The sequence below is a fragment of the Armigeres subalbatus genome, chromosome 3 (assembly GCF_024139115.2).
Source record: "Armigeres subalbatus isolate Guangzhou_Male chromosome 3, GZ_Asu_2, whole genome shotgun sequence".
In the NCBI taxonomy this organism is placed as follows: Eukaryota; Metazoa; Arthropoda; class Insecta; order Diptera; family Culicidae; genus Armigeres; species Armigeres subalbatus.
The window spans coordinates 152,282,392-152,426,570 of NC_085141.1; the positions used below are offsets into that span (position 1 = coordinate 152,282,392).

Genomic DNA, 144,179 nt, shown 5'->3' on the forward strand with positions numbered 1-144,179 from the left:
TGCGCATAGAACGCTTCTTTCTCGTCGTCGGATCTCCCTTCGTGTGGGCAGTGCACGTTGATGATGCTATAGTAGGAAGAAACGTCCTTTTATCCTCAGCTTGCACATCCTTACGTTGATTGGCTGCCACCCACCACAGCATCTTTCCCAGCACTATGAAGCCGGTTCCCAGCGAGGTTCCCAGCTCGTTGGTGGTGCCACAGCTTTGGTAGAAGGTAGCCGCTTGATGCCCGCTTTTCCACACTTTCTGTCCTGTCCAGCAGATTTCCTGCAGCGCTACGACATCGAAGTTGCGGGGATGTAATTCATCGTAGATTATCCTATCGCAACCTGCGAAGCCTAGCGACTTGCAGTTCCATGTTCCAAGCTTCCAATCGTGATCCTTTATTCGTCGCCTAGGTCGTTGCCGATTGTATCGAGTCGTATTATCTTCTATGTCGTTCGTAATAATTGTTTTTAAAGGCGGCTTATTGGGCCTGCGCAAACCTCCTGTCTCGTCGGAGGGCCGTCGTGTCAGGGCTGTTTAGCGTCCCACCTAACACCAGGACTTGGGCTTGTGCGCTTTGAGCGGCACACGGTCGCTTTGGCGGAGCCTACTTGCGGATACATGCAGCTTTTTATAGAGGTTTAACAGGGCCCACTGTCGAACCCCACCACATCCTAGTCAGGCGCCACAACTCGCAGATGGCCTGGGGAGGGATCGTCAAGCCCTTGGACATAGTCCCTGCCGCCCCCAATAATATCAGGTAGTTGGCACAGTTATTACTGTTTATGCACAGTACAAAGCAAGGAATTGCCTAGAATAAGTTTTACAATTGGCTTTCTTTAGTAGTGCGTAATGCATCATCCCCACCTAAAGCGTTGTTTACGTTTTGGAAAAAAGTTTCTTGGAGAATATCGCAAGAGCGAGAGCAACACAACTGCCATGGTTTCAACTAGCAGTAAATCTCAAAATTATGCGGTAGCCAATAATTAACATATGCAATTTGTTTGAAGGTACAACATGAGGGCTAGAACATGTAGCCTTTTTGCAAGCGCAGTTTTTAATACAGTTTTCATTTTTTTAAACTTCTACATTGGCAAATATGGTAAATATTTGGGAAATAAACGATTCATATAATAGTATTTTCGTTAGCATGTCCTTGGTAAGCGTGCTATTGGGGGAATCTGAAACGCACTCTCACAGTCAGTGTGGTAGTATTTTACATGCAACCAATTAGAATTCACGCTCAATAAGATGATTTGATTTTCTCTATTTGTTTGCATGCTGCCTTTATTTAACGCAAGCAAAATGACTGGTACTATAAACAGCAACCCATCTTTATCTCTCGTATGTTCGAAATCAACACTCACTCGTCCCAAGTGGGCTGAAAAATTATCCACATGATAGGGACAAGGATGCCGACCTTTTGTCCATTTCTCTCGAGACTTTCGCTGGTTTAAATGAGATATTGCGGACATTCATCGTCGTCTTTTGCTATTTGGCGTCAAAACCAAATGTAAGCAAGCTGGCTGGTGGAATAATTTTGGTTGGAAATGCAATATATGAAGATTTATAACGATAAATGTGCTCAACCGTAGCATAATGGGCCAAGGTTTGAGCCGTTACCCCTATTCAAACTGTTACTAAAGTAAGGAACATAACTATTTAACTATGTTGTAACCACAGACAAACAGACGTAACACTAGAGAAATTACTATCGACCATCACTTCAACGATCAATTTGAATTTGATTGATTGCGAGTTTCACAACTAGAGGCGCTAGCGTCGTAATTCTTCGAGTTTGACATTTCACTCCAGCGCCTTCTGGTGACAATGTCTTACGAAACATTGTTTCGTGTAACATGCTCGCAAGATGGTGGTAGAGATGTTGGGCTATGGATTTTTCAGAAAAATGTTCAAGCTGTTATGTCTGTTTGTCTGTGTTGTAACTATGGTATTGTAAAAATAGTGTACGAAAATGAAAAACAAAAATTATCATCAATATAAAAATGACACATGTACGTATAGAGGGAGGGGGGTCAATGATTTGTGATAGTTTGTGACAGGAGGAGGGGAGGGGGTTGAAAATGCCGATAAACGATGGACGTAATTTTTTAACGATCCCTGTCTCTATGTTCGGTAGATCTCCGTTACTCAGGCCATCCGGAAGACGCTCCCAGCAGAACCAATCCTCAAGCACGACGACACGCCACATCGTCCCTTACGCCAAATGCCCGGATGAGCAGCCGAAATTCCTTGATTAAATTCCTTGATTCCGAATCCTAAGCCTCGTCCATCCTCAAATATTGTAAACTAACCTCGTGTCACCACGAGTACGCTGGCTCCTATCCCTCTCTTACTAACGAAAACAAATGACATTGATTGTATATATCACAAAGAAATATGGCTCCGTAAAGTGTTATACACGCCTGAGCCTACCAAATAAACGAAATTGAAAAAAAAATTTACATTTAATATTGCCGATTTCACCAATTTGAAGAGTTATGTGTAGATTGTGATTTGCCCGCTTCTTTTTCTCACACTCACTCTCATTTCGGGTTGATAGATTTTTGTTACTGAAATTTACCCAATTATAACCCTTTATTCGTTAGTCACATGTAAGCGTGTACACTAAATCGATTCCCGCCATGATTTGACGTCTATTATTTTGTTTTCAGATTGGGCACTCACACTCAAATATTATACACGGAAAATCAAACTTTTTTGAGTGTATTGAGTGTGAGAAAAAGATGACTGTGAGAAAAAAAATCTCGCAGAACTCTCGCAATATTTATTTTTATAGTTTTTTTTTTCATTTTTTGAGAGAATTTCACTCATTATCAGCGGGTATTGAAATTTCCCTGATTATGTCAGGAATTCCCTGATAATTCCAGGTATTTTCCAGGTGGGGGGAAATTTCCTGATAATTCCAGGTAGTAGACACCCTGTTAATATGAAACATTTTTTCCGTTTTGTTTTGTTCTTTTCTTCGTTTTCTACAGATTCAGCCCAACAGTGCATTGATACAGCCTTTATTTCCAGGATATGTGACATACCGAGGATATTCCGCGGGCAGCAGGGACTATGTCCAAGGGCTTGACGATCCCTCCCCAGGCCATCTGCGATTTGTGGCGCCTGACTAGGATGTGGTGGGGTTCGACAGTGGACCCTGTTAAATTCCACCAAAGCGACCGTGTGGCACTCAAAGCGCACAAGCCCAAGTCCTGGTGTTAGGTGGGACGCTAAGCAACTCTGACACGACGGCCCTCCGACGAGACAGGAGGTTTGCGCAGGCCCAATAAGCCACCAAAACCAATAATTACGAACAATATAAGAGATAATGCGACTCGATATAATCGGCAAAGACCTAGGCGACGAATAAAGGATCACGATTGGAAGCTTGGAACATGGAACTGAAAGTCGCTAGGTTTCGCAGGTTGCAACAGGATGATCTACGATGAATTACATCCCCGCAACTTCGACGTCGTGGCGCTGCAGGAGATTTGCTGGACAAGACAGAAAGTGTGGAAAAGCGGGCATCGAGCGGCTACCTTCTACCAAAGCTGTGGCACCACCAACGAGCTGGGAACCTCGCTGGGAACCGGCTTCATAGTGCTGGGTAAAATGCGCCAATGCGTGATTGGGTGGCAGCCAATCAACGCAAGGATGTGCAAGCTGAGGATTAAAGGCCGTTTCTTCAACTATAGCATCATCAACGTGCACTGCCCACACGAAGGGAGACCCGACGACGAGAAAGAAGCGTTCTACGCACAGCTGGAGCAGACATACGATGGATGCCCACTGCGGGACGTCAAAATCGTCATCGGTGACATGAACGCACAGGTAGGAAGGGAGGAAATGTATAGACCGGTCATCGGACCGGATAGTCTGCACACCGTATCGAATGACAACGGCCAACGATGCATAAACTTCGCAGCCTCCCGCGGAATGGTAGTCCGAAGCACCTTCTTTCCCCGCAAAAATATCCACAAGGCCACATGGAGATCACCTAACCAAGAAACGGAAAACCAAATCGACCACGTTCTAATCGAAGGTAAAGCCTGGTATGACGGCGAATGTGAGCAGTTAGTAGAAAAGAAGAATGCAGCATGGGCGAGATTGCGGCAACATCGTACGAGGGCGAATGAGGCACGATATAAACAGGCGCGGAACAGACAAAACTCGATTTTCCGGAGGAAAAAGCGCCAGCAGGAAGATCGAGACCGTGAAAAAACGGAGCAACTGTACCGCGCTAATAACACACGAAAGTTCTATGAGAAGTTAAACCGTTCACGTAAGGGCCACGTGCCACAGCCTGATATGTGTACATAAACGGGAACCTTCTTACGAACGAGCGTGAGGTGATCCAAAGGTGGCGGCAGCACTACGAAGAACACCTGAATGGCGATGTGGCAGACGAAGATGGCGGTATGGTGATGGACCTGGGAGAACGCGCGCAGGACATAATCTTCCCGGCTCCGGATCTCCAGGAAATCCAGGAGGAGATTGGCCGGTTGAAGAACAACAAAGCCCCTGGGGTTGATCAACTACCAGGAGAGCTATTTAAACACGGTGGTGAAGCACTGGCTATTGCGCTGCACTGGGTCATTACCAAGATTTGGGAGGAGGAAGTTTTGCCGCAGGAGTGGATGGAAGGTGTCGTGTGTCCCATCTACAAAAAGGGCGATAAGCTGGATTGTAGCAACTACCGCGCAATCACATTGCTGAACGCCGCCTACAAGGTACTCTCCCAAATTTTATGCCGTCGACTAGCACCAACTGCAAGGGAGTTCGTGGGGCAGTACCAGGCGGGTTTTATGGGCGAACGCTCCACCACGGACCAGGTGTTCGCCATTCGCCAAGTACTGCAGAAATGCCGCGAATACAACGTGCCCACACATCATCTATTCATCGACTTCAAAGCCGCATATGATACAATCGATCGGGACCAGCTATGGCAGCTAATGCACGAACACGGTTTTCCGGATAAACTGATACGGTTGATCAAGGCGACGATGGATCGGGTGATGTGCGTAGTTCGAGTTTCAGCATTCTCGAGTCCCTTCGAAACCCGCAGAGGGTTACGGCGAGGTGATGGTCTTTCGTGTCTGCTATTCAACATCGCTTTGGAGGGGTAATACGAAGAGCAGGGATTAACACGAGTGGTACAATTTTCAATAAGTCCGTCCAGCTATTTGGTTTCGCCGACGACATAGATATTATGGCACGTAACTTTGAGAAGATGGAGGAAGCCTACATCAGACTGAAGAGGGAAGCCAAGCGGATCGGACTAGTCATCAACACGTCGAAGACGAAGTACATGATAGGAAGAGGTTCAAGAGAAGACAATGTGAGCCACCCACCGCGAGTTTGCATCGGTGGTGACGAAATCGAGGTGGTAGAAGAATTTGTGTACTTGGGCTCACTGGTGACTGCCGAAAATGACACCAGCAGAGAAATTCGGAGACGCATAGTGGCTGGAAATCGTACGTACTTTGGTGGTACGAGGTAGTGGTCGGATTCAATATTCGCACTGCGGTAAGTGCGGACGTTCGTGATGTCGGAGAAGAATTTACCGTCGATTAGAACGTGGTCGATTTGGTTTTCCGTTTCTTGGTTAGGTGATTTCCATGTGGCCTTGTGGATATTTTTGCGGGGAAAGAAGGTGCTTCGGACTACCATTCCGCGGGAGGCTGCGAAGTTTATGCATCGTTGGCCGTTGTCATTCGATACGGTGTGCAGACTATCCGGTCCGATGACCGGTCTATACATTTCCTCCCTTCCTACCTGTGCGTTCATGTCACCGATGACGATTTTAACGTCCCGCAGTGGGCATCCATCGTATGTCTGCTCCAACTGTGCGTAGAACGCTTCTTTCTCGTCGTCGGGTCTCCCTTCTTGTGGGCAGTGCACGTTGATGATGCTATAGTTGAAGAAACGGCCTTTAATCCTCAGCTTGCACATCCTTGCGTTGATTGGCTGCCACCCAATCACGCGTTGGCGCATCTTACCCAGCACTATGAAGCCGGTTCCCAGCTCGTTGGTGGTGCCACAGCTTTGGTAGAAGGTAGCCGCTCGATGCCCGCTTTTCCACACTTTCTGTCCTGTCCAGCAAATCTCCTGCAGTGCCACGACGTCGAAGTTGCGGGGATGTAATTCATCGTAGATCATCCTGTCGCAACCTGCGAAACCTAGCGACTTGCAATTCCATGTTCCAAGCTTCCAATCGTGATCCTGTATTCGTCGCCTAGGTCTTTTCCGATTATATCGAGTCGCATTATCTCTTATATTGTTCGTAATGATTGGTTTTCTAGGCGGCTTATTGGGCCTGCGCAAACCTCCTGTCTCGTCGGAGGGCCGTCGTGTCAGGGCTGTTTAGCGTCCCACCTAACACCAGGACTTGGGCTTGTGCGCTTTGAGTGCCACACGGTCGCTTTGGTGGGGCCTACTTGCGGATACATGCAGCTTTTTATAGAGGTTTAACAGGGCCCACTGTCAAACCCCACCACATCCTAGGCAAGCCCCACAACTCGCAGATGGCCTGGGGAGGGATCGTCAAGCCCTTGGACATAGTCCCTGCTGCCCCCATGGTGGCTGGAAATCGTACATATTTTGGACTCCGCAAGACGCTCCGATCGAATAGAGTTCGCCGCCGTACCAAACTGACAATCTACAAAACGCTCATTAGACCAGTAGTCCTCTACGGACACGAGACCAGGACGATGCGATGCTCGTGGAGGACCAACGCGCACTTGGAGTTTTCGAAAGGAAAGTGCTGCGTACCATCTATGGTGGGGTGCAGATGGCGGACGGTACGTGGAGGAGGCGAATGAACCACGAGTTGCATCAGCTGTTGGGAGAACCATCCATCTTTCACACCGCGAAAATCGGACGACGAATGTCGGACAGTAACCCGGTGAGAATGGTTCTCGACAACGATCCGACGGGCACAAGAAGGCGAGGTACGCAGCGGGCAAAGTGGATCGATCAGGTGGAAGATGACTTGCGGACCCTCCGTAGACTGCGTGGTTGGCGACGTGTAGCCATGGACCGAGCCGAATGGAGAAGACTCTTATATACCGCACAGGCCACTTCGGCCTTAAGTCTGAATAAATGAACGAGGACATTCCAACCCAGATTGAATTTACAGCCCCATTTTCAAAAATCAGCACCAAGAAACATATTCAGAGTTTCAACATGAAATCTTCTACACTTCAAGTAATCATACATCTAATTGGCGGTCGGATCTCGGATACAACCTTCTACTTTTTTCAAAGCAGTTAGTACAACAAGGCCTACATTACTTATGATATTTTCACTATATTACTAAAAATGTTTAAATTTTATATTGTTCGTTTAGAAGTTTATTTCATATACACACAGTAATAATTAAATTGAAATTATACCTTTCAATTCCCTGAAGCGCTGAGATCATTTTCATAGCACTTCTTCCTGTGCGTGTACAAATGTGGTGCGCAGTTGAAAATCTTCCCGCACTTGTCACACTTATGCGTCTTGTCCGAGTGCCGATAGAGCCGATGTTTATAATAGGCTCGCTGATTGAGGAACCGTTCTGGACAATCATCACATCGAATCATGGTAGTCTTATGGTCTGGGTGGGTATCGTCAAGGTGAGCAATCAGTTTGCTTTGGAGGAAGAAAGACTGGTCACACACTGGACACGGCATATGCCGAGAAGCTCTCGTTTTTTTCACATTATCTGAGGAGTTTTGATTCTTCGGGTGCGGTTTTATACCCATGTGAACCAGAGAGACGTGTTTCTCGAGAGATGTTGTGTGAACGAATGTGGCATCACAAAGTTCACAGGGATGTGGTTTTCTTGCCTTTCTTGGTCTTATAGTGCCATCAGGAATTTTGCGCCTTGAGGGTGCTTTTATACCCATATGTACCCTGGAAACGTGTAGTTTGAGATTCGTAGACTGATTGTAGGCGGCATCACAGAGTTTGCAAGTATATGGCTTTTCCTTAGTATGGATAAGCATATGACGCTGCAAGTTAGCACTGTTGCTGTACTTTTGGCCACAGATCGTGCAAACGCATTTCTCATCAAGGTGAATATTACGTACATGTTCGTTGTAATGTCGGGGTTTGAACCACTTGGCGCAGAGGTGGCACAATATCTGCTCGGTGTCCGTCTGGTGTGCATTTAGCTGGTGAACGTGAAGCGTTTGAGCCCTGTCGAAAGTTTGTGGGCAAAGATGGCAATTGTAGACAGACTTAGTATGATCGGCAAAGAAAGGATGTTCTGGTAGACTGTCGCTGTCACTATCACTAATGCTATTGTCTTCTTGGTTAGATGAATCTTGTTTTATATCGATTAGAGGCTCAAGAATAGTTCTGTATTCTGCATCATCTACGTTATCTGATTTTAGTTTCGTCATCAATTTCTTTTTTCGGGCATTTTTTTGTTGCATACGTAATTGATTAACCTTATTCTTTCTCGCTGGCCTCAAAATATTACGAAGTACACGATCACGTTTAACATCTTCATATTGCATAGAGCTAAAACAATAAAAAAAACGATTAATCCACCCAACGGTTTTAGTGCCTTTCTCGTTCAAAAAATTAAAAAAAAAACCAGATTAATCTACCTAGCGGTGATGGTGCCTTTATCGTGCGTTGAAAAAATAGTGTTTCCTAAAAAAAGTATTTTGGCCATAAACTTCTGAGTTATAGTCCGATCCGGCCAATTTTCTATAGAAAACAATGGGACATAATTCTGCGCCGAATGCAACTTGTTGTGAGCAAATCGGTTGAGGGTAAGTGCCTACAAATGAGCTAGACTTTTTAATGTGCTTTTTGCCTTTCTCGTACAACAAAGTTGTACCGAAAAGGCTATCATTTCACTCCGAAAACGACCTTTTTATCTAGGACTCGTAGACCCTAGTGTTATATATCAATCGACTCAGCTCGACGAACTGAGCAAATGTCTGTCTGTCCGTGTGTGTGTCCGTGTGTGTGTGTGTGCGTATGTGTGTGCACACTAAAACATTAGCCAACTTTTCTAGTACTAAACCTTAATCGATTTTACCGCAGCAAGTTGCATTCGATGGAGAATGTTTTCTTTTTGTTCACTATTGAATTTCAAAACGGTTGAACTTCGCAAAAAATAGTAAATATTCAAATAGTTATCACGTATGATTATTTCGGTATGAAATGCTCTCGGATGACAAGGTTATGTTCTCCCAAGACACAATTCGAAACTGACAGCATTCAGTTTTATAACAAGTTCAGTCTCAGCATCATGATGTCATATGAAAAGGCCTTTTCCATCGTACACCGGAAGAAAAAGTAGCTACACAGAAAAACATAAACCCATAATGAGGTAAAAAATACCCATTTTAAGGTTTTATGCGCGGCAAAATTGGAATACTATTGTACTTCCAGTTGAAAACCGAAGTGAGCTCTCGCGACAATCGAGTTTTCTCCCGTTTCCTTTTGTCGCAACTACGTCGCGACTAGTGCGCATCATGGCGCACGGTGGTGGCATAGATGCGCACTAGTCGCAATGCAGTTGCGACATCAGGAAATAAGGAAAAACTCAATCGTCGCGAGAGCTCACTTCGGTTTTCAACTGGAAGCACAATAATTTTGGGAGTACTTTTAAATTATAGATAGTGGAATATATTAGAGCAAGATTACCGGTGGTGAGTTTAAGCCGTTTGGCAGCGCTGTATCATACTTGACACTTTACCGGTCGCTACTAAACGCGCTGCTATAACAGCAGCGCGACTGACATGTGACCAAATTTGGTAGCGCGATAAGAGCGCTGCTATTTGATGAACTGTCAATTGTCAAACGTCACCGGTACGGAATACAGCAACCAAATTGAGAGCCGAAAATAGTGACCAATACGGAAACGAGTGACGAAACTAAAATGAGAGCGCTGCGCGGGTGATTAAAATGCTCGCGACCGATAATGATGCTCTTATAGATAGTGGAATATATAGATGAGCGAAGATAAATCTTCTGTCTCCAAACGAACTGTCAAACGTGTCTCCAAACGAACATGACGTCACGATTTCAATGAAAAGGTTAAGGGCTGTGACGTCATATGCACGTGTGCACGGGCAAAAAAATCGACTCAGCCATGCTTTCGCTCATCTATAGATTCTACTATCTATATTTTAAATCAATTTAAAGAATATTGGAGTCTGTTCAAATATTACGCTTTGTTACGCAAAATATAGCGGTGGGGGTCCTTCGAAATATTGTTACGCGGAAGAAGTTATTTGCAAAGAGAAAAAAAATGTATTCCAAAAATATTCATTATCTTTAAAAAGGCATGAATTATACAATAGATAATAATTTATTGCATCGTCGAGGGAACCTTCAAATTCTACAAAAATTAGGATCTTTTTCATAAAATAGCATTTGTTATGCGTTACTCATAGGGGTGGGGGTGGTTCTGAAAATTGTAACGGATTGTTACGAGGGGGTGGGGGGTTCTCAAAAACAACATTTTCCACGTTACGTAATATATGAGCAGGTCCTTGCGCTTACCTAAAAAACGCGATCCTTTATATTTATTATTACCGAGGGGTATTTTTCACGTTTTCGAAATTGTATACAGTATCCTCCCGCTGATCCTTAACTAACTTGATAAAAGATATTTTAGTTACTACACTCAGAAATAGAAAAAACCTATAATAGTATAAAAATTAATCTTTTTTTATATTTGCAAAGTTTATTCTAGGCTTAGTTTAAAAAGTAAGCTATTCAAAAATATAATATAATCTACCAACGAATAAGGCAACACTATTTTACTAACGCATTGATCGCCTTGTGATATTTATTGAAAGAGGTTGAAAGCACATTTTTTCCATCTACTGCAAACAATTGTTCATGTTCCTTCATTATTTAAAGTGGCGTTGACTGGACCCGGATCTGTTCCCACATTATCAACTGCCACCGAATCAACGATAACCCACCATCTTTTGATATGTTTGCTATACGATGTTTTAGAAGACGCAAAATAAAGGTAAGCTCAAAAATGGTTTTCGACGAAATTATCGCTTATAGTGCTTATTTTTAGAAAACGATGCTTCCGGCACGTTGTTCGTTCCAATACGTTTCCGGCGGATCCGTAAGAACTAACTATGAAAAGGTTACGCTAAGTCACCAACGAAGGGTCAGGGAACATCTTACGCCAACCAGAAATGATCGTGGAGCCATCGGGTGCGATGCCAGCAGTCAGAAAATGGATCTGCGGCACTTTGACCAGAAAAATATAAATCGATCTTTTGTTTTGTTGCGTTGCCCACTCGGTTGCTCATATCGCCTCGAAACATTTTTTGTTTAAAAGTTTTAAGTATAGTACATATTTTGTATACCCTTGAAAAATAAAATTTTTCTGAAATGTTTCAAAGCTGTTTGTTATTTTTGTAAACAGTAAAAAGTTCAAAACAAAAATAAAATTAGGCCGGCAAATACTAGTTTTAATATACTCGCTTTATACTATTGTCTTATAAATGAAAGTTATACTAATCAAGTATAGCCTGCACTTAAACGAAGACGGGGTCAACCAGGCGAATAGCGATTTAGAATGACTTTGAATCTATTTAGTATAGATTTTTCTCAGAGTGTAGATAAAGATTGTCGCTGTCGTCGCTGTCCGGACCATATTTTGCTGGCGAGGATAGGGGATCTAAATATCAATGAAGGAAAAATACATACGATTTGACAGTTTAGTACCACACATGTTTCGGACAGCAGAACAAAGGGAACCGAAGCGACAATCTTATCGGCGCCTTCTGGTGACAATGTCATACGAATCATTGTTTCTTGTAACATTTTCGCAAGATGGTGGTAGAGGAGTTGAACGATGGATTTTTCAGAAAAATGTTCAAGCTCGAGCATTTTAATCACTTGCGCAGCGCTGTCATTTTAGTTTCGTCAGTCGTTTCTGTATAGCTCACTATTTTCGGCTTTCAATTTGGTTGCTGTATTCCGTACTGGTGACGTTTGACAGTTTATCAAATAGCAGTGCTCTTACCGCGCTACCAAATTTGGTCACCTGTCAGTCGCGCTACTGTTTTAGCAGCGCGTTTAGTAGCGACCGGTAAAGTGTCAAGTAATGATACTCCGCTGCCAAACGGCTAATACTCTCGCCCGGTAATCTTGCTCATCACAGTCAAATTTGAATTTAATTAGTAATTTCATTTTTCATATTATTTTATTATCATAAATGTTACCCGTAACAGAACTAAGCAAGTCCGCCCACCCCCCAGACAAACCGTACATTTTGGGTCTGTCTCATTTGGAGAATTAAACTTAAAAGTGACAGGTCGCAAATTAAAAAATCACCCGGTCATAAGAATGGCTGGTGCTACCCAGCAATTCCAATAAGACATCGATGGAAAATGATTCGATATCTGTCAAAAGTAATCTTGCTCTGCGAGCAGGGTTATTCGATAATTATTGAAATGTCACTATTAAGTTTAAATTCAGTTTAATTATCCAAATAAGACAGACCCTTACACGGAGAAATGGGATACCCCAGAAGTGGGTGTTTTTTGTCACCCACCTAGAAAATAACCCATAAGGTGGGTAAAGTGCCTTTACCCATATGTGGGTAAAAGGTTTGTACGTCAAAACTGATGTTTACTTTTCACCCATCTCCTCGAAAATGAAATTTATCCAATGAAAGTAATTTATGAAAAATACCCATTTCGCCAAAAAATTTAGCGGATTTTTGAATTTGGTAATTTGGTAATTGAATTGAAAAAATAAAATTACATATAACACAAACACGTCATTAATTTATTGCTGCTTTGTAGTAAAATTTGCATGTTAAAGTTTCCAATAAACTATTTTAACAAGTCTAAAACTAAAATTATTTGGCAATGCCTTGGTCTTTAGGTCCTTGGGTCGTGGTCCGAGTCCATCTGATGGAAGCCGGTAAATTAATTTGTAGACATCTCGGTTATTGTTTTCACATCTCGCAGAGCCGGTGATAATCTACGGAAATTACGAAATTAATCTCTACATATGGAGTCAGGGATATTTGATAACAGCCATAATATCTGAGATATACACACTCAGTTTTTATTTCTGCAGCTCGGCAAAAATCAGCACAGCCGTGCGCCAGCAAAATAAATAACTGATATTCCGGCAAAAATAGCGTTTGTTAGCTGATTTTCGGCAAATTATTTTCTGATTATCAGCTATTTTGACAGAAATCTCGGCAAAAAACATGTTTGCTGGGGCACGGCTGTGCGATTCTCGGTAAAAGTTCAACATTTTGCTGAGATCCCGGTAAAAAAATTAATTGTGTAGATACACTTACTCCCAAGGTAATTAAAAGGTGCACTATCCTGTCTAACATCTTGTAAAGAAAATCCTGTGATTACACTCTGTTTATGATAAAATATCTCAATTTTATGCGCGTTAGTTCAAATTGCAGACGACGTATTAATTGTTTTTTTCAAACATAATTATAAGTATTTTTTCATCCATAAAAGAGTAGAAAATACCCATGTTCCGCAGACAGCAGGGCTGTCTGAAGATGGGTTTTTGCATACCGTGGACCCCCGGTAATATGACCGCTTTTAATCTGAACACTTTTTAATTTGAACCCCGTTGGTTTGAACATCGTTCAAATTAAAAATGGTTCAAACGTCATTTAGCACGTGGAATCGAGAGAAGATGAATAAAACATCGTGAAACGGAACGCAGAATCAAAACAAACCAGCAAAGAGAGCGGCCACCCGGATAAAAATATACAGTAACTTTTTTGGCTAAATCCATTCAAATATGATTATTTCTATTGTAAATAATACAATCTACTGTTCACTTACTGTTCATCTTTGGCCAATAAAAGAAGCCTCTATTGTACGTACTATAGAAGTACAATAAATTTGATTGTAATCAATACAATTTATAATATTTTTATTTTTTGTTATTGTTGAGAATTTTCTACCGCAAATTTCATCAAATTTAAAAATTATCTGTTTTCTTAAATCTGGAAAATATTGTATTAGTTAAACAAATATATTTTTCCAATATTTATTGTGTTGATGAAATAACGGTTGGAAATAATAAAACTACAATAGATTCAATTTAATGGCAAAGCCAAGGGGGAACACACATAAATAATTTTTTAAATCATTCAAAAGATTTAAAATACAAACAAAAATATATCAATCATATATAATATATATATAAAATATTTCAATGATTGGGATGCATTTTTTTTTTTAAATTTTCTCGCCGTGAGGATGTTTTTTTCCGTGTGGTGAGAAAATTGATAAAAGAAAAAAAACAAAACATAAACAACTCCCAGTTGTTCTCAGTGATATTTATTTATTGGCGGTCCTGTTCGTCGTGCTGCAGCCCCGGAGACTCCGTCGGATGCCAAATCCGGTGTTCTTGCTGATCAGGAATGTCTCACCGTGCGTGGTAAGGAAAGATGAAAATAAGTTAGAAATCGTAGTTTTTCATCGAACTTTTTTTTTTCAGATTCGGTAAAATTTTTCGCTATTGGTGTTCTTCAACTTGAAGGTGGATGCCGTCCCAGGAGAAGAATCGTAAATAGGATATTGATTACCAGCTGAGACGTGCTAGCCCGCAGATGACGATCGACAGTGACCCAATCTATCCCTCGATCAATTCGGTCAACATGATGGCAAGCCGATCGAATTAGGTTTGTAACGCTTGGGCTCTGCTGTGTGTTTTGCGTCCCATCAGGAAACTTAGTCCGATTTCCAGGCCGGAAAGGGTTTCTTTTCTATACACCACGTCCAAGAGTATCTCTGACTGATATCGCTGGGAATGATCGGAGTCCTTCCAAGGTTTTGAATTGAATCACTCAGCGTGTTCAAATAGATTTTTTTGTACCTTCCACTGTTAAGACATCGCACATAGGCCCTGGCCTCGGAATAATGTTGATAATACAAAATTACACAGAATTCTCTTTCAACGCTATTTTTTTTCGATCGTGTTTTTGGTCTTGCGACTTGTCAATTTACTACCAAAATCTCTGCAATAAGTTCCTAAAAATCCAAAACATTTCAAAGATTGGGTCGTATTTATTATACAATCAACAATATAGAAAAGCGCGAAACTGAGAAAATGTAGATTGTGTTGAAAAAAGAATTCTATGTAACTATAAATAATCTTCAATGAATCATCCTAAAAACATTTCATTGTTACACTACTAAAAATCCACACATATTTATTGGCAAAAATCCATAGATTTAACTTATTATGTACATCAGCGCACACATAACCATTCCCCACGCGAACTACTAATAAAATATATATCCAAATAATCTTCATGTGTGGTCTCGAATTAGCAATTATTTAATTTATGTGTGGTTTTATATCGATTATATTAGGGTGGAGCTATTGCAAAAATTTATAACGCCGACACATATATCTTATATAGATATTTTTGGCAGTGTACTCATTAGCATTGTCTTTTTTTTCGTTTTCAGCGTCATAAATCCGCAAAACCCGGAACCGATTTTAATTTTTGCTACAAGAACGTGTTCCCTACCATCACTAGTCACAGTCAGATGCTTGATCCGACAAGCCCAGCCGCAGCAGCAGCTCAATGAGTTATCGATTGTCACAGTCCTGAAATATCAGCGAACCTGCTCCGTCAGCAGGAGCGCAAAAGGATCTAGCTTCGCTCGCCACCTATCGGAGGATCACGATGATTTCAACAATAATAATTTGGCTTAGGATCGTTTGGCCTAATAGTCGTTTGACTTGAAAATTGTTTGGCCTAATAGTCGTTTGACCTAATGGTCATTTACTCGTAGCCGCATCATATAATGAAGATAAGGCACACTTCAAATCACAAGCAGTTCTTTTTATCCACATATTGATACGGCAGTTGGGTAGAGCAATCATCCACAGTATGTCCTTATAGCAACGAGCTTGGTAGACATATGACTACCGCTTCTGCCTTGAGGGTTCAAATCCCAGGCACGTTCTAGTCTCCTCCTCAGTATCTTTCTCCAAATCTCTCATTTCAGCACTCGCTACAAATGCGGTTCATACCGTTTCCATTTGTATCCTATATCTTCAACATGACTAATCCTACAGTGACTTCATGAATTGGAAATGAACGAAAGCTCGTTTTCTACATTAAATTAGAAATACCATCAATTGCTTTGTTTCACTTTGCCCGTGGCTAATGCAGAGGTATATCTCTTGCAGGTAATCGGCTTGCAGTGGCTCTTGGTTCTTTAAAGAACAGCTGTCTAGTCAAACGGCATTATGCCAAACGACTTTAAGGTAAACGTGGCACAATCATTGTTAACCTGTGTTGATTGTGTTGATGACTATAGTTCACTGAGATGGGTATTTTATTTGTAATTTTTAAAATCGATTCCACTAATAAAAAAAAAAACAAAAAAAATTGTTTTTGTATGGTAAAACAATAAATAAAAAATAAGGAAAACATTAGAATTACAAACTTTTTTATTGTTTCGTCCGAAAAAATCATCCCATAGAAGAACAGTAAAATCCATTGTTTTGCTCTGAAATTAGTATGGAAAATTTTCAAAATTTTTATTGTAAAGATACATAACAACCCCCATTTTTTATTGTAAAAGTCCCATTTACCATTGAATCAATCGTGCAAAACAATAGACTCTCATGTGATTTAATAGTACAAATAACATTTTATTTAATGGTTTCACTAATGTAATAAATAGTGTTGTAACAATAAAATTAGTTATATTTCTATGATATTTTTTATCCGGGCAGAAACCAGTTTTTCTGATGCAAATAGAGTAACCAGAAGTTCAAATTAAAAATGAACCCCGTTAATTTGAATGAGGTACCGTTCAAATTATCGGGGGTCCACGGTACACACTTAACTCATTTCACAGTATTCGGTAAATTTTACCGAAATCTCAACAGCAGAACTGTTCGGTAATTTTTTTTACAGATTTTTTGTATTTTTTTCCATTGCTCAACTGTCAAAATCACCGAAAATCAGTTAAATTATTTACCGAACAGTTCTGATGTTGAGATTTCGGTAAATAATTTTACCGAATTCGGCGATTTATTTTAAGTGTGTACATTTAGCAAATTTTGGAATCACTCATCTTTTTGACAGCTCCATATTGCTTCCGAAAATAGGTGATTTTAAAACATTAAATCAAGCATAATTTTTCATAACGACGTATGTAACAATTATGAGGATTCGAGAAATCCTTTTCAGAAAGTTGGCAAAACTTTTTCTAAAACTGTTTTAAAACTAAATCTTTTTTCAATACTTTTTTCCGCTGGCATGCATCATTACATGACACGTAACAAGTGTGCTTCATATCATAGCTCAGTTCATTCAAGTTCACTGTGAAAAACGATAAAATTATACATACACCGGTATGGTGCACATACGTCGGTGTACATTGGTCGGTTTTCCATACACTGCCAAAAATATCTGTATAAGATATATGTGTCGCCGTTATAAATTTTTGCAATAGCTCCACCCTAATATAATCGATATACACTCAGCAAACTGGACTATCGAAATTCATAACTGGCGCCTTATGAACCTTCGACTGATTACTCCACTAACAGTGCTATTTATACGCAGTTACCTCCCCGAGTAATCAAGCGTCGATGGACGTGTGGTCTACGTACCGGCCTCCCGACCCCGACGTCCATGGTTTGAACCCAGTCTGCCGCACTTCACTTTTTTTCAAATGAAAATCATCGTTCATAAGGCAGCATATTGAAATTCATACCGATTCCTTGTGGCAAATTTTCATAAGGCGTATGATTAAAAATCATACGTCCATTTTCCTCAATGTAGAACCACACATAAATTAAATAATTGCTAATTCGAGACCATACATAAAATTTATTTGGATATATATTTTATTAGTAGTTCGCGTGGAGAATGGTTATGTGTGCGCTGATATACATCATAAGTTAAATCTATGGATTTTTGCCAATAAATATGTGTGGATTTTTAGTAGTGTAATGCACAATTGACGCAACTGCAGTTTTGTTTTGATTTGCTTTTTTGTCACATAGGTCGCTCTTAGTTCCCATATGTTACAGCGACGTATGTAACAGTAAGACTTCAAAAATAGAAATTTTGACATACGTCGATTCGTAAAAAGATTGAATTAAAGAATTTTAAGATCTAAAATCAGTAAAATCGATGCGTATTATATAAAGCCGTGTGTGATTGTCATGTTGTATTAAAAACTTTGTTTTGTTTTCTTTTGTTACATACGTCCTTATGAAAAATTATGCTTGAAATGTGTATAAGGCATTTTATGAGACGTTTGCGGTGGGCCGATTATTTACTTCTAGTGTTTTGTTTTGGTACGATTCTGCGTGAACATTCTGTTAGGTCCGAACACAAAATAATGTTTGTAACGTTTTACTTTTCATTCATGTTTTCTTCAGCATCAAATGCTTAGAATGCAATGGTATGCATAATCTAACGACACGTTTTAAGAATCATATGAAAAACTTTGTTCTAAAACCCTGGTAGACGAGAAGTAAAACAGGCAGAATTGATGATGGGACTCATCGGAATGTTCAGCGCTAAATTACCAAACAAACGGGCTCCCACAAATAGTCAAAGTAGATAAACACGAGAAAAACAGCTGTTCCGATCTGTCTCATAAAATGCCTTATTCCAAATCTCCGTAATTTGTAACGCAATATTGTGTACCCACCCACCCCTTTATGCGTTATGTAATTTGTGAATGAGTCCTTATGTTCTCCTAACCCAGAAAACAATCTGTGCGACGTTAGACACTAATTAGGGGATGTTAGTTATGTTGCAGTGCAAACATGTCCATGTTTATGATTATATGTTGCAATGCACGTTTTCTTCTTCAACGTTTTGACAGTTTATGAAAAAAAAGAACATTGTTGCTATTTCGGTAGGTCAGTTGCAGCCAAATCGAAGTCTTTTCAAAGGATTTTCCTGTAAATATCCAAACTGAGTCTATTCAACTTTGATCAATTATATCAATAAACTCAAAGGAATTGTTGGTAAGTGTTTCCTGAATTGCAAAGGCCCGCTATAATATAAAATCTGACATCAAATCAACAGGAACAGGAGCCGTTCTATGCTACAGAATGTAATTAACGAGAAGATGAAAAACGGAAATTCCATCGACGGATTTTGAAAACACCGCTTGACCGAAAAATACTTCCAGCCGAATTCTCATTTCTTCCGATCACAGAGGAAAGGTTGCAGGAATAAACGATCCGCTTATCAAATGCTGGTGCCACCAAAACTGAAACTGAAGCTTCCGGCTGAGTGCGGTATGCCACGAACTTTGTTTGTTTTGTAAGTTCATTCAGCATATGCACATTCATGCAAGATATCTACGTTGAATTTTATCTCCAGAATTCGCTCAACAATGCTGGTGCCGATCTGCTAAACCGGATCATTATTAGGAAAACAGCTGTAATCCCCTGCAGACAAAATATCAAACCGAGCGCACACCGTGAAAGAGAATCAGAAGATGGAAAAAAGGAAACACCATCGACGGATTTTGAAAACGCGGCTTGAGCAAAGATACCTGCAACGGAATTCTCCTTTCGTCCGATGGCACCGGAAAGGTCACAAGTACCAGCCACAAACGATCAGCTTGTCAATTGCGGATGCCACTGAATAGAAATTGAAACTTCCGGCTATGTACGATAGCTACAAATTTTGTTTATCATGTAAGTTCACTCTGCATATGAACATACACGGTTTTTACGTTGAATTTTATCCCAAGTATCGGTCGGTGCCGATCTGCTTCGTGGTATTCTGAGCTGTACAAACAGCTGTAATATCTACAGCTACCAGCAGACAAAAACCAATATGAGCGCGTACTGTGAAAAAGAAAGCATGTACCTAGCAGCAAACAAATGATCCAATCGTACATTTCTAAAAATAATGAGCAGCAGGATTCGATTTTATTTTGTCTCAAGGACTTGTGCACCACCACATCTCATTGAAAATGTACATAGAAACACGAATTATAAATAAATTGAACTATTCTTCAGTTATTTAGATTTACATCTAGTTGTTATTCGGTGCAAAAGTGTACTTTGTTGGTTTTAAATATTTTTCGAGCCAATAAATTCACTTTTTGCTCGTGTGACAGCTGGATGTAAATAAATCAGCATAAAAGCCCTTTTGAAACAACCCTAACAATACCCTAACCGCCCACTACGAAACATAACTAACTTCACTCTAAAGTTAGACTAACATGTTAGATCAAATCATGCAATAAACATAAACATACCTAACAAAAGTGTTGCAGATCTGTCTAATTTTAGTCTCATTTTACCCTAATGTTAGTGAGAATATTAGAGTAACTTTCTAACAGGTTACACTCATATTAGGGTCAAGTTAGAGTAACCTTCCTTGCTTAAGACACACATTCAAAACTGACAGCATAAACAAGTTCAGTCTCAGCATGATGTCACATGAAAAGGCCTTTCCCATCGTATGACACTTGTCAACTACAATTTGTGTCCGCTCCGCGTCGAAATCGTTCGCAAAAAATTGTTCGGTCGGTAACGAAAAACGTATACGTATAGTGAAATTCCCAGTTTTAGTCGCGTTCGTGATTATATGAAGCCACCATCATCGTTAAAAAGTTATCTGTGTACCAGGATTAAGCTAGTCAAGATAGACAAAATCGGAATAAACTTGGACAATATCAAGTCGCGAAAATCTCAATGGGGTGGCGAACACGGCGGTTTAAACAAATCCGGCGGCGACGATGGTCCCCGCGGTAATTCGATCCTTAACCGAAACGGTAGTGGATTCCTTCCAAACCGCAGTGCTGATCCTCTCGGTACGGTGTCTTCCAGGAACGCAACCGATGCGGTACTCAACGACCGCCAAAACTCTCACGGGGTGACGTAAACAGCGCTTGGAAACATGACATCTTTGCACACACGCACAAATCTCCTATATAGATTGTTAACCGGTGGTTACGGATCTTGTCGGCGATGGAGTGTGGACTCGGCTGCATCAAACTGATGGTTTTGAACCTGGGCTTCGGCGTGTCCTACATGCATCCACAACGTACTGAGATCTCCACGATGGCAAGGTGGCGGTGCACATAAGGATTTGACAATCGTGGTGATAGAAAACTCAGCAGCAGCAGATTGGCGAGTGTCTACACAAAAGATATTTTAGTTACTAGATAAAGATTGTCGCTTCGGTTCCCTTTGTTCTGCTGTCCGGAACATGTTGTACCAAGCTGTCAAATCGTATGGATTTTCCTTCTTTGACATTTAGCTCCCCTATCCTCGCCAGCAAAAGATGTTCCGGACAGCGACGACAGCGACAATCTTTATCTGGTAACTAAAATATCTTTTGTCTGCACGCTTCAGGCCAGAAACCATAAATATATTTAGAATAATATATATATATATATATATATATATATATATATATATATATATATATATATATATATATATATATATATATATATATATATAAACATATATTTTTTGTGATAATTAATAATATATATATAATAAATGATAAGAATAATAACATATTGCTTTCACAGTATCGTGTTTTGAATTTGACAGTTCTACAATTTATTTTCAAAAGTTCAAACTTTTAGTTGTAGAGATACGGATAACTAATAAACTCTTGATTCAACCTAAAGTTGATGAACTTTTATTCTGAACATATGCAGCTCTCTACGAAAAAGAACCAATGCTACTTTTTATTTTACCCGCGGGTTTTGCCTTTCTCATATACAAAGTATACGTAAAGGCTATATGTTCGCTCCGAAAACAAACTGTTTATAGGGGGCTCGGAGACCCATAGGGTTATATACCGATCGACGACGCCCTTTGAAGAGCAATTATGGAGTACCGTTTACAGTTTTCGCACTGAAAGGGTGTTGAGTTTTGCCAAAAACCATTGATTTGTATCAAAGAAACCAAAAATTTGGTGCCAATTTGTTTTTTTGTTGTTTTCATGAAATTGTGTAAAATGAGTATGCAGTTTCTCAAACAAATGTTTCAATTATGATGCTCAAACAAATGTTTCAATTATGATGCTTATAGTCTGTTTAGATTATCAGATCTATAACTTGATGTAATGTTAAACGACAACTTTGACATCAAGATATTCCTTACCGTAGCTTTATCCTGATAAAGCTTGTAGTCGCAATATGCTCTCAAAATAGTGTTAGCTATTGTCAAGTATTGTATTGTAAAGATACTGTGATTTTTTTTAGGGGGAAAGACGGCTTTGTTCTATTATTGGCAGGGGGGTTTTTGTCGCCAAATTTTATGAAATTTGGCCACAATATTGTTTGATATGCAAAGAATGTGTAGACCAAATTTGAGCCTAGTCAGTCATCAAAACCCCCCTGCCAATAATAGAACAAAACCTGCCAAAGCCGTCATTCCCCCTATATAAAAAGAACTCTTTTTTTTCAAAAATGGATGCATTCAGGCTTCTGATTGATAATGTGTTTAGCATTTAACTTCAAATAAGATTATTTTCAATTCTTTGCAATGAAATTGCCATAGCATCGTTCCGTAAATGAATATGTCTTCTTCTTCTTCTTCTTCAATGGCTCTACATTCCAACTGGAACTTGACCTGCTTTGCATCTTAGTATTCTATTAGCATTTCCTCAGTTATTAATTTAAAGCTTTTCTATGCCCGCCATTGCATGAGGATGTATCTTGTGTGGCAAGTACAAGGATACACTATGCCCAGGGTGTCGAGAATGTTTTCCATCCGAAAACACCCTAGACCGGACCGAGAATCGAACTCGCCATCTCCGGATTGGCAATCCTACGTCTTTGCTCGCAAGGCTACTGGAGACCCCACTGAATATGTGAAGACCCGATTTTTAACATATCCAAATTTTGTCTACACCCGAATTTATAACAGTTTTGATATGATTTAGGGGTCCTCCTTAACCGTGTGGTAAGACGCGCGGCTACAAAGCAAGACCATGCTGAGGGTGGCTGGGTTCGATTCCCGGTGCCGGTCTAGGCAATTATCGGATTGGAAATTGTCTCGACTTCCCTGGGCATAAAAGTATCATCGTGCTAGCCTCATGATATACGAATGCAAAAATGGTAACCTGATGGCTTAGAAACCTCTCAGTAAATAACTGTGGAAGTGCTTAATGAACACTAAGCTGCGAGGCGGCTCTGTCCCAGTGTGGGGATGTAATGCCAATAAGAAGAAGAAGAAGAGGATATGATTTATTCACGATCCAATTTTGCCATATTCTTTTCTGAGAAGAAATAGTGAAAATAACTAAAGATTTTCATCGCCTGTTGCTTATAATGAATTATTTCAATAATTTGGAGGTCTAAAAAGTATAATAAGAATTATTCAAAATGTTTTGGAAGTCTATATGACAGTCAAAAATCATTAATTGCTTTATATTTGTGCAATGTTGAAACCTCTAAAGTACTTTTTTTCATACATTTTATTAGAGGCCTTGATATCGGCCTTATCAGGGCCTCTACATTTTATAATGAGCGAGAAAGGCATCATCACCGCTAGGTGGATTAATCTGGGTTTTTTTATAAAAAAGTGGTATTTTGGCCATAACTTCCGAACCCATAGTCCGATCTAGCTTATTTTCAATAGGAAACAATGGAAGCAATCGCGAGTAAATCGGTTAAGAATAAGTAGGGTATGATGGGGCAAGATGGGTCACCTAAGGCGAACCCTGTATGCCTCAAAACAGTAACATTTTAATTCAACTTTTCAACGTGGATCTATAAAATAGCTTATTATCTGTAAGCCAGGGGTATGAAATGACAAAAAATCCACTTTTTGTTTCTTTTTGAGTCATTAAAGTAGAAGTCTATTTTTCTGTCAATCAAAAAATGCCGGGGTAAGATGGGTCAAACAGCGGGGCAAGCTGGGCCAGCTTTAAATTCTGCAATTAATATTGTTCTTATTCGTATTTTTAAATCACACACAGATTAATAGCTTTATTGCCAATGATTTTATTGAATAAAAAAGATGTTTAAGCTTTGGATGAAGAATTGGCAAAGAATTGGATGAAGTCTGCAATTTCTTATTGAAACAAGCCGTTCGTGTATTATTTTCTTGAAGACAGAAATTATACATTTTTAATTAACAAATTAACATCATTATGCTCAAAAGTAACCTTAAAATGATTAAATCAGTAATAGAAAACATGTTTTGATTACGAACTATGCCCTTTAGTGTGTTCTGACCCATCTTGCCTCATTTGCAAGTTCATGTTAGAATGTCTAGTTTTCGATCAAATTTATTTTTTTCAAAGCAGTTAGTACAACAAGGCCTACATTACTTATGATACTTTCACGATTTATATTACTAAAAATGTTTAAATTTTAGATTGCTCGACTAGATTACACGTTTTATAGAAAGTGTGTTTCGCATAAGGGGCCATCCAGAAACCACTTGAAGATTGAAGGAAGCTGAACCCCGGCCAGGTACCTCCAAAACCGGGGGAGGAAGGACCTGGAAAGGGACACAGGTAGCATTGGTTCGGCTACCTGCAGCTGACGCCTCCAAGGTAGTCAAGTTAGGGAGCGTCAAGGTGGGGTGGTCGGTATGCCCTGTGGGCATATACGAGCAACCCGAAGTTTGCTTCAAGTGCCTGGAACCGGGGCACAAGCAATGGGACTGCAAAGGCTCTGACAGAAGCAAGCTCTGTCGACGCTGCGGATTGGAGGGACATAAGGCACAATGCTGCACGAACCCTCCCAACTGTTTGATCTGTTCCAGCAAAGCTGCGAACAGCAAGCACCCCATGGGGGGTTCGAAGTGCCCGGCGTTTAAGCGTGTTGCAAAATCACAGTGCAGGTAACGCAGCTAAACCTGAACCACTGTGATGCAGCCCAGCAACTGCTGTGTCAGACAGTTGCTGAATGGGGGACGGATATCGCCATCATAGCAGATCCTTACCGGGTACCCGCCAGGAACGGTAATTGGGTCACCAATGGGTCTCAAATGGCGGCGATATGGACAGCGGGGAAATACCCAGTTCAAGAGTTGGTGTCTTCGACACACGAGGGCTTCGTCATTGCCAAAATCAACGGGGTCTTCTTCTGCAGCTGCTATGCGCCAACTCGATGGTCGATCGAGCAGTTCGGTCGAATGCTAGATTGTTTGACGGCTAACTTGATGGGGCGTAGGCCGGTGGTGATAGCGGAGGACTTCAACGCTTGGGCCGTGGAATGGGGAAGCCGATCCACGAATCAACGGGGGCAGATCCTGCTGGAATCACTGGCCATGTTGGATGTGGACTTGGCTAATGTCGGTACCAAAAATACCTACAGCTGGAACGGTGCCGAGTCGATTATCGACGTTACGTTCTGGAGCCCTGGCCAAACGAGTAGTTCGAACTGGAGGGTAGATGATGGCTACACTCACAGCGACCACCTGGCGGTTCGCTACAGTATCGACTATACGACCAGCATTCAGCGGACGGAAGAAGGGGCGAGGCCTAGTCCTCGTATGTGGAAGACATCATACTTCGACGACGAGGTGTTTAAGGAAGCGCTCCGCCGCGAGCACAATACTCTCGGTCTGAGTGGCGAGCAGCTGGTAACAGTACTCTCGCGTGCATGCGATGCCACCATGCCTAGGAAAGTCCACCCTAGGAATGGGAGACCACCGGCTTACTGGTGGACTCAAGCAATTGCGAACCTGCGCCGCGCCTGCCTACGGGCAAGGAGGTGGATGCAGCGAGCACGCATAGAAGAGGAGCGTGTTGAACGACGGGTGGCGTTCGTGGCTGCTAGAGCCGCTCTGAAGACTGAGATTAGATCAAGCAAAAAAGCCTGCTTCGAGGGCCTGTGTCAAAGTGCCAACGCGAATCCATGGGGTGACGCCTATAGAGTCGTAATGGCCAAGACACGTGGGGCGATGGCCCCATACAGAGCGGTCTCCAGAGATGCTGGAGAGGATCATCGGGGCTCTTCCCACGTCACGACCCAAGCCCCTGGCCTCCCTTCGTGGAGCTGCCAGGAGCCAGGGTGGCCGACGAGGGAAGAGTAACTGTGGCGGAACTTGCGGGGATTGCACAGTCCCTTAGTGTAGGTAAGGTGCCAGGACCGGATGGTATTCCGAACCTGGCCATTAAAGCGGCCATTGCCGAGGCTCCCGAGATGTTCAGATCTGTCATGCAGAGATGCCTGGACGAGGGAGCCTTCCCTGAAGCATGGAAAAGGCAGAGCTTGGTCCTATTGCCAAAGGCGGGAAAACCACCGGGGGATCCGTCGGCATATAGACCAATATGCCTGCTTGATACGGCGGGGAAGGTGCTCGAGAAGATCATCCTCAACAGGTTGTTGATACGCACGGAGGGTGCGGTTGGTCTATCGAGTAACCAGTTTGGCTTCCGAAAGGGTAAGTCGACCGTAGACGCTATCTTGTCGGTTACCAAATCCGCGGAGATAGCTATCCAGCGTAAGAGGAGGGGAGTTCGCTATTGTGCAGTAGTGACTCTCGACGTGAGGAATGCTTTCAATAGTGCCAGTTGGGCAGCTATTGCTGATGCGCTCCTGCGTCTTGGAATTCCCGAGTACCTGTACAAGATTCTCGGAAGCTACTTCCAGAATCGAGTACTGGTATACGACACGGAGGCGGGTCGGAAGTGCGTTGACATAACCTCAGGGGTTCCGCAAGGTTCCATATTGGGTCCGGTGTTATGGAACGTCATGTACGACGGTGTCTTGAGGTTGAAGTTCCCGGTGGGCGTGGTAATCGTCGGCTTCGCTGACGATATTACGCTGGAGGTCTACGGCGAATCGATCGAAGAGGTGGAGTTGACTGCAGCCCACTCGATCGCAATTGTGGAGGAGTGGATGAGTTCCAGGAAGTTAGAACTGGCTCACCACAAGACTGAGGTGGTTGTTGTTAACAACCGAAAGTCGGAGCAGCAAGCGGTGATAAGGGCAGGCAACTACACGATCACCTCTGAACGCTCAATCAAACTCTTGGGGGTAATAATCGACGATAAGCTCACCTTTGGTAGCCACGTCAATTACGCCTGCAAGCGTGCCTCCACAGCTATAGTGGCATTGTCCCGGATGATGTCCAATAGCTCTGCGGTTTATGCCAGCAAGCGCAAGCTTCTGGCTAGCGTTGCTCTGTCCATACTGAGGTATGGGGCCAGCTTGGGGCACGGCCCTGCGTATTAACTGCTACAGAACGAAGTTAGAAAGTACGTATAGGCTCATGTGCCTAAGAGTTGCGAGCGCGTACCGTACCGTGTCGCACGATGCACTCTGCGTCATCACCGGTATGATGCCTATTGACATCGTTATCGGTGAAGACATAGAGTGCTTTGAAATGCGCGGCACGAGAGGCATCCGCAGGACTGTCAGGTTGGCCTCAATGGTCAAATGGCAGCGTGCGTGGGACAGTTCCACTAAGGGTAGATGGACGTATAGATTGATAACGGAGAAAGGTACGTGGGTCAAGAGGCGCCATTGGGAAATCACTTTCCACCTGACCCAGGTCCTTACAGGCCATGGTTGCTTCAGACAGTACCTACACCGGTTCGGACACTCGGCCTCGCCCGAGTGTCCGGTGTGCGTTGGTTTAGAGGAAACGGCGGAACACGTGTTGTTCGTGTGCCCGCGTTTTCGCACAATGCGTGACCACATGCTTGCCACATGTGGTCTGGACACTACCCCGGACAACCTAGTTCGGAGGATGTGTAAAGATGAAGTTGGCTGGAACGCCGTTTTATCGGCTATCGTCCAAATCGTCTCGGAGCTACACAGAAGGTGGCGCGTGGACACGAGGGATGGCTAGTTCAGGCGCAAATAAGAGATGGTCCAAGGGTTCGGAGTCGGCTTCATGGGTCATACCGGTGCCCTGTGGTCGAACTCGATCCTTTTATCGAACAAGTGGCCGCGTGAAAAACAACATGGTACCGTCGCTTTCGCGGCGTCGGTCAACCGGGCGGGTTCCGAGCCCGAGGACGGAAAGGGGTCCTCGTCAAGGCTGGGGCAGGCGTAGGCATCGTGTCGGCAAGTCCCTCTGTGTGCTGGCGAATAGGCCCTATCGCAGAAAGGTCAATTTGGGGTGCACGCTGCATCATCATTCTTGATACCAGTCGTGCAGAGGGAAGCAGGCGCGAAGTCGACCCTGCCCACCTTCCGAGGACATAGGGCGTGGTAAGGCCACCTGGAAAGCCGGCAATGCGCTGGCACGATACCATGGTGTTCTTCTAAAAAAGCGAGTCACGATGTTCGATGCTGCAAGGACACGCAGCTAACCTCGAGGGTGCGTTATGCACTGGCCTTTGAAGCATTACGTTCTGGTTGTACCGAAGGGACGATGGGCTTGGCGGCAATGGAAACGGTTTAGCTGGTCGGGGATGCAGTCCTGCCTCCCTCATTGGAAGTGGCCCCTAACCCAGCACTTCCTGGTCAACCCAGGATGTCTGTTGAGCAGATTCCCCCTCCATTGTTTAGGAAGAAAAAAAACACACACACACACACACACACACACACACACACACACACACACACACACACACACACACACACACACGCGGACTGCGAAATGGTGAGTTGACATCTGGGAAGGAGCGACCTACACAGCTCTGGTCCTCACAAGTTCCAATCTCACGCTTCCACGGGTCTTCCGATGACAATTGACCGCCAGCTAAGGTTTGCGTACTTAGCTGGTAGTGCAGTCTGGGCACTGTTGTCCTTCTGACATCAGCTAGAGTGAGTGGGTGCGACCAACGGGACCATCGTCCCTAACCCCTATTCCCAAGGCGTTAAGCGACCCGTGCCGAGGGGATGCATGGCCAGGGGGGTGAAATAATGAGCTAGGTCTTTAACGGAGCCTGTGGGGTACCTGGGCACCCTCCACAGTAATTGTCCCTTACCGCGTCATGCTGGGCTCTGGCGTGGTGGACCTCTTTTCCCGAGCAACTCGTGGGACCAAAATGGAAAACCAAGTCAATTCTTCAATTAGTGGTAGTAGTGTAGGCGACAACCCCTTCGCAAGAGGTGGGTTGTTCAGGTCTCCGCCTAGGAGGCCAGAGGCAATAGTCGGCAGCTCGGTGCGCAGTGCCAGCGTGGGTCACTTAACCATCTCCCAGGCTACGCTGATTGAGGTTATGGACGGCCCATGGCTTGTGGAGGCGATGAACCGCAAACGCTTAGTTTCCGTTCGGCTACGGAAAGGTCCGGCACGGACGCAGGTAGCATTGGTATCTATAGCTGACGCCTCCAAGGTAGTCAAGTTAGGGAGCGTCAAGGTGGGATGGTCGGTGTGCCCCTTGGGCATATACGAGCAACTCGAAGTTTGCTTCAGGTGCCTGGAACCGGGGCACAAGGAATGGGATCGCAAAGGCCTTGACAGAAGTAAGCTCTGTCGACGCTGCGGATTGGAGGGACATAAGGCACAATGCTGCACGAACAATCCCAATTGTTTGATTTGTTCCAGCAACGCTGTGAAATCACAATGCAGGTAACGCAGCTAAACCTGAACCACTTTGATGCAGACAGTTGCTGAATGAGGGACGGATATCGCCATCATATCGGATCCTTACCGGGTACCCGCCAGGAGCGGTAATTGGGTCACCGATCGGTCTAAAATGGCGGCGATATGGACAACGGGGAAATACTCAGTCCAAGAGTTGGTGTTTTCGACACACGAGAGCTTCGTCATTGCCAAAGTCAACAGAGTCTTCTTCTGCAGCTGCTATGCGCCTCCTCAATGGTCGATCGAGCAGTTCGATCGTGTGCTGGATTGTTTGAAGGCCGCTGATGGTAGCGGGGGACTCAAGCCTTGCATAAGAGGTATAATACCAAAAAATAATACCAAAAACTTATATGCAGAATACTTGAGGCATAACATCACATAACATAATATGTGTAACTCGGGTAGCAAAAGTTTTACCCTTATAACACTTTTTATGTGTTATACGGAACATCTAAACGTCAGACGGTAGTATAACCAGGAACTAATAACCTGAGAAACGTCCTTGATTTGTTATTATAACAAAAATATACTTCATTTCCTATATCACACCGTGTGAAATTTCAACGATTCTACTTTTTCTCTCGATGACAGCTGGTGGTCTTCTCCTCCCATATGTAACTTCATCTGCAACCAGCAAGCGATGTCACGAATTGTCAGATGCAACCAGCACTTTTTTGTGTGAAAATATTGGTATCCCTCAAAAAGTATTCCGAATGATTTTGTTTTACGAGTACTTTTTCACTTTGAAAAGTATTCTAGAATAGCCGGATAGCTTAATATTGAACAGTTATGAATACGTGTTCTATTTCCGATAGGATAATCTTTATAAAAATAAGTTTACAAATCCGTAAATTGCAAACACTCAAGAGGTAAATCACTCGGCACATTTCGGCACGTCTGTGTGTGGGGCGAGACAGCCCTGTTGTATACCACTCTATATTATATGCTGTTTATGCCGTCTTGGTGTTGGTGACAAGCAAGCAGCCAAGCATCGTTCTCCCTCAGTCAGAGTCCAACAGTGATCCGAGTAAGGCGATACCTTCGCCGAGTGCAATAATGCGCAATGGGTGATTTCCTGGCGCAGCAGCAAGCTACACAGTCTGGGCAACCTTTTTTAAAGAATTCCAAATTTTCGACCACTATTCTAGTTTGAATCTGGAGCAAAATAGAACAAACTCACTGGTTTCCCTAGCAGTGTTCTATTTTCAATTAAATGAAATCATTATGTTGCTGCCAAGCAAGGCACCGTAATTGCAACGTAGATTGATCCGTAGATAAAATGACGCATTCATATACCAAAACAATTGAAAAATATTTGAATCTCGTGATTCAATTGTGGTTCGAATCTGCAGAGCTCGCCCAGCTCTTCGGCGAACCCAGCATCCAGAAGGTAGCTAAAGCCGGAAGGGTACGATGGGCAGGGCATGTTGCAAGAATTCCGGACAGCAACCCTGCAAAGATGGTGTTCGCTTCCGATCCGGTAGGGACGAGGCGACGTGGAGCGCAGCGAGTGAGATGGGCAGACCAGGTGCAGAACGACTTGACTTGACGAGTGGGGCGTATTCGAGGATGGAGAGATGCGGCCTCGAACCGTGTATTGTGGCGTCAAATGGTTGATTCAGAGTCTATTATATAGAGGATCTTCTTACACTTATTCTGAATGATGCTCTTGTTATTCTGTTGCCAACTTTCACTTTTGTTCAACCCTTCAAGTGACTTCGCGGGAGCGTTCACTTCTAAAGCTTTTTAATTCAATTACCTAGTCACCCACAGAGTTCAAAGCTGTTTCTAGATCAAATCTAATACATTTAAATTCATGCGTTTTAATTCGCCATAATAATCATTAGGCGATAACAATACTTCCGCCTCACCAACAAGCATTTGTTTACTTTGCTCGATAGGTAGACGGTTTGACAGTTCAATAGGTAGATTTAGCTTCACTCTTTTCGCAACTCTATATATAATAGACTCTGGGTTGATTCGGTTGATTCAGTGTTATCTGTTTAGATGAAGACTAAATAAATGAAATGAATCAAATCTGCAGAAAATAGAACTGAGCGTTAGAGTGAAATTTTCGACAACTATTCTAGTTTGAATCTGGAGCGAATTAGAACAAACTCTCTGGTGTCCCCAGAAGTGTTCTATTCACGTTTTTCAAATTTTCAATTAAACGAAATCATTATGTTGCTGCCGAAAAAGGCGCCGCAATTGCAAAGTCAGCCGCCGTCATACCAGTCGTTTCTTTGATCCGGGGGCACCGTGCCAAGTGCAGCGGTTGCGGTGCACAGTGTTTTATTTCTCCATTTACACGATCGAAATACAAAAACTCGAAAAGTGTTGATTTTGGATATAGGGTTTGTTCACAGAAGTTTCAAGATATTTAGGAGCGCATCTTTCGATAAAAACAGTTTGATGATTAATCTCCCTAAAAGTTAGTTGAGAAAATTATTTTTCCACTAGAATGAGATAAACACGTAGTATCTTCCGCAAAGTTGTAGCAAATGTTAATACGAGCAACTTTGCTGAACATCCCGAGTTTCTATCTCTTATATATAACAAACTTAAGACGTTTTATGTAAAAACCCCATAAAAATATAATTTTTCATTCTAATTCTTTCCAATGATTTTTCTCATTTTCCGTCTCTTCTACAAAGTTGTTAAACAAGCAAAATTACATGTTTTTTATATAACAAACATAACATGGTTCATGTGGAAATCCCCTTAAAATCTTTCTCTTAACTTAAACTAACTCTAATGATTTTTCACATTTTCCGTCTCTTCTACAAAGTTGTCAAACCAGCAAAATTACATGTTTTTGCTGAACATTGTAACTTTCTATCTCTTATAAAACAAAAGTTATACAAATATTATGATTTTTCATAGGTTTACAAGTTTTTAACACAGCATTCGAGAAGACTCTTGTCGACAAAAGTTTTCAATGTCAGTAAAAAAAATGAAATAAGCGATTTTCAGCATATTGTGAAGAAATTTGCGACTTTTTGCAATTAAGGGAGTAATCACAAGTGGAAATACCTCTTAGAATTTGTATAATTTAAAGATAACTTTTGTTGTATGTGAGATGGAATGTTACAATGTTCAGCAAAAACATGTAATTTTGCATGTTTAACAACTTTGTAGAAGAGACGGAAAATGGGAAAAATCATTTGAAACAGTTAGAATGAAAAAAAAATAGATTTTTATGGGGTTTTTACATAAAACGTCTTAAGTTTGTAATATATAAAAGATAGAAACTCGGGATGTTCAGCAAAGTTGCTCGTATTAACATTTGCTTCAACTTTGCGGAAGACACTACGTGTCTATCTCATTCTGGTGGAAAAATAATTTTCTCAACTAACTTTTAGGGGGATTAATCATCAAACTGTTTTTATCGAAAGATGCGCTCCTAAATATCTTGAAACTTCTGTGAACAAACCCTATATCCAAAATCAACACTTTTCGAGTTTTTGTATTTCGATCGTGAAAATGACGAAATAAAACACTGTGCGGTGCTACCAATGGCGGATCGAATATCTCTCCAACCATCTTCAAGAGACGTTGCGCCTAGCTGCTCTTCCGTTGGGAGTGCCACTTCCAGCTGCTGCGCGTATTCTTGGGCTAGTCTACCGTCTTGTTGCCGCCCAATGTTAAGCCGCGGCGTCCGACTTCGACGCGATTATATCGAGTCGCATTATCTCTTATATTTATTGTTCGTAATGATTGGTTGGCGGCTTATTGGGCCTGCGCAAACCTCCTGTCTCGTCGGAGGGCCGTCGTGTCAGGGCTGTTTAGCGTCCCACCTAACACCAGGACTTGGGCTTGTGCGCTTTGAGCGGCACACGGTCGCTTTGGTGGGGCCTACTTGCGGATACATGCAGGTTTTTATAGAGGAAAATTCTTGCATTATAATTAGTGTTATCGAGTGTTCATCTATATCGGTCCGCAGTGAACTGATCACACTATGCCGTAAGAAAAGGATGCTTGATATCCTAGGGCTTATATAGCTGCCCGCAGCTATGTCCAATGTCTGGTTCCGTAGCTGAATGACAGCACTGTGATGGACCAACTTCAGAACTTCCTTCTCCGTTCAGTCGTCCATCCGATTATTCGTCTGCTGACGTCAACAAAATGTGTTATGCCAAGTGGTTTCCTCGCTCGATCGGTCCTCATCGCTCATTCCTGCGGTTTCTAAACGACCTCGGTCAGCTGGAAATGTTGCGAACAATGAAAAACAGGCGTCCAGGTGCTGAACCACAGTCACGATTACGAGAAGCCGGATTATTCGAGAGAAGATTACGGTAGGTTGAAATCGGACGCCGATTAAGACGACGAGCTGGAGTCACTCAACTGTTCGAACCTGGTGACGTACCGTTTGGATCAGGTGAGCAACGCTCGGAATTATGTGCTCGTGCTAACCAGAGACGATGTTATTATATAAAGACACGCGAAGAGAATAGAAGCAATTCTGGCTTCGCGGCTAGTAGACAAAAAAATCCTGCGCGATTGGCAACATAGAAATTTGTGAGAACTTGAAGTGACTCTCAGTATGAGGAGTTGTTTTTTTTGCTCCAACCATATATCCTGCCTCCTTTAGCACCATTGCCATATATGCAACCACAAATATGATTAAATGCAATATATAAAATTGCAAAGCGAACTCTAAAAACAGCTTCATTTACTTATTTTTTTAAAAATTTCCATAATTTCTATAATGTTGATTACAAGACTTATCTCGCATTTACTACACTGACAAAAACCCAATCATATCCATTATGTGTGGCACACATAAATTTTGACTATAGCATTTCCCACATAACTACTATGTGAATTCGCATAGCATATATGTGGAAACACACATAACTCTTATTAACTAATAACTTTTATGTGGATTCTCCTATAGTGGGTGGTTATTAACGCACACATAAAATTTATTTGTAAATTTCTTTAGATTTTTGCCAATAAAAATGTGTGGATTTTTATTAGTGTACCAATTGGTAATATTTGTTTACTTCACTCAAAATAATTGTCACTTAATTTCCACTATAAACATCAGGTAGGCTTTAAAAATCTACATTTATGACGACCTTACTTGAGTCTAATAAAACTTACTCACATGTCATATGCATACCAAAAAGAAATGTAGTGAAATTTAAATGAAAACATAGAAAACAATATCTATATTCTTTTCGAGTGAATACTGCTTGTCACGAATCAATGAAAAATATATGAGTGGGGTCAGTGGCGTAGCCACGGGGTGGTTTTGGGTATAAAACCCTCCCCAGAGACAGGGCTGGTAGTGCTCATTGACATTCAAAATAGTGACTTTAGTGACTAAGAAGATGAAAATAGTGACCAAATAGTGACTTATAGCAGCGAAAAAAGTGACCAAATAGTGACTAAAAATTAGCTCAAAATGGAACCAAATAGTGGTTCACAATTATTCAACAACACCTTAGTGATAGATGACGGTTATAGTGATTATACAACTAACAATGTTTATTTATCGAACATTAAACGTACTTATAAATCAAACTTATGACTTACAACTTACGATTTCATAGCGACTGTTTCGCTTCCGCGAGTGCATTTCTTTTTATGTTTCATTTTTTTTTTTGGTTTTTTGGAAAAAAAAGGTTGTAATCAAACTTTCTTTTTTCTTGTCCAGACTTTTCTGTAATGAATCCGCCGTTCGTTTTTGAGATGCTTGCTCTTTCCGAATCGTGGATACTCCTTCCAACATAACTTGCGCAAGTTCTACCTCTTGCATATTCTTCGCTTCAATGGCTTTCTTAAGTCTCGAGTTGGCTTCATTGAATAACCTAAAGATATCGAATTGTTAATGATAGCAAAAGTTGTTCAAATAGCATGGCATGAAAAACATACTTATCTGCAGTTCGTTGCTTATTTTCCTCTTCCTTTCGCTTTGCTTTCAGATCGTCCTCTTCTTGACAGATTTTAGATTTCAATCCTTTCAATTCCTTCTTGCTTTTCTCTGCATCGGCAATCTTCTCTGCTTCCTTCTGTTTACGAGCACTTTCTATTTCTTTCTTCCTCTTTTCTTCTTCCAGATATGCCTTGTAACTTTGGTAGGCCTTGTAGGCAAGTGAGAGAAGTTCTTTGGTGATAGGGATCTGGTGTACTTTATTTCCGTATAGCTTCAAATAACTTTTGATAGTCATAAGAGCATCGAGTGTGCGTTCGCTCATTGACGTTTTGTCATCCGTCAGAATTCTGGATGACGAAGAGAATCCGCGTTCGACATCAGAGTTCCCATGTGACACCGCCAGTGCCGCTTTCGTGACCTTATTCACTGAAGGATACATTTCTTCTCCTCGTGAATTTTTTTTCGCATGAAACTGATGCCAATAAAAATCAATTCGACCGCTCTCACTTCCGAGTTCGTCCTTTTCATGTCGCAATAAATTCCACTCGTCAATCAGTACATCCGTTTTCACGTCAAGAGGAAGCTTCTTTGCTATCTGCGCGATATCACCCGAACTAGCTGGTGATTTGCGCAAGGGAGGTTGTAGGCATTGACAGCTTTTCAGGAATTCAATTCTCAAGCCGGATTTTTGAATTACATGCTTGCAAGCAGCAATATAGTGCTTTCGTGCTCTGAGAAAAAGTTCCCTCTATCTACCTCCTTAACTGTCGATAATTCTGCAGTTACATCGGATCCTACAATAATCTGCTCAACAGGCAAAAGATTTTCCAGTTTATCGAAAATATCTTCGGTGGGCGTCGTGTTTGGAGAGCATGCATCCGGTTTACAAACCCTGCCGATAAGAGTTCGCGCCAGTTTATCGATTTCGGTGTACATGATATGGACCAGAGGCTCTTCTTTCTGAAAGAAACCTGCAATTTAAAAGCATTTTGAATAAAACCAACAATAATAGTAAAAATAAGTTGTTTGCAAAACTTTAAAAAATGCAATGTTTGAGATATACCTGTGAACTTCGTAAAGATGTGCGCACTGGATGATACAAATAACACCTCGGCTTTCATGGTCTTTTTGGTAAGAAGCCTGTAAATCTTCAAATACCCTGAGCTTTTCGATAAAGCAGAATGCTTCTTCGGAATAAAGTTCAAAAAATATTCGATGAGAGCAGTCCATTGTTCAAGAAGCCGTTCTGCCGCTCCTTCCAGAGTCAACCACCTGGACGAAACATGTTTTATGAATCGTTTGGTTGGGAGTCCCAGATTGATTTGAATTTTCTCCATATCTTCTTCTCTCGAAGGCCATCCGTGAAAAAAATGGTGCACAGAATAAACCAGCTCCGACGCATCCTCACCAAGCTCCTCGATTCCTTTGAGGAAAGCGTTATGAAGAATGTGGATGTTGCAACTTCCAATCAATAAAAGAGATTTCCCACGCTCCTGCATTATTCGCTCGTTCATTAGACGTTCCACCTTTTTGTTGACGTTGGGACCATCGCTCCCTATAATACAATAAAAATACGTATTGACTAAACTTAAGATTTGGTTATAATAAAATCAAACAAATGTACATACCTAGCATAATCAAGTTCTTCAGTGGGAGGGAAGCATTTTGCATTGCTTCAAGCAACTTTTCGAGGATATCCTCCGCTTTGGCCGAGCCAATAAAAAACGTTTGAAGATGCATCACCTTGACCATCGATTTAGACGATGACCAGTATCGAACAGCTGTCTGGAGCTCTTTCTTACCAGCCGAGTTGGTGGTCTCATCGTAGCACAGGGTAAACATTGAATTCCTCGCGTCATTGAGCAACGATTCCCGAAAATATGGAGCCAAAGCTTCGGTCGCAAGATATCGGGCCTTGGTTCTACTCAACGAAAATCCGGAGACATCGATATTTGGGAACATCGCTGCAAATATGTCGGCTATACCGTCGCAAGATGCGGCCGGAAAATCGGAAGCGATGCATTTGAGCAGCCAAATAAGCTCAGCTTTAGCGGATGAATCACGTGGGCTGAAGAGCTGAACTTTTGGACCGGTGCCGATACCTGACAACTGAGGTTGGTTCGTTTTAACGTCCTTCTCGGAACACAATCGTAATTGCGACGGCCCTTGCCGTCCTGTCCAGTTGTCCTTGTGTTTGTCCGTCAATGAATGCTGCTCCAGGGCTTGAAATCCTTTCGCCACCGAGAAGGATTTGGAACATACCTTACAGAAGACCTCCGTGTCGCCGTGATTGCGTGCCCAATCCGAAACTTGGCAGCCGTTAGGATCGATCTTTTTCAGCCACTCTACTCGGAACGTACACTTTCCCATTCTTTCGCTACAATAGAAAATTATACGTAGTAATTTTTTTCTAAGCTCATAAAACAATAATATAGTTACCAACGACGATAAGCGGATATTTGTAATGCAAAATAATGATTTAAACATTTAAATTCAAATTTCACTGAGCAGGTTAGAGTTATTTTTTTCACTAAAGCTTGAAAGTGTGTTTGTGTGCTCACATGACAGTAGAACAGACAGAACCAGCCCCCGGGAACGGATCACTCAAACGAATACAGAAGGTTTTAAATTGCTGTCATAGCGCATCAAATGGACCAATGCATTTTGACAGTTCACAAAGCTTGTTTACAATTGAAAATTACCCGGACGTACGTATTAGCAAAAGTACGAATCCAAAACGGATGGAAGTGAGTATCGATTGTTTTTGTTCCCATCGGAAGCAAAAAAATTTCTAACATTATGTAAGCAAACTCGCTGAATTGCCAAAATCCTTTCGGTGACGTCATAATGCAGTGGCCTATACTTTGTGACCAGAGCATCAAGGCTACTGTTAAACAACGCTATTCTCAATCCAGTTGAAAACCGGAATTGGGGGACAGCGAAGTTGGATGTTTCTCACAATCCGTATGTTAAACCTAACTTCGGAAGTGGTGCGCTGTTTTCATATCGCGAAGCGCTATTCAGCGCACCGGAAGTTAGGTTTAACGTACGGATTGTGAGAAAAATCCAATTTAGCTAGCACCCAATTTCGGGTTTCAACTGGATTGAGTATATATGAATGCAAGAGCCACCGGCATGAGGACAGATCAACGCGAAAATATATATATATCGCGCTCTTTTATTCTGTTCTAATAGCGACGCAAGCTCTACCAAACTGTTCGAAAAACAAAATCAAACTGTTAGTTTCGATGAACCGAAAGAAAAACTCATGCTTTTTATTATGCCCAAAATAGTTGAAAATAGTGACTTTTTGTGAAAAAAAGTGACTTTTAGTGACTTGGCTTGAAAATAGTGACTAAATAGTGACCAGCCTCAAAATAGTGACCAAGTCACTAAAAAGTGACCTGCTACCAGCCCTGCAGAGACAAATTTTTTGGAAGCAATTTTTTTTTTCGAAAAAAAAAATGTTCAGAAAACCCCCCCCCCCCCCCCCCAGACCAATTTTCTGGCTACGCCACTGAGTGGGGTACTCAGACCGAAGTCTATGTTTTGCATCAATCGCTAATGAAAAATTGTGCAGAAACATCATGAGAGCAATTTACAAAAATAAGCCTTTGAGCATGAAATAAATATTTCATAACTCTATTTTTGGTCCCGTCCGCCTCTAGTGGACGGGAATTATTATCACTCACACCGGTATTGCACAAACTATTACTCCAATTCACTTAAAATCTATGTGTTTGTTGAAATTTCAATTCACTTAAATTTAATTACATTTTTTAGTGAATTGAGAGCAGTGAGTACCATCACTAACAAATCATTTAACTTCTACAAACGAAACTAGATGGAAAATATCCGCATCTGTTTTCATGTAACTCTTAAGTGAAAATTATTTTGAGTGTTTGCTCGTTTGGTACCGCGTTTCACGGTTTGTTTGGTGCTTTCGGCTTCACTCTACGCGAGTATCTATCTATGAACAACGTTTCTGGAGCGAACCTATCCAGTTTTCCGCGAGTGGTAATGGCCGTCAGCGTGCCTGCGGGTTAGTCTCTGATTTGACGTTTGTGGAGGTCAACTGCACCCACCGTTCCGAGCATTTTGATCAATGTGGTATACATATTAGAAGGCTTGAATTTGTGGAACGGTACAACGATTACCACTTCAACCATACCTCGTTTGAATGCACACCTGTGTGCCTAACATACATTGAGCCAAACGAGGTGCGAGAGAGACACCAACGAACAGATGCTTCATTCGTGAAGTAACCGCTACCGCGTCCGGGTGTAACTCTTTTAAGTTATAAGTGATATTAAGTTATAAGTGATATTACGATCGATGTGGTAAAATCAAAAATCGTTGATGAATACCAGCGGCGGGTTGAGCGAGATAGTGTTTCAGTCAGCTCGGGGAAGGCAATGCGCTCCGCTGAATTCAAATCGAGTAGTGGTTCGGGAAGTGTTAAGGAATCTCGGATTTGCCACAATTGCAAAAAGACGGGACATCTTCGAAGAAATTGCCGATTGCTGAAGAAAGATGACGAGAGTGCGTTTAAGAGTAAGAACGAGAAAGTGGAAGCAAAAACGGCGCAAAGTGACACCAGAGGAATTGCGTTCGTAGTGTCTGGGGGGAAAAGTCAGTCTTGGATCATAGACAGTGGTGCCAGTGCGCACATGACAAACAATAAGTCGTTTTTCACATCCCTAAATGAGTTTGCCGGTGGTTAGATAACCATGGCTGATGGGAACAAAACCCAGATTCTTGGGGAAGGCATTGGTGTTTTATTCGGAATCGATGGCAATAGTGAAGTAATGAAGATTGAAATGGAAAATGTGAAATATGTGCCAGGACTGTCGACAAGCCTGATCTCTGTAGAGAGGCTCACGCTGAAGAACCTAAAAGTGAAGTTTGATAAAGAAGGGTGCAGCATAGTGAAAGGTGGTACAGTCGTGGCGACAAGCTCCCGCCATGGTGGGCTGTATCATCTCCGAATAGCAGAGTCATCGTTGCAAGCAACATCAGGGCAGCATAAGGAGAACTGCCAGCATCAGTGGCACAGGCGCCTAGGTCACCGAGATTGGGCGGCTGCAGAGCGCATCGGTAAGGAACAGCTTGCAACCGGAATGCAGGTGAGTGACTGTGGGTTGAAATTGATCTGTGAATGTTGCCTGGAAGGGAAAGCCTCTAGAGTCCCTTTTCCGGAAGTTACTGAAAGAAAATCAGCCCGTGTACTTGATATCGTACATACGGATCTATGCGGTCCAATGATAACAGTGACCCCTAGCGGAAACAGATACGTGATGCATATAATCGATGATTTCAGTAGGTGTACTGTGACATACTTACTGAAACACAAGTCAGAAGCAACCCAAAATATTATAGATTATGTGCGGTGGGCTGAGACAAATTTTGAACGGAAACCTAGGGTTGTGCGATCCGATGGTGGAGGAGAGTTTCAAAATAAGCAACTTCGGAGCTTTTACAAGGAACAAGGTATAACTTTGCAGTATACTACTGCATATTCCCCTCAGTCTCACGGCGTTGCCGAAAGAAAGAACAGATCAATAACCGAAATGGCAACGTGCATGCTCCTTGACTCCGGTCTGGAGAAACGGTATTGGGGAGAAGCTGTTCTTACCGCAACGTATCTTCAGAACCGACTGCCGTCTAGGTCTGTTCCAAACTCTCTTTGAACTTTGGTGGGGAAGAAAGCCAGATCTGGGACACCTGAGAGTATTCGGAAGTGTTGCATATGTACACGTTCCGGATGTGAAGAGGAGCAAACTCGATCGGAAAGCTCGAAAGCTCGTGTTTGTGGGGTACGCCATGGAACACAAGGGGTATAGATTTGTGGATCCTGCGACTGCTACAATCACAATCAGCCGAGATGCCCGTTTTGTTGAACTCGGGAACGGAACATCATCGGTAGACTTCCCTGTGCATATTGATCAGGATGAATCTGGGGAAACAGAATTGCAGCCGCTTGAGAAGGAATTCAATGATGGAGAAACTGATGATGACACCAATGAACTGTATTTTGATGCACCAGAAGATGAAACTGCTAGAGGGGATGATGTTCGGAGATCAAAAAGAGCCAACAAAGGTGTGAATCCTCAGCACCTTGAAGACTACGTCGTCGGAATAGCAGCATGTGCGGTGCAAGAACCACTAAGCTACAGGGATGCTGTGAAGAGTAAAGAATGGCGTGATGCAATGGAAGAAGAGCTAGGCTCTCACAAACGGAACGGAACCTGGGAATTGGTACCATTGCCTAAAAGTCGAAAAGTAGTAGGTTCCAAATGGGTGTATAAGGTTAAGCGCAACGAAGACAATAAAGTGGTCAAATTCAAAGCCAGGGTGGTAGCACAGGGCTTCACTCAGCAGTTCGGGGTGGACTTCGATGAAGTTTTTGCTCCGGTGACCCGCCAAGCTAGTTTGCGGATGTTTCTTACCATTGCTGCAAACCGGAAGCTGATCGTTAAGCATCTCGACGTAAAGACCGCATACCTCAATGGAATTCTGAAGGAGGAAATTTTTATGAGGCAACCGCCTGGTAGTATAGCTCAGGGACAGGAGGAGTTGGTTTGCCACCTAAAACGAAGCATTTATGGCCTCCGCCAGTCGGCCAGATGCTGGAATGCAAAATTGAAGAGTGTTCTTACCAAACATGGGTTCAAGTCGTCCACAGCGGAACAGTGTTTATACGTTAAAGAAGAGAATGGAAACAAAGTGTTTTTGCTTGTTTACGTGGATGATATGTTGTTGGCTGCATCCACAGTACTGGAAGTGAAGAAGATCATAAACAATTTGTGCAAAGAGTTCGAATTGACTGATCTCGGCGAAGTTCGCCATTTTTTGGGACTAGAAGTGCTACATGAAGAAGAGTGTTACAAAATCCGGTTGAAGAGCTATATTGAGCAGCTAATTGTGAAGAACGGGATGGGTGAAGCTAAAGTGTCTAGATCGCCGATGGATCCGGGATTTCTGAAAGTTGAAGATAAGTGTGAAAAGCTGAATGATCCGACCAAGTATAGAAGTCTTGGTGGAGGGTTATTGTACGTATCGGTTATTGCTCGTCCGGATATTGCCGTGTCTACGTCTATTCTTGGAAGAAGATTTTCGGACCCAAACGAAGCAGATTGGACCGCCGCCAAACGTGTTTTGCGGTATTTGAAGGCAACAAAGGATTATTGTTTGCGTTTGGGCGGACTTACTGACGAAGGATTAGTCGGATACTCTGACGCCGATTGGGCGGGCGATCCTGCCAGTAGAAGGTCAACATCAGGAGCTGCTTTCTATTACCACGGTGGTCTGATCTCATGGGCCAGTCGCCGGCAGCAATGTGTTACGCTATCATCGATGGAGGCAGAATATGTTGCATTGTCGGAGGCCTGCCAAGAAACTATATGGTTGCGACAATTGTTATTCGATTTTGGTGAACCGCTTGAAGCTCCAGCTATATTGAAGGAAGATAATCAAGGTTGCTTGGCTTTCGTTAAGACAGAGCGAACGAATAGACGATCGAAGCACATTAGTACGAAGGAAAAGTTCATTCAGGAGTTATGCGATAAAGGAGACATCGTCTTGGAGTACTGTTCTACAGACATCATGATCGCTGACGTTATGACAAAACCCCTAGGTCCGGAGAAGCATGGACGCTTTACCGAGATGCTAGGCTTAGTAAAGTAAGTGTGAAGCTGTAAAACGTTGAGGAGGAGTGTGGAACGGTACAACGATTACCACTTCAACCATACCTCGTTTGAATGCACACCTGTGTGCCTAACATACATTGAGCCAAACGAGGTGCGAGAGAGACACCAACGAACAGATGCTTCATTCGTGAGGTAACCGCTACCGCGTCCGGGTGAAATTTTTTTAAGTTTATATTAATAAATAGTTCTAAAGTGATTTCTCGCGTGTACTCTTTTCTTTCCACAATTGATCCGAATCCGTACGCTGTTTTTCCATTTCGATGTCCTGACTCTGCCATAGCTTCCGTCAGAATTCACTTCATCAGCACCTTCTTATATGCCACATTGGTCAGAATGCTCGGAGTGGTGGTGCAGTTGACCTCCACAGACGTCAAATCAGAGACTAAACTGCAGGCAAGCTGGCAGCCATTACCGCTCGTGAAAAAACTGGATAGTTTTAACAAAAGATATTTTAGTTACTAGATAAAGATTGTCGCTTCGGTTCCCTTTGTTCTGCTGTCCGGAACATGTTGGGTATCAAGCTGTCAAATCGTATGGATTTTCCTTCTTTGACATTTAGCTCCCCTATCCTCACCAGCAAAAGATGTTCCGGACAGAGACGACAGCGACAATCTTTGTCTAGTAACTAAAATATCTTTTGTTTTAGCCAATAGAGGTAATAAAGGCTATATTAGCTAATAAAAAAACCCAAATTAATCCACCTAGCGGTGACGATGCCTTTCTCGATTAAATCAAGATATACTGAAGGCGGTAACTTCGTTTTTTTCCATTTCCTATCTACCGAAGTTGTTCACAATTTTGTTTTTCTGTAAAATAAGCATAATACATTATGTTATAATCAAGTTTGGACGATCGATCGATCAAATTATGACGATCGATCGATCAAATTATGACGATCGATCGATCAAATTATGACAATCGACACCCCCACCCGCCTTCGCCAAGGCCCCGATGCCATTTTTGAACGATTCCTAAATATAAATAGAAGACAAACAAAACCACATACATATTATAATATGGAAATAAGGAGACGTATGAAACGAAAACTATATTCAAATTTGCCCTTGAAATCACCCAAACTTCACCATAACTCCACACCACCCATCATACCACAAAACACCCAAACCAAACAGCATGTTGAAGCATCAATGAAACCCCTCTTTTTCCCCTTCCAATGTATGACACAAAACAAACGCAAACACCACCATGGCCATGAGCATACGAACCAGCAGTTAATCGTGTCGTTATCGAGTGCAATTTCTGTTGCCAACGATGAAACTTACAACTGTGTTGGTGCGAATGCTCCGATAAAGTATAATGGCAATAAACATCATCGAGTCGGCTCTACACTTAAAGGCCTATTCTCATTGCGCCCGGGCCGGGCCGGTAACGGGGTCGGGAAGCTTTCGTTTTCATACCGGGATTTTCGTCAGTTCACATCGCACCGTGTTTCTCCGGTACAGTAAGCATAAAACACACGCACACATCTTTGTATTCCTATCCTTCATAGAACAAAAATGTCAAATGGGAAGCTTCCAGTTTTGTTGTTTATCTTTTTGACTTTCTTGTATTTTTGTAAATGCATTCATGTAGTACGAGAAATAAATAGTGATTATTTTCAAAACAATTATCGTGATATCTTGCGTGATATATACGTGGACAACGTACGGTATGTGGCACTGCCATATGGATTATAGTCCAGCTGAGACTGCCTTCTTGACTCCACGGATTATACGGCCAAAAATAATCCTAAACGGAAACCGAAATGCTGGGGCCACAAGTGTCGCCTGAACGCGCTAAACAACAGTTAATTTGTTTTGCAGGTGAGTTTGATAACTATAGTATTTTAAGGTGTGTAAATGATTAAAAATCTATAATTTATTCTAGGGAAAAGTGTGTACAAAGTTAATTTTGAGTTCATTTGACAACAACTACATTAGCTACAAGTTGGAGACATACCGCCCGGAATGTTTTCTAATTATCCTAAGTAATAAGAACCGGTACGACACAATCAGAAAGATGCTGCCGTTCGATAAGTTCCAGTAAAACTCAATTTTGGACGAACTAATGATTCTTATGGAGATAATGAAAAGCAAAAATACACATGAAAGAGGTTATAACGCAAACAGTAGGCGATTATAGAATTCGTTGCACCAGGGTACCTTCCGTGACAATCGCTGAACATGTTAAATGAACCAGACCTACATTTGAAGGAAGCACATACAAAGAAGAATTTAGGAGGAAAATAAAGATACATATTCATAGAAAACAAGTTTATAGAAATAAGTTGAAAGAATTAATGAAAATCCAATTTGATGTTCTCTAATAAACTATTCAGACGACGAGTAGATATAATGTGACCCGATAATTGGGACTCCTCAATATTTATTTATATTCTGCAAGTTCCTCCGGGAATTCCTCCGTAAGTTCCACCAGAAATTCCTCCCTAAGTTCGTCCGGGAATTCCTCCGGAAGATCCTCCGGAAGTTCCTCCGGGAATTCCTCCGGAAGTTCCTCCGGGAAGTTCTCCCGGTAATCATTCCGGAAGTTCCTCCGGGAAGTTCTCCCGGTAATCACTCCAGAAGTTCCTCCGGGAATTCCTCCAGAAGTTCCTCATCCGTAAGTTCTTCCGGGAATTTCTTCGGAAGTTCCTCCGGGAATTCCTCCGGAAGTTCCTTCGGATGTTCCTCCAGAAATTCTTCGCGAAAGTTCCTCTGGGAATTCCTGCGGAAGTTCCTCCAGGAATTCCTACAGGAATACCTCTAGATACTCCTGCGGGAATTCCTTCGAGAATTTCTTTGGGAATTCGTTCAGGAACTCCTCCAGGAATTCTGTTGGGAACTCTTTCGGGAAATCCTCCGGGAATCCTTTCGGGAGTTCCTCCGCGAAATCCTTCGGGAATTACTCCAGGCATTTCTCCTTAAATTCCTCCAGGAAATAGGTACTTCTGGAATTTCTCCGTGACTTCCTTCGGGTATTTTTTTCAGGAAATCCTTCGGTAATTCCTCCTGGAGATACTTCGGGAATTCCATCTGGAATCCCTTAGAAGATTTCTTCCGGAATCCCTTAAAAGATTTCTTCCGGAATCCCTTAGAAGATTTCTTTCGAAATTCCTCCAGAAATTTCTCCGGGAATTCTTTTGGAAATTCCTCCAGGTATTCTTTCGGGAATTCCTTCGGAAATTTCTCCGCGCAATCCATCGTCAGAAATCCAGGCATTACTCTGGGAATTCCTCCAGTAACTACTCCTAAAAAATTTCCGGAATTCTTTCGGGATTTTCTCCGGAAAATCCTTCGGAAATTTCTTCAAGAATTCCCTAGGAAATTACTGCAGGAATTCCTCTGGGAAGTCTACTAGGAATACCGCCGGGTATTCCTCCAGGAATTATTTCGGGAATTTCTCAGGAATTTTCGGAGGATTTCTTGGACGTATTTCCAAAGCAATTTTTGTGAAATTTCCAGCCGAATTTCTGGAGGAATTTCCAAAGAAATTCCTGGAAGAATGTCCAGATAAATTCGTTGAGGCATTCGCGGAGGAAATCGTGGGAGTATACTCGAAAGAATTCGTGAAGGAGTTCATGAAAGAATTTCAGCAAATATTCCCGGAGAATTTTCCAGAGCAGTTCCTGGATGAATTTACGGAGGAACTACTGCAGGACTTCCCGGAGTAATTACTGGAAGAATTCTTGAAGAATTTTTGGAGGAATTTTCAGAAACAAATATGGAATTATGAGGCAACTCTCGCAGAAATTCCTGAGGGAACATCCGGAAGAAATCATGCGGGAACTCTCGAAAGACTTTCTTGAAGAATTACATTAGGAAATCCTAGAGAAATACCAGGTGAAATTCTCGAAGACATTCGCGGAAAAATTCTCGGGAGTGTTTTCGGAGGAATCGTTGGAGAAATTGCAGGAAGAAATTCTAGGAAGAATTGCACTAGACATTCGTGGATGACTCGGAGGGATTGCTGAAGGACTTGCTGGAGGAATTGAGGAATTGCTTCACGAAATCGTGCGTAAAATTTATTCAGGAAATCTTCTTCAGGATTTGGTATGGGAATTTCTCCAGCACTCTGGGTACACTTTCGGAGGAATCCATTATATCGTACGAAACAGTTTTCTCTCATGCTCGCCCTCATCAACCATGGCCGATGGCTGGGGTATCAACTTGGACACTGCAGACACCGCCATCATTTAAATTGGAGTCCTCACTATGATAGTTATATTCTCAGACTAATAAAAATATAGAAATCGGTTTGCCACGATTAGCTCCGTGATAACACGAGTGGTCAATGCAAAAAATAATAATTATTTTGCAGATTGCTTTCATAAAGAAAACAAAAACAAACTGTCAAATTTATGCGAGAAGCTTTCGTTGCTCACGCATACAATCACAAACAAAAAGTATGCTGCGCACCGGGCTGCAACCGGGGAGACAAAATATCGTCGGCAAGAAATTTTTATGACAGCCCCGGTGCCGCCCCGGGCACGGCACGCCGGTTCGATGGCATTGAAAATACATGCAACCAATTTGAAACATAACCCGACCGGGACCCGGCCCCGGCCCGGCACGGCGCAATGAGAATAGCGCTTAAAAGCGCGTACGTTGTTCGTCGATTAGTTTTCGTGTTCAACACGTTACACATTGCAAGCTTTGAAAAGCTTTGCTCGTTGCGTTAGCGTTATCGATATTGCCGTAGCGAGGTTTCTAACCCATCGAGCAAACGTAATTTATATTATAGCATGGTAGCTGCTCAATGCTCGTAGTCCCGATTATATGGGAAAAAATGGAAAACTGCCTAAACCATTTTCCTTGTCAGCTGCGAACGCATTAATCGATTTTGATGAAATTAAATAGCATGAAATTAGAAGAGTGGCTCTGCGGAATGCAACTTGTTGCGATGAAATCAGTTGAGTCTAAGTACATGAAAATCGTGTGAGTTTTTGAGGTTGAAAAAGTGACCATACAGACACACAAACATACACACACATACATACACACACAGACATCACCTCGATTCATCAAACTGAGTCGAATGGTATAAGAAACTTTACTAACAGATGTTCCTGTAAAAAGTTCGTTTTCAGAGTGAAATGATAGCCTTTCGGTACAACTTTGTTGTACGAGAAAGGCAAAACGTTTTAACAGCACTTAGGTTGGATCTGCGGTTCCAACCTAGGTTGGAACTTTTTAAAAACGAATTTGGCATAAGTAAGTAAATATTGCCTCGTATGTTCAATAATTGTTCATATTGCCCCTTAGTGACGTTATCCGAACTAACAAAACATTTTGGTTTTGGTTTGAGCTGTTGGGGACATTTTTTTATGCTCGAGAAAGGCACCATACCGCTAGGTGAAATAAAACGAAAAGAATAGCTAGGTGGAATAAATAGAAAAGCAGCCGAATGTGAAAAGCTGGGGCCTCAATACGCATCTCCTTTCGATAGCTCTTTCATATGACAGTTTGCATGGTTTGCTCGTTTCGAGTCTAGGTGCGAGGTTATTAAGGCAATCCATAAGACAGCTGCGATCAGCTGACAATTTTTGTTTACTTGAATTTTTTGACATCTACGCGGAAGAAATAAATTACCCAATAGTGAGTTTACTTCACCCAACCTCGAACATTCGTACGGGAAGCCAAAATTGAGTAAGTAGGGTCGAAGTAGTTTGCCTTTACTCCCATGTTAAAAAAGGACCCAACGGAAAATTTATTTACCCAAATGTAAGTTTAATTCACTCAATTTCGACCCCAGGTAATAAAACTCAAAATTGGCTTCCCGTATTGAACTGGCGTCGTTGAATTGTTTGGCTTTTTTGTTTTTGACAACAAAAGAAAGGGTGGAGGAAAGGGAAGAGAAAAATAACTCAAAAGTAGGTATCCTATATTAAGAGATGTGCGAATACTTTTCCAGACCATTTAGCAACGCTGTTACTTTCGTAAACATACGCTGCCAGCACTTGCCGTGACGCAAAATGTTGGAGCTCGAACATGACTTTGCGTATAATGGCATTTTCAGATTTCGTTATCTAACGTCCAACAGTGCAATAATACTAAAATAAAAGTGCAATACAAATGAACAAAATACCATGCATAAACTAGACTACTTCAACTTGCCAATGTAAAACAAATTGTTTATTCGACAAAACTTTTCGTAAAATCTTTTTCATTACAATCGCAATACCTTTCTATCCGCAACAATAACAATGTTCATTTGGCTCAGATTTTGACAGCTCTCAATGCTCGATTGGCTCAAGATGGCCGCTTTCGCATATCTCTGAATGTAGGGCCCTACTCAAAAGTAAGTTTAAAAATACTCAATTTTGGTTACTTATTTTCTTCCGTGTATGGACCCGACTGACACAACGATTCAAAGGAAAATGTTAAGCACGGTTAACACCAGCAGTGAGTTACCTTCAACTGCATACACACTTTGTTTTGATATTGATTGTCAGTCCTAAAGAGGCTGCACTCATAACAAAGAGATGAAGTGTCAAAAATTTTTAATCCAGGCTCGTTTGTCAGTCCCATCGCTGAATGTCCTCATGAATAGCCTAATACCATCCCTGGTTATGGATACAACTCAATACCAATTTTTTTCAAAACGACTTATCTCCTTTTGTAAACAAACGTCGATTTGTCGAATCTGAGAACACTCCCACGCAAACCAACACCATCAACACATAGGCAAGAGTGTTGGAATATCAGGTAGTGTGCGACGCTTCGCTGTAGATCGAAGATGATATGGAAGCAGGCGCCAGTTGGTTGTAGTTGCTCTTGGGTCGATTAAGGAATATTGTTATGGTGTTATTGTATATACCTATTGTTGAATAAAGAAAAACTGCAACTACTGGCAGAAGTATCAGTCAGTAGCCTGCCGTGGTGTAGGGGCCCTCCTTAGCCGTGCGGTAAGACGCGCGGCTACAAAGCAAGACCATGCTGAGGGTGGCTGGGTTCGGTGCCGGTCTAGGCAATTTTCGGATTGGAAATTGTCTCGACTTCCCTGGGCATAAAAGTATCATCGTGTTAGCTTCATGATATACGAATGCAAAAATGGTAACTTGGATTAGAAACCTCGCAGTTAATAACTGTGGAAGTGCTTAATGAACACTAAGCTGCGAGGCGGCTCTGTCCCAGTGTGGGGATGTAATGCCAATAAGAAGCCTGCCGTGGTGTAGAGAGGGAACTCTAGTTGTTATTCTTTGTGAGGGGGTTCCCTTCTCCGGCTAACAAAGAGCTCGGCTGCCTAGTGATGGTGTTGGTTTGTGTAGGAGTGCTCTCAGATTCGACAAATCAACGTTCGAATTTTTGTTTACAAAAGCAGATAAGTCGTTTTTAAAATTTGGTATTGAACCCAGAGTACTTACTTGTACAGATCGTTCAATGCCTTGCTGTTAGTGTTCACTTTGCTATAAAACTGCCATGTTATGTCAATCCGCACAAGACACTGCTCACAAACATCGGTGCAAAAATCTGTTTCCTGAATAACTAGGCCGAAGCAAGCTTCAATCACATTGCTCAAGAATGACTGGTCCCCAAACCGGTTGAAAGCCGAAACACGAGCAACGTGCTGGTTTGTTTCAAAACATAAACAACATACGATGCTTCCTAGGGCTTCTACGGTGAGTGCCTGCTTATCTAGTTGGGAATGGTTGATATATTCATGTGCACTTCGCGGAGCCTAGAAAAGAATGCAATATGTAAACGAAAATAAATAGTTTGAGAAATATTGAACTCACTGTTTCCAGTAAATTTTTAGTTTCCGTGACACCTTTGGTACTATCTTTAAGTGCGTGATTTTGCATCTCTAAATATTGAATACGAGATTTTTGTTCTTCCATTTTTATAAAACTGTCTGTTGCTGTTGCTTTCAGTTGTTTGTAAGCGTTTCGCGCTTGCTCTAAGGATTTCCATTCAGCTTCATTGAAATTCTAAAATGTTATACATAGTTATTACAACTTTTACATATGGATAACAATGAATACTTACTGGATACTCATCTATTGCACTTTTGGCTAACGTGCATGGTGTTGCATCTGGTTTGAGCTCATTACACAAATGACCTATAAAAATGTATTACAATCATAGAGTAATATGTCCATGCAAAAGTAGCGTCACACCTCGGAAATCTCATCTATGGATTTAGTTATCTGAACATCACCCATGCATGTTCAAACAGGCATTCAGTGGTTCCAGCCTACATGGGACAACATACGTGGACAAAATTTCCGATGTGTGCTCAAGGTAGCCTTAGACCTGAAAAAAATTACACTGGATTTTCTTCTCCATGTATTTTTATGGCGCCGATTTTCTATGTCAATATCCCGTGAAATAAAAAACATATACAAGATTCCCGAGGTGTGCTGCCGTAATCTAAAAAAGTGACGTCTATGCCATTCTTCAAAAATTGTTTTAACGATTGATATCCTATATGCTGTCCAATGAGAGCTTGAAGTAGCTCGAAGTTTTTCCCTGTCCTGCTCATGCCCATTTGTTGACAAAAAAGAAAGAGCAGGACGGGAACAACTTCGAGCTGCTCATTGGACAGCACTACTCTAAAGCTCTTTATCTTTTCTCCGTGTTCTTATGGATGCAAAAAGTTAACAAGTCGAAATGGAAGCGCTTATGACTATTGGCGCTTTGATGTTGCACGAAGAAGAAGAAGCAGAAACATGATAATCGAAAAAATCTCCACGGGAAACCATACGAAGAAGTTTTTAAAACTCTTCTCAAAAATTATAAAAGCAATTTAATTAAAAACGGTAAGCAGTACGGGGTTGGACTTTTCTCGCTTAACTTTTCAAAAGGACCTAAGTAACATTTTTTTTTCATGAATTATTGATTGCAGTATTCAAATTAATTCATGAAAAAAATGTTACTTAGGACCTTTTGAAAAGTTAAGCGAGTTTTCTTATACTGTGTCTTAGAGCAAGATTACCGGTGGTGAGTTTAAGCCGTTTGGTAGCGCAGTATTATTACTTGACACTTTACCGGTCGCTACTAAACGCGCTGCTATAACAGTAGCGCGACTGACAGGTGACCAAATTTGGTAGCGCGATAAGAGCGCTGCTATTTGATGAACTGTCAACTATCAAACGTCACCGATACGGAATACAGCAACCAAATTGAGAGCCGAGAATAGTGACCGATACGAAAACGAGTGACGAAACTAAAATGAAAGCGCTGCGCGGGTGATTAGAATGCTCGCGACCGATAATGATGCTCTTAGAGCAAGATTACCGGTGGTGAGTTTAAGCCGTTTGGCAGCGCAGTATCATTACTTGACACTTTACCGGTCGCTACTAAACGCACTGCTATAACAGTAGTGCGACTGACAGGTGACCAAATTTGGTAGCGCGATAAGAGCGCTGCTATTTGATGAACTGTCAACTGTTAAACGTCACCGGTACGGAATACAGCGACCAAATTGAGAGCCGAAAATAGTGACCGATACGGAAACGAGTGACGAAACTAAAATGAAAGCGCTGCGCGGGTGATTAATAATGATGCTCTTAAGAGTAAAATCAGCAGTGATTCAAATCGTTCGAGACTGTCAGTTTGAATATGAATCTGAAACATTCATTTTCCCAGCAGCTGTTCTAGATTCATTTTTTATACCAGTCGAATGTCAAAAAAATAAAACTGGTATAACGCTCCGTTCTATTTTCTGCAGATTTGAACCACGAACCATTTTATCTACGGATCAATCCTCTTTGCAGTTACGGCGCCTTTCTTGGCAGCAACATATTGATTTCATTAAATTGAAAATTTGAAAAACATTAATGGAACACTGCTGGGAAAACCAGCGAGTTTGTTCTATTTTGCTCCAGATTCAAACTAGAATAGTGGTCGAAAATTTAGAATGAAACTGAATCACTACTGATTTACACTCTAAGTGTAATATTACAAAATAAAATTTCGAACGAAAATATTGTGCTTATTATACAGTACAAGAAAAGTTCAACCCCGTACTGCTTACCGTTTTTAACTAAATTGCTTTTAGAATTTTTGAGAAGAGTTTTAAAAACTTCTTCCTATGGTTTCCCGTGGAGATTTTTTCGATTATCATCTTTCTGCTTCTTCTTCATCATGCAACATCAAAGCGCCAATAGACACTAGGTTCCATAGACGAGCGAAGGCACGGTTGAGTCATTTCGATTTAGTGTGTTTTTCCGTTTTTTCACAGTGTACCACGCGAATTTGACGTCATACGCTCCATTGATTGGATTGCATTTGTGATGTCATACTAGTTTGGCTACACTAACTGACAGTTCGTTTGACTACACTCCCCTTTTTTATTTCTTGAGCAAGGGTAAACGGAAATCTGCAACCAGACACCTGAGGAGGTAACTTAGGTAGTGTGTGGGGATGGGTATGTCATGTAACTCTTACCCGACCCACTAAAACCAAAACACTTTTGCCAGTCCGTACCCCCGGTCCGCAAGTAAGCAATACATCAGGGGGGGGGGGGACTATTGAGAACGCTCACGTCTATGTTAACGTCAAATCTCGCTTAACTTTTCAAAAGGACCTAAGTAACATTTTTTCATGAATTAATTTGAGTAGTGCAATCAAAAGCTTTCATATTGGTCTGTTGATTGCGCTATTCAAATTAATTCATAAAAAAATGTTACTTAGGACCTTTTGAAAAGTTAAGCGAGCCCGTTAGCCCCGCCCCTTTGTGAGCTGATATGGTTGTAAATATAATGTGCACTCATAACGATTAATGAAGGGGCGGGACTAATAAAATTACTTCATTAGATATAAGAAAGCTGCTTTTCGGCGCGCGCGAGCCATTTCGATCGGGTTTCCCCAGACAACGGACCGTCATCTCAACATTCCAGTTCGAGACAGCAACACGTACGGACGTGTTTTTTGCTCGCGCATTTTTTCGAAGTGTTTTTTCTCGTTCGTTCGCTGTTTACGTTTTCGCTTGTCGCGTTGGCGTTATTTTCTCCCGGACCCGTCATGGGAGACTCGGTGGCCGATTCGGTCGCTGGAAAAGTGCCTAAGCGCACTGCTCTTGGAGGCGCGGGTAACCCCTCCAAGCAGCTTTTGCAGAGCAACGTGTTCTCGCCGTTGCCGCTTGATGACGCCGGCAATCCGCCGAAAAAGAGGAAGAAGCAGCAATCGCAGCTGCCGCAGGTGCAACCGGAGCGGAAGGAGAAGTGCCCGCCCGTGTTTGTGAAGGGCGATCCGCCGGATTTACGCCCAAAAATTCGCCAGCTGATCGCTAAGGGGCTGAAATGTACTTTTCGGCTCTGTAGCGAGGGCGTGAAAATGATGCCGGCCAACAGGGACCATCATCAATCCGTCGTGGAGTTCCTCGAGGTCCACAAGTATGAGTACTACACTCATGACCACCCCGGCACGAAGCCGCTCAAGGCTTTGCTGCGAGGACTTCACGACGTGAAGGAGGAAGAGCTCCAAGCAGAGCTTGAAAGTTGCGGACTGAAGCCAGTAGCCGTCCACAAGATCGCTCGTCACGACAAGGCGAGGAGATATCGCGACCAGCTTTACCTGATCCATCTGGAGGACGGCTCCACTACCTGGAAGGACCTGAAGCTGGTTGGCGTTATAAATTACACCGTCGTTGACTGGGAGCGATATCGGCCAGTGCACCGCGATGTCACGCAATGCACCAACTGCTTCAATTTCGGGCACGGCACCAGGAACTGCCGCATGAAGCCGCGCTGCAACAAGTGTGGCGAACCCCATCCGACGGACGAGTGCGACAAAATGGAGGTGGCCGATCCCAAGTGCGTCAACTGTGGCGACAAACATCGCGCCACCACAAAGGGCTGCCCAAAGCGAGCCGAGTTCCTGGAAATCCGGAAGAAGGCTTCCACCAGGACTATTCCGAAGAAGAACCGTGTTCCTGTAATCAACGAGGTGAACTTTCCAGCCATCCCGGCTCCCCGTCGTGTGATTCCGTTACTTCCACCGCTACAGCCGCACAAGCGACTGGCAGCGGCAGCGGCATCGGTCCAAGCTCCAACATCGTCGGCACCATCCACCAGCGAATGGCCCCCGCTCCCTCCTCCTGGGTTCCGTCGGCAGTCAGAGAACGAAGCCGTCCCATCGGAAGAATCTGCTCCGCTGTATACTCCGGAACAACTGATGCCGATCTTCGCGCAGCTCGCCACTCGACTGCGCGGCTGCAAAACCCGCTTCGACTAGGTCTTCACTCTTGACATGTTCATCATCGAAAATAGCTGCTAGGGTTCGCCTGGTCAACTGGAACGCTTGCTCGCTCAAGAGCAAAATAATTGAGCTGAAGGATTTCCTTGAGAAGAAGGAAATAGACGTGGCGTTCATCACCGAAACGCACCTAAAACCGGAGGTGAACATCAACATCCCGGACTTCCGCATCGTGCGACTCGACCGGCCGACCAGGGGAGGTGGTGTGGCCATCGCTCTTCACTACAACATCAACTGTCGTCTGCTTCCAAGCTTCCAGCTCTGTGTCATCGAGGCCATCGGTGTCGAAATCACCACTTCGGTCGACACAACCGCGCTCATCGCGGCGTACTGTCCAACGCAAGCCAAAGCCGGCGATGGATCATCGGCTGCCCTTCGGAGGGACATCGTCAAGCTGACGCGGAGGCAAGGCCAGTATATCATTGCCGGCGACTTGAATGCCAAACATCAAGCTTGGGGCAACAGTCGCGGCAATCGAAACGGCACCATCTGGAGCAACGACATGGAGGAAGGCCACTACACGATCCTGAGCCCGGACTGAGCCGAGTGGGTCCGGTGCCCACGCAACGCTCGACCTCTACATAACAAACCTGAGTGACCACGTCTCGCAGCCGGTTGTATACCAGGAGCTCAGTTCGGATCACTATCCGGTGGTGGCGGAACTGGGCTCCTCGGTCAATCGGCACCAGCAGTTACGGCGGAACTACCACCGAGTGAACTGGCAGCGGTTCCAGCAGTGCGTCGATAACACCGTCGACTACGAGGTGCGTCCGGAGACGCCGGAAAGTATCGACCGCCAGCTGTGCGCTATCGAGGAGGCGATCACGGCGGCCCGAGAGCAACACGTACCGACGGACCGGCAGGTAAGCAACTCCTTAAACATCGATACACTCACCAAAGATTTGATTCGATTGCGGAATGTCACTCGCAGGCAGTTTCAGCGTACTGGACAGCCTGAGCTTAAGGCACGCTGCAATCGAATCACAAAAATGATCAAGGCCAGAATGGTGGACCTCAAAAATAACGACTTCTCGAATAAGATCCGCACTCTCCCAGATTATGCTAAGCCGTTCTGGAAAATGACCAAAATTCTAAAATCCAAGCCTCGGCCCATTCCACCTTTGATCCCACTAGACAATAATGGCTCTAAGGATCGCTTGATAACTCCTGGAGAGAAGGTCGCTGAAATAGGTCGTCACTTCGTCAGCTCACACAATCTTGGGCAGAACATCGTCAGTCCACACGAAGCAGCCGTCAACGAGCATGCTAACAACATCCATTTGATTCCCAACGACTTCTCGGAGGAGTTGGAGATCTCAGCTGACGAATTGACGGCCTATATCAAATCGTCGAAGAATATGAAGGCCCCAGGCTTCGACAGCATCCTGAATCTCGAGCTCAAACACATGAGTGCTTTGTTCTTTGAGCATCTCTCGCTGATCTTTAATCAGTGTCTCCGGCTCAGCTACTTCCCATCGTCCTGGAAGTCAGCGAAAGTCATCCCCATCCGGAAGCCTGGGAAGGATCCTTCCTCCCCCAAAAGTTATCGACCCATCAGCCTTCTCTCAGGGTTATCCAAGCTATTCGAAAAAGCTATTCATCATCGGTTACTTGAGTCTGCCGAAAATCTCAACATCTTGCTCGAGGAACAGTTTGGTTTCCGACGCGGTCGGTCAACTGTACACCAACTGACTCGAGTTACCAACGTCCTCAGACGGAACAAGTTTGTCTCAAAAACATCCGCCATGGCCTTACTCGATGTCGAGAAGGCATTTGACAATGTATGGCATGATGTCCTGGTGTACAAACTACAACGCTACAATCTTCCCAGCTACCTGGTGAAAATCATCAACAATTACCTGTCGTCAAGGACATTCCGGGTCTCAATCAGCGGAGCGAGTTCCAATGCGCACAACATCGTCGCAGGCGTCCCCCAGGGTAGTATCCTCGGGCCCCTGCTTTTCAATCTGTTCACCTCCTACATGCCAGAACCTCCAGAAGGCGGCATTCTGTCTCTGTTCGCAGATGACACATCCATCGTCTACAACGGTAGAGTGATCAGAGCGCTAGTGGCAAAACTCCAACGAGGCCTGGATGCCCTGACAGAGTACTCCACCAGCTGGAAGATCTGTATCAACGCGGCGAAGACCCAGGTCATCATTTTCCCCCACTCCAAATCCCCTAAACTTGTTCCGCCTGGGGACTGTAAAATCATCCTCAATGGCACGACTGTGGAATGGGCCAATGAGGCCGGCTACCTTGGCTTGACCCTCGACAGCAAGCTTATTTTCAGGCAACAGGTTGACAAAACGGTGACAAAGTGTAACGTCTTGTTGAAACTACTGTACCCTTTGATCAACCGCCGGTCGTCATTGTCCCTGAAAAATAAGCTTGCTGTTTACAAGCAAATCATCCTCCCTGTGATCGAATATGGCATGCCGGTCTGGGAGAGCTGCGCTAAAACCCACCACCTCAAACTTCAACGTGTTCAAAACAAATTCCTGAGGATGATCCTCAACACCCCTCCCAGGACAAGAACATCCGAGGTTCACCGTCTGGCCGGAATAAAAACCTTACATGAACGCTTTGGTGAGTGTAAAGAAAAGTTTAGGGTCCGTTGCTTGCACTCGGACCAAGAAGCGCTTAGGGCGCTAATTCCACGGAATGCACGGGATAGGTTACATATGAAATTTTTACTGGCTTTGACGAGAATTGAAATTTTCAATAGCTTATCGTTAATAATCTTAAGTTTCAATGAAAAAGGCGAAATGGTGGAGAGTGCCCGAGCCGATTGATATATAAATCTTAAAAATCCATCGAAAGATAAAGGCGCTAGTTACGTTCAAAATCTTCTCTTCCAGCGTAACGCTCTCGATTTCCAAAAATCTAAATGACACCCGGTATAGTAAAGAAAGACGTAAGTCCTACGTCAAAAAGCAGAAAAGTTTCAATAGACATTGTTTGCAATGAGCGGTAATACAAGTGGTGGTTAATTAATTCAATGAAAGTGCCCTCTATTCGTACAAAGCTCATAATATGTATGCATATAAACCTTAATGACATTCACTTTTGGTTTTGTTTATCCTACTACATATTAATAAAAAGGTTTTAGCTCTAATAAGTAATAAAAAAACCCAGATTAATCCACCTAGCAGTGATGATGCCTTTCTCGTGCATTATAAAATATATTGAAAAAATCACATTAGAAAGGTCAAAAAAGCTCTTTGGGGGAATAGATCACATTTTTTCGATCATTTTTAATATTTTTTCCTTGCCACCATTCAAAAAAAATTGTTCTTTGAATTTTCAAGAGGGACATTTGGGGGAAAACAATGTTTTTTCAATAATTCCGAAAAGCAATGATCGGGCCCATTTCCAATAGCAAACAATTCCCCGTCGAATGCAACTTGTTGCGAGTAAATCGGATAATTCAAGACAAAATCTTCAAAACGACTTATCTGCTTTTGTAAACAAAGATTCAAACGACGATTTGACGAATCTGATAGTTCTCCCACGCAAACTAACACCATCAACAGGTATCGGAAACCTTCACCTTCCTATTGGTGGTGTTGGTTTGCGTGGGAGAGCTATCAGATTCGTCAATTCGTCGTTTGAATCTTTGTTTACAAAAGCAGATAAGTCGTTTTGAAAATTTTGTCTTGAATTCTAAGTTCTAAAAAGTGTGCCAACAAAATTTGTACACATACACAAAAAAAAAACAGACGTCACCTCAGTTTGTCGAGCTGAGTCGATCGGTATATGACACTATGGGTCTCCGGGCCTTCTATCAAGTTTTTTTTAGCAATCATATAGCCTTTCGGTACAACTTTGTTGTACGAGAAAGGAAAAAATGCATATGTTACAAATATGCGATCGTGCGGTAGTACAATGATTAGCGATAGTAAATACAATGATTAGCGCAACGGCGCGTTTTGAAAAATACATATGGATTAAAATTCGATATGTTTCCAACTTTCCTGATTCCCACGTAGTGTTTTTTCACCAATGTAATATTAAAGTTCAATAATACTACATAGTTGTATGTCATACATTGATTTTGCATCCCTTTGTGTAATAATTGTACAAGTACATTTGTGAAAATGAAACCAACAATTCACATAAATATAAATGAAAAAAAAAGCCGCATAATATGGAAATAAGGAGGTGTATGAAAACGAACGTTATGTTCAAATCACCCATATGCCCAAACTACACCATCATTCCACCCAAACCAACCAAACCACCCAAACCAAAAAGCAGTTAGCCTTAATGACACGCCTCTTCTCTCCTTCCAAAGCATGAAACAAAATGGCAGCAAACGTAACGAGCGCACGAGAAAGCATGTACGTAGGTATGCGATTTTTATTTCCAACGACGAAACTTTTACAGCTGTGTTGAGGCGAGCGGCTGAAGTCATCGGCTTCGGGTCTCTAGCGCGTGTGTGTTCGTCCATTACACTGTTAGATGACTTTACCCATTAATGGGTACTATGTTATTGTTGATATTATTCCCACCGTGAAAAATTCACCCATTTTCTTTAAAAAGCGCCACTACTCATTAAAATGGGTAGTGGCACTTTTTCAAGAAAATGGGTGAAATTTTCACGGTTGGAATAATATCAACAATAACATAGTACCCATTAATGGGTAAAGTCATCTAACCGTGTAGTTTTCGTGTTCCACATTTGAAGCTTTGGAAAACTTTGCTTGAGAGGTTAGCATCATCAATAAAGCACGAAAGAAGCAACACAAACATTCATGCTGTCAGTTATATACACGGTGCGAAATTTATTCACATAACAATTTTTTTTCGCTGGAATCCAGCAAAATTTTGCTGGATTTCGCCGAGCTGTAAAACCAGCAATCAATCCAGCAAAATTTATTTTGCTGTTCTTCCAGCAAACATGAAAATCATAAAAATGACAGGTACATTACTGTATTTTCAGCAATGTCGGTAACAGTTTGCTGGACGGTCAGTAATACCAGAAACAAAATAATTTGCTGTATTTCCAGCAATTTATTCTCATTAATTGTATGCAATTTATTCCCATTAATACATTATTACAACACCATATGAATTTAAAATTGTAATTAATTAATAAAAATGAAAATAGAAAACTTTCCATGACATATATCAGTCATTGTGATCAAGGAATAAAATGTATTAAATTTGTATTTTTACTTGATTTGCTGCTGATTCATGACATAGGAAAACCGATAATTTTGGTTCACTCATATACATCACTTTTATTTAAAATACTTCCATGCAAATACAAATAAAAAGCACGAAGTCAAACGGTAGTGGATGGCTTAATTATGTTGAAAAAAAGCCGTATAGTCCAGCGTCCGAATCTATTTCAAATGATTAAATTAGAGAAAAGCAGTGGGGATAGAGCGAATATGGCGGCCTCGTCTTTATGCGTATTTTTATTTCTGCAGATGATGATACATGACTTCAGTTTGACAGGTTATCACGATTGCTGAATTTCCAGCAATAACATGACGTTTGCTGTTTTTGCTGGATTTCAGCAAACAAATTTAATGCTGATCAAGAACCAGCAAACCGTTTTGCTGGAACAAGAAATGAAATTTTGGTGTGCACCGCATGCAGAAATGCTACACCCTTAATTTTTTTTACTCAATATTGTGCGGTTACTTGCTAAGTTTTGACGTAGGACTACGTCTGTGTTTTCTATATTGGGGTACACTTTACGATTGCGGAAATCGGGGACCGTCACGAAAATATGATAGACTTTAAACTTTAATATCTAAGCCGTTTCTCGATGGATTTTCAACTTTTTTGTACCATTCGATCAAGGATGAGTCAACGCTTCTTTGTATTCGTATGAAAATACTGATTTTTAACTATTTATTATCGAAAATTGATAAAAAGTTTAGAAATAGGTCAACCAACCAATCACGTACATGCATCACTAGCACAGACATCAAAAATCAATCACTTGCAGGTTTAGATCTAATCCACAGTTTGAACAAGATTTTACGCAGAGCAGACGCATCGAAGCGATCGCAGCGGAACGGATACAGCATCACGGAGGCGCTAATAACATTTTCAAAGAAAATCCATTGCATTGGTGGTGGTGCTCGATGTGTTGATGCAGATCATTCAACCTCAACGAACCAGAATTTCATATAAAGAAAAGGTTGACCATAAAAATAGCACTGTGGCGATCCCGCACCGCCAGTGCCGATGCTGAAAATTTATTACAAAATGTGGTGTCAGTTAGTTGGAAAGAAACATTGGGAAAAGAATATTGGTTCTGCTCAGGACCAACATTTTACGAAAAGAAAGAGTTATTTGCGAAAATGGACTGTTTCGGAAGCATCGGGTTTGGCGTGGTAGTTTGGTTGCTGTTAGTGATTCCATCCATTAAAATTCACTACATCATTTCCCTCCGACGCGCTATCAAATTCGCTATTTACGATTGAGTTTTGTACTTTGAAGAAAGTTTATTTCGGATAGTCGGATCAACCTTCTTTTGTATAAAATCAATAAAGACGCCACCTCAGTGGAAACTTTCTACAGCAACCACCCATCGGTGAACGTCGCTCGGACATACAGATGTCGAAAGATAATGTTTTGTAATATGAAGAAACTTTGTCTTGAGTCAAATTTCTGTTGTCATTCCTCGCAACAATACGCATCTTAGGTAAACAACATCTCATAACCAAATTCAGAATCTTGCGAGAAAGTTTCATTGGATTCTTGGAATTTGTCATTCTCCGAACGGTCCGTTGTCTGTAGAATCCCGATCGAAATGGCTCGCGCGCGCCGAAAGCAGCTTTCTTATATTTGATGAAGTAATTCCATTAGCCCCGCCCCTTCATTAATCGTTAAGAGTGCACATTATATATACACCTATATCAACTCACAAAGGGGCGGGGCTTACGGGCTTAATTTATTAAATACAAGAAAGCTGCTGTTCGGCGCGCGCGAGCCATTTTGATCGGGATTCTACAGAGAGCGGTTCGACATTCGATGCAGTGTAGCGGACACAGTAGCACGGAGAGGGTGGCAGTGTGGCAATGCTGTAAATTTATTTTAACCTTTGGAGGCTTAGCGAAAAATCATCAAGTGGCGGTCGGACAGTTGCAACGCAAGGTGTCGACTAGCGATTGAATGCAGTTAGTTATTGGAATGGGAATTGGGAAAAGAAAATTGGTTCTTCTCAGGACCAACATTTTATGGAAAGAGTTAATTGCGAAAATGGACTGTTTCGGTGGCATCGAATTTGGTGTGGTAGCTTGGGGACTGTTAGTGATTCCATCCATTCAAATTTACTGCATCATCTCCCTCCGACGCGCTATCAAATTCGCTATTTACGATTGAGTTTTGCACTTTGAAGAAAGTTTATTTCGGATCAACCTTCTTTTGTATAAAACTTTGGCTTTTGTATTGAATCAATGAAGACGCCACCTCAGTGGAAACTTTCTACAGCAACCACCCATCGGTGAACGTCGCTCAGACAGACAGATGCCAAGAGATAATGTTTTGTAATATGAAGAAATTTCGTCTTGAGTCAAATTTCTGCTGTTATTCCTCTCAACAATACGCATCTAAGATAAGCTACATCTCATAACCAAATTCAGAATCGAGAAAATTTCATAGGATTCTTAGAATTTGTCATTCTTTGAACGGTTCCCTTTGTCTGCGGAATCTCGATCGAAATGGCTCGCGCGCGCTGAAAAGCAGCTTTCTTATATCTAATGAAGTAATTCCATTAGCCCCGTCTCTTCATTAATCGTTATGAGTGCACATTATATTTACACCCATATCAGATCACAAAGGGGCGGGGCTAACGAGCTTAATTTATTAAATACAAGAAAGCTGCTTTCCGGCGCGCGCGAGCCATTTTGATCGGGATTCCACAGAGAGCGGTTCGACATTCGATGCAGCGGAGCGGGCACAGCAGCACGAAGGAGTGGGTGGCAATGTTGAAAATTTATTTTTAACTTTTGGAGGCTTAGCGAAAAATCATCAAGTGGCGGTCGGACAGTTGCAACGCAAGGTGTCGACAAGCGATTGATGCATCTAGTTACTGGACAGAATGCGCGAAAAGAAAATTGGTTCTTCTCAGGACCAATATTTTATGGAAAGAGTTAATTGCGAAAATCGGGTTTGGCGTGGTAGCTTGGTTGCTGTTAGTGATTCCATCCATTCAAATTTACTGCATCATCTCCCTCCGCGCTATCAAATTCGCTATTTACGATTGAGTTTTGTACTTTGAAGAAAGTTTATTTCGGATAGTCGGATCAACCTTCTTTTGTATAAAATGGTTGCTTTTGTATTAAATCAATGAAGACGCCACCTCAGTGGAAACTTTACACAGCAACCACCTATCGGTGAACGTCGCTCGGACAGACAGATGCTAAGAGATAATGTTTGGTAATATGATGAAATTTTGTCTTGAGTCAAATTTCTGTTGTTACTCTTCGCAACAATACGCATCTTAGATAACCAACAGCTCATAACCAAATTCAGAATCTTGCGAGAAAATTTCATAAGATTCTTAGAATTTGTCATTCTCCGAAAGGTCCGTCGTCTGCTGCGGAATCCCGATCAAAATGGCTCGCACGCATCTTAAAGCAGCTTTCTTATATCTAATGAAGTAATTCCATTAGCCCCGCCCCTTCATTAATCGTTATGAGTGCACATTTTATTTACACCCATATCAGATAGCAGAAATAAGCAGAATCAGAAGTGGCGTGAAACCAAACGCAAATATATTTATATCCAGCGTTTGGTTTTCGCCCGCGATGTAAGCGTTCGTGGCAAAGTAAGGATTGTGATGCCCCGACTGAAAGCCAGTCGAGTGGCTTCAGCGGCCAATGAGTCATGTTAATTCCAGGGTTAGAGACTCAAAGTCCATCCAACTGTGAACAACTATTCGACTTCTTGATTCAGTTGGCCTCCGAGCAGTTTGCTCAATGTTAATAAAACGACACAAATTATTATGGCAAATACCATCAATTTCGAATAGCTACGTAGTCCTACGTCACCTTTGCGTACAACCCGATTGGGCTGCACCTTTGAGTTTTTTTAAACTTTATTAAGTGTTATTTTAATCTCCAGATTATGTTTTCTAAGAAATAATACGTGCCGAGTGATCTGGCATCCTCAGTAGAATTTGTTTCGAGCTCGTATCCTTCTGGTGGCTCATAAAATCCGTTTTTGTTCCAATCTCTGACGTTTTAGATATTGTCGAACAAGCATCGACAAATTTTAAAACGCTTTGAGCAGTGTTCACATGAAAACAAAATGTTTTTAGTCATTTTATGGATCGAGAGACCCGAATTTCAATTGCGACTGCACACAATTCTTTCCGAACCTGCAATTCCTTCGACGCCATTATTCACTACGTACTTGTACCACTCATAAGAAATATATTTTCAGAAAGTACAGACATAGATTCATCAATCTACGAAATATTTCACTCGTTGATGAGCTATTTCAAAAGTTATACGTGTTTAAAGGTGTCCAGATTTTGTCGCGTACAAGCCTTACACACTTAACTCATTTTACCGTATTCGGTAAATCTTACCGAAATCTCAACAGCAGAACAGTTCGGTAATTTATTTTACAGATTTTTTGTAATTTTTTCCATTGCTCAACTGTCAAAATCACCGAAAATCAGTTAAATTATTTACCGAACAGTTCTGCTGTTGAGATTTCGGTAAAATTTTACCGAATTCGGCGATTTTTTTTAAGTGTGTACACTAAAAAAATCGATTTAAGAAATTAAAAGTCGATTTGCAAAAAAACGCCCTTTTCGATTTGGACGAAATTTTGTCTCAAGATAGGTGATTATGTTCCCTACACTCAGAATAAAATGCATATTGTATATATGTGCCCCGCACTTATATTTTGACCAGTGTACTTTGCATTTCCAAAATATGTGCGGCGCTAATAGAAATATTCCCATTTAAAGATCATAAGTTTTATGTGCGAATGTATTGATTTCTTCATTAGGGCCGCATTTATAATTCATGATGAAACTAACTCGCTCCTATCCATTAGGCTTGCACATATTTTCCATAATAAACCATACTAACTATAATTTGACAGTAATAAGGATGAAATAATTGTTTATTCAATGAAAAACTATTTATTATCAAATTTTTGATTACATTTTAACGTATATAATGAGGGGAACATTCCCATAACGATGAAATTACGTCATTGAAGGTTTTGAAACGGTTCCTTTTTTCCTAGGGGAATGAAACCAAGTTTTTCCAAGCCGGAAAATCGCGAACATATCACACAAAAAACACTGCATATTAGATGCGGGACGCGTTTTCCACACCGTTTTTCCAAGATTATCTCATCATTGGTTATAGTGAGATGATCGATATAATTGGTCCAGCAAGAACGTAAGCATATTCGTGGGATCCATCCGAATTCTAAAAACAAAGAATTATTGATTCAATATTTTGTAGGATAGATATATTTTACTTCCAACTTACCTCACAACTATTTAAAGTTGATTTTGAAATGTAATCCGTGAGATAAATCGCGTAAATAACTGTTGAGCTGCTTGTTCCGAGGCTTGTTCTTTGCGCTGTTTCTTAAGCTTTGTTGTTGACGAAGGCACTCGGGATTCGTTGACTACCTTCGTAATAAATTTTAAGTGCGGTGAACTATAGTTCAATTTCAATATCCTATGCACTTAAAATTATTTCAAATTAGTAATGCAGTTCAATAAAATCGCACATATTTTTCATAAGGTGCACTTAACACTACAGCCTGGTACCAAAAATAAATTCTATGCGAGTTTCGCACATAGAAATTATCATTCGATTTATTTGAGTGTACCAACCGTCCATACATCGCAAGCTGGGCACTTTGAAGGGAAAAAAATTTTTCTAACAAAAACTTTTTCTTGACGGAATTGATTTTTTCAGTGTCTTTAAGGGGTGGATTTAACAATGTATACATAATATACTCATATTAAGTATTCCTGTACAGTCAGGCAGAGTACAATGTTTTGGTCGTAACTGGTCGCAACTAAAGAAGCTAATAATGGAATATAATATTTTTTTTGAAGATATAAACCCCTTCTTAATATTACTCTTAATTTAAAAACAAACTATATTTAGTGACTAAATTAGACAATGTATCATAAAAATAGATTTGCTTGGGGTTCTATAACGATGGCTTTCATTGGTTTAATTTCAGATGAAAATACACTGAAAATAATTCTGACAAGAAAAAGTTTTTGTTAGAAAAACTTTTTTTCCTTAAGAGTGCCCAGCTTGCGATGTATGGACGGTTGGTAGGGAACATAATCACCTATCTTGAGACAAAATTTCATTTTAATAAAAAAGGGCGTTTTTTCGCAAATCGACTTTAAAATTTTTAAACTGATTTTTTTCAGTGTAGGGCTCAATTTGGATTGTTTCCGATATTTTCACTAGAAAGTTTGACTGATTTTGCGATGGTCACCCATACAACACTTTTTTGTGGGATGCGTCGTTTTTCTATTATATCCATTTGAAAATATTAGCAAAAAAATTTCAGCTCTTTTCAAAGGATAGTCTAGATTAAATTTGGAAAGGGAAGATCCATTAATTACGTAACGCAAAAATTGGGCATTTTCAACCCCCCCTCCCCCCTATGTCACACTTTTTGTATGAAACGACTACAAATTTTGTATGGATCGTCACACTTTGGCCAACCCCCCCTCCCCCCTCAAAGCGTTACGTAATTTGTGGACGCTCCCAAAAACATTTTTGTTTTCATTTCGGATCATCTGGTGATTTTTCATTTCTCATTTTTTATTTCTTACTTCTTACTTTTCACTCCTCACTTCGCACTTCTCACGTCTCACTTTTCACTTCTCACTGCTCACATCGGCCCATAGGGGAAAGAAATGGCAGAAATGTCGCTTAACTTTTAAAAAGAACATATGTCACCTTTTATTCATGAATTAATTTGTGTACTGCAATCAAAAGCTATCATATTGGTCTGTTGATCGCAATATTAAAATTCATTCATGAAAATATGTTTCTTAGGTCATTTTGAAAAAATAAACGAGAATTTTCAGTGTATATATGAAATCTTAAAATAGGTACTTTTTAACTCATTAATGGGTTTCTATGTTTCTTTGTGAAGTTTTTTCTTCCGTGTAAGCTGTGTATTCTATGCTGTCAGTGTGCCGGTTTCGAATAAATTGTGTCTTGGGAGAACATAACCTAGAAAATCGATAGCTTATTTGTTACGAAATAATGATGTCTCATAACTCTTTGAATATTTACTATTTTTTGTGAAGTGCCATCATTATGAAACTCAATAGTGAACAAGAAGAAAACATTCCCCATCGAATGCAACTTGTTGTAGCAAAATCGATTCAGGTTTAGTACTAGAAAAATTGGCTAATGTTTCAATGTGCACACACATACGCACACACACACACACGGACAGACAGACATTTGCTCAGTTTGTCGAGCTGAATCGAATGGTATATAATACTATGGGTCTACAAGCGCTCTATAAAAAGTACGTTTTGGGAGTGAAATGAAAGCCTTTCTGGTACAACTTTGTTGTACGAGAAAGGCAAAAATATTATGGGACTGTAATTAAAATAATAAAATTCATAAACTTCATACCGATTTAATTTAATTTCAGAGGAAAAGTTGAAAAAGGTAGGGTGTGGGAAGTTCTTTTTTGGGTAAATCATTATTGAAAATACCCCAGTATATTTTCCACAGTGAAACCTTTTAAATTTGACAGTTGTATACAAATTTGTTTTGAAATGTTTAAACTTTTAATTTCAGAATGGTATGCAGCTTATAAGATATGGTTATCGCAAAAGTATGCGTACTTTTATTTTGAGCATAAGCAACTCTCTACGAAAAAAACCAATGCAACTTTTTATTTTAACCAATGGTTTTTTTAATTCTACTTATGGTTTTTCTTTCTGTGCACCCGCATAGTAAAAAATCATCATGGTTATGGTTTGAACAGTAGGCTCAACTTTACACATATTGTTAAATTTTATCTAAACACCATTTTATACTCGCACTTCATGCGTTTTCGTTTGTCTACCATATCCGAGCAGCAGAAATGAATCGCCTACTTTGAGCGTGCTTACAGCGGCACACTAGGAGTTAACTTTCTGAAATCAGTATGGCGAAAGGCATCTAAGGTTCGATTTCTCAAACTTAAGCACTTCTATCAAAAAAATATTTGGTAGGCATGGTAGCGGACACCTTCCTACATAATCGGTACCAAATAGTTTTTCATGAAAAGTTTCTTATTTTGAGAAATCCCGCATTAGATGACTTTCGCCATACAAATTTCTGGCGGTTAACTCTTGCTGGCTATTTTGCGCATATACTGCAGCGCCTGGATGTGACAGCGGCGGGTAGAAAATCAGCCACTGCCAATAATTCATTGGCTCAATAGACCAACACGGTTGTTTGCGAAAACCCATTGATGGGTGAAAAAACACCCATTTTCAAATAGCATTACGATCTGTCACAAAATGGGGTAATTTCTCAATCATGCTATGGGTAAATAAATACCCATTTTGAAAATATATTTGTCGTTATAAAATGTATATTTTTTCACCCATTAATGGGTGAAAAAATACTTGTCACTTTCGAATTCATGTGTCTTCAGTTTCTTCCGAAAAAAAAAAAATTAAGGAAACGCTTGTAATCGTAGGTATCCGACTTTCTTATACAATACTAGCAGACCCGACGAACTTCGTATCGCCTAAAATTGATTAATGCTCTGATTAGTTCTCGAGCTATGCAGAAATTTCTGTTTCATTTGTGTGGGAGCCTCCCTTTTCAAAGGAGGGAGGGGTCTCGAACCGTCTTAAGAACCTTCCCCGGTCCCAAAAACCTCTGCATACAAATTTTCACGCTGATCGGCCCAGTAGTTTCGGAGTCTATAAGGTTCAGACAGACAGAAATTCATTTTTATGTATATAGATTTACAAATATTATTAAAATTCCTTATTATACAGATCATCAGCTAGCGGAATTGAAGGAAAATGTATCTCCATTCTACATTCCAGTCTGGACAACCCGCAATGATCGTAATTCAGGAACGTAAAGGAAAAATACAGAAAAAGTAAGTCCTTGTATGAAATGTTCTATTTATATCTTAGTACTATAGAATCAATCCTACCGTACAGGCTAATGATTCTGAACCTAGTCTACCCCCGAGAAAATAAACCCTGTTTGGAATGGAACGGACCATCATCCGGAAACAGCATTTAGGACGTATGGCAGGATGATCAGCTCCTGTTGTGGAGCATCCGAAAAAATATCACTAAGGGCCAATTTCTTCACCTCCGCTTAACTCCTAAGCGGTGCTTACCCATACGCTTAAACCTGGTTTAAGCACTAACAGGAGGTGACGAAATCGGCCCTAAGAAGGATTTGATATACATGTACTTGTCGATACATTTGATAAATAAAATTTAAATTTAACTGATTTTTAATTTACTTGAAAAATATATTATAAATCCGGAAAAATTCGCTTGCGGCGAGACAAATTCGTTTTCAAAAATGGGTATTTATTTACCCATTTTCCGGCAAATTTTTTTTCTTCCAATGGGTAAAATAATACCCATCTATTGACAGAAACCTCTTTTACCCATTAATGAGTAAACAGATTTTACCCATTAAATGGGGAGAGGCACTTCTAGCGAAAATGGGTGTTTTTTCACCCATTAATGGGTTTTTGCAAACAACCGTGAATGCAAACGCTTACTTAACCTCACTTATTTTGACAGTTCACAGAGCATGTTTACAAGGTGTTCGACGAAGGTGAAAACTAAATGATTAATCCAATATAGGGGAACGGTTTGGCACTTCATTCCATTGCTCCTATATCCATACCATCAAAAACAAAGTATTGAAAAGAAATTTGGTTTGTTTCCTATTTTTGTGATTTTTTCACCAATGAACACGCGTGATAGCAAAAAGAAGCGACGAGGTTGGTGCTGTATTTCTTTGTTTTGCGATGAGATGAATATATTGTCTATCCGGAAAAAAGTTAGACCGATTTTTATACCGAAGTTGGATATTTCTCCAGATACAGGCAACTTTCCCAACTTCGGAAATAGTGCGCTAGATTCGTCTAAAGATGCGCTAAACAACGCATCAATTAGTTTGACAGATAAAACTTCGGAAGAAAGTTCGGTTCGGAAGTCCCGACCTCCGAATTCTAAGTTGGTGCTACGCCGACAATATGTTAAGTTAGATGGAAAATGGAACAATTCCCCTATTTTTCCACCAAGGATTTTGAAATGGTCCGGGGTATATGAAAATCGTGAAAACCCGATTTTCGTTGATGCCTGTTTTTACGTGGTATTTATGTATTTACGCCATTCTTATGCAGATTTTGGACTAAAGGCTCAGCTACAATGAAAAGAGAAAATACATGGGTTAACTGTTGAAACGCGGCGATCCACCATTACAGCTGAAGTTTTACGCGTGAATGTTTTCCATGTAAAATGACTACAATTGAAGTTCAATAATACGAGTTGTTTGTCATACATCGATTTTGCGTGCCTTTGTCTAATAAATGTACACGAACATTTTGAAAATTAAGCCAATAATTCTCAAGGCCGACTTAAATATGACGTCAAATACATTAAGGGGCCGTTCAAAAATTACGTCCAAGGTTTAAGGGAGGAGGGGGTCAGAGTATTGTGATAGTTTGTGACAGGGGTAGGGAGGGGGTTCGTCTCATGTGACGTCCATCCACAAGAAAAAATACTGAAAGCATTTTAGGAACAACCTGCATTTTAAAAACATATTCAAACTGTTAGTAAGAGCACCTCCACGGGAGTCCCCATCTGCGTCCTTATCGCTATTTCCGGGCCCCTAATAGGGACCCACTTTTACACCGAAGGTATCTAAACGGAAATGTAAAATAAGAACGTAACTCAAAATTAGCCGTGAGTTTCCAAATTTAGCGCCCCATGCTGGGTTGCTAAATCTCCATACAGGGTTGCTATTTTGTGAAACGTCACTTTGGTATTGATAAAAAATTGCAGAAAATCTGTTTTTCTTTTTCAGAACAATTTCGACTTAAATTAAATAACAAGGGAAATATTCATTTTTTTTTAACTAGTGCCCCAGTTCAACTCCGCGACGAAATAATTACAATAATGGATCAGCTATAATGAGGAGCGATGTGCACCGGCGCCCGCTTGAGTCCGAAATATTCATGGATATCTCGCTAAAGAAAATTCCACTGTTTTTATTTTGTTATTATAGTTATTCCAATGGAAGGTCTTCCAGAAATGCCTCAGAAGGTTCCTTTAGTAATTGTTCAGTATGTTCTTCAAGAAGTTCCTCCAGAAAAACTCCCGCAAGTTTATCTTTTCTGTCGTTCATTTAAAAATGTTTTTTTTTGGAAATTCATCTTGGATCCCTCCGGGAGTTCCCCAGCAATTTGTGTGTTCTTTTAAGAATCTTTAGCAGTTCTCCCAAAATAGTTTTAGGATTTCTTCCTCGAAACTTTTTTTTATTGGAAATGCCCTATAATTTTTTTGTGGTTTCATTTGAGAACTCTCCGGATTTTTTCGGATGTTGCTACAATTTTTTCTCTCCGAGACATCCTTCAGAGAAAAAAAAAAACTGTGGAAGCATTCCTGCTGGATTTTGTCAAGAGATTCTTGTGGCAAAACTTGAGGGAATTTCAGGAGGAATTTCTTCGACTGCAAGTATAACTCCCCGAAAGAATTTTTCAGGCGGAAAGAAGTCCAGAAGGAATAACGGTGAATAAATTTACTACGACGGGTCTCCAGCCAGCCTTGCGATCCAAAGCGTAGAATTGCCCTCCGGAGATGGCGAGTTCTATTCCTGATTCGGTCAAGGATGCTTTCGAGTAGGCTCCTTGGGCATAGTTGTCAGTTGTCACACAAAATACATACGCATGCAATGGCGGGCACAGAAAAGCTTTAAATTAATAACTGATGAAATGCTAATAGAATACTAAGTTCAGCAACTAGCCAAGTTCCAGTTGAAATGTAGAGCCATTGAAGAAGATGATGACTACTTTTAGCAGCGCCCGGTGAGAACTCTATATGTTTACGAAGTCGCTATACCTAAAACAAAAACCACCTGTAAGAAGATGGGGCGCTATCCTAAAATAGCACTCGGGAGGGAGCGCTATAATGAGAATAGCGATGAGGACTCCCGTGGAGGTGCTCTAAAGCAACGTACACACGAGTCAAGCAGTTTGACGAACATTGACTCCACCCCCAAGAAAACGCTTCGGTTGCTGCTTTGTTGGAACGTGTGTGAAGTTGTTCGAACAACCATTTGACAGATGGCGGCTCGGTTGGAAAAAATTAAAACGGTTTGATTTTGGTTTGAGTTGTCGGGGGTGGAGTCAAGGTTCGCCGAACATGTTTGAGCATTTGTAGTGAAGTTGCACAAACCCTTATATATTTTTTGATGGTTGGTGCTCATGTTGTTGCTTCGGTCGTTCGTGTGTGATATTGTTGGTCGAATAAATTGATTGTTCGTGCCGCTGTTGGTAAAACATGATGGATGTTTGAATAAACGGGAGGTGGAGTCAATGTTGGTCAAACTGCTTGACCGTGTGTACGTTCCATAAGGGACATAGCTCATTATGTTATACTCCATTGCACAGTGACGTCACACACGACTTTTGACAGGTACTGGTCCTGTTGTTTACAGACGACTTTATCTTAATTTTGAGATACTTCTATCATTCTTTGGATTTTCTGATCGTTAATTACCTAAGCTTATCGATAATTACCAATATTTGAATGCGGAATGTACGAAATGTCTTCAACATCGTGAAATATGCAGATTTAATTTGGATCAAAAAAATTCTAAGTCCGAAACGTAAACAACAGGACCAGTACCTGTCAAAATAGTGAGGTTAGGTTTGCTGCGCGCAATGACCTATTGTAAAAATAGTGTACGAAAAAGAAAAACTAAAATAATCGCCAAAATAAAAATGACACATGTATGTACAGGGGGAGGGGGGAGTCAATGATATGTGACAGGAGGGGGGAGGGGGTTGAAAATGCTGAAAAACGATGGACGTAATTGTTGAACGATCCCTAATGGGACAAACACAATTAATACGTTTGCGTGCGTTTTGACAGTTTTGCCATGGGAAAACTGTCAAAACGCACGCAAACGTATCCATTGTGTTTGGCCGGTTTGGCCCATAAGACTTTTCAACCGACACCCCCACCTCACCCCCACATAAAAAAATCTTGGGAATAACCAGCGCGCGGGGGAAACATACATTTTCTGTGCAAAACGTAAACAAACGAGCAAAAATTCCATACAAAAATCCAAGATGGCTGAGTTGGGGATATTGACAAGTCGGATAACCTGTACATAAAAATCTTGCAGCAGTTATCGCGTCGTTCATTTCATTTATTTAGTTTACATCTAAACAGATAACACTGAATCAACAATTTGACGTCACAATACACGGTTCGAGGCCGCATCTCTCCATCCTCGGATACGCCCCACGCTCGCCAAGTCGTTTTGCACCTGGTCTGCCCATCTCGCTAGCTGCGCTCCACGCCGTCTCGTACCTGCCGGGTCGGAAACGAACACCATCTTTGCAGGGTTGCTGTCCGGCATTCTTGCAACATGTCCTGCCCATCGTACCCTTCCGGCTTTAGCTACCTTCTAGATACTGGGTTCGCCGTAGAGTTGGGCGAGCTCATGGTTCATTCTTCGCCGCCACACACCATCTTCTTGCACACCGCCAAAGATGGTCCTAAGCACCCGTCTCTCGAATACTCCGAGTGCTTGCAAGTCCTCCTCGAGCATTGTCCATGTTTCATGTCCGTAGAGGACAACCGGTCTTATAAGCGTTTTGTACATGACACATTTGGTGCGGTGGCGAATGCTTTTCGACCACAGTTTTTTCTGGAGCCCGTAGTAGGCCCGACTTCCACAGATGATGCGCCTTCGTATTTCACGACTAACGTTGTTGTCAGCCGTTAGCAAGGATCCGAGGTAGGCGAATTCCTCGACCACCTCGAAGGTATCCCCGTCTATCGTAACACTGCTTCCCAGGCGGGCCCTGTCGCGCTCGGTTCCGCCCACAAGCATGTACTTTGTCTTTGACGCATTCACCACCAGTCCAACTTTTGCTGCTTCACGTTTCAGGCGGGTGTACAGTTCTGCCACCTTTGCAAATGTTCGGCCGACAATGTCCATGTCATCCGCGAAGCAAATAAATTGACTGGATCTGTTGAAAATCGTACCCCGGCTGTTACACTCGGCTCTCCGCATGACACCTTCTAGCGCAATGTTGAACAACAGGCACGAAAGTCCATCACCTTGTCTTAGTCCCCGGCGCGATTCGAACGAACTGGAGTGTTCGCCCGAAATCTTCACACAGTTTTGCACACCATCCACCGTTGCTTTGATCAGTCTGGTAAGCTCCCCAGGGAAGCTGTTCTCGTCCATAATTTTCCATAGCTCTACGCGGTCTATACTGTCGTATGCCGCCTTGAAATCAACGAACAGATGGTGCGTTGAGACCTGGTATTAACGGCATTTTTGAAGGATTTGCCGTACAGTAAAGATCTGGTCCGTTGTCGAGCGGCCGTCAACGAAGCCGGCTTGATAACTTCCTACGAACTCGTTCACTAATGGTGACAGACGACGGAAGATGATCTGGGAAATCACTTTGTAGGCGGCATTAAGGATGGTGATCGCTCGAAAGTTCTCACACTCCAGTTAGTCGCCTTTCTTGTAGATGGGGCATATAACCCCTTCCTTCCACTCCTCCGGTAGCTGTTCGGTTTCCCAGATTCTGACTATCAGTTTGTGCAGGCAAGTGGCCAGCTTTTCCGGGGCCTTTATCGCGTCGTTATCGAGTGCGATTTCTGTTTCCAACGATGAAATTTACAACTGTGTTGGTGTGAATGCTCCGATAAAGTATAATGGCAATATATTATATAATTATATGATTATAATCATCATCGAGTCGGCCAAGATTTTTTTATGTAAGTCAGCTCTCAGCTTAAAAGCGCGTGCGTTGTTCGTCGATTAGTTTTCGTGTTCAACACGTTCCACATTGCAAGCTTTGAGAAGCTTTGCTCGTTGCATTAGCGTTATCGAAATTGCTGTAGCGAGGATCCCAACCCATCTAGCGAACGTAATTTATATTATAGCATGGTAGGTGCTCAATGCTCGTAGTTCCGATTATATGAAAAAAAAAACCCAGATTAATCCACCTAGTGGTTATGGCGCCTTTCTCGCGGAAAAAGGTAAAAAATGTAGCCTTTACGCTTACACCTCGATGATGTACAAGAAAGGCAAAACAGTTACACCGTCTAATGTTATGATAGAAAATTCACACTAGTAGACGACAGATGGCGCTGCCAAAAGTTTCTCGAATTTCCTATGTTCGAATTTTGACTTTCGGACAATTTCATAGTACTATGAAACTCAACCAAGAGCATACTTACGCCTAAATGCGTGCAACACGAGCAACTTTATAGTACGATGAAACTCTTAATGGAAGCAAGCCACGGATAAACTTTAACAATATTCTTAGATGCAAGGCATTTTTCATAACACATTATTGTTCTATGTGATTATGTCTCATCGCTATTTTAATATTATCTATTTTTTGCAATTTGCAATTATTATGAAATTCAATAGTGATCAACAGCGTTTTAGTCCCTGTCGGATGCAACTTGTTGCAAGAAAATCAGTTAAGAGTTTCTATGTGAAAATTTGGCTAATGTTTTTTATGGCATTTTGTGCACACACACGCACACACATACACACACACACGCACACACGGACAGACAGACATTTGTTCAGCTCATCGAGCTGAGTCGAATGGTATATAACACTATGGGTCTCCGGAACTTCTATCAAAAGTTCGAATTTGGAGTGAAATTATAGCCTTTCGGTACAACTTAGTTGTACGAGAAAGGCAAAAATGAAAAACTGCCTAAAACATTTTCCTTGTCAGCTGCGAACGCATTGATCAATCTTGATCAAATTAAATAGCATGAAATAAGAAGAGTGGCTCTGCGAAATGCAACTTGTTGCGATAAAATCAGTTAAGTCTAAGTACATGAAAATCGTGTGAGCTTTTGAGGTTGAAAAAGTGACTAGACACACAAACATACACACACACTTACATACCCACACACAGACATCACCTCGATTCATCAAACTGAGTCGAATGGTATAAGAAACTTTACTATCAGATGTTCCTGTAAAAAGTTCGTTTTCAGAGTGGAATGATAGCCTTTCGGTACAACTTTGTTGTTCGAGAAAGGCAAAAAAAAAATAGTTTGAGTTTTGCATTCTTTGTAACAAATATATTCACATTATATTTCGAGTGGAAAATTAGTAGGAATACAACTAAAAAGCACTCGTTATGATATTTCACGTTTTCGCGCAATGCGTGGCTTTGACGACCCCTCCCCATGGCCACTGCGAGTTAGACCGGGACCATCGTCCCTAACCCCTAATCCCAAGGCGTCAAGTGACCCGTGCCGAGGGGATGCATGGCCAGGGTGGTGAAATAATAAGCTAGGCCTTTAACGGAGCCTGTGGGGTACCTGGGCACCCTCCACAGTAATTGTCCCTTACCACGTCATGCTGGGCTCTGGCGTGGTGGACCTCTTCCCGAGCAACTCGTGGGACCAAAATGGAAAACCAAGTCAATTCTTCAATTAGTGGTAGTAGTGTAGGCGACAACCTCTTCGCAAGAGGTGGGTTGTTCAGGTCTCCGCCTAGGAGGCCAGAGGCAATAGTCGGCAGCTCAGTGCGCAGCGCCAGCGTGGGTCACTCAACCTTCCTCTCGGCTAGAAAAACGTCGGTAGGGGTTATTGACGGCCCATGGCTTGTGGAGGCGATGAGCCGCAAACGCGATGGGCTTTCGGCCTTCGAGGTGGCGACGGAACAGCTGGACGCCATCATCGACTTTGCGTCATCGAAGCATAATATCAGCAAGGACCTCAAGAGGAGCTTGCAGAAACTTCGAAAGTCGATGCTGGACGCCAAGCTGGAGAGGGCCAAGTGTAAACCCGTGAAATCGGTGGAGTCGAGGTCTACCCAGACTGAGGCCCAAGGATTCGCGGACTCGGGCAAGGTCGAATCGACCGAAGGCGTGCCAGCGAAGACGGTGGTGCCAAAGTCTACCCAGACTGAGGCTCAAGTATTTGCGGGTACGTCGGGGGTGACTGCTCCAACGGAGCAGACACAAAAACGGGGGAGACAGTCTCCAGGGGATGAGCTCTCTGGGGGCCGCTCCAAAACGCGAAGGGTTACTACCCCGAACAAGGGTAGTAGGGCTGGGAAGCTGAACCCCGGTCAGGTACCTCCAAAACCGGGGGAGGAAGGACCTGGAAAGGTCCGTCCACTCAGGCAAGACGGTGGTAAGGGGTTACGGCAGGCTGAAAGTTCTCAGCCGCACCAGACCAGGGAAATAGAGGGGGATGACGCCTCCTGGACCCTGGTCAAGAACAAGAGGAAACCGAAGACGTTAAGGGCCGAAAAGAAGGCCCAGGCGAATGAGGGTAGCAAGAAGTCTAGGGTAGGCGCCAATCGCTCCAGGGGCGATGCCCTAGTCATCACGGCGGACGAGGCTAAGTACTCGGATGTTTTGAAGGCGATGAGGAGTGACGTCAAGCTCGGTGAACTCGGCGCCGACGTACGTCGAATAAGACGTACCCGGATGGGCGAGATGATACTCGAGCTGAAGCGGGGCGTCTCGCAAAAGGCGCCGCCTACAAGAAGTTGGCGGAGGAGGTCCTAGGCGAGACGGTCAAGGTGAGGGCACTCACGACGGAGGTGAATCTAAGGGTTAAAGACCTGGACGAGATCACTGAAGTCGAAGAGCTCGTCACGGCACTGCGGCGACAGTGTGAAGTGGAGACGCCCACCGCAGCCGTTAGGCTACGGAAAGGTCCGGCAGGGACGCAGGTAGCATTGGTTCGGCTATCTGCAGCGGACGCCTCCAAGGTAGTCAAGTTAGGGAGCGTCAAGGTGGGATGGTCGGTCCTGTGCGCATATACGAGCAACCCGAAGTTTGCTTCAAGTGCCTGGAACCAGGGCACAAGCAATGGGACTGCAAAGGCCCTGACAGAAGCAATCTCTGCCGACGCTGCGGATTGGAGGGACATAAGGCACAATGCTGCACGAACCCTCCCAATTGTTTGATTTCTTCCAGCAAAGCTGTGAACAGCAAGCACCCCATAGGGGGTTCGATGTGCCCGGCGTTTAAGCGTGCTGCAAAATCAAAATGCAGGTAACGCAGCTGGCTTGCTCGGCCTCGCCCGAGTGTTTGGTGTGCGTGGGTTTAGAGGAAACGGCGGAACACGTGTTGTTCGTGTGCTCACGTTTTCGCGCAATGCGTGACCACATGCTTGCCACATGTGGTCTGGACACTACCTCGGACAACCTAGTTCGGAGGATGTGTAAAGATGAAGTTGGCTGGAACGCCGTTTTATCGGCTATCGCCCAAATCGTCTCGGAGCTACACAGAAGGTGGTGCGTGGACTCAAGGATGGCTAGTTCAGGCGCAAATAAGAGGTGGTCCAAGGGATCGGAGTCGGCTTCATGGGTCATACCGGTGGTCATGCTCTGTGGTCGAACTCGATCCTTTTATCGAACAAGTGGCCGCGCGAAGAACAACATGGTATCGTCGCTTTCGCGGCGTCGGTCAACCGGGCGGGTTCCGAGCCCGAGGACGGAAAGGGGTCCTCGTCAAGGCTGGGGCAGGCGTAGGCCTCGCGTCGGCAAGTCCCTCTGTGTGCTGGCGAATAGGCCCTATCGCAGAAAGGTCAATTTGGGGTGCACGCGGCATCATCATTCTTGATACCAGTCGTGCAGAGGGAAGCAGGTGCGAAGTCGACCCTTCCCACCTTCCGAGGACATAGGGCGTGGTAAGGCCACCTGGAAAGCCGGCAACGCGCTGGCACGATACCATGGTGTTCTTCTAAAAAGCGAGTTACGATGTTCGGTGCTGCAAGGACACGCAGCTAACCTCGAGGGTGCGTTGTGCACTGGCCCCCCTTTGAAGCATTACTTTCTGGTTGTACCGAAGGGACTATGGGCTTGGCGGCAATGGAAACGGTTTAGCGGGTCGGGGATGTAGTCCTGCCTCCCTCGGTGATCCCTAACCCCGCATTTCCTGGTCAACCCAGGATGTCTGTTGAGCAAATTCCCCCTCCATTGTTTAGGAAGAAAAAAAAACACACACATACATACCCACACACAGACATCACCTCGATTCATCAAACTGAGTCGAATGGTATAATAAACTTTACTATCAGATGTTCCTGTAAAAAGTTCGTTTTCAGAGTGGAATGATAGCCTTTCGATACAACTTTGTTGTTCGAGAAAGGCAAAAAAAAAATAGTTTGAGTTTTGCATTCTTTGTAACAAATATATTCACATTATATTTCGAGTGGATAATTAGTAGGAATACAACTAAAAAGCACTCGTTATGATATTTCACAGCTTAAGAATCGGATTCAGCAGCAGATTGGAGCAGGAACGTATTGTACCAATCGTAAAGTCATGTAGAGCCTCGCGCATTTGTGCGCCTTCGTGCAGCATGGTAAGAGAAATTCGAAGAGCGGGAAATGTTTGACAGCCGAGTAACTGCAAAATAATTTTGCTTATGGGATTGATTTCAAAATATCCTGCTACCGCTACCCGCAGCACCCAGGTTCAGTGTACTATATTTGATTTTATATACACACTTAATTTTATTCATCGGGCTCGGTTATCAGATTACCGATTTCTCAACAGCTGAGCTCTTGGTACACACTTAATTCTATTCACCGGGCTCGGTAAATAGATTACCGATTTCTCAACAGCTGAGCTCTCGGTAGTGACCTCGGTAACTGAATTCAATTACCGAGCTCTCGGTTCAACATTTATGGTAGCGAACTGTCAAAAAATACCAAGCAGTCGGTAAAAAAATACTGATGAATCTGTAAAAAAAATACCGATTTCAGTAATTTATAGTGCTGACTAAAAGGTAGTTTAATTTCAATTTTTCTTATTGATAATGAAAAAAAAAGCAATCTGAGGTTTTCATATTTATTACAGTTTTTAGTCAGAAAACATTGTACAAAATATGTTTGTTGCTGTCTCATTGCTGTACTAGCACTAGCGCAATTATCGCCCGAGAAGCTATCACAAAGATGACCGCACGGAACTTCGTTCGTTTTATTATATCTAGAAAATAAGAACGTTTTTTATCGAGAAAATCCTATCGGAAACAGTTATTTTATTGAGTTTACATACCTGATGTCTTAATTGTTATAGGTCGAGTTCCATAAAATCGGTACAACACATATTGGAGATAGCAGTAGCGACTGTGCCTGTTAGCCGACTGTTTGTCCTGGAAATCTATCATATAAATCTTTAGCAAACTAGCGCAAAAAATACATGATGGTGAACGTGTTTGAACGTTACCTACCTGAATATCCAATAAAGCAAAATTTCCACCGGTAGCATTAATCTCGACTGAAACAAACTCGTTCTGACTCGCAAATAAATATGGCGTCGGTACCTGGTCGAGAACTGATAACTCGGTATTTACACCTGGTAAGGGTGAAATCAGGAGTGATTCAGTTTGATTCTAAATTTTCGACCACTATTCTAGTTTGCATCTGGAGCAAAATAGAACAAACTCGCTGGTTTCCCCAGCAGTGTTCTATTCATGTTTTTCAAATTTTCAATTAATTCAAATCATTATGTTACTGCCAAGAAAGGCGCCGGAATTGCAAAGTGGATTGATCCGTAGATAAAATGATGCATCCATACACCAAAACAATTGAAAAATATTTAAATCTCGTGGTTCAATCGTGGTTCAAATCTGCAGAAAATAGAACGGAGCGTTATACCAGTTTTATTTTTTTGACAGTTGACTGGTATAAAAACTGAATCTAGAACAGCTGCTGGGAAATTCAATGTTTCAGATTCATATTCAAACTGACAGCCCCGAACGATTTGAATCACTGCTGATTTTACTCTAAGTTCAGTAAAGTGAATTAATTTTTACTGAGTGATCGGTTAATGTTTTGACAAGTGCAGGACATTTAGTTAGAACAGAGTTGATCGGTAATTCAATCTACCGAAACTCTGTATTTTATTTTTTACAACTGAAACATCGGTGAAAATTATTACAGAGATCAGTGAAATCTTTGAAATCAACAGAGCTCTCGGCTAAATTTTTCTTTTACCGAATAAAATCAGTAAAAAATAGTACCGAGCTGAAATTCTCGATTTAAGTTTGTACCCACCTCAGTAAAATAGTTCAAATAATAACCGAGGTCTCGGTTCTGAGCGCCCGACGATGAAATGTCAATTATTACTGAACACTCGGTTAAACACTACCGAGTGTTCCACAAAAAATAGTGCGGATTTCGGTAATAAAAAATACCGAATAAATTGTATTTGGTATTCCTGTTCTTTTGTTTCGCTAGCGCTTCGTCGAAAATGATTAGCGAATTTCCAACAAGTGCGGATTCTGACAAAAAACAACTTCGCTTTCATCCCATTCCGCTAAACCACCATACATAATTCTGTCCAATGAGCTATCGCGAAGAGAAATGGCGTGGGAACGCTGACTGCATTTGTCTGGAATTCGAGAATATTAAATATAAAACTGTAAATTAGCAAAAAAAAATGTTTGAACTTACATGAACCATGATTAAATCTATATCTTTATATCTATACGTAATGCGCCTTTTAAAAAAATTAAAACGAAATAGAACAATTGTTAAATCTCTTCTTCAAAACTTCCTCGAATATTTGCAAGTTTTACTTTACAAATATGGCGTCAGAGAGGCACGTGATCTCTACTGAGAGCTCAGTAATTACTCCACCGGGTAACTCGAAAGTTATCTCAGAACAGAGTTGTTCGATTATTTATAATACCGAAAATCAGTATTTTATCCTGAATTACTGAAAGATCAGTAAAAATCATTACAGAAACCAGTAAATTTATTTCAAATAACCAAACTCTCGGTTCAAATTTCCTTTTAGCGAATTAAATCAGTAAATAATATTACCGAGCTGGAAATCTGAATTTAAGTGTGTAGTTTTCGTCGAGCGGTCAATCCCAAATTTTTTGACGTAGAACTACGTCTGTCATTTCTATATTGGGGTACACTTTACGATTGCAAAAAACTGAAAAACGTCACGAAAATATGATAGACTTTGATCGTTAATAGCTTAGCCGTTTCTCGATGGATTTTCAATTTTCTTGGACCGTTCGATCAAGGAAGAGTCAACGCTTCATACCCAATGTACACTGAAGTCGTCTTTTACGCGGTTATGTTTACAGGAATTGTTTTTTATGCGATTTTTTTCACTCGAATTTTTGGACGCGGTTCATCCAGACATATTTTGGAATTTACGCGGCTTTTTACGTTGTTTTCATCTACGCGGCCCATACCCCCTGTATGAAAACCCACTTTAGTGTGTTACAATACCAATGTATGATAATATTTTCAATTAAAACTTGCTAACAGCTTAGCACTCGGTTTCGGTGATTCAGTCAATCTCGTAAGTGCATCGCAAGCTTCTTCTTCCATAACACTACTTTCCAACTGGAACTTTGCCTGCTTTGCAACTTAGTAATCTATTGGCATTTCTTTAGTTATTAATTAAAAGCTTTTTATGTCCACCATTGCAGGGCTTTTAGCTGGTGCAGTTGGTTTCTGCTAACTTAAACGTGCCTTTTCTCTCGAAAGCTTGGGGCGTTTGACGGCAGCTTCTTGCTTACGTCTATTGATGCCAGTAGAGTGGCTCAAAATCTTCTTCGCTGCTGCAATGATTGCGTTCTGGTAAACTTTCTTCGGTTCGTTTTTTACTGATTCGTAGGTGTCTGCCAGAGAAAACGCTAGGTCCGACGCTACTCACGTGAAGCAATAATAATTATTATCAATAAACTGCCAAACTTCTTTGTCGCGTATACTCTGACTTCCTCCATATGATGACCACCAAACGCCGTTGACAGCCTAGCTTTCGCAATGGGTTTTTCTGTAATGAGCTACCAGGGGTTTAGACTGACTTAGACGATCCCCACCGATGTGTATCCAAATGAGTGTCTAGTATAGGAACGAAATGCGTTCATATTTTATTTATGCACTTGTTCTCGCACCGGTTGTTTCTATCAAGGTTGTTGAAGTGCAATCATGCTTCGCACCGGTGGTGAATATCCGGTTGCTATTGAGGCAAACACGGAAATAAATAAAATCAGGAAAAAATTATTATTTATTTTCAAATCTTTCAGAACGCGCTCCAACTTTTGTAATATAAGTATGTGCGTAATGCATTTTGTGATTATCAGATTAGCTAGACACACATCTGCTAGGTGGCGCTAGCTTATATGCAATAATTTAGTGAGGTGGATGATGGAGACTAGTTTAGTTTGGAATTCATACGCACAGTGGCGCTAGTGTATGAGAAATAACCTGTTAGGTTAAATATTTCTAAATCCGTTAGAGTTAGAAAGTGGCCATCTTCTACAAAGTTATCCGAATTATCTTTTAGGTTGGTTATTATGTAAGATTTAAAAGGGTAGTCAAAACCAGTAGTTTAGTTTGAAACCGCAATACTCGTTGGCGCTCGAGTTGAGTCGAATCGAGTCAAGTACGAGACACTTACTGTAGAAGTCGAAATAAGTATCTGTCAAAGGTACAACCAAGTGGTGGAATTAAATGGAATTTTACGAACTCGTCTTATGTCAAGTAACTTTGTAGAACACGGCAATATTCTGAAAATTCCAGATTTTGAGATATTTAACCTATCAGTTTATTTATTATACACTAGCGCCGCCAAGCGATTGTGTTTAAAACTAAACTTGCTTGCATCATGACGGTTTTCACCGCCCGAACAACTTTGTGGAATATGGCAATATTCTAATAATTTCAGTTTTCGAAATATCTAACCTAGCAGGTTATTTCTTATACATTATACATTATACACATACATTATACACTTATACATTATACACATTATACATTATACACCCGAACAACTTTGTAGAAGGCGGCAATATTCTAAAAATTACATATTTTGAGATACCTGACCTATCAGGTTATTTCCAATACACTAGCGCCGCCAAGCGGTTGTATTATTAACTAAACTTGCTTTCGTCATGATGGTTTTAATCGTCCGAACAACTTTGTAGAATACGGCAATATTCTTAAGATTTCAACTATCGAAATATCTATCCTTTAAGATTATTTCCAAATCACTAGCGCCGCCAAGCGGTTGTATTTCAAATTAAACTTGTTTTCGTCATGATGGTTTTGGCCACCCGACCAACTTTGCAGAAGACGCCAATATTCTAAAAAATCCAGATTTCGAGATATCTAACCTATCAGATTATTTCATATGCACTAGCGCCGCCAAGCAGTTGAAATTCAAACTAAACTGACCTCCATCACAATGGTTTTGATGATGAATAACCGAACAATATTTCAGAAATCGGCACATTTTTTATTTATGCGTTACTCTATATTTCCGTGTGATGGTTTGGCAACGGTTGGAGCGGGTCGCCAAATTTGCCAACTCGCTATTCACCGAAGGTTGCGTTTACATTTCCCAAACCCGTTTACCAACGACCGGTGCGAGTTCGCGTCATGATAGAGGTTGCTATTTTGGCTTTATTTACGCACTGGTGGGGATCGTCTTAGTGATGGGTGCTTAGTCTCTGTTCCAGTTTGCGTTGTACACTATCAGCCAGGGTTGCGCTTTTCAAATTTTGAAATCGATTATCATTTAAATGTGAACCTAACTAATATCAATTTAATGTCAATAAAGTTAAAAAAATGTTAAAAAGAAATAAACAATTACAATTACAATTACAATAATGAAGTTCAATCGGATGTTTGGCATTGTGTTTTGGTGTTAAGTTCAAAAGTAGCATTTACCAATGCTTCGAAACGAGATACAATTATCGAACGATTCTTACTCTCTAGCGAGTTTTTATCAATTGATAATTTGGATATGTGAACGCTTGAGAGTGTTGTTCATCCTCGATAATTTGAAAATTTTATTTTTATCTTCTTTTTCAAATCAATCTCAGGAGCATAAGATAAACGCTTGCTTTAGTCCAATCGCACAGAATAGTCGAAAACCTGTACATTACATACAGCTACGTAGTTCAACGTCACCTTTGCGTACAACCCGATTGGGCTGCAACTTTGAGTTTTAATTAATTTGACAATAGAGGTTTATTATTGTCTATCCGGAATAAATTTATACCGCTTTTTATACCGAAGTTGGATTTTTCTCCAGATACAGGCAACTTTTCCAACTTCGGAAGTAGTGCGCTGGATTTGCCTAAAGATGCGCTAAACAACGCATCAATTAGTTTGACAAATAAAACTTCGGAAGAAAGTTCGGTTCGGAAGTCCCGACTTCCGAATTCTAACTTGGTGCTACGCCGACAATACCTCTATTAATTTGACAGATTTTGAATCATAGCCAAACTCAAACCGCATAAAAACCGCATAAAAAGCGTAAATCGCGACGCTTGTTTTGTGAGGACTTTTAATTTATTGTAACCGGTGTTTAGGCTATACATAAAAGATAATATCTAAAATATCTTTTCTATACATACACTCACCTCTATCATCCACTTTTAGATAGAACTGATCGGCGCTGAAGTGCTTGCTACAAACTTTAGAGGATTCTAGCAAAATTTTCCTGTCCAGCAACTTTAGCTGCTTCAACCATGCATATGATGATCTAGGGCACTTGGGAAATGGATGGAGCAGTATGCCACTACCCTCAGCTGGTTGGTTGTCACAGGCACTGCATGGGGAACTCATTGCTGGCATATCATAAAAAACCCAGATTAATCCACCTAGCGGTGATGGTGCCTTTCTCGTTCGTTCAAAAGGTTTGGAAAAATCTCAAATAACACCAATATGTGGATTGGTCTTATTTTTCATATTTGTTTATATGCATAAAAAAAATTATCGCCAAACGCAATTTGTTGCAAACAAATCGGTTGAGCATAAGAGCAAAAAATGGCATTTTATTTTGTAGTTTTAAAATTTGTATTTTCGCCATAACTTTTGACCCAATTGTACGATCCGGCCAACTTTCTATAGGAAACAATGCGACAAGAATCTGCATCGAATGCAATCTGTTGCGAGCGACCTGAGAAGCACACATATTGCACATCAATCACAGTAACTTACATATGTCCGGAATCAGTCACAATATGGTTACTGCAACCAGAATTGTTGAACTTGTGTTGCTTGGGGAATAGATGAAGTCTAAGTGCTAAAAAAGTGAGCTAGACTTTTTTAAACTCTTTTTCGCAATAAATAGTAATTTAACCATAACATCTAAGCCCATAGTCCGATCTGGCCAATTTTCAATAAGAAAATATGAGACATTCTGCGTCGAATGCAATTTAATGCGAGCAAATCGGTTGAGGAAAAGTGCCTGAAAAATGAGTGAGTTTTTTTTAGCGATTTTTTCGTATAAATTTATATTTTGGCCATAACTTTCGATCCCATAGTCCGATCTGGCCAATTCCAAATAGGAAACAATGGGACAGGATTCTGCGTCGAATGCAACTTGTTGCGAGCAAATCGGTTGAAGATAAGTGCCCGAAAAATGAGTGACATTTTTTACGCGATTTTTTCGTATGAATTTGTATTTTGGCCATAACTTTCGATCCCATAGTCCGATCTGACCAATTTCAAACAGGAAATAATGGGACAGGATTCTGCTTCGAATGCAACTTGTTGCGAGCAAATCGGTTAAGGATAAGTTCCCGAAAAATGAGTAACATTTTTTACGGGTTTTTTCGTATGAATTTGTATTTTGGCCATAACTTTCGATCCCATAGTCCGATCTGGCCAATTTCAAATAGGAAACAATGGGACAGGATTCTGCGTCAAATGCAACTTGTTGCAAGTAAATCGGTTAAGGATAAGTGCCCGAAAAATGAGTGACATTTTTTGAGTAGTTTTGCGCACACACACACACACACACACACACACACACAGACATCACCTCAATTCGTCGAACTGAGTCGATTGGTATATAACACTATGGGTCTCCGGGCCTTCTATAAAAAGTTTGTTTTTGGAGCGATCATATAGCCTTTACCGTATACTTAGTATACGAGAAAGGCAAAAATTGATATAATTTTCGCTCCCATAGTTCGATTTGGCCAATTTTCAATAGGAAACAATGGGACAGGATTCTACGTCGAATGCAACTTGTTGCGAGCAAATCGGTTGAGGATAAGTGCCCGAAAAATGAGTGACATTTTTACGCGATTTTCTTGTATGAATTTGTATTTTAGCCATAACTTTCGATTCCATAGTCCGATCTGGCCAATTCCAAATAGGAAACAATGGAACAGGATTTTGCGTCGAATGCAACTTGTTGCGAGCAAATCGGTTAAAGATAAGTGCCCGAAAAATGAGTGACATTTTTACGCGATTTTTTCGTATGAATTTGTATTTTGGCCATAACTTTCGATCCCATAGTCCGATCTGGCCAATTTCAAATAGGAAACAATGAGACAGGATTCTGCGTCGAATGCAATTTGTTGCGAGCAAATCGGTTAAGAATAAGTGCCCGAAAAATGAGTGACATTTTTTGAGTAGTTTTGCGCACACACACACACACACATACACACACACACACACACACACACACAGACATCACCTCAATTCGTCGAACTGAGTCGATTGGTATATAACACTATGGGTCTCCGGGCCTTCTATAAAAAGTTTGTTTTTGGAGCGATCATATAGCCTTTACCGTATACTTAGTATACGAGAAAGGCAAAAATAACAATAATTAATAATTAATGCTTTTAACTTAACAAGTACAACTCAACGCAACAATACTACTTATATTACATTAAAATAAACACTATACCGTACATTTTTCGTAGCACTGCACTTCCAAACAATAGAAAATTCAACACCACGACTGAAGGTCTGTCAGGAGCGAATTAAACTTAAAAGTAGTGCTGTCACTGCTGTCCAATCAATGAGAGCTTGAAGTAGCTCGAAGTTTCTCCCTGTCCTGCTCATGCCCATTTGTTGACGAAGGAACGAAAGAAAAGGAGATGCTTCCGTGCAGTGCCCTACCAATGAAAATAGATACTAAGGTATGGAAATCCATATTTTGTGTGCGTGCTTTTTGTGTATGGTGAAAAAGCTCTCTCTACTACATTCGAACGAGCTCCCATACACGGACATTTGGAAGTACCCATTAAACGGGTATCGAGTACCCATTTTTTCAAAAGGTTCTGGAATGTCAAAAAATGGGCATTTTTCTGATGACATAAAATGTATATTTTTATCCCATTATGAAATAGCTCTTCTCACACAAAATAATGGGTAAATTCGGCCCATGTTGTTAATTGTTCACCACCGCCATATTTTTTCTTCAATCGAAGTGTGTGCTTGAAAATTAACAAGTAAGCCCAAAAGTAATATTTTATTAGAGATCCGCTATTCGTATTTCCAATGTGAGATGCTTCGGAAGATAATAATAGTGATCAGCAAGATAACGGAAGACCTCGCGAGCTGAGCCAAATAGTAAGTTTTTCTTCATTTGTTCATCACTTTTCCTTTGTAACACAGAGCATTTTTTAGACAATTCAACATTCCTACAATTCCCAAGTAGCTTGCACCCAAGTTAGCATCTCTCGGTACACAAAGGATTTCAAGTATTTCCGGGTGTTCATTTTACAAGGATAAGCTGGCCGTATGCGGACAGGAAAAATCAAATCAATCTCCCAAGGCAGCGCAAAAGCTATATATGTTCAATTAGCTTAAATCCCACAACAATGTTTAAACGTTGCGTTACAATAAATATAATAAACTCATTGGTTAAAATTCAATATTTAGAATTTTCTATTCCAAACAACCCTTCTTGAAAGAACATGAAATCCGCATTACATAACCTCAATTTATCGAAAATAAAAATGGGGCTTATTTACTCATTTTAACAATGAAAGCCAGGTGTGAAAAGTACCCATTATTTGAAGTTTTGGTAGTGTACTCATTAATGAGTAAATCGCGTTTACCCATTAAATCTAGAGTGCTTTGAGAATAGGTCGTATGTGCAAAAGAGAGTCTCTCTTTGCCTCCTTTCTCTTTCGATTATTACAGATCTATAATAAAGTTTACTTCAGATTTCTTGGAAGATATCTAAAGATTATAGCTTTGTCTAGCGTCCTGAAGTGAAAATTTGGCAAAATATGCTAAATTAGCTTATGTACAAGCGAAAGAGAGCGTGAACCAAGAGAGCCTCTCTTTTGCACATACGACCTATTCTCAAAGCAATCTAGAAATGAGTTGTGCCGCTTTTCTTCGAAATGGGTACGAAAATCACAGAAAAAACAAATATTGTGGAACCAAATATTTCGTACTTTCCATTTGAAAAGCGTATATTTTTTGTTAAAATAAAAGTAACATTGTTTACATTAACTGTGGTAACTTTAATTTAAAAGTGCCTTTCGTTTTTCTTGAGTGTAGATTTAAAAGTTCCCCCTTTTACCATAAAAAATATTGAACTGTCAATATCAAGTCTGTCGAATGGACTCGATGACAGCGAACAAGGTTATCGCAGTTTGTCATTGTTTTGTTTTTATGATCATTCGATTCCACGGATTCCACGCACGATTTAAGAAAATTTAAATTTTGAGTTGCGATAGCAGCAGCAGATAGCTGCAAGAGTGAACATTCTGTTGGCCTCCTCGAGGTAAAGGTGAGTACTCTGTAATCACGACCGAATTACCTTCGGCAGACCAATAATTGATTTGCTTGTTTCAGAATCACGCCATGACCGTTTCCGCAAAATGTTTGGTGCAAAGGTAGCACTGGCGCACTTTCATCACCATGTTGTGGTCACACCTTGAATTAAATCGGTGAGAAAATTTTATGAATGTGCATTTATTACGTTATTCTAAAGTAGTTCTACGCTTACAGGCTGTTGCTGAAATATCATGTTTTTCGCTCAGAGGCATCCGCATTCCAGCATCAGGAAGAATCGCAGTACTGACTTCAGCGCAGAGAAAACGGCAAACAGGTGTTTGGATGCTCACAACGGCAATAGTTTTTGTTTTAAAAGTCAATAGTTCTCATTCTAAAATGCATGTCTCCATCTTTTTGAATAATATAAATAAAATTTTCATTTAAAAAGTTGCAAATAAGTCAAAAGGAACATGATTTTATGTCTTGATTCATTTTTGACTTGCGGTCTTTTAAAAGTTCATGATTGGATTAACCCTTCAGTTTTATCTAAAACAAACACTTTTTCTTTCACAGTGTAACCATTTGGATCTGACAGTTTTACAGTTTTGTTTAAAAAGTTGAAACTTTTAATTTCAGAGTGGCATGTCACTTTTGAACCATCGTTGACGCAAAAGTTGTTGTACTTTTATTTTAATCATACGCAACTCTCTACGAAAAAGAACCAACGCAACTTTTTATTTTAACCAATGGTTTTTTTGATTCTATCAATGATTTTTCTTTCTGTGTACCCATTAATGGGTACTTGATTGCTTCCGTGTAAGAAGCCGTGCAAATATATACGTCACCATTTGCTGTTGACGTTTTCCATCATCCACTAATACGCTTGCATTTGGTCTTCTTCCTCACCTTCTATCTATTCATTGGTGCCCTACACGCTTAGTTAGGATAATCTAAAAGTCGGTAAAAAATACCGATAATCGAACTAAAGTGCACATACCTAAAATGTAGGTAATCATCGATTACCTAAAGTTAGGTAGTGGTGGTTATCAAGAATTATCGTTAAAAATTACCGATTTCGGTCGTTTATTTTTACTTAAAAATAGGTTTTTGATGTTTGTTTTGGTTACGCAAAAACGTTGAAAATTACCGATTATTCGGTTATTATTTAGTGTTTTGTTAAAAGAAAAACAAAATTCTTCAATAAATTAATTTATTTTTATTTTTATTAAGATGAATATAGAAACCGGCTAAATTTCCGGCGGATTATGGTCCCTGTTGAACGGCATTGCAAATGCTGGGTCTTTAGCCTCTTACCTACCTCCCCGTGGTGATGGCCGGGATACGAGCAACCTTTGGGAAGATCAGGTAACTAACCCCGGTGGGAACTACGGTCGTATGCTGACAGGGAGGGGAGGAGGGGAGGATTTGCTCCTCTCCGAAGGTGTTAACCCGATCGAGCGTCTTGGAAGCGTTAGGAAAATCAGGTAACTAACCGTGGTGGAAACTGTGGTTGTATGCTTTCAGGGAGGGGCGTTTACTCCTCTCTGGAGGTGTTAACCGTATCGAGCGTCTGTTCGTCATATTAGGAGCGTCTGTGCACCACGTTAAGGGCGGCTGATCCGAGGCTTATCATCGTCCAAATGCCAGCGAGCAAACCCGTGACCAACATTCCCTACGAACAGCGTTTACTCCAAAGCAGACCTTATTGAAAATGACAGTTCGAGTCCTGATCCATCCTGGAATTTATCGGAAATGTGAACAATTTTCCGGAATTCTGAAAATAAACAAAATTTTATATATTGTTCCCGGAAGTTGTCCCTTATCAATCAACGACTTACCATCAGTTTTAAATTGTTGATTATTTCGTTATTGTCCGAAGGATTCCGCGGCAGGAATGGCAGGAAGAGCCGGCAGAAACACTTGTTTTTACAAAGTCAAGGAAAATCTAATTTTAGGTAAAAAATAACGTCATCGTCTTAAAACGTCAAATACTTAAAAGTAGGTAAAAAGAAACGAGAATAACCGCTAATTTTTACCGATATTTCTAGTAAACATCCATTACCTAATTTTAGGTAAAATAAAAACCTAATTTTAGGTAATCTTATCTAAGCGTGTACACGCTTACTCCAGTTCACCTAAATATGGGTGAACAATACCTATAATCGCCAAAAAGTGCACATACGTATTTTTGGGTAAATCGTCATTTACCTACACGGATAACTTCGTAAACTCATTTATGAGTAAAAATATAACCATTTTTGGATCTTGTATTGAGCTGTCAGAAAATGGGGAAATTTTGACAACTTGAAATGGGTGAAAAAATACCCATTTTGAGAAAGTTGACCAACTTCAAAAACGTTTAATTTGAAACCCATAAATGGGTGGAAAAAATGTTGTGAGATTTTGTTCGCAAATTTAGCTGCCAGTTGCGTGCTGCGGCGTTGCTGAAATTTATTGAATTATTGTGATCTGTTTTACGCGGAAATAATAGAAACACTTGAACGTAAGTAACTGAAATCAATTCTAATTGAATGTAAATAACCTACAGTTTATTTCATTAATCAATAGGATCGGAACCGATGAAAGCGCCTCTTCAACAAGACCACGATGAGGGTTATTTCTATGGACTGCAAAATAATCATTGTTTAAAGACTTTGTAATGTTGAACGCGTAAAAATGTATATTTGAAAATAAATAAACGAGTATGAGAATTTGATTTGTTGTACTCTTCTTTAAACCTGCAATAAATCTCATTTTTATTATTTCCCATTCCAGATCCATTCCCAAAAATGAGAGTTTTTTACCCATTTTCAACAAAAATCAATTCTAAAGAATGGGTAAAAATGCCACATTTTTTGACACATATTGCGTTTACTCATTTATGAGTAAAACATAGTTTACTCTTTTAATGAGTAGATCCACTTAAAAGATATTTTAGTTACTAGATAAAGATTGTCGCTACTGTTCCCTTTGTTCTGCTGTCCGAAACATGTGTGGTACATACCTGTCAAATCGTATGGATTTTCCTTCTTTGACATTTAGCTCCCCTATCCTCGCCAGCAAAAGATGTTCCGGACAGCGACGACAGCGACAATCTTTATCTAGTAACTAAAATATCTTTTATCCACTTATTCTTCATAGTGAGTGAAAATTTACCCTTTAATGAGTTTTCGAGGTTCTCCGTGTATATGAGTAAACCGACTTCCCCCGAGCTTCACCCATAATTAGGTACTTGAATGACAGCGGTTTATTGGTAAATTTCACCCATATTTGGGTAATTTTTCTTTGTTTTGCTTTTGCTTGGGACATTCAAAATATTGGATCAATTATTGTCGGATTCGGATTAAGCAGAGTAACAATGTATTTTTATTTAAATAGTATTTCAAATCGATACAGTACAAAATCCTTGATTTAAATCGTAAAAAAACTAAGTGGCACACCATATCGGAGCTACTGGTTACTGTTGGTCCGGAAAAAGCAGGAGCCGTACCTCATGGAGTAGCAGTATGCGTCAGATTTCCGGTTGCTGTATTGACGAAAGTTTAAGGATTACATATGCCCATTCTCGTCTCGACGACGATCGTGATGAGATAAATGTTAATGATCGTTGTAATTATTGAAATGGTGACTGTTTCTTCCGTGCGAATCAGAAATCTAAATCGTTTAGATCAAGGGGCACGACACTTCCGCCTTTTTGGAAAAAATCGCCAAAAACCCTATCAAACTTAACACTTTGTAAAATATCCTATCAAATTAGTCTAAGCGTGCACTTTCTTCGTCTATCCTTTTAATATGTGTTTCTAACCCTTTATATTTCCAGATATTCCTTTCAAGCATATGTCAAAATTTGACAAGTGAAGTCAGATAAGAAAAGGCAAAACGATGTGATGAAAGGATACAAAAGAGATACACAAAAACAAACAATTTTTTTTTTCTTCAGGAAGGGTTAATGAAAACCTGCATTAGGATACCTGAGGAGGTTCTCAGGTAGTGTGGGGATAGGTGTCATCTTGGGTGTCATGTCATATAGTATTTCACAAATCCTTCCTCTAGTCCGCATCCCCCGGCTCGCAATTGAGCAAAACATGAAGGGGAATAAGAACTATTGAGAATGCTCAGACTTCTGCTAACGCGCAGTGCGTTTCAAAACACACAACATCGACTTCCAGGTGGCAACCTCAGCACCCGTCGATCTCAAGCCGTGATAGTGACGGTCTCTATCACCATGTCACTAGAGCTGTGCGCCGCCGCGCCGCGCCGCGGCCGCCGACGATTTTTAAGCGCCGCCGCCGCCACCATATTTGACCGGCGCGCCGCTGCATTTTTTTGATTGAGCCGCCGGTGAATTTTAGGCGAGCCGGTGAAATAATTTGGTCTTGGGGGTTCATATACAGGGGTTAGGCAAAATGATTGAGATAGGCAAAATTTGGCCCAAATTCAAATCCTTATAACTTTTTGAAAAATTGATGAAATTGGACAAAACCGAAAGCATTCGACGGCAAATTTAGTCAAGATTTAGGAACATGCACGGTCACGGATACTGGCCACCGGACACTGGAGATGTTCCGGATTTTCGGGGACTATGTCAAAAACACATTTTTTCTGCCGCTCGTATTTTTGTGTGGTTTGAAGTTACATCGATAAACACTATTTTCCTAGAAACTAGATCTTATTAAAAATTGAATGCGGGTGGTTGCGCTAAGATCCGTTGAAAAACATCCGAGATATGGCCATTTCAGTAAACCTGGTTCCGAATACTATGGTCAATTATGTATATCCTTCCAATCACGTATATATTATCCGGTACCATACCAATATTGGTATCAAACTTCAAGATTTTTCATGGAGATGCTTCAGGAAGCATATGCAGGACGATCAGTTGCCCTGACCACTCTGTAGTAGGTTCCAGGTGTCCCGGGGGAAGTGGCCAATTTGAAGAACGTTCAGAACCCTATCAATATGGGTATCAAACTTCAAGATTTTTCATGAAGATGCTTCAGGAAGCGTATTAAGGATGATCAGTTGCTCTGACCACTCTGTAGTAGGTTCAAGGTGCCCCGGGGGAAGTGGCCAATTTGAAAAAACGTTTAGAACCCTATCAATATGGGTATCGAACTTCAAGATTTTTCATGGAGATGCTTCAGGAAGCATATTCAGGACGATCAGTTACCCTGACCGCTCTGTAGTAGGTTCCAGGTTCCCCGGGGGAAGTGGCCAATTTGAAAAGCGCTCAGAACCCTATCAATATGGGTATCAAACATCAAGATTTTTCATGGAGATGCTTCAGGATGATCAGTTGCCCTGACCATTCTGTAGTAGGTTCCAGGTGCCCCGGGGGAAGTGGCCAATTTGAAAAACGTTCAGAACCCTATCAATATGGGTATCAAACTTCAAGATTTTTCGAGGTGATTCTTCTAAATGCATTTTAGAACCAGCAGCTGTCATGACCACTCTGTAGTAGGTTCCAGGTGTCTTGGGGAAGGGACCAATTTGCAAAATGTTCGAAACCATATCAAATACTCAATACTCTTTATCAATGTTCAAGGCTTTTGGACTCTCCTGTCGAATAGAGTTCGCCGCAGCACGAAGTTGACCATCTACAAAACGCTCATTAGACTGGTCGGCCTCTATGGCCACGAAAGTTGGATGTTGCTGGCGAAGGACCAACGCGCCCTTGGAGTTTCCGAATGGAAGGTGTTGCGGACCATCTATGGTGGGGTGCAGATGGAAGACAATGGAGGTGGTGGTGGAGGTCAATGAACCACGAGTTGTAACTATTAGGAGAACTACCCACACGGTACAATTTTGGCGGTTACAGTGGGCCGGGCAAAAAGCCAGAATGTCAGACGATAACCCGATTGAGATGATGCTTCGATAATAATCCGACCGGTACTAGAAGAAGAGGCGTGCAGCGGTCACGGTGGATCGACTAAATCTTGAAGTTTGATACCCATATTGATATGGTTCTGAACGCTTTTCAAATTGGCCACTTCCTCCGGGGCACCTGGAACCTACTACAGAGTGGTCAGGGCAACTGATCGTCCTGAACATGCTTCCTGAAGCATCTCCATGAAAAATCTTGAAGTTTGATACCCATATTGATAGGGTTCTGAATGTTTTTCAAATTGGCCACTTCCCCTGGGGCACCTGGAACCTACTACAGAGTGGTCAGGGCAACTGATCGTCCTGCATATGCTTCCTGAATCATCTCCATGAAAAATCTTGAAGTTTGATACCCATATTGAAAGGGTTCTGAACGTTTTTCAAATTGGCCACTTCCCCCGGGGCACCTGGAACCTACTTCAAAGTGGTCAGGGCAACTGATCGTCCTGAATATGCTCCCTGAAGCATCTTCATGAAAAATCTTGAAGTTTGATACCCATATTGATAGGGTTCTGAACGTTTTTCAAATTGACCACTTCCCCCGGGGCACCTGGAACCTACTACAGAGTGGTCAGGGCAACTGATCGTCCTGCATATGCTTCCTGAAGCATCATCATGAAAAATCTTGAAGTTTGATACCAATATTGATATGGTACCGGATAATATATACGTGATTGGAAGGATATACATAATTGACCATAGTATCCAGAACCAGGTTTACTGAAATGGCCATATCTCGGATGTTTTTCAACGGATCTTAGCGCAACCGCCCGCATTCAATTTTCAATAAGATCTAGTTTCTAGGAAAATAGTGTTTATCGATGTAACTTCAAACCACACAAAAATACGAGCGGCAGAAAAAATGTGTTTTTGACATGGCCTCCGAATATCCGGAACATCTCCGGTGGCCGGTGGCCGGTATTCTTGACCGTGCATGTTCCTAAATCTTGACTAAATTTGCCGTCGAATGCTTCCGGTTTTGTCCAATTTCATCAATTTTTCAAATAGTTATAAGGATTTGAATTTGGGCCAAATTTTGCCTATCTCAATCATTTTGCCTAACCCCTGTACCTATTACTTGTAGAATGTTTGAACTAATTGTTTTTATGTTGCAAATATTAATGCTCTCTAAAGCAACCAATTTAGGATGCGCGATATTCGGGAAAAAGTGCTGAATCATCATGCTTCACGCAACACTGTCTACCATTGCCTGTATGGATATTATTATTTAGGTTATTCCAAAGCCCGGCTTGCAAAAATTTACGCCAAACATCCTTCAACTATTACTAGCTGGATTAATTCGTATGAACGGAACGAATGCTTCGATCGTAAGGAGAGGGCTAAAGTGTATCTGCGATTCGGGACGGAAGAACGGACATGGATAGTCAATACGTACAGAGAGAATCCGGTACTGTTCTTAGACGAGGCCAAATTTAAATTCACACAACGTTTCCAAAAATCTATCAGCACTGCTTCGATAAGTAGAATCTTACTGTCTGAAGGCTACACCTGGAAAGTTTTGGAGCGTCGTGCAGTTCAATTGCGACAAACGGAGATATACCGTTTTTTCATTGAGTTAAATGAGTTTCATTGGGATATCCATAATCTGTTGTTCTTAGATGAAGTATCTTGCGATAACCGGAGTATGCTCCGAACTAAAGGCTATGCACCCGTAGGAGAGAAACTTGTATACCGAGGTGAATTTGTACGACGACCCCGCTGTTCTCTTCTAAGTTTTCTCGGTTGCAACGGAATACTTGAAACGTATTCAACTGAAGGTACCTTCACTCGGGCCAAATTTTTTGATTGTATTCGTCAATTCATATCATCTGGTAAAGCGAAGCAATATCCAGGTCAGTATTCCTTGTGGATTATGGACGGAGCAAGGATACATTGTCACCGATCTATTGTCGAGTATCTTCGTTCAATGGGAATAATTGTAATATTTTTGCCAGCCTATGCACCATTCTACAATCCTATTGAACTGGTCTTCGGATATATAAAAAAGTACTTAAAAAGAACTTACGTAGAAAACAGCTCAGAAGATCTAGCTATAATAATAGCGAAAGCATTCAAATCCTTCAAAAACAGGGACTGCGTGAACATTTTTCGTAAGGCTGGATATTTGCCCGGTGGTACTTTCGACCCCAGTATTGGATTATGTCAAAATAATGTGTAATTTTGAGAGCTTCGATCAAACACGATGTAGAGTTGATGAAATATAATCATGACCAACCCTATAACAAAATGTCATTGCATAGCCCCTCGCTGCGATATTCAAAAGAGCGAACGTTAAATTAAAAGAAAGAGTAAAAAGAAGAAAATCTAGTTTTGGAAGGCAGAGTTGTTTGAACTACGGTTGAGAGTGGTCGCGAATAAAGTTGTTCTCTGTGAATAAATTGTATTTTATTACCGCTCCGAAAAGTGTACCAAAAACCTACGTCGGCGAGACTCTACAATTTGGCGCAGCCGAACGGATTTTTTCCCAAGGTAAGTTCATCTAAATGGAATAATTTAGTTTGTTATCTAATTTTCAAAACGTAAGAGAGATAATTTCGAGGCATTGAAGAAATACTAGTGCAATTATAATTCAATATAATATTATCGAAGAAAAAGTTATGAAATGAAGCGATGATTATGAATTGTAAAAAAAAAATGGAGGTAATAATTTGAAAACGTGGTTGTCATACAAAATGGCGGAATGAACAGTTCGTTCAAGGTTACATCCATCAGCAACGATTAGCGTTGAATGTATTGTGTGGACAAATTGTGCAAAGAAAAAAAGAACTGGCTGAAGACCAACTGAAACGTATTTAGTAGTGCAAGTGGTTGAAGACCTGGGACTATTGTTGATTGAAAAACGAATACATTCACAGAAAAGATGCGAGACCGGTTGGAAACCGAAGCGCACAACAAAAAAAAAATGGTTGAAGACCTACACTACTCCGTGCTCCAAAAGATGCGAGTCCGATTGAAGATCGAAGCGCACACAAAAAAGGAAAAAGATGCGAGACCGGTCGTAAACCGAAGCGCACACGAAGAAAAGAGATGCAAGATCGATGAAAAAGTTGGCTGAAGACCAACGCTGCTTCACACACTCACACATACATACCAAAAGATGCGAGCCCGAATGAAGATCGAAGCGCACAAAAAAAAAATGAAAATAGCCTCATTCTATTTAGGTTCAAGAGTATTCCGAATGATGCACTTAATGTAGGCATGAATGTAAGAAAATATTAAGTGGAAGCTTTGTGTTTATTGTTACAAAAGACCGACTATAAAAAATCCGATAAGAATGAGTACCAATGACGATGCGATGTAATCAAACAATTATTTAAATGATTTTCAGATGGACTACGACAAAAGTTGCTGCCCGTTAGCACCATTCAACGACGCGGTTGATGCATCGGATCTCCGTCGAGAGTGGGAAGAGTGGTTAGGGCGTTCGAACTCCTGCTGGAGTTGAAACAGGTTGACTCGCATAGCACGAAAGACTGATTCTTATGCTGGCACGAGGTGGTCGTGGTCTTCAGAGGATTTACTTTAATCTGAGACCAGTGCCTGGTGAGATTCAACCGGGACCAGCAAAAAGTCCCACTTGCACCTCAGGAGACCCTGGAATACGATAACGCTGTCAAACGCTTGAATAACTTTTTGTTGGAAAGCGTAATGAGCGAGTTGAACTGGAAGTTTTCCGTTCATTGAAACAGTTTACTGAAGAATCCTTCAACAACTTCATTTTGAAGCTCCGCACGCAGGCGAACCGATGTGATTTTCGAGAGCGTGAGGAGAAAGAAATACTGCAGCAAGTAACGATGGGAGCACGAGATGACAGAGTAAGAGATAAGGGTCTGGAGAATGTAATGAATCTTGATGAACTGACTAACTACGCTGTTAATCGAGAACTCTTAGCAAAACAAAAGAGAAATCACACCCGTTTAAGGTAGACGCTGAACCGGTTAGTGTATCTGCAGTGAAGCAAGTTTGGGGCAGAAAGTATCAGCCCAGAGAGAGATCTTTTGGAACAACCGTATACAAGGGCGAAAAAACCGTGGAATGATGGAAACCGTACTCGATTGGAGTGCGATCGTTGGGTTCGTCAGAAACATCACAAAGATTCACGCAAGCTGCATCGCTCGAAACTCGAAATGCAACAATTGCGGGCGTACAGGTCATTTTGCCCAAAATGCAGAGCAGCACGGAAGAAACAACTCAAATCCCGCAGCACCTGGAGACGTACCGAGGATGAAGCAAACGTGCTACGATATGATGACTGCGGCGAGATAGAAGCATTGCAACACATCGTCCGACGTCGGAGGAATCTTGAAGGTAGAATGATTTTATTAGCATTTACATGTTTGTTTCTTTTCTTTTGTCATATAAATCTTTAAATACTCTCATAATAAAATATAATAATAATAATAGTGCAGAGAAAAGTTACTTTTGAGGGATTGTAGCGTCTCGCACATGTTGAAGAAAATTTAATTCACCCACACGATGTTCCTGGAGCAAGAATAATGTGAGGAATCATTTAACATTTTCTCGTTTACTTAGATGAGCCGAAAAAGTGATGGAATTATTACATGCATGATTGATCAACATCCCGTCATTTTTCTTATCGACTCGGGGAGCAGCAATCAATACTGTAACTGAGCAGGTTTGGAAAGAGCTCATCAATACAAGTGCAACACTTTTTCAAGAAACGATTTCATTGTGATCGAAACATTTGTCTTATGCTTCTCAAGAACCGCTTCGTGTGTTCTAACCATTTTTGAAGCATGGATCTCGGTAAACGAATCCAAGCCAAAAGCTACGCTGAATTTTTCGTCATCGAAGGATCGCAGAAGTCTCTCGGGAGTAAAAGAAGAGCAGAAGATTTGGAGGTCTTGAAAGTCGGTCTTGAGGTCCAAAACATTGAGGTGAAATCTGAAGCTTTTCGAAGTTCCCCAATGTCCAAGTTAAGCTGTCAATTGATGGACGTGTACTTCCACGGAAAATAGCAGCATACTTGAGAGTACCTGCTGCAATGGAGGAAAAGGTGGATCAGAAAATACTAGAGATGCTGAACAGTGATGTAATAGAGCCGGTTGTGGGACCGCCGGAATGGATATCGCCCATGGTTGTGGTGCCTAAGGGGAAAGATGATATTAGACTGTGTATCAACATGAAGTACCCAAATGAAGCGATACAACGTGAACATTATCCTCTTCCTATGATCGATACTCTTCTGAATAGGCTTAGAGGATCGACCATTTTCTCGAAACTTGATATCACATCTGCATACTATCACATTGAGCTCCATCCGGAATCTCGGGGAATCACTACTTTTATGACGAGCAGGGGGCTTATGCGATTCAAGCGATTAATGTTTGGAATTAATTGTGCCCCCGAGATTTTCCAGCGGGTAATGTCCGAAATGTTATCTGGAATTCAAGGTGTTGTGGTGTATATCGACGACGTTGTGGTAGCCGGAAGTACCCAAGAGGAGCATGACGCTCGTTTGCGACAAGTGTTAACCGTCCTGAAAAATAATAATGCTACGTTGAATAAAGCCAAATGTTTGATGGTGGTGACTGAGCTTGAGATTCTGGGTTTCAAAGTTAAGCGCAGCCGGTATATCTCCATCAGATGAGAAGATTTCTGCTATCAGAAATTTCAGAAAACCAGAATCTAAAGAAGAAACTCGAAGTTTTTAGGTCTGGTGAACTTTGTCGGCAGTTTATCCCACACCTGTCAACGAGGTCTGAAGCACTGCGTAAATATATAAGAGGAGAAGTTGAAGTTTTTGGGGTAGATCTAGGATAGGATCCTAGGGGTAGATCAGCAAAACGCTTTTGATGATTCGCGAAATGAGCTGTCAAACACTGTCCGCCAACTTGGATTTTTTTGACCCGAAGGATAAGACAGAACTCTATGTAGACGCATCACCAGTGGGCCTGGAGCAGTACTCACACAGCGGAACAGTGAACATATTTCAAGAATCATAGCTTTGCTTCAAAGGATTGGATAAAACAGAAAGAGTGTACCCCAAACTCAGCGCGAAGCGTTGGCGGTCATATGGGCTGTCGAAAAATTCTACCCTTATCTGTTTGGAACCCAATTTACAATATTCACCGACCACAAATCTCTTGAGTATATCTTCTGAGGAAAGCATCAACAAGGAAAGCGAGCTTGTTCAAGAGCTGAAGGGTGGGCGTTGCGTCTCCAGCCATATGATTTCTGTGGAAAACATATTCCTGGTTCATCAAACATTTCAGATGTGCTCTCCAGGTTAAGCGTACAGGCCAATTCGATATCAGATACACCTTTCGATGAAGCAACGGAACATTACTTGTGTGCAGTTGGTGATGGCCCGGCAGCAATTTCTCTACAGGAAATAAAAATGGAAACTGAGCAGGATGAGGTCCTCAAACAGTGTTGAAAGCAATACATAGTCAAAACTGGCCATCAGACCTTTTTCCGGTATCAAGCATTCTCGAAAGAGTTAGGAATAATTGATGGCATTATAGTCCAGAGACGAAAGGATTATCTTGCCAACAATTCTAAGACGAAGAGCCCTGATAATAGCCATCGGGGCATCCGGAATAGTCACAATGCGACGTAACCTGCGTGAAAAGGTATGGTGGCCACGCATGGACCAAGATGTTGGAGACTATATTCAAGAGTGTGCTGGATGTGCTGCAGTAAGTGCTCAGGGGCCGCTATAGAGCCTATGGTGCGGAAACAAATGCCGGAACGAGCGTGGCAAGAAATTGCAATTGATTTCTTTTCGGCTAAGGAGTGCGCAACATTTCTTGTTACGGTTGATTACTACAGTCGCTTCCTTAGAGTTACGGAAATGAAAGGAACGAACGCAGCGAAGACGATCGAAGCGCTGGAATCATTATTCCATGAGCAGACATACCCAGAATCGATCCGGAGTGATAATGGGCCACCATTTTCAAGCGAGGAATTTTAAAAATACTGCAAGGATAAGAACATTCGACTCATTCGTACTATCCCATATTGGCCCCAAATGAATGGGTTAGTAGAGCGCCAAAACCAGGGTATTTTGCGGACTCTGCGAATCGCAAAGGCAATAAATGCAGATTGGTGTAAAGCTGTTCGAGACTATGTTTACGCATACAACACGACCCTCATTCTGTTACTGGAAAAGCTCCGATGGAATTGATGACCGGTAGACCAGTTAAGGATCTATTGCCGTCGCTTAGAACAGAATCTCATTGGCAGCGAGATGAAGAAACTCGAGAAAACGATGCGATCAAGAAAATGCAGGGAAAAATATATGCGGATCAGCGCAGGCATGCTAAAGCGTCCGATATTGATGTTGGAGATGAAGTTTTACTAAGGAATTACGAAACTGGAAAACTAGAGCCTAAGTTTAAACTGGAAAAGTTCAAAGTTGTCAAGAAAAACGGTAATGACGTGATAGGTCACAAATGATGAAGGTGTTATTTACCGTCGACCAGCAACTCATCTTAAGAAATGGTCACCCGGTAAAGAAGCTGGAACCAACACTTCAACTATAAGCCGTAAGTACTACTTTCATTTGATTATTTTAAAATGTTTTACGTTACGTTTTTTCTTCGACCAAGAACAACGTACAGTTGAAATTCAGTTACTTGCTTGGTTTGACGACGTATTTTGGGTTTGAGAAATGCATTGTTGGATCTTATTTTCTGTGGTCCTACTCACAGGTCATGATTCGGTCTCCTTAATCGAATCTTTCAACTTTATAACGTTCCTGCACATATCCAATGTTGTAATTGGCCCGCGATTCTTCACAGAAGTCAGTTCTTTAAAATTCTTTAAATTTTGCTATTTTAATGCTGAATTTTTATAACGTAGCGCACAGGTAAATACCGTAAACACTGAATTTTCACTGACTTGCGAGAAAGGATATCTAAATGACAGATGACTTATAAGGGGTTCACTCGTTTAGGTCAACAGTAGATTAAACTAAGAAAACAGGAGTGTACATTTAATTGGTCGAAAATGAATTGCGCATATACACTACACTCAGAAAAAAGACCAAACCTGTATTAACATACAAACAAATCATTTCTCATATTGTTAAAGCTAGAGGAAAAAAAAGTAATCTATGCAATATTAAATCGTTATACGGCGAGGATACGGAGGTTATACTAATCGAGTATAAACTACACGTAAACGAACGTGGGGTCAACTAGGAGAAATGCAGTTAGCATAGATTTTCCTCAGAGTGTAGGATAAATTAAAATCGTGTTGTTTGTAGTCCACGCATGTCGGTTATCATTATCATAAATAAATAGGTTTTGAATTTATTCAAAACAATGTATTTCAAATATCCCAAGAGTTCACTACATTTATTATGCCATATTTTATTATATATCTTGTCCTTTTTTATATAAATAAATAATTTCACAGAGCCCACCCAGAACTCGGACGCACCAGAAGGAGACTTAGACGAAAACGAGTAGAATGATGTTGGGGAAGGAAGGCAAGTCAGGAGCATTTAAGAGACAGGCCAAAAGAACACACCATGCCAAAACGTCCTAAGCGTGAGAAGAAACTACCCGCTAGATTTAGTTCATAGTTTAAAGTTTGGTTGATAGAACCATTTTTATTAGAGTAGAGAAGGGATGTAGAGTTGATGAAATATAATCATGACCAACCCTATAACAAAATGTCATTGCATAGCCCCTCGCTGCGATATTCAAAAGAGCGAACGTTAAATTAAAAGAAAGAGTAAAAAGAAGAAAATCTAGTTTTGGAAGGCAGAGTTGTTTGAACTACGGTTGAGAGTGGTCGCGAATAAAGTTGTTCTCTGTGAATAAATTGTATTTTATTACCGCTCCGAAAAGTGTACCAAAAACCTACGTCGGCGAGACTCTACACACGATAAAACAGTATTAATAAATAAGATAATTCAACTTTATTCTTTAACTTTTATTGTCCGAATGAAATTACAATCACCTGAGCATTATTCGTGATCAACATCGATGCAGTCAGCAACAGTTTGAGCCAATTCTAATGAGAAACGATTTTCCCTTGCAGTAACGGAGCTGTTCATTGCACGCAACATTTCATCGTACTCCTTTTGTTTAGACTCCATCAACGCAATCCTTTTTCCCATAATCGAAGAAGCTTTTTGGATGTTATCGAAATCGTTTTTGAGGTTCTTAAGGATTCTACTGTAGGCGTTGTTAATCGTATTGGCAACCTGTAAATCCAAACGACCTTTCTCGAGTAGTGTGTCACTGTGAACTGGTACTGATGAAAACAAACTGATGAGATGTTCCGGTGGCGTTTCCTTCAACAGCTGTTCTCGCTTTTCGGCTGACTTACTTGCAATCCAGCTCGCCCAGCATCCCCAATTGATATCGTCACCACTCAAATACCTGCCGTGATTTTCCTTGAGTTGATTTTTCAATTTGTTGACAGAAACGAGAGATTCCGCCCCTGCTCTATCTTTCTCGAACGGCCGCAGCAAATGTTGTTCCAATAAATTCATTCTGCGAAGGTTAGTCACAGAATCGGAAAATCGGTAAACAATTATTGAGATGTCTTTCGATACCCAGTTTCGCAGCATCGATTGGTCAATCTTTGTAGGAAGATAGTTGCGTTTACTGGACTTGTCCTGGAATACAATAAAGTTGTCACGGTTCTCGAAACACGGAGCTTCTTCATTCCATGATACTATTGCAGCCGGGCCTCGATTTTCCGAGTCATCCAGAGTTTCGTGAATTGAGTCGTTGAATATGGCTGCTCGGTGGATGAACTTGGAGCAAAAATCCCAGACTTGTTTTACAACATTTTCAACACTGTTGCCTCCTACCGATAGCGACCCACACGGATCTAGCGATTTTTGGTTCTTGAAACGTTTTTCAAACACGGCCGCTTTGAAGTGGAACTTGTATGGCTCATTGGGTTTCTTCGTCGGAGACCCAGCAGTTCCATCGGAAGGCTCGGATTGACATCTCTGAAAACAACATTCGTATGTAAAAGTGAATGCTGATTATACTGAATAACTGTTTAAACTGACTATCATGGAAGTGAATGATTCCGCACATATACCAACCTTTCGTCCTGCTGAAGAACCTGCAGATTGCATACCGACACTTTCATTGCTGCTATTGGCGCTCCAGGAATCATCATTTTGAAGATATTCCTCGTCCAAGAACTGTGGTGAATATTTCGAAGCACTGACATCCAAATCTAACGGGTCATCGAATCCTTCACCGTATTGCATTAAAACAACATCCTCACTTTCACTTGCACTTGTAATTTCGACGTTTGCCTCCAAAAAAAGGCCCTCCGTGGAGGTTTCATTTTCCGGCTCCTCCATTCCGATGTTTCGAAACAACTGAAACGGTAGCAAAGATGTTTTTGTTTATTATCCTCCACCGACGATTCTAATCGTTGCACACGAGATTGACATAACAGCAAAATAAACAAATCACAATGTGGAGTAGCTAAACTACTTCACAGTGAAACATTGATGTCAACGAGCAAAAAAAAGTTTCTTTATCAAAAAGCTACTCCTGCATGTACGGCGGGCGTGTTTTCGCAGTGACTCTGCTGTCACTAGCCAAAACCGCTGAGCTTGTTTTTTTCTCGAGATGGACAATATTTAATGAATTTATAAATTTGTCTAATTTCTGACAATTATTCACACTTCCTAAAGTACGGCAATGAACCCTACTACAAGTCCAGATGCATAGCCGACATCTGCATCGGAAGCAAAATCACGTAAGGTGGTAGACTGTTAAAAAAAATCAAAACAAACAGTAATGAACATGCAGGAACAGGGCAAGGATTTTTCGCTCGCGATACTCCAATGCGAGCATGGTCGGTATCTGAATCAAGAAGAATGGACACAACCGACCTGATCATTGGTAAACAATTCCTTAGGTAAAGGTTTTCGGGGAACCAATTTCTTCACATTAAAAAAATGTGACATCTGTGGGATTCACTTGCTAACATGCCAAATCTGATGTGCCAACAGAGTTACAAGATCAAAGTCCCTTCCGAGCCATTCTTAGCTTCAGTAGCCATTTTAATGATCCGATAGTACTCCACTGCAGTTTTGATTTGAAGGTCTCCAACACAAGAAATTCTGGTTCCAGATCGTCTTTCTCCTCTGAAACCACATCGTAATGCAAGAGCCGGAATGAAAAAAAAAACAAAAACAAAAATACCTCGAACCTCGCCTTGAACATTACACGAAAAATACAATTCAAGTTCAAAAATACCCGAAAAATACAAATAATGGTGAACTCAATACACTACAATACTAAAATACATAAAAAATACGGAAATACACAAAAAATACGGAAATACACAAAAATTCCTCAATACGCCTTTTCAATTCAGGCAGATGAATCGTAAATACACAAGTTGACAGCCCCTCGGTCAACAAAAGGTCCGATGTACGGAATCTGTCAAGTTGAGAAAAAGTGGACATACGACCTGTTTGTTGGCAGCCTGAAACTTATTCCTTTGACGATAATATATAATATTTTTATTTTACCAATTTACCTATGTATGTACAGTCAATAAATTAAACAAAAGAAATTATGGTAAGTATTCAAATTTATCACATTTTGCTTCCTAATAATTCACGCATAAATCATACAGATAATTTCAACAGCATTTTTCAATTTTGAATTTACAGATGGAATGCAACTCCGAGTACATGGACCATTACAGGATCCGTCAGAGATAGATCCCTTATCTCATCAAGCCCTTTCAAGCTAGCGAGCCACCTAAGATGTATGATGTAGGCTGCTGCTCCTTCAAGTCCGCAGATGATTTCACATAGTGCCAGCTCTGTGATAGTGTGCTTGTGCCATCGAGAAGATGTGGATATTCCGACTGTTGCCACTAAGGGAGTCGAATTCGGTTCGAACGAGTTCCGGACTGTGCGCCGTTGATGGCATTCTGTGTTCTGATTTGACACACACTGCCATCGTGCCATTAGATTTTGTCAAGCATCATATGAAGGCCAGTGCTGCTAAATACAAGATTCTGCTCCACGGGTTCAAGGTCGCTGTTGCTCAAGAGAGCATCCACGGTGAGGCCAAGGATGGGCTCCAATGTTCTTCGAATATTAGGTACAGGATGCTATTAATTTTGATCTGTGTGAATTATTTAAAATCCAGTACGCCAATATGATGAACAATGTGTATTTGGCTGCATCCGCCTTGACTGGATTCTTCACCGACATTGCCCTGTCGCCATTGAAAGCTGCTTAAATCAAGATTCAGACAACTCGGCTATGCCGACTGCACCAAGCGAGAACAATAATTGATGGTCACATTTGCCGCACAACCCGGCTAAGAGATCCAGCACTATCAATGTGGCCATGAAGCTCAGTTTCATAGGCATGTGGAATGTTCTGATGCCGCTCATGATCATGATACAATGGTGCCAATACCAGGAACTAATAACCGGGACCCGACACTCGGAATTTTTCGGTGTTGCGCCTAATTCTAAATCGGTGTGTAGGAGTCCTAGGTATACAACTGAAAAGACACTATTCAATGCTGTCAATTATCTGATTTTCCGCCAATATTTTCTCTCGGTGCATAACTGACAGCATTGATATTTTTTTATTTTTTCATCAGATCTGTCAAGTTTTGTCAATTTGTTTTTCTTCCTACAGACCAATTGAGTGCATTTTTTATTTTCTTAATTGCACGTTTATTAATTATAGTTTATTAAATAGAACATTAATCGTTTAATATAAACTTTTTGAGATGAATTATTAAGTAGCACAATAAGCCTTTACTTATTTAATACCACAAACATACAGTTACATCTTTGCACGACTGATACTGCGTTTGGACCACGGTTTGGACAGGTTTGCTAACAACTCCCAATAGTCGCCTGGAAACGACCATCACTACTTGCTGGATATTCTGGAAGTCCCTGCATCGAATCACATCGACGATGTTCTTTCCGGTGGCTTGAAGAGCTCGAATCGCAGTGCATTGAATCTAAATTCTGCTAAGGAACTGCCAGTAGTGCCTGAGAGTGCAATCAATCGGAAGCGAACGATTTGACAATGTCGCTGTACGCCATCAATATTGTCGCCGTCTGCATCAGTCGTTATGACCTCGATTATGACTACGGGAAACACAATCGTGATCTACATTACGTCTGCACGGGCTGCAGTTCTCGTCAACAGTCGCCGGGTCAGAATAGACGATATCACGATGTGCAATTTTATGTTACGGTCGCCGAAGTAGGCGCTTCATCCAAGGATTACTCACTTGAACAGCGGAAAGCTTCAGTATATACTGGACGTTAAATTAGTAACTGGTTTGCACTTCATCCAGATCCTGACGGCCTCAATGAGGAAAACAACCTGATTCTTTTGTTGGTTGGGGTAGCTCTGAGGATCCGTTGGCTCACTGCTGATCCAGTTGTTTGAGCACCGCTTCCCACTCGGAATCATTTGCTAACTGATGGCACCCGACAATTCGCAATAGTTTTGGATTTATTGTGCAACTTTTCAGTAAGTTTTCTTTTGTACTTATCCTGCGTATGACTCGAGAATTGTCAATTACGACACGTCTCACGTGAGACGGCCATGTATTTCAATTGAGAGGTATCGACAATTCTCACTTCATTCGAAACGCCTCATACGAGACGTAGAATAAGCACAAAGTTTATATATTTGTTTCCCTATTTAATAAAGTTGATTCATTTACTCGACAGAATAATCCCGGAAAAGCGCCTTAATTTCAATACCAATATTATGGTATTATTTCGGTCGTAAAAAAACTAGAGCAATTTGTGGACGACTTTCCGAACGCCAGGACAAAGGAAAGTGAAGCAAAAGAGAGAAACGATTTGCTGTAGGTGATCCGAAAATCGTTCCAGTAGTAAGTAAAAAGCTTACTAATTCTATGCCGATATCATAAACTTACTTCGTAGGCTGACGAGAATCTTTTCGGGATACCGACGGGAATCTTTTCGGGATACACCTCTGCTAAACTAGCAGGAAAAATCGAGCAGGAAAAAAGCTCTTTCAGTGCGCCACCTGTGCCTGAATGCATGAACTATGAGCAGGTAAAAATATTTTCCCTGCTAACTTCACATTTTGAGCTTTTTTCCTGCTAACTTCACAATATTGAGCTTTTTCCCGGCTGAGTTCACAGGTCGAGCTTTTTTCCTGCTGAGTTCGAATTCGTGCATTACGTAGTGATATTTTTATTTTCAAATGTTTTTAATTAAATAATTGATTATTTGTTTTCAAATATAATACATGGAATAACTTCTAGAATGGTGAGTCAAGATTAAAAAATAATTGTTTTATTGATGCCGGCAAATTTCAATGGGTTTAGGTAATATTTACAATTACATATCATAATTATACAGCAATACATAACGATTTTTGAAAATCTTAAATTAAAATTAGACATGTTGAGTAAAAGTAAAATAGGATAGGTAATGCTAAATTTCAGATTTGTCTAACTAAGAAAATTTTTCAATTATGCTAACTAATACTAATATGAAATCAAGTTCAAAGTTTTCCTGAAACAATTTATCAAATATTGAGTGAATATTTTGGAAACGCTGATATTGCTTTTGGAATTGGTAATTGGTGCTTTATAAAAAACGATAGCCTGCTAGTAGGGTATCTGTTCCTATATTAATAACAGCCCGTATATTAATCCCAACCGTCGATAAACCAAATAAAAAATCAATTTATTTAATAAGACTTTTATTCAGTACAATGTTGGTACTAAAATTAGAAGCATGGTTATTTCAAAACGTCTTGAAAATAGCTAGGGTACCTACTGATGAATTTAGATATAAGATATTCTGCTGGAAAGTATTTAGTATGCTGAAGTCTTGAAGCAAGTCCGTATGAGTAGTTGTGATACATAATATGAAAACAATGTTGTAAAATGCTGTTTTTAGCAAAGAAGAATGAAAAATTAAAACATGATGAGTTGATGCTTATTAGGCGGAACTTTTAAAACGCGTCAACGTTTTTATCCTGTTCGTATACCTTTTGAGCAATGTTGAAAAAATCTGTTTTTAGTAAAAAGATGAATGAAGAATTGAGACATAACGAGTTTATGCTTATTAAGTGGAATTTTTCAAACGCGTCAACGTTTTTATTCTGACCTTTTAAGCAGTTTTGTAAAATAATGTTTTTAATAACGATGAATGATGAAATGAGACATGACGAGTTTTCGCTTTTTAGGTGGAGCTTTTAGAACGCGTCAACGTTTTTTGCGGCTCGTAGATTTGTTGAGCATTTCTGCAAAATATTGTTTTAGGTAAAGATGAATGAAGAATTAAGACTAGATGATTTGTTGCTTATACTAATGACACACTGGTGGTACAAGTACCACGGTTATATACCCTAGTACATATTGTAGCATGGTTTTCCACGTTCTACCAGCATGGTACAAGGTGACACACTAGTAGTACAACTTGTACCATGGTACGAATACCACCAGTGTGTCATTAGTATTATTAGGTGGACCTTTTAAACGCGTCAACGTTTTTATCCTGCTCGTAGACAATGTTGAAAAAGCTGTTTTTAGTAAAAACATGAATGAAGAATTGAGACATAATGAGTTAATGCATATTAGATGGAACTTTTTAAACGCGTCAACGTTTTTATCCTGCTCCTATTGAGCAATTTTGTAAAATGCTGTTTTTAGTAAAGATAAATGAAGAAATAAGACATGACGAGTTGTTGCTTTTTAGGTGGAGCTTTTAGAACGCGTCAACGTTTTTCCGGTTCGTATACTGAAAGAAACGGCATGGTAACGCCTACCATATCAAAGGTAGCAGTAAAAACATTTTACCATTTGATTTCGGTAGAACGCAAACAGTTTTTGAAATTACCACAAAGCGCGCTAGATTTTACTATGCCTTCTTGAGCAATGACGTGTTGCAGATTTCACCATGTTCTTGTCACTGCTACTATGCGCGAGTCAATCCGAAGCATAGTAAATTTTAACATGAAGATTGGTTTATCTTCACTATGGTAGCATGGTATTCTTTGTAGTTTTTTCAGCCTTTGGTATATTGTGAACAAATAAAGATGAACCTGTATTCAATCAACGAAACATGTTTATTTCCAGTTTGCTAAAATCTTACAACACGTTATTAAACGAAACATATTTAAAATAATGCTTAATATTAAATAACATAACATGTGGCATGAGAATGCAAATATATGAGTTTCCAGTCCAGTTGTACACATTTCCACTTGGAGCTTTGCTAACTTAATTCTCCCAAATCACTGTTCGCCAGGTCCTGTTATTCATTTAACCGGTTTTCCGCCTGAATCTAATTCCACACATAGAAAACGCGGAATGAGCGGAAAAACAATCCATACTCAGGAACAAGGACAGGTCAGGTTGGGTCAGGTACTCTTTCGGCGGCGTTCATTCAAAAGTAGTGTTCTAAAAATATGTTGAATTTGTCATTTATTTCGATGTAACAGAATAAATCCTAATGTTCTTACCAAATTAAACATACGCTTGGCTTAAAATGTACAATTATATCCACAATATATTGATAAAACACGTTTCAACGTGAAGCAACAATAAAGACAAATTTTCGATGCACTGGACAAAATACGAATGGCGACGAGAAAAACGTCAAAACATACCGTAGTCAAAGCGGTAGAAGAACAGTTAAATTTACCATAGCAAATAGTACTACGAGAATGACAACCACATAGTAATGAGGACAATAATGTGGTAATTCATAGAGATGATGAAGTCGTGTCTACCATTATCGTGCATGGTAAACCTAAACAGGACTGTGTAGTTCATTCTACTATAGATTTTTTATCAGTGATCTGTTGAGCAGTTCTGCAAAATATTGTTTTGGGTAGATGAATGAAGAATTAAAACATGATGAGTTGATGCTTACTACGCGGAACTTTTTAAACGCGTCAACGTTTTTATCCTGCTCGTATACCTTTTGAGCAATGCACAATGGTCGGATTCGTCAAATTTCACGACATAAATCGATAACTCGAAAACCATCAGTGCTAGAGTTTTGACGTCTTCAGAAGAAATGATCTACAAGAAGAGATCTATTTTGGTGTAAGTTGTCATTAGGGTGGCCCTTCGGTGAAAATTTTTTGGAATTATATTTTTTTGCCCTTTTGAGTTAGAAGTTCATATAGTTCTACAAAGTTGTAGAAAATTTAATTCTGAGCATTTTCGCTTAATAAACATTTATTTTATCTCATATAGGTGATGTTTTATGACAAAATTACTAAATTTAGATAGGGTGGTCCCGAAAAAAATAGTTTTTAGCTTCCACTTTCATCAATTCAGAATATTTTCAAAAACTGTCTTAGCATCGCTTCAAGGTCTTTGGATGGCGCATCTTTTGGTTACATAAGATGGTTGATAGCTTCATTTTCAAGCATATTATAAGCGTTTTTTCATTAAAAAGTGATATTTTTCTGAGCATTCTACTGCAGCTAGTAGCAAATATTAGCAAAAATGTCAATCGTTATCTGAAAGTATACATGCAGGCCCATCAAATCCATGGTATTTCGTTTGTCCATCTTTGTCCACTTTTGTTTGATGATAGTATTATTTTTGTACGAAAAATTAGGGTGAAACACATATATCATTTTTTGGATTTTCGCAATATTTGGTAGAATAAAAGACAAGAACACCGTCTTCGACCAGGTATCGTACAGACTGTACACTTAACACCTAGACAACTTCTTCTTCTTCTTCTTCTTATTGGCATTACATCCCCACACTGGGACAGAGCCGCCTCGCAGCTTAGTCTTCATCAAGCACTTCCACAGTTATTAACTGCGAGGTTTCTAAGCCAAGTTACCATTTTTGCATTTGTATATCATGAGGCTAGCACGATGATACTTTTATGCCCAGGGAAGTCGAGACAATTTCCAATCCGAAAATTGCCTAGACCGGCACCGGGAATCGAACCCAGCCACCCTCAGCATGGTCTTGCTTTGTAGCCACGCGGCTAAGGAGGGCCCCAACCTAGACAACTGACAGGACACATAATACCCAGTGGACCGGTGGAGAATTGTTCGATCACGAAAAGTTTCCTTCTTACCGAGGCGGAAATCGAGCCCACGCTCCATAGTCCATGCCTCTAGACTATTGACGGCGCTAACCGCACGGCCACAAAGCCCACAAAGAATCGTTCTTTATCTAAAATATTTAAATCAACTCGTATAAAAAAGAAGTCGAAAAAATCATTTTGACATTTTAACTACTGGAACGATTTTCAAGGTGTTCTCATGAAATAAATGCTTAAGAGCGCTACTTTTGTGGCGAAATACAAAATCATAAAATTCAAGTTGGTTTTTCATGGCTAATTCTCCGAATAATTTCATTTTCACAGTTTCTAAGTGAGGGTCGCCAATGACTACATGAGATTCCATGAAGATTGATATTTGGTCCAGTAGTTCAAAAATTATGTTTTAAATTTTTTTTTTTCAAAAATCTTGATTTTTTTGACCACCCTGGATCGAAATTGGACAAAATTAAAAATTGAGTTTATTTATTTTCGAAAAAGAATGATTCTACCAAATATTGCGAAAATCAGAGATATGGTATATGTGTTTCCCATTGAATAGCTGATTTTTCATACAAAAACTAATATGATTATCAAAAAAAAGTGGACAAACATGGACAAATGAAATACCATGGATTTGATGGGCCTGCATGTATACTTTCAGATTACGATTGAAATTTTTGCTAATATTTGCTACTAGCTGCAGTAGAATGCTCAGAAAAATATCACTTTTTCATGAAAAACGCTTATAATATGCTTGAAAATGAAGTTATCAACCATCTAATATAACCAAAAGATGCGCCATCCAAAGACCTTGAAGCGATGCTAAGACAGTTTTTTGGAAATATTCTGATTTGATGAAAGTGGAAGCTGAAAACTTTTTTTTTTCGGGACCACCCTATATAAATTTAGCAATTTTGTCATAAAACATCACCTATATGAGATAAAATAAATGTTTATTAAGCGAAAATGCTCAGAATTAAATTTTCTACAACTTTGTAGAACTATATGAACTCCTAACTCAAAAGGGTAAAAAAATATAATTCCAAAAAATTTTCACCGGAGGGCCACCCTAATGACAACTTACACCAAAAATAGATCTCTTCTTGTAGATCATTTCTTCTGAAGACGTCAAAACTCTAGCACTGATGGTTTTCGAGTTATCGATTTATGTCGTGAAATTTGACGAATCCGACCATTGTGCAATGTTGAAAAAATCTGTTTTTAGTAAAAAGATGAATGAAGAATAGACCAATGCAAGATCTTGATCTAACCTCACTTATTTGACAGTTCACAGAGCTTGTTTACAAGGTGTTAGAAGAAAAATCGATGAGGAGAAAATTAAAATTCATATTTTTAGTTTAAAATTGCTGCGATCCGAATATTTCAATGATATTCTTTGCATTCAGCATGAAATCAATCGCAAAGGACATCTACATGCGAATAAAATGACGAAACAATTTTATCGGAAGCTTCGCCAGAGGCTAAGTCCCGGTGAAAAAGCTCTGTGAACTGTCAACCTACGTCATCATGCACTGGTCTATTGAGACATAATGAGTTGATGATTATTAAGTGGAAGTTTTCAAACGCGTCAACGTTTTTATTCTGACCTTTTATGCAATTTTGATGATGATGAAATTAGACATGACGAGTTTTCGCTTATTAGGTGGAGCGTCAACGTTTTTATTCTGCTCGTAGACCTTTTGAGCAGTTTTGTAAATTTTTATTTTTGGTAAAGATGAATGAAGAATTGAGAATGATGATTTGATGCTTATTAGGTGCAACTTTTTAACCCTTATGCGGCCAACAAAAAAAAACACGTGGATTGCCGACAGGGTACCCGTGTTCCCATAAATTGATATTCTTATAACTTCAACAATTTTCAACCGATTTGGATAATTTTGACAGTTTTGGAAACAGAAACTCATATACTTTTTGCCAATTGTCAAGGTTTACAGCTGATGTCCATGGATATACAAGAAATCTTTGAAGTAAGGCTAAAGAGTCTACAGGCGTAACAAAAGGCCATTCAACCAATTTCAAATATGCTACAAGCTCTTTGCACTTCTTAGAATTGAAGGTCCCAACTAACAATTTTGGTGCTAAAAGCTTCAACTTCTAGCCTTTGGCTGTATAATATTTGAATAAAAGCAGCCAATGCTGAATAAAAGAAAAGCCTCCGCAAATAATCCCTTAAACTTCAACTCGACTATTACCCAAATATCTATCAGCTAGTCAGTTTGTGCCGAATATATTTCATCTTTTATTGTTTATGCAGCTTTCATATAGTCATAAAACAGCTCTGTCTGAATTAGCAACAAAGCTTATCGGTTAAGAGCTGATGTATGTAATTAAGTTGCTTGTTAGCAACTTCCCATATTACGGTGAGTAGCATTCACAATGAAAATGTTTTCGCTGTTGTTATAGAACTAACAATATAGCGTAATGGCGCTATAAATGAACTAACGAAGCTTTTAGGCAACTTCTGTATCTTTGAAGATTACACAACGTTTAAGTAAACCTTATACTGTTTCTTTTTATAGCTTATCAGTATGGAACGTCAAAATCGCAATGTTTACATTTGATTTTTGTTGCCGGAGCTGTGTATGAGCTATTGATTTCTGTAATGCAGCTACAAAGGCATTCACTTGCTTTTATAGCAACGGACAAAGCGCTGTCATTAATGCTAGCAGATAGTGTAAGAAAACAAGCCATTTAGAAGCGATATTGCTGTTGACGGCTACTGTTAAACGATTAGCAGCAGAGTAACATCTATACAGATCGAGAAAATGTTGCCTAAAAACAATTTCAGCGATTGATGATGCATCAAAGTTAGCCCACAGAACATGCTGACAGATGTTTGAATAATGGTTGAAATAATGCTGAAAGCATACTTTTTAAGCTTATGTGCTGAAAGCAGCATGAAGGCTTTTTCTAACGTTTATACAGCATGAATCTGAGAATTGCGTTAGTAAAACAACCTATAGGGTGTGCGAAGAAGCACATCCATAATTTTCTTTGTTATTTACATATGTCAAAGTGACGGTGATGACAGAGCAGCGGCCATTGAATAAGGAAATCAGGAGTTCGAATCTAGGTAGCAACAAAATTGATATTTGAGTTTTCACAAAAAAAACATTAAATAAACTCCGAAATTTACTCTCCTCTCAAATAATATTTAATCAAAATGAATTCAGTGGCTGGATTAAATTTATTTAACAGATTTAAAAAATCTGAATAAGCGCCATTGGAGCGAATTATATTACTAAATGGTTTAATAAAGATTGAGAAAAAATGTGTAACATGCTGTAAAGTAGTTGTGCAGGCACGTCAAAAACAGCTGAATAGATTCGCCAGATTTGCTGGTAAAGGCATTGAATAGAAGTTCTATAGCACACATATTCAGCTTGAAGCCGTATAGACGAGTTGAAATAACATTTACATTGACATTAAATGTTAGTTGGGGTGTTCGCAGTATATGCTTCGCGTAATGCAAAAAATCCCTGAAGTGAGGTCTTAGTCATCCGAGAAATCTCTGGAGTAAATCCTAAGGATCTACTAGCGTAACCAAATGCCTATTATCCAAATTCAAGTATGGTATAAGTGTGTGTACAAGTGTACAAGTGTGGTACTTAGCATAGAATGCGTTCACAGTATATGTTCGAAGTGATCCAAGAAATCTTTGGAGAAAGGCCTTAAAATCTACACTCGTAACCATGGGTCCATGGACTTGTCTCAAAAATCCGATGCGCGCGCCACGAGTGATCGATTGGCCAACTAATGATTAAATTGTTGATTAACTAATGATTATTTGTATCGACCAGTAAATCATTGAACGATAGAAATTTGACGAGTGTTATGTCTGTTTGTCTGTGATAATACGATCACAACATATTTACTGCAAAACCTCGTTTTGCGCCCAAAACGGGGGAGCGTAAATGGAATCAGAGTGAAAAAGAGGGAGCGTTATTTAGAATTTCTAACGTACAAAGAGGGAGCCCTATTTGGAATTTGGAGCGTGAAAAAGTTTGCCATCTTTTAGGTAAGCAAAGTTTGATATTTAACTTACTTTTAGTCTTCAGATGTGTCTTCTACCAAACTCGGTATGCGGGTCGTCCAAATTGTTTTCGTTATCATGGTTGTCTAATTTTTTTAGTGTTGATGCCTTAAGATGTTCTTGGTACGCCGAGAAATCAAGAAGACGTAAGTAAGACGTTCATCATCATTTTCAAGTATTTAAAGTTTTTCGAGATCCTCCTGGAACTTGAACCTATGTGTTTTGTGTTACATAGAATAGAGCGCCTTTGTATATATTCATGGTCATCCAAGAAAACCCTGGAATATGCCTTAAGATCTACATGCGTAACCGGAGATCTTTCGGCCTGTTTTAAAAGCGGTATATGCCCTTTGTGGTACATAGAATAGAACGCCTTCATAGCATATGTTCATGGGCATCCGAGAAAAACCCTGGAAAATACCTTAAGATCTACACGCGTAATCAAAGACCTTTTAAATTGTTTCAAAAGTGGTATATGCCCTTTGTGGCACGAACAATAGAATGCGTCCATTGCGTAGGTTCATGATCATCCAAGAAAACCCTGGAATATTCCTTAAGATCTACACGCGTAACCAGTGATCTTTTGGCTTGTTTCAAAAGAGATACATGCCCTATGTGGTACATGAAACAGAATACGTCCATTGCATATGTTTATCGCCTTCCAAGAAAATGCTAGAATAGGCCTCAGATACTTACGTAACCAGATACTTTTCGGATTGTTCCAAAAGTGGCATATGCATATGTTCATTGTTATCCAAGAAAACCCTTGAACAATCCTCAAGAACTTTACGTGTAACCAGAGTTCTTGCGACCTATTTGAATAGTTATACATGCCCTTTACGTACCATAGAAAAGAATGCATCCATTTCAAATGTATGGTCATCCAAGAAAACCCTGAAGTAAGGCATTAGGATCTACACCAGAGATATATCAGCCTGTTTTAAATTTGGCACTTGTACTTTGAGGTCCACGAATAAAATGCGTTCTTGGCATATACTTATGGCCATCCTAGAAATATATGGAGAGAAGTCCTCCTAGGCTTGCACGAATAACTAGAGGGTCTTCAATCTAATTTCATAATCTTTGCGCTATTAGCCCGTTTTTTCCCTTACGTTCTCAACGTGAAGTTGTATCGTTCCAATTTATTCACATTTTGCATTTCCAAAAATAGACAGCTTCGTATTAGTGATATTAATGAAGTTTGTATACTACATACCTGGAACCAACAACAACAAGACAACAATAACTACTAGGAATGCAAATATATCAAGATGAGGTTTCAAATCGTGTTTATTCTTCAATAACTGCCTAGAGCTAATGACAACAACTTGAACTACTTGAAATGCAAACATATGCCAATAGCCGTTTGCTGGTTGATCTGCAGATCATTCCTGTATGGAGTTCATAGACTACCCAGTACCATGGCAGAAACAAAAATTACTTGGAATGCATACATTCACTTAGATGAGGTTGCACAACTTGTTACTTTTTCAAGTATTAGGTCCATCAAGAACTACTCATTCAATCATATAGCAAGAAGCGGTCACAGAACTGGCCTATTCCTCAACAACAGCCTCAACTAGGGATGTTGATCTGCAGACCTTTACGGAGTTCGTAGAGAACCCATGACAATAAAAAGCACTACCCGATTTTGTCTACTTCCAATTTTCATGAAATAACTTTCAGAAAAATATATTAAGTTATTTTAGTGGAATGTATTCAACCGTCTAAGACGAATTAAGTACTCTACATTTAATTCCACCAATTATTATCGATATCTTTGCTGATACGTATTTCAACCACAACTGTGTGGTCGTCTTAGTCGTCAGTCAACTTAGTCGAGTCAAGTACGAGACACTGAAGAATAAAAATAAAAATAAATGGTGGAATTTCGTCTGTGGTGGAGTGTTCTTAATTCGTCTTAGACGGTTAAATTACGGGTTCCATTCACGTATTTTACCTTTCCAAGGCATAATCTTCATTCATATTAGCGAAACAAATAAATTTGAAATAAAATCTGTTCCGATTTTGTTACATTTTCTACTTTATCACCCCAAAAAGGGTCACACAAAGTGTGTAATGTTCAATAAATGCCTTCGTTACAGAGCCCACGACAATAAAAATAACTACTTATAAAATACATATACCACACTGATAAAAATTATATAGTAACAGTAACTATTCACTCGCGTTTAATTTTACTATGGCCATGCGCCACAATCTAATAGTAAAACTAACTACAATTCCATTTATTCTGAACTACAGCGAAGGTTTTTGCACAGGTATCTAGAGCACCCATAGTAAATTTAAACATGCAATTCAGTTCCCGCTAGCCTCGCCACGATTTGTGATTTTGTTGTTTTTAGCAGTTTTCCACTTCACACCATCTTCATTAAACAAAAACTGGTAAGTTCGGTAAATTCCTCTTTCCCCAAAATCATCTCAATAATGAATATGGTTTCTATACAGGTGCCGCATTCATATTGACCTCACATGCTCACATATAAGAATTATTGGTATTCATTACTGAATGCTTTGACGGCTTTGAAGGACATTCCTTGTTAAAAGGTTCCGCGGATTCTATCCTAGAAAAAATACACAAGTTCCAGTCGAAGTAGCCGTAGATAGATAATGTTGGTATGTATTTCAAGTTACAAGTTATTTTACAATAAATGCGATATAGCATATTTATTTATATTCCAGAGCCGAAAACCATCCTGCTCATCAAGCAACAACATATTTTCATCACTTGTTTCTTCACCATCGGAGAAGAAAAACCACATAACAATGAATGATTGGCGAGGAATCTCCGCGATTTTTGTCTTGCATTACTAATCCTTAGCATGAAGTGTATTATTATTTATCAATAAGAAATATGTCTAAATTGACTATCCTATATTTCTCCTGGAACATCACGAAAATATCTGAAACACAAATAAACGGTTACACAGAAATAATTTCTACCGTTCATAGTAGTATGGAACCACAACCCATGGTAAATTTTACTTTGTTCATATGCCATGTTTTCTAGTGCCCATGACGTAAACATATTTCATTCTACTACTTCCCAATTTTGAAAACGGCATGGTAAAATCAACCGCTGTTGCGGTAGTTTCAAAAGCATTTTGCATTCTGCAGAAATCAAGTGGTAAAATGTTTTTGACATCACCCTTGATATAGTACGCGTTACCATGTCGCTTCTTTCAGTGCAAGACTGCCTCCATCAAGGAGGAGATCCACTGACCTTGACTCTATGGAGTTCATAGACTACCTGGAACCAATGACAACAACAAGAACTACTTGGAAGTCAAACATATACCAAGAAGGCGTCACACAACTTGTTTATTCTTCAATAACTGCATCCGTTACGGAGGTGATCCACAGACCTTGACTCTATGGAGTTCGTAGACTACCTGTAGTCCACGACAACAACAAGAACTACTTTGAATACAAACATATACCAAAATGGGGTCACAAAACTTGTTTATTCTTCGATAGCTGCATCCATTACAGAGATTGATCCGAATACCTTGATTGTATGGAGTTCGTAGACTACCTGGAACTCACGACAACAACAAGAATGCCATGAAATACAAACATACACCAAGAAGGCGTCATACAACTTGGTAATTCTTCAAAAACTGCCTTCATTACTCGTTGGCGCAATCATCAAGGTTCACTTAAGAAGCAACAACTCATTGAGGTTTGGGACTGCATACAACTTCACTAAACCCAGAGTTCTCGAAATCAATCAAAAAACTACCAGCAGGAAAAATATTTTCGTTGGCGCGATCATCAAGTTTCACACAAGAAGCAACAACTCACTGAAGTTTGGTTCTGCATTCAACTTCACTAAACCCAGAGTTCTCGAAATCAATCAAAAAACTACCAGCAGGAAAAATATCCTCGTTGGCGCAATCATCAAGTTTCACTTAAAAAGCAACAACTCATTGAGGTTTGGGACTGCATTCAACTTCACTAAGCCCAGAGTTCTCGAGATCAACCAAAAAACTACCAGCAGGAAAAATATCTTCGTTGGCGCGATCATCAAGTTTCATATAAGAAGCAACAACTCACTGAAGTTTGGTTCTGCATTCAACTTCACTAAACACAGAGTTCTCGAGATCAACCAAAAAACTACCAGCAGGAAAAATATCCTCGTTGGCGCAATCATCAAGTTTCACTTAAGAAGCAACAACTCATTGAGGTATGGGACTGCATTCAACTTCACTAAGCCCAGAGTTCTCGAGATCAACCAAAAAACTACCAGCAGGAAAAATATCTTCGTTGGCGCGATCATCAAGTTTCATATAAGAAGCAACAACTCACTGAAGTTTGGTTCTGCATTCAACTTCACTAAACCCAGAGTTCTCGAGATCAACCAAAAAACTACCAGCAGGAAAAATATCCTCGTTGGCGCAATCATCAAGTTTCACTTAAGAAGCAACAACTCATTGAGGTTTGGGACTGCATTCAACTTCACTAAGCCCAGAGTTCTCGAGATCAACCAAAAAACTACCAGCAGGAAAAATATCTTCGTTGGCGCGATCATCAAGTTTCATATAAGAAGCAACAACTCACTGAAGTTTGGTTCTGCATTCAACTTCACTAAACCCAGAGTTCTCGAGATCAACCAAAAAACTACCAGCAGGAAAAATATCCTCGTTGGCGCAATCATCAAGTTTCACTTAAGGAGCAACAACTCACTGAAGTTTGGTTCTGCATTCAACTTCACTAAACCCAGAGTTCTCGAGATCAACCAAAAAACTACCAGCAGGAAAAATATCCTCGTTGGCGCAATCATCAAGTTTCACTTAAGAAGCAACAACTCATTGAGGTTTGGGACTGCATTCAACTTCACTAAACCCAGAGTTCTCGAGATCAACCAAAAAACTACCAGCAGGAAAAATATCCTCGTTGGCGCAATCATCAAGTTTCACTTAAGAAGCAACAACTCATTGAGGTTTGGGACTGCATTCAACTTCACTAAACCCAGAGTTCTCGAGATCAACCAAAAAACTACCAGCAGGAAAAATATCCTCGTTGGCGCAATCATCAAGTTTCACATAAGAAGCGACAACTCATTGAAGTTTGGTTCTGCATTCAACTTCACTAAACCCAGAGTTCTCGAGATCAACCAAAAAACTACCAGCAGGAAAAATATCCTCGTTGGCGCAATCATCAAGTTTCACTTAAGAAGCAACAACTCATTGAGGTTTGGGACTGCATTCAACTTCACCAAACCCAGAGTTCTCGAGATCAACCAAAAAACTACCAGCAGGAAAAATATCCTCGTTGGCGCAATCATCAAGTTTCACATAAGAAGCGACAACTCATTGAAGTTTGGTTCTGCATTCAACTTCACTAAACCCAGAGTTCTCGAGATCAACCAAAAAACTACCAGCAGGAAAAATATCCTCGTTGGCGCAATCATCAAGTTTCACTTAAGAAGCGACAACTCATTGAAGTTTGGGACTGCATTCAACTTCACTAAACCCAGAGTTCTCGAGATCAACCAAAAAACTACCAGCAGGAAAAATATCCTCGTTGGCGCAATCATCAAGTTTCACATAAGAAGCAACCACTCACTGAAGTTTGGTTCTGCATTCAAAAAACTACCAGCAGGAAAAATATCCTCGTTGGCGCAATCATCAAGTTTCACATAAGAAGCAACCACTCACTGAAGTTTGGTTCTGCATTCAAAAAACTACCAGCAGGAAAAATACCCTCGTTGGCGCAATCATCAAGTTTCACTTAAGAAGCAACAACTCACTGAAGTTTGGTTCTGCATTCAACTTCACTAAACCCAGAGTTCTCGAGATCAACCAAAAAACTACCAGCAGGAAAAATATCCTCGTTGGCGCAATCATCAAGTTTCACTTAAGAAGCAACAACTCATTGAGGTTTGGGACTGCATTCAACTTCACTAAACCCAGAGTTCTCGAAATCAATAAAAAACTACCAGCAGGAAAAATATACTCGTTGGCGCAATCACCAAGTTTCACTTAAAAAGCAACAACTCATTGAGGTTTGGGACTGCATTCAACTTCACTAAACCCAGAGCTCTCGAGATCAACAAAAAACTACCAGCAGGAAAAATATCTTCGTTGGCGGGATCATCAAGTTTCACATAAGAAGCAACAACTCACTGAAGTTTGGTTCTGCATTCAACTTCACTAAACCCAGAGTTCTCGAGATCAACCAAAAAACTACCAGCAGGAAAAATATCTTCGTTGGCGCGATCATCAAGTTTCACATAAGAAGCAACAACTCACTGAAGTTTGGTTCTGCATTCAACTTCACTAAACCCAGAGTTCTCGAGATCAACCAAAAAACTACCAGCAGGAAAAATATCCTCGTTGGCGCAATCATCAAGTTTCACTTAAGAAGCAACAACTCATTGAGGTTTGGGACTGCATTCAACTTCACTAAACCCAGAGTTCTCGAGATCAACCAAAAAACTACCAGCAGGAAAAATATCCTCGTTGGCACAATCATCAAGTTTCACATAAGAAGCGACAACTCATTGAAGTTTGGTTCTGCATTCAACTTCACTAAACCCAGAGTTCTCGAGATCAACCAAAAAACTACCAGCAGGAAAAATATCCTCGTTGGCGCAATCATCAAGTTTCACTTAAGAAGCAACAACTCATTGAGGTTTGGGACTGCATTCAACTTCACTAAACCCAGAGCTCTCGAGATCAACCAAAAAACTACCAGCAGGAAAAATATCCTCGTTGGCGCAATCATCAAGTTTCACTTAAGGAGCAACAACTCACTGAAGTTTGGTTCTGCATTCAACTTCACTAAACCCAGAGTTCTCGAGATCAACCAAAAAACTACCAGCAGGAAAAATATCCTCGTTGGCGCAATCATCAAGTTTCACTTAAGAAGCGACAACTCATTGAAGTTTGGGACTGCATTCAACTTCACTAAACCCAGAGTTCTCGAGATCAACCAAAAAACTACCAGCAGGAAAAATATCCTCGTTGGCGCAATCATCAAGTTTCACATAAGAAGCGACAACTCATTGAAGTTTGGTTCTGCATTCAACTTCACTAAACCCAGAGTTCTCGAGATCAACCAAAAAACTACCAGCAGGAAAAATATCCTCGTTGGCGCAATCATCAAGTTTCACTTAAGAAGCAACAACTCATTGAGGTTTGGGACTGCATTCAACTTCACTAAACCCAGAGTTCTCGAGATCAACCAAAAAACTACCAGCAGGAAAAATATCCTCGTTGGCGCAATCATCAAGTTTCACATAAGAAGCAACCACTCACTGAAGTTTGGTTCTGCATTCAAAAAACTACCAGCAGGAAAAATATCCTCGTTGGCGCAATCATCAAGTTTCACATAAGAAGCAACCACTCACTGAAGTTTGGTTCTGCATTCAAAAAACTACCAGCAGGAAAAATACCCTCGTTGGCGCAATCATCAAGTTTCACTTAAGAAGCAACAACTCACTGAAGTTTGGTTCTGCATTCAACTTCACTAAACCCAGAGTTCTAGAGATCAACCAAAAAACTACCAGCAGGAAAAATATCCTCGTTGGCGCAATCATCAAGTTTCACTTAAGAAGCAACAACTCATTGAGGTTTGGGACTGCATTCAACTTCACTAAACCCAGAGTTCTCGAGATCAACCAAAAAACTACCAGCAGGAAAAATATCCTCGTTGGCGCAATCATCAAGTTTCACTTAAGAAGCAACAACTCATTGAGGTTTGGGACTGCATTCAACTTCACTAAACCCAGAGTTCTCGAGATCAACCAAAAACTACCAGCAGGAAAAATATCCTCGTTGGCGCAATCATCAAGTTTCACTTAAAAGCAACAACTCATTGAGGTTTGGGACTGCATTCAACTTCACTAAACCCAGAGCTCTCGAGATCAACCAAAAACTACCAGCAGGAAAAATATCTTCGTTGGCGCGATCATCAAGTTTCACATAAGAAGCAACAACTCACTGAAGTTTGGTTCTGCATTCAACTTCACTAAACCCAGAGTTCTCGAGATCAACCAAAAACTACCAGCAGGAAAAATATCTTCGTTGGCGCGATCATCAAGTCTCACATAAGAAGCAACAACTCACTGAAGTTTGGTTCTGCATTCAACTTCACTAAACCCAGAGTTCTCGAGATCAACCAAAAAACTACCAGCAGGAAAAATATCCTCGTTGGCGCAATCATCAAGTTTCACTAAAGAAGCAACAACTCATTGAGGTTTGGGACTGCATTCAACTTCACTAAACCCAGAGTTCTCGAGATCAACCAAAAAAACTACCAGCAGGAAAAATATCCTCGTTGGCGCAATCATCAAGTTTCACATAAGAAGCAACCACTCACTGAAGTTTGGTTCTGCATTCAATAAACTACCAGCAGGAAAAATACCCTCGTTGGCGCAATCATCAAGTTTCACTTAAGAAGCAACAACTCATTGAGGTTTGGGACTGCATTAAACTTCACTAAACCCAGAGTTCTCGAGATCAACCAAAAAACTACCAGCAGGAAAAATATCCTCGTTGGCGCAATCATCAAGTTTCACTTAAGAAGCAACAACTCATTGAGGTTTGGGACTGCATTCAACTTCACTAAACCCAGAGCTCTCGAGATCAACCAAAAAACTACCAGCAGGAAAAATATCCTCGTTGGCACAATCATCAAGTTTCACATTAGAAGCGACAACTCATTGAAGTTTGGGACTGCATTCAACTTCACTAAACCCAGAGCTCTCGAGATCAACCAAAAAACTACCAGCAGGAAAAATATCTTCGTTGGCGCGATCATCAAGTTTCACATAAGAAGCAACAACTCACTGAAGTTTGGTTCTGCATTCAACTTCACTAAACCCAGAGTTCTCGAGATCAACTAAAAAACTACCAGCAGGAAAAATATCTTCGTTGGCGCAATCATCAAGTTTCACATAAGAAGCAACCACTCACTGAAGTTTGGTTCTGCATTCAACTTCACTAAACCCAGAGTTCTCGAAATCAATCGAAAAACTACCAGCAGGAAAAATATCCTCGTTGGCGCAATCATCAAGTTTCACTTAAGAAGCAACAACTCATTGAAGTTTGGGACTGAATTCAACTTTAATATTCACAGCATTTATAGAATACGCCAAAAAATTACGAGCAGGAAAAATATATTCGTTGGCGCAAACATCAAGTTTATCATAAAGCATCAACTTATCGAATTTTCGGACTGCATTCATCTTTACAAATCACAGCATTTTTTCAAAATACGTCCAAAAATCTATGAGCAGGAAAAATGTATTCCACTATATTCTTTGGCGCAATCATCAAGTTACACTTGGAACGCGACAACCGAAACGAGTTTATATAATTATCATAAAGTTAGCTTAATGTGATGAGTTTATTCATAAATCTGTACCTTTATTACATCTTCAAACAATACTTCGTAAACGACATAATTTGGAAAAATATAGTAGTACACTCAATTATTATAACCATTTGTTATAAAAAAGTACTCAGTCCCAGTGAGTTTAAATATTAGGTACATAGTCTGATTAGAACGCAATGATTGTTACGGTTCATTTTATCTTGCTGTTAGTGACAAATGTTTGAGTGGATTTGTGTATGTCCCACTCTTGAATGTTCTGTGTTTGGGCCTGAAGATAGGCAATTAAAATTATAGATAGAGAAATCCCCAGACACAGACTTTATATTCCTGGTGCCACTTGGCACAAATTAATCGAGGGTGCCCAAATAGGATCTGAATCCTACACCACATAGAGCTATGTATACAACGATTTGGCTGTTGTAGACAAAATGCAAAACGCAATGAAAACACTTATGCGGGATTTTGACTGATGGACCAAAATCTTATAAGGAAACCTCGTCACATCTTGCAATGGGTAACCCGCATAGAAAAAAACCATTCCGTCTAATGTACTGATTATAAACTCATTTTAATACACACCGTTAACATTTACGTTGTTGTTCATTTACATTAATACCATAATTGCTTTTCAGGATTATGATTATTCAGATTATTAACTACATCATTTGCACAACAGTACATATGGTTAAAGCTTGGATAATAGTTGATGAATAATTGTATATAATCCGTCTATCGAAAGATGTTGACAGTTTCCGTTCGGTGCATCGTATTTATTGTTTAAAAAAAGTTCAGTACATCAAGTTGGTTCAAGTGCTGCAATTAAAATTCCATCCAAGTGAAATGAATAATGGTAAGTTTAACTTATTTGCATTTGTTATTCTCTTGCTTATTATTCGTTGTTTGTTTTATTTTAAGGCTGACTTGCAGGGCTTGTTATCAACCCCCTAAATTTTCGGAACACCAAAATTTCCGGTGGCCTATGGTGCAGAATTTTGTTTGGCACTAGGACGATGATCAGCCTTCCCTAAAATGGGGAACAGACGCTGTTGTGAGCCGCTTCTAACATGGAGAACAGACGTTCGATTAGATTTGGACCCCAGGAAAGGATCAAACCTCCCACCTTCCCTGTCAGCGTACGACCCTAGTTCCCACCGGAGTTGGTGATCCGATCTTCCCTAAGGTGGCTCGTACACTGGCCAGCACCACGGGGATGTAGGGATAGCACGATGAGAGTTGCTGGGTAAGAAGCTGAGGGCCACGAAATTGGGTCTATTTTATTCCTTCAGGGGCGCGAAGTAACAATGTGCAATGAAGATTCCATCCAAGTGGAATGAATAATGGTAAGTTTAAAAGATTTGCATTTGTTATTCTCTTGCTGATTATTCGTTGCTTGTTTTATTTGAAGGCTGACTAGCAGGGCTTGTCACCAACCCCCTGAATTTTCGGAAGACCTAAATTTCCGGTGGCCTATGGTGCACAATTTTGCTTGAAGATCCTCGCCGGCACTCGGACGATGATCAGCCTCTCCTAAAATAGGGAACAGATGCTGGTGTGAGCCGCTTCTAACATGGAGAATAGACGCTCGATTAGATTTGGATCCCAGGAAAGGATCAAACCTCCCCCTTCCCTGTCAGCGTACGACCCTAGTTCCCACCGGAGTTGGTTACCCGATCTTCCCTAAGGTGGCTCGTACACCGGCCAGCACCACGAAGATGTAGGGATAGGACGATGGGAGTTGCTGGGTAAGAAGCTGAGGGCCACGAGATTAGGTCTATTTTATTCCTTCAGGTGCGTGAAGTACCAATGCTACGCTTTACCATCCATTTGCCGTGATTTAAATCTATTTTTTTATTATCTTATAAGTTTTATTGATATTTTTAAATAAATTGTCTGTAAGTTGATGTCTCAGTTTATATAAATGATTATTAAGATGAAAGAAATTGAAAATAAATTCTGAAGCAATAATATAACGCAAGGGGTACCGTTGTACAAATTCTCCTGATATGCTCCGATTATAACTTTAAAATAAGACTTATTGTTCGAATCTCGTAAAGCGGATGATATCTCAACATTATGTTGTATAATATGAGGAAAATTTTGTTCGAGAAAATGACCGATTTTTTATAGTAACATAACTTAACCGCCCTTTCCACATATTGTAAATTGGTGAAATACCATTTATCGTATTGTTGAAACAATTTGAGGTAGTGTAGACGTATTGTTGCGATAGATGATTCGTACTGTTTTCAAAGTATTGTTTGGAATGGTTTTGAATTATATGGGAGACAGTAATGTAATAGTCCAGAACTATGCGGGAACACATTGGACGTTTCTCTCGGGGCACAGAGAGATCGTCAGTTATTTTAATTTGTTGATTGTAGTGTTAATTATTTATTTTTGTATGTTCGTAAAACTTTTTATTGTAATATGGCTCCCCGACATGTGTTACGGTTTATTTTATCTTACCTGTAAGTGACAAATGTCTGATTGGAATTGTGAATGTTCCATTCCTGAATGTTCTGTGTTTGGGCCTGAAGATAGGCAATTAAAATTATAAATAGAGGAATTCCCAGACACAGACTTTATATAGCTGGTGCCACATGGCACAAATTAATTAGAGGTGCCCAAATAGGATCTTAATCCTTCACCAAATCAAGCTATGTATACAACGACTTGGCTGTTGTAGACTAAATGCAAAACGCAAAGAAAACACATTAGCGGGATTTGACTGATGGACAAAAATCTTATAAGGAAACCTCGTCACATCTCGCAATGGGCAAAATATTGAACGTTTCTCTCAGGGCACAGAGAGAACGTCAGTTATTTTAATTTGTTGAATGTGTTTATTGTTTATTTTGTATATTTGTAAAACTTTTTATTGTAATATGGCTCCCCGACGAAAACCATGTAACTCAGGTGTTGAGGACAAGATTCTTCACTTACCTAGTTGTAAGTTAAGTAATTTTAAGTTCTGTCACCAAGTTTGGTGTTCTCTTTATCCTGTGTTCTGGCATCAATGTGTGATGCGTCAGGAATTATTTTTCGTTTACCGTCTTTCGTTATCGTTACCGTTACCGTTAGCAATGCTCGAAGTTCCATCGTTGTATGGAGTATTTGTTTGAGATTGCGTAATTTAAGTTAGATTAGGAAGTAATCGTCCTCCTCAACACCTTTCCTCCAATCAAATTAACGAAATTTTTGTGGATGCTTCTAGACCATCCACAAAAATTTCGTTCCCGTTGGTTGAAGGTTGTGTTACGGTTCATTTTATCTTGCTGTTAGTGACAAATGTTTGAGTGGATTTGTGTATGTCCCACTCTTGAATGTTCTGTGTTTGGGCCTGAAGATAGGCAATTAAAATTATAGATAGAGAAATCCCCAGACACAGACTTTATATTCCTGGTGCCACTTGGCACAAATTAATCGAGGTGCCCAAATAGGATCTGAATCCTACACCACATAGAGCTATGTATACAACGATTTGGCTGTTGTAGACAAAATGCAAAACGCAATGAAAACACTTATGCGGGATTTTGACTGATGGACCAAAATCTTATAAGGAAACCTCGTCACATCTTGCAATGGGTAACACATTGTACGTTTCTCTCGGGGCACAGAGAGATCGTCAGTTATTTTAATTTGTTGATTGTAGTGTTAATTATTTATTTTTGTATGTTTTTTATTGTAATATGATATGAACGTATTAACAAATTAGTAGCATAGCCTACATATTTAATTTATCACTATTGTCAATTTTGTTTTATAAAATCCTCTTAATTTTATTGGATATTGTTTAATTTGATTTCAATAAATGTTTCAATGCATGACTGTGATCTCAGCAGGAAAAATTTGAATTTTGTGAACCCAGCAGGAAAAAAATTAAGCTTCCGAAAGCTCTCGAGCTTCAAATGTCACATATAGATGGCGCCACCATGGAAGTCGAAAAATTTTACCCACTCAATTTTTTTCCTGCTCGTTTAACACCAGCTTTCTAGGACTCGTATTGTTGCCAAGATAGTACTGACCTGTAAATAAGAGAAAACTAGACTAGAACTATTTATATTTAGAGAAAAAAAGTACCTATTACTCACCTTTCGTGTGGTCTCGGTGGTTCTTTATTTGTCACATAGGAGACCGCCCCGGACACAGCAGAGAGCAGGTATTTGCAGCTTTGTCATCGGGAATTCCTCGGGGAAATATAATCAAAATTGTGATTAAGAAAATTATACGATTAGGACTTGGGTTCGATTAAGGAAGAATTTAATTAAAAATTAATTTAATTGAAACCATATTAGATGGCCAAATTAGAAAACCAAAAGATGAATTCGTTCAGGAACTTCTCGAGATTAAACGCAATGAATTTCTTTATGGAATTATTCGAAGAAGAGATGCCACAATGAATTCCTTGAGGATTTAGTTGTTTACATAAATTGTCAAGGAATTTATACGGGATTCCTTCATAGGTTCCTTCGGGAATTTCTTCCCTGATTCCTCTAAGAATTTTGCCGGGCATTTGTCATGGATTCCTTAGGGAATCGAGAGTTTCTCCACAAGTTCATAAGAAAATTCTTTAACCAATTCCTTAAGGAATTTCTCTCGTCAACATTTGAAGGTTTCCCCCTGAGTTTGTTCGCTGTTAGCCTTAAAGGTTTCTTTCTCTAACAAATCACCGCAGATTTCTCCAGGAATTGATTCCGGGTTTCTGCAGGAATTAATGTGAGGATTTTTTTTGTATTCATTCAGAAATTTCTCCGTGGATTCTTACATTCCGAATGCTTCGGGGAATTTTCCAGAAATTCCTTATGAGATTTTCTTCAGGGCTTTCTTAGTGTTCCTCCAGTGTCGTTTATTACTCCAGGAATACTTTAATAATTCATCCAGGAATTCCTTCGTGGATTCTTCTAGAAATTAATTTAGCAAATTCTATAGTGATTCCTTTAGAAATCCCTTCAGTACTTTCTTAGACGATTCCCCGAGGAGATTTTTCGGGGATATCCCTTGAATTTCATTCGGAGTATCTCCAGGATTTCTTTAATAATGTTTTGGGTATTTCTCCAAGATTTTGTTTACGATTTCCTTCATGTTTTTTCAAAGAGATTATTTCGGAAATTTCTACGACAATTCAATTGAAAATTCTTCCAGAAACTCCTTTGGTAACATACTGTAATTTATTAAGGAATGTCTAAGGAAATTGGAATTTTTTGGAGTTAAGGAATTTCTTAAGGAAGTCTTCCAAAAATTTCTAGAGAAATTTCTCTAGAAATTCCTTTATTTGTTCGTTGAGGAATTCTTTAGAGAATCCTTCAGGTGCTTCTTCGGAGATTTCTCTAAGTGTTTCTTAAGTGAATGCTCTGGGGATTTCAATAAGAAGTCAACGTTTCCATCAGTACTTTCTCAGTGAATTCCTCCTTTTCCGAAGGATTTCATGGAGGACTTCCCACAGAATTTCATGGATGGCTTTACGAAGGATTTCCTAGAAAACTTTCCGTAAGATATCTCGAAGGATTTCACGCAAAATTTCATCGAGGACTACCGGAAGAATGTCATGGAGGACTTCCCGTAAAATTTCTTGTAGGACTTGCCGCAGAATTTAATGGAGAATTTAATTTCCTTATGAATTGATGAAGGATCTCCCAGAGGAATTCTTAAATGAATCCCCGGAGGAATTCCCGGAGGAACTCCTGGAAGTAATTCCGAAAGAACTCCCGGAGGTATTACCGAAGATGCTCACGGAGGAATTTTCGAAGAAATTTCCGTAGGTTTTCTCGGAAAATTTCTTGAAGCAATCCCAAGAGGAATTACCGGAGAAATCTCCAAAGAACATTCCGAAGGAATCCCTGAGAAATTCCCAAATGAATCACCGGAAGAATACTCGAAGGAACTTTCAAAAGATTTCCCGATGGAACTCGGGAGGAATTCCCCAAGAAATCCCTTAAGAAATTGCTGAAGGAACTCCAAGAGGAAGAATCATAAGAATCCCGAAGGGAACCCCGGAGTAATACGCAAAGGAGTCTATGGAGGAATTTTCCAAAGAATTCCCGAAGGAACTTCCAGCGGAATTCTAGAAGAAACTCTGAATTCCTTGGAGATTTACCGAAGGAATTCCCTGAGCAATTGCTGGAGGAATTCGCGAAGGAATCCACGGTGCAATTCTCAAAGGAATTCCTGGAATAATTCATGAAAGAATTCCGGAAGTAATTCACGAATGAATCCTTGAAAAAATCCCCTTATGAATTGATGTGGAACTCCCAGAGGAATTCTCAAATGAATCCCCAGAGGAACTGCCGAAGGATCTACCGGAGAAGATACCAAAGGATGAATTTTTGAAGGAATTCTTGAAGAAATCCCCGGAGGAATTCCTGAAGGAATTTCCTAAGGATTCCCCAGAGGAATTCCCGGAGAAATCTCCGAAGGAATTACCTCGGGAATTACCGGAGGAATTCACGAGGGAATCCCTGAGGATTTCCCGAAGGAATCCCTCGAAGAATACTCGTAGAAACTTTCAGTGGAACTCCCGAAGGAACTATTAAAGAAATTCCCGAAGGAACTCCGGGGGAATTCCCGAAGGAATCTCCTAAGCAATTGCTGAAGGAACTCCCAGAAGAAGAATCAAAAGAATTCCCGGAGGAAACCCCGGAATAATTTGCGATGAAATCCTTAGATGAGTTCCCTAAGGAATCCTCGAAAGAATTCCCGAACGAACTTCCAGAGTAATTCTGGAGGAATTCACGAAGGAATCCCTGAGGATTTCCCGAAGGAATCCCCGGAAGAATACTCGAAGAAACTTTCAGTGGAACTCCCGAAGGAACTATTAGAGAAATTCCCGAAGGAATCTCCTAAGCAATTGCTGAAGGAACTCCCAGAAGAAGAATCAAAAGAATTACCGGAGGAAACCCCGGAATAATTTGCGATGAAATCCTTACATGAGTTCCCGAAGGAATCCTCGAAAGAATTCCCGAAGGAACTTCCAGAGTAATGGCAGTGAAAACTCCGGAGAAATTGCCGAAGGAATTTGCGAAAGAATCCCCGAAGGAATTCCCTAAGGAACTTCACGGAGGAATTTTCGAAGGAACTCCCGGAGAAATCCCCAAGAAATATCCCGGAGGACTTCCCGAAGGAACCCCCAGAGGACTTTCCGGAAAAATCCTCGGAGGACGGAAGAACTCACGGAGGAATATTGTTAGGGAAATTTCCGAAGGAATTCTCAGAGGATTTTTCAAAGGAATCCTTGGAGAAATTCTCGAAGGAATCCCCGGAGAAATCCCATAATAACATCCCGAAGGAATCCCTGCAGGAATTCGCGAAAGAATCCCCGGAGGAATTCCCAACGGATTCCCAGGAGGAATTTCCAATGAAACTTTCAGAGGAATTTCCGGAGGAATCCCCCAGAGGCAGAATCAAAGAAATCCCCGGAGGAATTTCCGATAGAACTTTCAGAGGAATTATCAAAGAAATTCTTGAGGAATCTCTAAGAAATTCCTAGATAAATTTCTAAATGAATTCCCTAAGGATTTCAGGAGGAATTACCGAAGGAACTCCCGGAAGATGTTCCGAAAGATCCGGAGAAATTCCCGAAGGAACTCAGGCAGGCATTCTCGAAGGAATCCCCGGAAGCAAAGAAATTCCCGAAGGTATTTCCGGAGTAATTCCTCCAGGAATTCTCGAAGGAATCAAATAATTATCAAAAATTCCTGCTTCCTGATGGAATTCCCGCATGATGATTCCGATGAAATTCCTGAGAGAAATTCATGGAATATTTTCCAATTTTCAATCCAATCTTTTTCCATTCTCAAAGGATCTTCCGGAGAAATCTTCAGTAAATTTTTCGATTTTATATGAGACAATTGAATTCATAGAATTTACGTATACGTTTATGCTATAGCAATACTCGGAGCAACTTTAGAAAGCGTATTCTTATTGCTGAAGTAATTCCCAAGAATCCGTGGAGAAGAACTGTTTCCGGAGGATTTATCGAAACCGGTGCTATTTCCGAAGAAACTTTCAGAGTGATTTACTAATGGAGAAATGAAAAAAAATCCAGAAGAATGCTCAGAAGCTACAATAAATATATTAATTCTCGAATGATTTTCCGAACGAGTTCCAATGAATCATTTTTGTACCAATATGCTAATGGCTTCCTAGAAATACTGTTGCCTTCTCGAAGGACCAATGAGTTCACTCGACCTTCCGAAGATGTGACTCGAGCGTACAGATCAGCAATAGAGCAGCCTAATTAAACGCAACATTTTGCAGTAGAAGTGTGAACTGGTCGACCTCACTGTTTTTTTTAACAATAAAGCGCTCCCATTTTTTTGGGAAGTTCCTCTGGAAATTCCTTCGGAAGTTGCTCGGAAATTCCTTCGGAAGTTGCTCTGGAAATTCCTTCGGAAATTCTTCTGGGAATTCCTTCGAAAGCTCCTCTGGGAATTCCTCCGGAAGTTCCTCTGGAAATATCTTGGAAAATTCTTCTGGCAATTCCTTCGGAAGTTCCTCTGGGATTTACTTCGGGAGCTCCTCTGGGATTTACTTCGCAAGTTCCTCTGGGAATTCTTTCGGAAGTTCCTCTGGAAATTCCTTCAGAAGTTTCTCTGGGAATTCCTTCGGAAGTTCCTCTGGGAATTCCTTCGGAAGTTCACCTAGGAATTTCAATCTAAATAAGTATTTCAAACAATCTCAATTAATCTGTCAATCAATCTAAATTCATATTTTTTTTATCAATCTCTAAATCAATTCTTAATAATCTCGATCAATCAATCTAAATCAATCTCTCAATCAATATAAATCAAACTTTCAATCAATCTAAATCAATCAATCTCAACTCAATAAATCAATCTCAACTCAATGAATCAATATCAATTAATCAAACTCAATCAATCTCAATCAATCTCTGTAAATCAATCAATCATTGGTACAAATTATACTTAGCTTTTTTGGATGTCTGCCTCCAACTTGTTGTCCATTCTGTGATTTCTTCAACAGGACGTCGCTTAGTTTCCGGAAGCCAGTAAACTTGGTTCGACTCCTTGACCACTTTGAATCGATGTGCCTACGAGTAGATCTGATTGGTCTTGTTCCAGGCCCGTGGGATTGGCTATGGAGAATTTTTTTTTCAAAGTTCAACAGCTTCTTGGCGCTTCTTCCACGGGGAATCCAGAACCGTTTCGTTTCGAGCGCGTCGAATCGCTCCAAATCACACCCACTCACTTTGACTGAATCGAAACGTTGTTGGAAAAGTCATCCAGTTCGGTCACCAACATCAGCATTTGGAGCCACACCGGGATTGGACGAACGGTAGGTGTCCCAGCGGGCGATTCATGGCCTTGGCAAATTTGCTGTGTTACGTTAGTGCAGCAGTCGAGTTCGATTGTCTTGGCTACCCAGCAGGATGGCTTTGATGATGTGTAAGGCGTGGACGATTTTCTGTTTCCCGTCCTAGGATGTATACTATAGGGAAAGGATTACTTGAGAAAACTCAGAATTAATGCTGTTTCAACAAAATAGGAACAATCAGACAAGTAGAAACCCGTGGATTGGTTACAGAAGGATTCCATTCGCCGACTGCTTATTGCGAGAAGATTGAAAAATTCGAACAGGGGTCCGACGGTCGACTGTCGGAAAGCTGTTCCGCAAACGTCAAATCACTTGTTGCACGGTAAAATTTTTGGTTTATTTTTCGGTGTGAATGTTGATTATCAAATTCAAGGAGAACATGCAACTTTAAACGAGTGTTACATGCCGCTAAATTTTTTTAACAAGTTTTATGATACTTTGAAGGCATTTGGTCATATATTTATGTGATTTTAAAACATTTTAGATTTCTCGAATATTCTTGGTATCAAGAAATATCAACACTTTTCGTACAGTGCATGACATTTTGAAGTTTCCGACACTCAGTCTGCTTCTTCTTCTTTGCTCCGCAAAATTAGAATTTTTCTCTTTTCTCGCAATACCTTTGCGGAAATTCCCTCGTACAGTTCAGTCCACGGTGACAGCACAACCGGGTAATCTTTGCCTTGCGAAAACTTTCCTTCCGGAAGGAAGCATCACACACGGCATCACCGCACATTCCTCTCGATTGCCGCACGATAGGGTCATTTTACGCCAATGTCCCAAGGGAATACAGTAATATGTAATTGCTTTGAGCTTTTTTTATCCTTTGCCTTTTATTTTTAGGAACGAATTGCACCACGGAATCTCACATCCTAAGCCAATAACCAGTGGTCACCTGGTTTTCCGGTGCTGGCATAATCGAATAATGTAATTTTTTTAGGTATGTAAATGGGTATTACGATGAATACCGGTTTAGGAAGCAGCTCTGTGGTAACGGTAACTCGGTTCCTCGGAGGTAGATACACAAACTTCCCGAAATGAGACACGTTTTTTTCCACAATCTTCTAAGGATTTCTCGATTTTTTTTTGCGACCGGACCGAACCGAACAACAAAAGCAACTTGTCAAAGTTCTCAAAGCAGGTCGGGAAAAGCAAGAAGGAAATAAATTCGAAGTTGCTCTTTTCAAAATGATATATCGTTTTGTTTCATTTACTCCTACCAGGAACTAATAACCGGGACATCGGAGTCCCGAAGAACCGATTTAAAATTCATGCAACCCATCAGATGAGCTGACGAGACCAGCACCGCCAGAGGCGCTAGTGTATTTTACTCATATGATGGTAAATTTATTTGAAAGTGTTTGCTGTGAGTTTTTGACAGATTCCTACCCCCCACACTGCGTCGCCCTCCCCTCACTGCGTCGCCCTCGTCATGTTTTGACGTTTGTTATATACGAGGAGCAGGGACTAATACCGGGATCCGACACTCGCAATTTTCTCGTGTTGCACTTAATTCTCAATCGGTGTGTAGGAGTCCTAGGTATACAACTGAAAAGACACTAAATACGCTGTCAGTTATCACGCATATTTCTCTCGCACCGTGCATTACTGACAGCATCGATGTTTTTGTTGTTTATTTGAGCAAGCAGGAGCTGAAATTATTTGCTGAAGTTTGTATTCGAAGAATACAAATCATGGCTTCCAAACGACACGTATTCTCCTACACGACTGTTCAATAATCGTCCGCGTATTTCTGAAGTGGTAGAGAACATAGATTTGTGCAAAAAACTATTGCTACGTTGTCCCATATCCATGGATACAATTCAACATAAGCTCGAAGACTCCACGCACGAGAGATTGGAGGAGTATAGTGCAGATATTCTGGACATAGCTCACAATATCCGGATCATTCATGGATCTACTTCCCTTGAGTACAACGCAGTGATGTACTTTGTTACGGATAGCGTCTGATTTGATTGAGATCCGTTAGTGTTCGGATTGTTTCCGATACTTCAATGAAAAAGCGGTGCCAGACTGGTTTGCAAGACCGTGCAATACCCGCCATGAGCTGGTGTTCGCCAAGCATAAAAGATACCAATACTGGACGGCGAAGGTCATCCGGGTAGTGAACACAAGTACGATGTTCGCTTTTTCGGTGACAAACATTCCCGGGCCGTTGTCGATGCCATTTTTGTTAAGCCCATTGACACAGATCTTGAAATTTTATAAATCAACCAGAAAAAGACAAGTTTTTAGAAATTTATGGAAGAATTGCGTAAGCATATGACGTTGACGTCTCTACCCAAGGATCACTATGCATATGGTAATTATTCATTATATATTCATTAAAAAAATATTTACCTTAGGAATTTGTGATGTAGACTGGCTTGTTCTTTTGTTCCGAATTTACCGCCGATATCTCTTCGCTAACTTTTCTGAATTTCCTAAATGTTTCGACGTTCTTCATCCTCGTCGCCAATTTGTAGGGAGGACGGGTAAACACTTGCTTCCGTTCTGAGGTATGTACTGATTTCAAGTGACATTCTTGTAAGCCAATCATTTCCAAGCCTCCTTAGTTTATTGCTACTTACAAGTATACTACACATATCAAGCAACTAACCAATCAAGCAACCAACCATTCAAGAACTAACTAACAAATCAAGATACCAATTATCCAATCAAGCAACTAATCAACCAGCCATCAAGCAAACAATAAACGAATCAAGTAACTAACTAAACAATCATTCCAACCCACCTTCAATCAATCAAGCAACCAATAACCAATCGTCCAATCAAGCAACTAACCAATCAGCCAACCAACCATTCAAGTAAGCTACCAATCAAGTAACCAACCAATCAAGCAATTAACCATTTAACCAACTAACAAATTAACTAATCAATCAATCAACCAACCAACTAATCAACCATTCAAGAAACCAAAAAACCAACCAATCAACTAGCCAGCCGACCAACCAATCAAACAACCAATAAAGCAATCAATCTACCATTTATGCAAACTATCAATCAACTAACCAAGCAATAAAACAATACCTTTACCAATCCACTATTCATTATATTTTTATATTATACTAGTCGACCCGGCAGACGTTGTCCTGCATAGTAGGCGAAAATCCGCGTTGTGAACTACCCATGCGAAATTTCCATACGGTTCTTAATTTTAGTTTTTAACAGTTTGGTCAACCTTATTCGTGATTTTTGCATGAGGAAATATCATATAAACCCGTCGGAAACGATTACGAACATATTTGCTGAAGGGATGAAGAAAATCCATCAAGCCGTTTTCGAGTTATGCGGATACGAACACAGACCATTTCATTTTTATTATATAGAAGATTTATTCAGACTAATAGCCTATTCAGATTGGGCTATTTATGACTTTGTTAAGTGAGAGGGTATCCAATTATTACGAGGTGTTCAGACTGCAGCAAGATAATATATTTATCTTGACGTTTCCTCATTTGCACGCTAATACAGGGTTGAATTCAAGGAGAGTTTTAAAATTTAATTTGCGAAATCAATCATTTGTGTGGCGACAATCGAACATTTTTTTCTGAACAAAGTTTCTACGAAAAAAAATATAAAAAAAAAATATGAAAAGGGATTTTCGAAGAATATTTCAAGACAAAATTTTCAAAACGACTTATCTGCTTTTGTAAACAAAGATTCAAACGACGATTTGACGAATCTGATAGCTCTCCCACGCAAATCAATACCATCAACAGGTAGCGGAATCCTTCACCTACCTATTGATGGTGTTGGTTTGCGTGGAAGCTATCAAATCTTCGTTGACTCTTGTTTACAAAAAGCAGAATAATCGTTTTGAAACCTATCTTGATTAAGCTCATTAAGGATAATGAGCGAAGCTACATTCATTAGTTGGGTGCGCCGTTCATCGGGGAATCAGACTATTCCTCAATTTATTTTAAGTTTAAAAGTATTTTGATTTTGTACTATGATCGAACGGAGATTTGATAGAAAAATTTAGATACTTTTGGGAATTCTCACAAATAAATAAAAAAAAGGACGATTGGACCAATTTTCAAGAAATATTATCGAACTAAAATGTATTTCCACCTGTATCTCCATGTATGAAGGGCAACTCAGTAATTTTTTTTTTCAAAAATGGAAACTGAACCATTGCGTTCTACTCGACAATCAATGATACAGCTTCTAACAAAATCGAATCGTGTGAATGTGATATAATTTAAACTGGATTTTGGATGAATTAATGCATTACCAATCCACGTTTTATTTAAGGTTATTCTACTTTATATATACATCCCATTCAAATCGTACAGTTGTCCCACGAAATCCAAAGTATATTAAGCCATTCAAGGAGCAGAATTGAAACAATTTATGAAATCATGTTTATTCATCAAATATATTCGTTTTACAACCATTCCTACGTTTTAAATTGTCTTCCGCATTGGCCCTTGAACTTTGAAAATTTATTCGATTTGTTCTATTAAATCTAGGTTTAAGTTAAATACTTCATGTTAATTCTAGAGAGCATCTGTTTTTAAACAATTCATGTTGAATAAGTGGAGAATAAATAATTATCATCATTATTTTCATCATATAAAATGCTTTCCACAAAACCATCACAATCGAGTTATTCTTCAGCGCTCAGAAGATGTCCATCTAACATGCATTCGACCCTGCTGCGACAGAAAGAGCATGACTGTCAACTACGAAACGAAATGAAAACAGAGAGAATTTTCTCTCTGGCAAAGAGAGCTTGACGCTTGTCAGTTTTGTTTTGTTGAATTTCTCCCTGCATCCCAGTGTTCATCCGGAAAATCAATCATTTTTGAAAAATGCTGTTGAAATATTACAGCAAACCCTGGTTGAACACAAGGCAGTCCATATTATGATGAACTTTCAGTCGAACTTGATCTGGATGGAAATGATGCGATAAGATACAGGAGCGTAACAAGCTCAATAAAAGAATGATTTATATATAAACTTATTATTTAAAAACAAATAAAGTAACATCCAATTTCATTTGCGTAGTTCATGTTTATATACCTGTTATTATACCTTTTGAAAAGTATGTGCAATACTAATAAATATTTACCGAACGAATCATCATATGTTTTATGTGCAGCGCTTATGTGAATTGTAATACATTCGCACATAAAATTCATGATGATAGAATCAACACCATTTCATGAGCACCGCACATATTATTTAAAAGTGAAAGCAACTGGTCCTGTTTTAAGTGCATTGCACATATATGTAATATGCACTTTTTTCTGAGTGCAGTTAGAACGAAAGCTCTCTCGTAATAATTGTTCGTAATAAATTCTTTATTTCTCAGAAAAATATATTAAGCTCTTTTAGTGGAATGTATTAAACCGTCTAAGACGAATTAAGTACTGTCCATTTAATTCCACTAGTTAATTTTCGTAATCTTTGCAGATACGTATTTCGACCACAACTGTGTGGTCGTCTTCAGTGTCTTGTACTTGACTCGACTTTAAGTCGAGTCAAGTATAACTGTTTCCACTTGATTTCGAAATTAACAATTAAATCAGACAATATAATCGACATCTTCTTCTCTTTTTAGCGGGTATCTTTTGACAGCGCAAAATGTATGGAATATTACGTAAATAATGACATCATAAAGCGTATTTACCCTGAAACGCCAATTATTATGTCATTAATGGCGTAATCTGAATAGGCTATAAAGGCCTAAGTGGCCTGTGCGGTATATATTGTGCTTCCGTGCGCCATGATGCGCACTAGTCGCCACGTAGTTGCGACAAAAGGAAACGGGAGAAAACTCGATTGTCGCGAGAGCTCACTTCGGTTTTCAACTGGAAGTACAATGAGAGTCTTCTCCATTCGGCTCGGTCCATGGCTACATGTCGCAAACTACGCAGTCTACGAAGGGTCCGCAAGTCATCTTCCACCTGATCGGTCCACCTTGCCCGCTGCGCACCTCGCCTTCTTGTGCCCGTCGGATCGTTGTCGAGAACCATTTTCACCGGGTTACTGTCCGACATTCTGACTACGTGCCCGGCCCACCGCAGTCTTCCGATTTTCGCGGTGTGAACGATGGATGGTTCTCCCAACAGCTGATGCAACTCGTGGTTCATTCGCCTCCTCCACGTACCGTCCGCCATCTGCACCCCACCATAGATGGTACGCAGCACTTTCCTTTCGAAAACTCCAACTGCACATTGGTCCTCCACGAGCATCGTCCAGGTCTCGTGTCAGTAGAGGACTAGGTCTAATGAGCGTTTTGTAGATTGTCAGTTTGGTACGGCGGCGAACTCTATTCGATCAGGTGTCTTGCGGAGTCCAAAGTAGGGTAGAGAACCATTTGGGTAGTACCCAGCCAGCCCTCATAGAGTTGTTGTTTACAGTTTAATTTTTCCATCGATGTTTATTTTTATTCCATTTCAATACTTAAATTAAAGATTTTTATAAATAATGGCGAAGTTATCCGAGTGGTGGTAGTGCTTGTCGGTGCGTTGTATGGATCTACCGGAAACAGCAAGGGAAAACTTGATACTTCCCAAAATAGCAGGAATAGAACGTTTTCCAAGAATCCGCGATGAAGGCACTGTAAAGAGAGTAAACTATATTGAAAATTGCGAAGGACGAAGGTTATAAAGCATACTAACTAGCTTAGCAGTCGGCTGCTATGTACCCGGAGGCATTTGCCGCAGTAAAGATTAGCACAGGTGCTCGACGTATGGATCTCCTGGGGAACAGCAAACGGAAAACTTAAAAGTGCCCAACACATTCCATGACGAAGGTGCTGTAAAAAAAAAAACAAAATTGAAATTTGCAAAGGACAAAGCTTGTATGAATGATACAAACTAGAAATACTAGAAATACTAGGTTAAAGTGTTGCTAATACAAACCAGTTCAGCAGTCGGCTGCTATATGTACTCGCAGTTTGACGCAGGTTTACTGCTGATTCAGGAGGAAATCCAAGGTTTTCGATCAAGACCGAGACGAGAAGAAGATGACGCAGCACATCCATGGACCAGTAGAGAATTATTTTTCCACGGTTGCTGGGAAAATTAAAATTTGATATGAAATATAAATATTGAGCATTCTGGAGATTTTCACTTGTTATGGGGAAATCTATAGATATACCTGCTGTGGATTTGCGGAATCCTTCAGAAAATCTAAGGATATATTTCAAAATTTCTAGGGATTATTTTACTAAACAAATAAAGACATTGTTCCGGAGATTTTGGGAATTTCTTCTAGGGATGCCTGGCTATTGCTCTAGGAATATCTCCGTGATTTTCATCAAGATTTTATCCGAAAATTGCTTCACGAAATTCATCTCAGAGTTCTTTTGATGATTTCACGAAGACTGCATATTCTACCACAAATATCTTCCATCAATTTTTTTTGGGGGAATTTCACCAGAATTTTTTCCGAGATTCCTCCTGGCTTATTTTTCCTTCAGCAATTACTTGGGGAATCCCTTGTCCCTTAGTCCCTGGTGAAAGGTCAACACTTCGCTTTGGGTACTTTAATAGAAAGCAACAACTCAAGGTGAGTTTT

General features: G+C 40.6%; 4 protein-coding genes and 6 long non-coding RNA genes across 13 annotated transcripts; 7 read left to right on the forward strand and 3 right to left on the reverse strand.

Annotated features, from left to right (window-relative positions):
* Positions 1-7,324: 7,324 nt before the first annotated feature.
* On the reverse strand, positions 7,325-88,292 carry LOC134221018 (zinc finger protein 92-like). 3 transcript variants are annotated; one of them, XM_062700190.1, is made up of 6 exons: positions 88,136-88,292; positions 85,846-86,052; positions 51,019-51,092; positions 50,769-50,960; positions 50,397-50,710; positions 7,325-8,506 (listed from the first exon to the last, which is right to left on the reverse strand). In XM_062700190.1, exons 2-6 carry the CDS (start codon positions 86,048-86,050, stop codon positions 7,393-7,395), a joined length of 1,899 nt encoding a protein of 632 aa, XP_062556174.1. In that variant the 5' UTR covers positions 86,051-86,052; positions 88,136-88,292; the 3' UTR covers positions 7,325-7,392. The 3 variants fall into 3 exon arrangements, with proteins under 3 accessions (XP_062556174.1, XP_062556173.1, XP_062556175.1); XM_062700189.1 differs by having other exon boundaries at positions 88,131-88,198; XM_062700191.1 differs by lacking the exon at positions 7,325-8,506 and adding an exon at positions 12,787-12,964 and having other exon boundaries at positions 88,131-88,214.
* LOC134221029 (uncharacterized) lies at positions 14,294-15,813 on the forward strand. The gene is made up of 3 exons (XR_009982173.1): positions 14,294-14,404; positions 14,465-14,648; positions 15,442-15,813. It is a non-coding gene; the product is annotated as an uncharacterized LOC134221029 (long non-coding RNA).
* Positions 16,955-20,264, forward strand: LOC134221026 (uncharacterized). The gene is made up of 3 exons (XR_009982171.1): positions 16,955-18,982; positions 19,044-19,283; positions 19,344-20,264. It is a non-coding gene; the product is annotated as an uncharacterized LOC134221026 (long non-coding RNA).
* Positions 34,712-38,273, reverse strand: LOC134221020 (uncharacterized). Of its 2 annotated transcripts, XR_009982169.1 has the most exons (4): positions 36,953-38,273; positions 36,388-36,879; positions 35,324-36,295; positions 34,712-35,259 (listed from the first exon to the last, which is right to left on the reverse strand). XR_009982169.1 is itself a non-coding variant. In XM_062700195.1 (3 exons), the coding sequence occupies exons 1-3, from the start codon at positions 37,809-37,811 to the stop codon at positions 36,018-36,020; spliced, it is 1,629 nt and encodes a 542-aa protein (XP_062556179.1). In that variant the 5' UTR covers positions 37,812-38,273; the 3' UTR covers positions 34,712-36,017. The 2 variants fall into 2 exon arrangements, 1 of the variants encoding a protein (XP_062556179.1); XM_062700195.1 differs by having other exon boundaries at positions 34,712-36,295.
* LOC134225987 (uncharacterized) lies at positions 68,878-69,782 on the forward strand. The gene is made up of 3 exons (XR_009983366.1): positions 68,878-68,913; positions 69,221-69,327; positions 69,392-69,782. It is a non-coding gene; the product is annotated as an uncharacterized LOC134225987 (long non-coding RNA).
* Positions 88,293-89,787: 1,495 nt separating the features above from the next.
* Positions 89,788-90,418, forward strand: LOC134225207 (uncharacterized). The gene is made up of 3 exons (XR_009983193.1): positions 89,788-89,972; positions 90,038-90,132; positions 90,194-90,418. It is a non-coding gene; the product is annotated as an uncharacterized LOC134225207 (long non-coding RNA).
* A 6,571-nt stretch (positions 90,419-96,989) lies between these two features.
* LOC134222067 (uncharacterized) lies at positions 96,990-98,021 on the forward strand. The gene has a single exon (XM_062701219.1). The coding sequence runs from the start codon at positions 96,990-96,992 to the stop codon at positions 98,019-98,021; it is 1,032 nt and encodes a 343-aa protein (XP_062557203.1).
* Positions 98,022-104,783: 6,762 nt separating this feature from the next.
* LOC134223409 (uncharacterized) lies at positions 104,784-106,169 on the reverse strand. The gene is made up of 2 exons (XM_062702543.1): positions 105,903-106,169; positions 104,784-105,803 (listed from the first exon to the last, which is right to left on the reverse strand). Exons 1-2 carry the CDS (start codon positions 106,167-106,169, stop codon positions 104,805-104,807), a joined length of 1,266 nt encoding a protein of 421 aa, XP_062558527.1. The 3' UTR covers positions 104,784-104,804.
* Positions 106,170-107,159: 990 nt separating this feature from the next.
* Positions 107,160-110,950, forward strand: LOC134221030 (uncharacterized). Its single transcript, XR_009982174.1, has 3 exons — positions 107,160-107,403; positions 107,499-109,343; positions 109,547-110,950. It is a non-coding gene; the product is annotated as an uncharacterized LOC134221030 (long non-coding RNA).
* A 16,869-nt stretch (positions 110,951-127,819) lies between these two features.
* LOC134221608 (uncharacterized) lies at positions 127,820-129,265 on the forward strand. Its single transcript, XR_009982367.1, has 3 exons — positions 127,820-128,145; positions 128,211-128,635; positions 128,701-129,265. It is a non-coding gene; the product is annotated as an uncharacterized LOC134221608 (long non-coding RNA).
* Positions 129,266-144,179: the final 14,914 nt, after the last annotated feature.

Excerpts from the sequence above, each read along its gene's own strand:
- LOC134221020 (XM_062700195.1), bottom strand. The coding sequence starts at position 37,811 with ATGTTTAAATCATTATTTTGCATTACAAATATCCGCTTATCGTCGTTG. Across the intron at positions 36,880-36,952 it reads GAAGAACTTGATTATGCTAG|GGAGCGATGGTCCCAACGTC; the intron begins GTATGTACATTT and ends ATTGTATTATAG. Across the intron at positions 36,296-36,387 it reads CATCTTTACGAAGTTCACAG|GTTTCTTTCAGAAAGAAGAG; the intron begins GTATATCTCAAA and ends TTTAAATTGCAG.
- LOC134221018 (XM_062700189.1), bottom strand. Across the intron at positions 51,093-85,845 it reads TCTAAAAGTGGATGATAGAG|GTCATTTGTGTAATGAGCTC; the intron begins GTGAGTGTATGT and ends ACATTTTTATAG. Across the intron at positions 8,507-50,396 it reads GCATTGAACGATCTGTACAA|CTCTATGCAATATGAAGATG; the intron begins GTAAGTACTCTG and ends TTATTGTTTTAG.
- LOC134222067 (XM_062701219.1), top strand. The coding sequence starts at position 96,990 with ATGCGCGATATTCGGGAAAAAGTGCTGAATCATCATGCTTCACGCAAC.
- LOC134223409 (XM_062702543.1), bottom strand. The coding sequence starts at position 106,169 with ATGGAGGAGCCGGAAAATGAAACCTCCACGGAGGGCCTTTTTTTGGAG. Across the intron at positions 105,804-105,902 it reads GTTCTTCAGCAGGACGAAAG|AGATGTCAATCCGAGCCTTC; the intron begins GTTGGTATATGT and ends TGTTGTTTTCAG.